Genomic DNA, 144,179 nt, shown 5'->3' with positions numbered 1-144,179 from the left:
TACACCAGATTTTTTACCAGAGACTATGAAAGCCAGAAGATCCTGGACAGATGTTATACAGACACTAAAAGAACACAAATTCCAGCCCAGGCTACTATACCCAGCCAAACTCTCAATTAACAGAGATGGAGAAACCAAAGTATTCCACGACAAAACCAAATTCACACATTATCTCTCCACGAATCCAGTCCTTCAAAGGATAATAACAGGAAAAAACCAATACAAGGACAGGAACCACGTCCTAGAAACAACAAGAAGGTAATCCCTCAACAAACCTAAAAGAAGACAGCCACAAGAACAGAATGCCAACTTTAACAACAAAAATAACAGGAAGCAACAATTACTTTTCCTTAATATCTCTTAATATCAATGGACTCAACTCCCCGATAAAAAGACCTAGACTAACAAACTGGCTACACAAACAAGACCCAACATTTTGCTGCTTACAGGAAACTCATCTCAGAGAAAAAGATAGACACTACCTCAGAATGAAAGGCTGGAAAACAATTTTCCAAGCAAATGGTATGAAGAAACAAGCTGGAGTAGCCATTCTAATATCTGATAAGATTGACTTCCAACACAATGTCATCAAAAAAGACAGGGAGGGGCACTTCATACTCATCAAAGGTAAAATCCTCCAAGAGGAACTATCAATCCTGAATATCTATGCTCCAAATACAAAGGCAGCCACATTCATTAAAGAAACTTTAGTAAAGCTCAAAGCACACATTGCACCTCATACAATAATAGTGGGAGACTTCAACACACCACTTTCACCAATGGACAGATCATGGAAACAGAAACTAAACAGGGACACAGTGAAACTAACAGAAGTTATGAATCAAATGGATCTGGCAGATATCTACAGAACATTCTATCCTAAAACAAAAGGATATACCTTCTTCTCAGCACCTCATGGTACCTTCTCCAAAATTGACCACATAACTGGTCACAAAACAGGCCTCAACAGATACAATAATATTGAAATTGTCCCATGCATCCTATCAGATCACCATGGACTAAGGCTGATCTTCAATAACAAAATAAATAATAGAAAGCCAACATTCACGTGGAAACTGAACAACACTCTTCTCAATGATACCTTGGTCAAGGAAGGAATAAAGAAAGAAATTAAGGACTTTTTAGAGTTCAATGAAAATGAAGACACAATATACCCAAACTTATGGGACGCAATGAAAGCATTTCTAAGAGGAAAACTCATAGCTCTGAGTGCCTCCAAAAAGAAACTAGAGAGAGCACACATTAGCAACTTGACAACACACCTAAAAGCACTAGAACAAAAGGAAGCAAACTCACCCAAGAGGAGTAGACGGCAGGAAATAATCAAACTCAGGGGCGAAATCAACCAAGTGGAAACAAGAAGAACTATTCAAAGAATCAACCAATCAAGGAGCTGGTTCTTTGAGAAAATCAACAAGATAGATAAACCCTTAGCCAGACTCACTAGAGGGCACAGGGAAAGCATCCTAATTAACAAAATCAGAAATGAAAAAGGAGACATAACAACAGATCCTGAAGACATCCAAAACACCATCAGATCCTTCTACCAAAGGCTATACTCAACAAAACTGGAGAACCTGGATGAAATGGAGAAGTTCCTAGACAGATACCAGGTACCAAAGTTGAATCAAGATCAGGTTAATGACCTAAACAGCCCTATATCCCCCAAGGAAATAGAAGCAGTCATTAATAGTCTCCCAACCAAAAAAACCCCAGGAACAGATGGGTTTAGTGCAGAGTTCTATCAGACCTTCAAAGAAGTTCTAATCCTAGTTCTTCACAAACTATTCTACAAAATAGAAACAGAAGGTGCTCTACCCAACTCATTTTATGAAGCCACAATTACTCTGAAACCTAAACCACAAAAAGACCCAACAAAGATTGAAAACTTCAGACCAATATCCCTCATGAATATTGATGCAAAAATCCTCAATAAAGTTCTTGCTAACCGAATCCAAGAACACATCAAAACAATCATCCATCCTGACCAAGTAGGTTTCATCCCAGGGATGCAGGGATGGCTCAATATACGGAAATCCATCAACGTAATCCTGTATATAAACAAACTCAAAGACAAAATCCACATGGTCATCTCGTTAGATGCAGAAAAAGCATTTGAGAAGATCCAACACCCATTCATGATAAAATCCTTGGAAAGATCAGGAATTCAAGGCCCATACCTAAACATGATAAAAGCAATCTACAGCAAACCAGTAGCCAACATCAAAGTAAATGGTGAGAAGCTTGAAGCAATCCCACTAAAATCAGGGACTAGACAAGGCTGTCCACTTTCTCCATATCTATTCAACATTGTACTTGAAGTCCTAGCCAGAGCAATTCGACAACAAAAGGAGATCAAAGGGATACAAATTGGAAAAGATGAAGTCAAAATATCACTTTTTGCAGATGATATGATAGTATATATAAGTGACCCTAAAAATTCCACCAGAGAACTCCTAAACCTGATAAACAGCTTCGGTGAAGTAGCTGGATATAAAATTAACTCAAACAAATCAATGGCCTTTCTCTACACAAAGAATAAACAGGCTGAGAAAGAAATTAGGGAAACAACACCCTTCTCAATAGTCACAAATAATATAAAATATCTTGGCATGACTCTAACTAAGGAAGTGAAAGATCTGTATAATAAAAACTTCAAGTCTCTGAAGAAAGAAATTATAGAAGATCTCAGAAGATGGAAAGATCTCCCATGCTCATGGATTGGCAACATTGTAAAAATTGCTATCTTGCCAAAAGCTATCTACAGATTCAATGCAATCCCCATCAAAATTCCAACTCAATTCTTCAACGAATTAGAAAGTGCAATCTGCAAATTCATCTGGAATAACAAAAAACCTAGGATAGCAAAAACTCTTCTCAAGGATAAAAGAACCTCTGGTGGAATCACCATGCCGGACCTAAAGCTTTACTACAGAGCAATTGTGATAAAAACTGTATGGTACTGGTATAGTGACAGACAAATAGACCAATGGAGTAGAATTGAAGACCCAGAAATGAACCCACACACTTACGGTCACTTGATCTTCGACAAGGGAGCTAAAAACATCCAGTGGAAGAAAGACAGCATTTTCAACAAATGGTGCTGTCACAACTGGTTGTTAACATGTAGAAGAATGCGAATCGATCCATTCCTATCTCCTTGTACTAAGGTCAAGTCTAAGTGGATCAAGGAACTTCACATAAAACCAGAGACACTGAAACTTATAGAGGAGAAAGTGGGGAAAAGCCTTGAGGATATGGGCACAGGGGAAAAATTCTTGAATAGAACAGCAATGGCTTGTGCTGTAAGATCGAGAATTGACAAGTGGGACCTCATGAAACTGCAAAGCTTCTGCAAGGCAAAAGACACCATCAATAAGACAAAAAAACCACCAACAGATTGGGAAAGGATCTTTACCTATCCTAAATCAGATAAGGGACTAATATCCAATATATATAAAGAACTCAAGTAGGTAGACTCCAGAAAGTCAAATAACCCCATTAAAAAATGGGGCTCAGAACTGAACAAAGAATTCTCACCTGAGGAATACCGAATGGCAGAGAAGCACCTGAAAAAATGTTCAACATCCTTAATCATCAGGGAAATGCAAATCAAAACAACCCTGAGATTCCACCTCACACCAGTCAGAATGGCTAAGATCAAAAATTCAGGTGACGCTCTTCCGGCCGGACCAGCACTGGGGTAGCCAGAGCACATGGTCCACTGACACCCGCCAGCTACCCATGATCCCCGCCACAGGATTTTGAGACTGCTGGTGAGTGGAACACAGCTTCTGCTCCAGTCCAATCACGCGGGACCTGAGACTGCTTTGGTTGGGGAGGCTGAAATCCGGCCTGAGGATTTCCGGCCACAAGCCTCTTCCGGTCAGAACAGCACCGGGGTAGCTAGGGCGCAGGTTTTGGCTGACACTTGCCAGCTACCCACAACACCCGCCACAGGATCTTAAGACTTCTGGTGAGTGGAACACAGCTTCTGCTCCAATCCAATTGCGCACGGGACCTGAGACTGCACTAATTAGGGAAACAGAAAACCGGCCTGAGTAGGGCCACAGGCCTCTTCCGGCCTGAACAGCACCCGGGAAGCTAGAGCACAGGGTCGGCTGACACCCGCCAGCTACCCAGGACACCCGCCACAGGATTTTGAGACTGCTGGTGAGTGGAACACAGCTTCTGCTCCAATCTTTAAACAGTGACAACGACAACAACTAACCCCAGAGATTACCAGATGGAGAAAGGTAAACGTAATAATCTTACTAACAGAAACCAAGACCACTCACCATCATCAGAACCCAGCACTCCCACTTCATCCAGTCCAGGCCACCCCAACACACCGGAAAAGCTAGACATGGATCTAAAAGCATATCTCATGATGATGGTAGAGGACTTCAAGAAGGACTTTAATAACACACTTAAAGAAATACAAAGGAACAATGGTAAACAGGTAGAAGACATTAAAGAGGAAACACAAAAATCCCTTAAAGAATTGCAGGAGAACACAGCTAAAGAGTTACAAATCCTTAAAGAAAAACAGGATAACACAATTAAACAGGTAGAAGTCCTTAAAGAAAAACAGGAAAGCACATCCAAACAGATGATGGAAATGAACAAAACCATACTAGACCTAAAAAGGGAAGTAGACACAATAAAGAAAACCCAAAATGAGGCAACACTGGAGATAGAAACCCTAGGAAAGAAATCTGGAACCATAGATACGAGCATCAGCAACAGAATACAAGAGATGGAAGAGAGAATCTCAGGTGCAGAAGATTCCATAGAGAACATCAGCACAACAATCAAGGAAAATGTAAACGCAAAAAGATCCTAACTCAAAACATCCAAGAAATACAGGACACAATGAGAAGACCAAACCTACTGATAATAGGAGTGGATGAGAATGAAGATTTTCAACTCAAAGGACCAGCAAACATCTTCAACAAAATTATAGAAGAAAACTTCCCAAACCTAAAGAAAGAGATGCCCATGAACATACAAGAAGCCTACAGAACTCCAAATAGACTGGACCAGAAAAGAAATACCTCCCGACACATAATAATCAGAACAACAAATGCACTAAATAAAGACAGAATACTAAAAGCAGTAAGAGAAAAAGGCCAAGTAACATATAAAGGCAAGCCTATCAGAATTACACCAGATTTTTTACCAGAGACTATGAAAGCCAGAAGATCCTGGACAGAGATTATACACACACTAAAAGAACACAAATTCCAGCCAAGGCTACTATACCCAGCCAAACTCTCAATTAACAGAGATGGAGAAACCAAAGTATTCCACGACAAAACCAAATTCACACAATATCTCTCCACGAATCCAGCCCTTCAAAGGATAATAACAGGAAAAAACCAATACAAGGACAGGAACCACACCCTAGAAACAACAAGAAGGTAATCCGTCAACAAACCTAAAAGAAGACAGCCACAAGAACAAAATGCCAACTTTAACAACAAAAATAACAGGAAACAACAATTACTTTTCCTTAATATCTCTTAATATCAATGGACTCAACTCCCCGATAAAAAGACATAGACTAACAAACTGGCTACACAAACAAGACCCAACATTTTGCTGCCTACAGGAAACTCATCTCAGAGAAAAAGATAGTCACTACCTCAGAATGAAAGGATGGAAAACAATTTTCCAAGCAAATGGTATGAAGAAACAAGCTGGAGTAGCCATTCTAATATCTGATAAGATTGACTTCCAACCCAAAGTCATCAAAAAAGACAGGGAGGGGCACTTCATACTCATCAAAGGTAAAATCCTCCAAGAGGAACTATCAATCCTGAATATCTATGCTCCAAATACAAAGGCAGCCACATTCATTAAAGAAACTTTAGTAAAGCTCAAAGCACACATTGCACCTCATACAATAATAGTGGGAGACTTCAACACACCACTTTCACCAATGGACAGATCATGGAAACAGAAACTAAACAGGGACACAGTGAAACTAACAGAAGTTATGAATCAAATGGATCTGGCAGATATCTACAGAACATTCTATCCTAAAACAAAAGGATATACCTTCTTCTCAGCACCTCATGGTACCTTCTCCAAAATTGACCACATAATTGGTCACAAAACAGGCCTCAACAGATACAATAATATTGAAATTGTCCCATGCATCCTATCAGATCACCATGGACTAAGGCTGATCTTCAATAACAAAATAAATAATAGAAAGCCAACCTTCACGTGGAAACTGAACAACACTCTTCTCAATGATACCTTGGTCAAGGAAGGAATAAAGAAAGAAATTAAGGACTTTTTAGAGTTCAATGAAAATGAAGACACAACATACCCAAACTTATGGGACGCAATGAAAGCATTTCTAAGAGGAAAACTCATAGCTCTGAGTGCCTCCAAAAAGAAACTAGAGAGAGCACACATTAGCAACTTGACAACACACATAAAAGCACTAGATCAAAAGGAAGCAAACTCACCCAAGAGGAGTAGACGGCAGGAAATAATCAAACTCAGGGGCGAAATCAACCAAGTGGAAACAAGAAGAACTATTCAAAGAATCAACCAATCAAGGAGCTGGTTCTTTGAGAAAATCAACAAGATAGATAAACCCTTAGCCAGACTCACTAGAGGGCACAGGGAAAGCATCCTAATTAACAAAATCAGAAATGAAAAAGGAGACATAACAACAGATCCTGAAGACATCCAAAACACCATCAGTTCCTTCTACCAAAGACCATACTCAACAAAACTAGAGAACCTGGATGAAATGGAGAAGTTCCTAGACAGATACCAGGTACCAAAGTTGAATCAAGATTAGGTTAATGATCTAAACAGTCATATATCCCCCAAAGAAATAGAAGCAGTCATTAATAGTCTCCCAACCAAAAAAAGCCCATGACCAGATGGGTTTAGTGCAGAGTTCTATCAGACCTTCAAAGAAGATCTAATCCCAGTTCTTCACAAACTATTCTACAAAATAGAAACAGAGGGTACTCTACCCAACTCATTCTATGAAGCCACAATTACTCTGATACCTAAACCACAAAAAGACCCAACAAAGATTGAAAACTTCAGACCAATATCCCTCATGAATATTGATGCAAAAATCCTCTAAAGTCCTTGCTAACCGAATCCAAGAACACATCAAAACAATCATCCATCCTCACCAAGTAGGTTTCATCCCAGGGATGCACGGATGGCTCAATATACAGAAATCCATCAACGTAATCCAGTATATAAACAAACTCAAAGACAAAAACCACATGGTCATCTCGTTAGATGCAGAAAAAGCATTTGAGAAGATCCAACACCCATTCATGATAAAAGCCTTAGAAAGATCAGGAATTCAAGGCCCATACCTAAACATGATAAAAGCAATCTACAGCAAACCAGTAGCCAACATCAAAGTAAATGGTGAGAAGCTTGAAGCAATCCCACTAAAATCAGGGACTAGACAAGGCTGTCCACTTTCTCCATATCTATTCAACATTGTACTTGAAGTCCTAGCCAGAGCAATTCGACAACAAAAGGAGATCAAAGGGATACAAATTGGAAAAGATGAAGTCAAAATATCACTTTTTGCAGATGATATGATAGTATATATAAGTGACCCTAAAAATTCCACCAGAGAACTCCTAAACCTGATAAACAGCTTCGGTGAAGTAGCTGGATATAAAATTAACTCAAACAAACCAATGGCCTTTCTCTACACAAAGAATAAACAAGCTGAGAAAGAAATTAGGGAAACAACACCCTTCTCAATAGTCACAAATAATATTAAATATCTTGGCGTGACTCTTACTAAGGAAGTGAAAGATCTGTATAATAAAAACTTCAAGTCTCTGAAGAAAGAAATTATAGAAGATCTCAGAAGATGGAAAGATCTCCCATGCTCATGGATTGGCAGGATCAACATTGTAAAAATGGCTATCTTGCCAAAAGCAATCTACAGATTCAATGCAATCCCCATCAAAATTCCAACTCAATTCTTCAACGAATTAGAAAGTGCAATCTGCAAATTCATCTGGAATAACAAAAAACCTAGGATAGCAAAAACTCTTCTCAAGGATAAAAGAACCTCTGGTGGAATCACCATGCCGGACTTAAAGCTTTACTACAGAGCAATTGTGATAAAAACTGCATGGTACTGGTATAGTGACAGACAAATAGACCAATGGAATAGAATTGAAGACCCAGAAATGAACCCACACACCTATGGTCACTTGATCTTCGACAAGGGAACTAAAAACATCCAGTAGAAGAATGAGAGCATTTTCAACAAATGTTGCTGGCACAACTGGTTGTTAACATGTAGAAGAATGCGAATCGATCCATTCCTATCTCATTGTACTAAGGTCAAGTCTAAGTGGATCAAGGAACTTCACATAAAACCCGAGACACTGAAACTTATAGAGGAGAAAGTGCGGAAAAGCCTTGAAGATATGGGCACAGGGGAAAAATTCTTGAATAGAACAGCAATGGCTTGTGCTGTAAGATCGAGAATTGACACGTGGGACCTCATGAAACTGCAAAGCTTCTGCAAGGCAAAAGACACCATCAATAAGACAAAAAAACCACCAACAGATTGGGAAAGGATCTTCACCTATCCTAAATCAGATAAGGGACTAATATCCAATATATATAATGAACTCAAGAAGGTGGACTCCAGAATGTAAAAAAAAACCCCATTAAAAAATGGGGCTCAGAACTGAACAAAGAATTCTCACCTGAGGAATACCGAATGGCAGAGAAGCACCTGAAAAAATGTTCAACATCCTTAATGATCAGGGAAATGCCAATCAAAACAACCCTGAGATTCCACCTCATACCAGTCAGAATGGCCAAGATCAAAAATTCAGGTGACAGCAGATGCTGGCGAGGATGTGGAGAAAGAGGAACACTCCTCCATTGTTGGTGGGATTGCAAGCTTGTACAACCCCTCTGGAAATCAGTGTGGCGATTCCTCAGAAAATTGCATATAGTACTACCGGACGATCCAGCAATACCTCTCCTGGGCATATATCCAGAAGATGTCCCAACCGGTAAAAAGGACACATGCTCCACTATGTTCATAGCAGCCCTATTTATAATAGCCAGAAGCTGGAAAGAACCCAGATGTCCCTCAACAGAGGAATGGATATAGAAATTATGGTACATTTACACAATGGAGTACTACTCAGCTATTAAAAAGAATGAATTTATGAAATTCCTTGCCAAATGGATGGACCTGGAGGGCATCATCTTGAGTGAGGTAACACAATCACAAAAGAACTCACACAATATGTATTCACTGATAAGTGGATATTAGCCCAAAACTTAGGATACCCAAGATATAGGATACAATTTGCTAAATGCATGAAGCTCAAGAAGAATGAAGACCAAAGTGTGGACACTGTGCCCCTTCTTAGAATTGGGAACAAAACACCCAGGGAAGGAGTTACAGAGACAAAGTTCGTAGCTGTGATGAAAGGATGGACCATTTAGAGACTGCCGTATCCAGGGATCCATCCATAATCAGCTTATAAACGCTGACACCATTGCATACACTAGCAAGATTTTGCTGAAAGTACCCAAATTTAGCTGTCTCTTGTGAGACGATGCCGGGGCCTAGCAAACACAGGAGTGGATGCTCTCAGTCAGCCATTGGATGTATCACAGGGCTCCCAATGGAGAAGCTAGAGAAAGTACCCAAGGAGCTAAAGGGATCTGCAACCCTATAGTTGGAACAACATGATGAACTAACCAGTACCCCGGAGCTCTTGTCTCTAGCTGCATATGTATCGAAAGATGACCTAGTCGGCCATCAACGGAAAGAGAGGCCCATTGGACTTGCAAACTTTATATGCCCCAATATAGGGGAATGCCAGGGCCAAAAGAATGGGAAATATGTGGGTAGGGAAGTGGGGGGCGCTATGGGGGACTTTTGGGATAGCATTGGAAATGTAATTGAGGAAAATATGTAATAAAAAATATTAAAAATAAAAGAAAACTCAAAATGAATGAATGAATGAATGAGTGAATGAATAAATAAATAAATAAATAAATAAATAAATAAATAAATAAAATTTATTACTTGTTGATATTAGCCCCTGGGCTATTGTTGTGCTGTTCAGGGAGTTCTCTCCTATACCATTGAATTCAAGGCAATTCTTATATTATATTTAATGTGTCAGGTTTTATGTTGTGTTCTTTCAACATTTGGTCTTAAGTTGTGTGCAGAGTGATAAATATGGCTTTATTAGCCTTCTTCTGCATCCAGACACCCATTTAAATCTGCACCACTTTTTGAAGATGGTTCCATTTTTCCATTGTATAGTTTTGGCTTCTTTGTCAAGTATCAAGTGTCCATAGATATAAAGATTTATTATTGAGGATTGGAGTCTATTACACCGATCACTTGTATATTTTTATGCAAACACCATGTAGTTTTTAACTACTATTGCACTCTAGTATAGTTTAAAAATGTTGATATTTCTAGAAGTTGTTTTCCTGTACAGGATTGTTTTACATACCCTGGGTCTTTTTTTTTTTTTTTTTCCACAAGAAGTTGAGAACTGGTCTCTCAAGTTCTGTAAAATTGTTGTAGAATTTTGGTGGGAATTCAACTGAATCTACAGACTTCTTTTAGCAAGATGTCTGTATTGACTATGTTAATCCTCCTGATCCATGAGTAGGAGAGATTATTCCAATTTCTGTCACCTTCATTAATTCCTTTCTTCATCAAAATCTTAAAGTTCTTGTCATACTTGTTATAATGCTTGCCTACTATTACAGCAAGATATTTTATATTATTTGTGGCTACTGTAAAGGGTGTTGTTTCCCTAATATTTTCTTAGCTTAGATACAGTTTGTTTAAAAGAGGGCTACTTAATTTTTGGACATTATTTTTTTGACTCATTTTTTTTTATTACATATTTTACTCAATTACATTTCCAATGCTATCCCAAAAGTCCCCCATAGCGCCCCCTACTTCCCTACCCACCCATTCCCATTCTTTTGGCCCTGGCATTCCCCTATATTGGGGCATATAAAGTTTGCAAGTCCAATGGGCCTCTCTTTCCAGTGATGGCCGACTAGACCATCTTTCGATACATATGCAGCTAGAGACAAGAGCTCCGGGGTTCTGGTTAGTACATCATGTTGTTCCAACAATAGGGTTGCAGATCCCTTTAGCTCCTTGGGTACTTTCTCTAGCTTCTCCATTGGGAGCCCTGTGATACATCCAATAGCTGACTGTGAACATCCATTCCTGTGTTTGCTAGGCCCCGGCATCGTCTCACAAGAGACAGCTATATTTGGGTCCTTTCAGCAAAATCTTGCTAGTGTATGCAATGGTGTCAGCGTTGATAAGCTGCTTATGGGATGGATCCCTGGATACGGCAGTCTCTAAATGGTCCATCCTTTCATCACAGCTACGAACTTTGTCTCTGTAACTCCTTCCCTGGGTGTTTTGTTCCCAATTCTAAGAAGGGTCACAGTGTCCACACTTTGGTCTTCATTCTTCTTGAGTTTCATGCGTTTAGCAAATTGTATCTCATATCTTGGGTATCCTAAGTTTTGGGCTAATATCCACTTATCAGTGAATACATATTGTGTGAGTTCTTTTGTGATTGTGTTACTTCACTCAAGATGATGCCCTCCAGGTCCATCCATTTGGCTAGGAATTTCATAAATTCATTCTTTTTAATAGCTGAGTAGTACTCCATTGTGTAAATGTACCATAATTTCTGTATCCATTCCTCTGTTGAGGGACATCTGGGTTCTTTCCAGCTTCTGGCTATTATAAATAGGGCTGCTATGAACATAGTGGAGCATGTGTCCTTTTTACCGGTTGGGACATCTTCTGGATATATGCCCAGGAGAGGTATTGCTGGATCGTCCGGTAGTACTATGTGCAATTTTCTGAGGAATCGCCAGACTGATTTCCAGAGGGGTTGTACAAGCTTGCAATCCCACCAACAATGGAGGAGTGTTCCTCTTTCTCCACATCCTCGCCAGCATCTGCTATCACCTGAATTTTTGATCTTAGCCATTTTGACTGGTGTGAGGTGGAATCTCAGGGTTGTTTTGATTTGCATTTCCCTGATGATTAAGGATGTTGAACATTTTTTCAGGTGCTTCTCTGCCATTCGGTATTCCTCAGGTGAGAATTCTTTGTTCAGTTCTGAGCCCCATTTTTAATGGGGTTATTTGACTTTCTGGAGTCCACCTTCTTGAGTTCTTTATATATATTGGATATTAGTCCCTTATCTGATTTAGGATAGGTGAAGTCCTTTCCCAATCTGTTGGTGGTTTTTTTGTCTTATTGATGGTGTCTTTAGCCTTGCAGAAGCTTTGCAGTTTCATGAGGTCCCACTTGTCAATTCTCGATCTTACAGCACAAGCCATTACTGTTCTATTCAGGAATTTTTCCCCTGTGCCCATATTTTCAAGACTTTTCCCCACTTTCTCCTCTATAAGTTTCAGTGTCTCTGGTTTTATGTGAAGTTCCTTGATCCACTTAGACTTGACCTTAGTACAAGGAGATAGGAATGGATCGATTCGCATTCTTCTACATGTTAACAACCAGTTGTGCCAGCACCATTTGTTGAAAATGCTGTCTTTCTTCCACTGGATGTTTTTAGCTCCCTTGTCGAAGATCAAGTGACCGTAGGTGTGTGGGTTCATTTCTGGGTCTTCAATTCTATTCCATTGGTCTATTTGTCTGTCACTATACCAGTACCATGCAGTTTTTATCACAATTGCTCTGTAGTAGAGCTTTAGGTCAGGTATGGTGATTACACCAGAGGTTCTTTTATCCTTGAGAAGAGTTTTTGCTATCCTAGGTTTTTTGTTATTCCAGATGAATTTGCAGATTGCACTTTCTAATTCGTTGAAGAATTGATTTGGAATTTTGATGGGGATTGCATTGAATCTGTAGATTGCTTTTGGCAAGATAGCCATTTTTACAATGTTGATCCTGCCAATCCATGAGCATGGGAGATCTTTCCATCTTCTGAGATCTTCTCTAATTTCTTTCTTCAGAGACTTGAAGTTTTTATTATACAGATCTTTACTTCCTTAGTTAGTGCCACGCCAAGATATTTTATATTATTTGTGACTATTGAGAAGGGTGTTGTTTCCCTAATTTCTTTCTCAGCCTGTTTATTCTTTGTGTAGAGAAAGGCCATTGATTTGTTTGAGTTAATTTTATATCCAGCTACTTCACCGAAGCTGTTTATCAGGCTTAGGAGTTCTTTGGTGGAATTTTTAGGGTCACTTATATATACTATCATATCATCTGCAAAAAGTGATATTTTGACTTCATCTTTTCCAATTTTTATCCCTTTGATCTCCTTTTGTTGTCGAATTGCTCTGGCTAGGACTTCAAGTACAATGTTGAATAGGTATGGAGAAAGTGGACAGCCTTGTCTAGTCCCTGATTTTAGAGGGATTGCTTCAAGCTTCTCACCATTTACTTTGATGTTGGCTACTGGTTTGCTGTAGATTGCTTTTATCATATTTAGGTATGGGCCTTGAATTCCTGATCTTTCCAAGACTTTTATCATGAATGGGTGTTGGATCTTGTCAAATGCTTTTTCTGCATCTAACGAGATGACCATGTGGTTTTTGTCTTTGAGTTTGTTTATATACTGGATTACGTTGATGGATTTCTGTATATTGAACCATCCCTGCATCCCTGGGATGAAACCTACTTGGTCAGGATGGATGATTGTTTTGATGTGTTCTTGGATTCGGTTAGCAAGAACTTTATTGAGGATTTTTGCATCAATATTCATGAGGGATATTGGTCTGAAGTTTTCTATCTTTGTTGGGTCTTTTTGTGGTTTAGGTATCAGAGTAATTGTGGCTTCATAGAATGAGTTGGGTAGAGTACCTTCTGTTTCTATTTTGTGGAATAGTTTGTGAAGAACTGGGATTAGATCTTCTTTGAAGGTCTGATAGAACTCTGCACTAAACCCATCTGGTCCTGGGCTTTTTTTAGTTGGGAGACTATTAATGACTGCTTCTATTTCTTTGGGGGATATAGGGCTGTTTAGATCATTAACCTGATCTTGATTCAACTTTGGTACCTGGTGTCTGTCTAGGAACTTCTCCATTTCATCCAGGTTCTCCAGTATTGTTGAGTATAGCCTTTGGTAGAAGGATCTGATGGTGTTTTGGATGTCTTCAGGATCTGTTGTTATGTCTCCTTTTTCATTTCTGATTTTGTTAATTAGGATGCTTTCCCTGTGCCCTCTAGTGAGTCTGGCTAAGGGTTTATCTATCCTGTTGATTTTCTCAAAGAACCAGCTCCTTGATTGGTTGATTCTTTGAATAGTTTTTCTTGTTTCCACTTGGTTGATTTCGCCCCTGAGTTTGATTATTTCCTGCCGTCTACTCCTCTTGGGTGAATTTGCTTCCTTTTGTTCTAGTGCTTTTAGGTGTGTTGTCAAGCTGCTAATGTGTGCTCTCTCTAGTTTCTTTTTGGAGGCACTCAGAGCTATGAGTTTTCCTCTTAGAAATGCTTTCATTGCGTCCCATAAGTTTGGGTACGTTGTGGCTTCATTTTCATTGAACTCTAAAAAGTCCTTAATTTCTTTCTTTATTCCTTCCTTGACCAAGGTATCATTGAGAAGAGTGTTGTTCCGTTTCCACGTGAAGGTTGGCTTTCTATTATTTATTTTGTTATGGAAGATCAGCCTTAGTCCATGGTGATCTGATAGGATGCATGGGACAATTTCAATATTTTTGTATCTGTTGTGGCCTGTTTTGTGACCAATTATGTGGTCAATTTTGGAGAAGGTACCATGAGGTGCTGAGAAGAAGGTATATCCTTTTGTTTTAGGATAGAATGTTCTGTAAATATCTGCCAGATCCATTTGATTCATAATTTCTCTTAGTTTCTCTGTGTCCCTGTTTAGTTTCTGTTTCCATGATCTGTCCATTGGTGAAAGTGGTGTGTTGAAGTCTCCCACTATTATTGTATGAGGTGCAATGTGTGCTTTGAGCTTTACTAAAGTTTCTTTAATGAATGTGGCTGCCTTTGTATTTGGAGCATAGATATTCAGGATTGATAGTTCCTCTTGGAGGATTTTACCTTTGATGAGTATGAAGTGTCCCTCCCTGTCTTTTTTAATGACTTTGGGTTGGAAGTCAATCTTATCAGATATTAGAATGGCTACTCCAGCTTGTTTCTTCATGCCATTTGCTTGGAAAATTTTTTTCCAGCCTTTCATTCTGAGGTAGTGTCTATCCTTTTCTCTGAGATGAGTTTCCTGTAAGCAGCAAAATGTTGAGTCTTGTTTGTGTAGCCAGTTTGTTAGTCTATGTCTTTTTATCGGGGAGTTGAGTCCATTGATATTAAGAGATATTAAGGAAAAGTAATTGTTGTTTCCTGTTATTTTTGTTGTTAAAGTTGGCATTTTGTTCTTGTGGCTGTCTTCTTTTAGGTTTGTTGACGGATTACCTTCTTGTTGTTTCTAGGGTGTGGTTCCTGTCCTTGTATTGGTTTTTTTCTGTTATTATCCTTTGAAGGGCTGGATTCGTGGAGAGATAATGTGTGAATTTGGTTTTGTCGTGGAATACTTTGGTTTCTCCATCTATGTTAATTGAGAGTTTGGCTGGGTATAGTAGCCTGGGCTGGAATTTGTGTTCTTTTAGTGTCTGTATAATATCTGTCCAGGATCTTCTGGCTTTCATAGTCTCTGGTGAAAAATCTGGTGTAATTCTGATAGGCTTGCCTTTATATGTTACTTGGCCTTTTTCTCTTACTGCTTTTAGTATTCTATCTTTATTTAGAGCATTTGTTGTTCTGATTATTATGTGTCGGGAGGTATTTCTTTTCTGGTCCAGTCTATTTGGAGTTCTGTAGGCTTCTTGTATGTTCATGGGCATCTCTTTCTTTAGATTTGGGAAGTTTTCTTCTATAATTTTGTTGAAGATGTTTGCTGGTCCTTTGAGTTGAAAATCTTCATTCTCATCCACTCCTATTATCCGTAGGTTTGGTCTTCTCATTGTGTCCTGTATTTCTTGGATGTTTTGAGTTAGGGTCTTTTTGCATTTTACATTTTCCTTGATTGTTGTGCCGATGTTCTCTATGGAATCTTCTGCGCCTGAGATTCTCTCTTCCATCTCTTGTATTCTGTTGCTGATGCTGGTATCTATGGTTCCAGATTTCTTTCCTAGGGTTTCTATCTCCAGTGTTGCCTCATTTTGGGTTTTCTTTATTGTGTCTACTTCCCTTTTTAGGTCTAGTATGGTTTTCTTCATTTCCACCATCTGATTGGATGTGTTTTCCTGTTTCTTTTTAAGGACTTCTACCAGTTTGGTTGTGTTTTCCTGGTTTTCTTTAAGGACTTGTAACTCTTTAGCCATGTTCTCCTGTAGTTCTTTAAAGTCCTTCTTGATGTCCTCTACCATCATCATGAGATATGCTTTTAAATCCAGGTCTAGTTTTTCAGGTGTGTTGGGGTGCCCTGGACTGGGCGAAGTGGGAGTGCTGGGTCCTGATGATGGTGAGTGGTATTGGTTTCTGTTAGTAAGATTCTTACCTTTACCTCTCGCCATCTGGTAATCTCTGGAGTTGTTATCGTTGTCTCTGTTCAGAGGTTGTTCTTCTGGTGATTCTGAGTATCCTCTGTCAGCAGACCTGGGAGACAGGCTCTCTCCTCTGAGTTTCAGTGGTTAGAGCACTCCCTGCTGACAAGCTTTCCTCTTAAAGGGAAGGTGTACAGATATCTGGCGTTTGGACCTCCTCCTGGCCGAAGAAGAAGGCGGAAAACAGGACCTTTCCCAGATGCTGTGTTGCTTTGGCAGGTCACAGAAGCTGTAGGCTTCTGTGGTGCACACTCTCAGCTGTGCAGACTAAGTTCCTAAGTTCAGTGGAGTCCTGGATCCAAGATGTGCTCCCTGCTCCTGAGGCAGAGGGCTCCTGTGCAGGGCAGACCACTGTCTTCCAGCTAGGAGGGTGCCGGATGTCTGTGGCCCCAAAAGGGTGCTGCCTCAGCAGCTCTGTGGCTCCCGCCTGTCCCAGAAGCTGTCTGCCTCTGTGGTCCTCAGTCTTACCTGTACAGACTAAGTTCGGCGGAGTCCCGGAGCCAAGATGGCGCTCCCTGCAGGGCAGGTCACTGTCCTCCGCCTGGGAGGGTGCCGGACGTCTGCGGCCCCAAAAGGGTGCTGCCTCAGGGGCTCTGTGGCTCCCGCCTGTCCCAGAAGCTGTCTGCCTCTGTGGTCCTCACTCTGACCTGTACAGACTAAGTTCGGCGGAGTCCCGGAGCCAAGATGGCGCTCCCTGCAGGGCAGGTCACTGTCCTCCGGCTGGGAGGGTGCCGGATGTCTGCGGCCCCAAAAGGGTGCTGCCTCAGCGGCTCTGTGGCTCCCGCCTGTCCCAGAAGCTGTCTGCCTCTGTGGTCCTCACTCTGACCTGTACAAACTAAGTTCGGCGGAGTCCCGGAGCCAAGATGGCGCTCCCTGCAGGGCAGGTCACTGTCCTCCGGCTCTTGACTCAGTTTTTTAAAGGTATTTTTTCAGCTTTAGAATTGCTTTGGTAGAATTTCTGGGTTCACATATTATTTTATCATATCATCTGTGAATAGTCATACTTTAACTTCTTCCATTCCAATTTGTATCTCCCTGATTTCCCGTAGTTTTCTCATTGCTCTAGCAAAAACTGCACTCAATATTGAATAGCTATGTAGACAGTATGAAGCCCTGTCTTATATCTGATTTCAATTGAATGTTTAATAAATTAAAAAAATCTTAATAGTTTTTATCCTCTAATTTAATCTGGGCTGGAGGCTTGCTGTATATTGCGTTTACTATGGATAGGAACTCACCTTGTATCCTGGATGTCTCCAAGACTTGTAACATGAAGGGGTGTTGGATATTTATAAAGAATTTTTCAGTATCTAGTGAGATAATCAAGTGATTGTTTTCTTTCAGCTTAAGTATATGGTAGAATACCTTTACAATTTTTTATATATTGAAACTTCCCTGCATCCCTGAGATCCCTATATGATGAATGATGTTTTTGTTGCCATCTTGCACTCAATTTGTGAAAATTTTAATGATTATTTTACTATCAATGTGCATTAGAGAAATTAGTTGGAAGTTCCCTTTCCTTGTTGAGTATTTTTGTGATTTAGGTATTGAGGTGACTGTGGCCTCATAGAATGAGTTTGGAAATGTTCCATTTGTTTCTAATTAATGGAATAATTTGAGGAGTATTGGTATTATATCTTTGAAAGTTTGTTAGAGTGCTGTGCTAAAACCACCTGGTCCTGGGCCTTTTCGGTTAGTATACTTTTAATCACTGTTCCTATTTTCTTAGAGGTTATAAGAATGACTAAATTATTTCCCTGATCTTGATTTAATTTTGGTGAGTGGTACCTATCTAGAAAATTATCCATTTTGTGTAGAATTTCAGAGTTTTTTGGAGTGAATTCTTTGGGAGTAGGACTTAATTATTCTTTGAATCACATCAGTGTCTGAAAACAGCCAGTCTTGGCTTGAAGAGGGGTTTCTGAGAAAAGTAGTGTCTGAGAGTGCCAAAAAGGATGACAGGAAGTCAAATCACAAGTTCCAAGCTTCGGCTTGAGATGGCTTACTAGACAGCCTTTGGTATATAGTTTGGTCATGGCATTTCCCTCTAAGACTTCTGTCTGTTTGAGACAGCTCTCTCTTGCTATAAAATATTTGTAAATACAGTCTGAATAGTTAATAGACTTTCTAAGCAAATTGATGAAAGCTATCAAAAATTCATGGATTTTCTAAACAAATCAAAAATCCCATTAGAGTGAACCAAATAACCCTATTTAAAAATAGGGTACAGAGGTAAACGAAGATTTCTCTAATGAGGAATATCATAGGGCAAAGAAGCACCTAAAAATGTTCAAAACCTTCATCATCAGGGAAACGCCAATCAAAGCAACCCCGAGATTCCATCTCATAAGAGTAAGAATGGCTAAGTTCAAAAACTCATGTGACAGCAGATGCTGGCAAGGCTAGAGGACCACATCAGACTTGTGACCAGAGAGTATGAAAGCCAGAAAATCCTGGACAGATGTCATACAGATCATAAGGAAACACAAATGCCAGTCCAGGCTACTATACCAGCAAACTCTCGAATACCATAGATGGAGAAACCAAAGTGTTCTAACAAAACAAAATTTACACAACATCTTTCCATGAATCTAGCCCTTCAAAGAATAATAAAGGGAAAACTCCAACACAAGTAGGGAAACTACACCCTAGAAAAAGCAAGAAAGGAATCTTTCAACAAACCCAACAGAATATAGCCACACGAATAAAATTCCAACTCAAACAACAAAAATAACAGGAACCAAAAATTACTTTTCCTTAATATCTCTTAATATTCCACAATAAAAAGACATAGGCTAAAATTCTGGCTATGTAAACAGGACCCAACATTTTGCTGCATACAGGAAGCCCACATCAGGGACAAAGACAGATAGTACCTCAGAGTAAAAGGCTGGAAAACAATTTACCAAGCAAATGGCAAAAAAAAAAAAAAAAAAAAAAAACTGAATTAGCTACTGTGATATCGAATAAAACTGTCTTTCAATCTAAAGTCATCAAAAAAAAAAAAAGACAAAGAGGAACACTTCACACTCATTAAAATCTACCAAGATGAACTCTCAATTCTGAATATTTATGCTCCAAATGCAAGGGCATCCACATTATTTAAAGAAACTTTACTAAAGCTCAAAGCACAAATGCAAGGCACACTATAATAGTGGGAGACTTCAACACCCCACTCTCATCAGTGACAGATCATGGAAACAGAAACTAAACAGAGACACAGAGAAACTAACAAAAGTCATGAAAAGAACGGTTTTAACAGATTTCTATAGAAAATTTTATTCCAAAGCAAAAGGATATACCCTTTTCTCACCACCTCATGGTACTGTAAGACCCCTGAAGCTGGGCCTTTGCTCAAGTCCCAGGATGAGCTGGCCAGCACCCTAATGACTCGAGAGAAAACCACACCTGATGCAAATTGCAAGAGGTTTTATTATCAGATAGCTGAAGACAAACTCCTTCCACTGAGCAGGTCAGGGGAGTTCAACCCTGAGTGGTAACAGTAGGAGGCTTTGAACAGCTAGCTGAGGAATTGGGAGGAGTTGGGAGGAGAGTTCTTCTCTGCCAGGTGTTCTTGGTAAAATTAGAATAAATGCATCTCTGGCTGTAAGGCTCAGAAACAAAAAGGCTTTTGGATGGCTATAGAGAGCAAAGAGCTTCTTTCTAGCTATATTTTTAGAGATCAGGGAAAACAAGCTTGGGGGAATGTTTTAGGGGCTTTAGCTCCCAGGGAGAAATGCTCTAAGTCGGGGTCTCACAGTACCTTCTCCAAAATTGACCATGTAATCAGTCAAAAAACCAGCATCAAAGATACAAAAATGTTGAAATAATTGAGTACATCCTACCAGATCACTATGGATGAAGGCTGATCTTCAATAACAACATAAACAATAGAAAGCCTACAAACACTTGGAAGGTGAACAACACTCTACTCAATGTTAACTTGGCCAAGAAAGAAACAAATAAATTAAAGACTTTTTATAGTTTAATGACAATGAAGCCTCAACATATCCATACTTATGGGACTCAATGCAAGCGGTCCTAAGAGGAAAACTCATAGTTCTGAGTGCCTCAAAAAACAAACAAACAAACAAAAAACTGGAGAGAGCATACACTACCAGTTTGACAGCTTACCAAAAGCTCTAGAACAAAATGAGGCAAATTTACCCAAGAAGAGTAGACTGCAGGAAATAATCAAACTCAGGGTTGAAATCAACCAAGTGAAAACAAAAAGAACTATACAAAGAATCAACCCAACCCTTTGAAAAATAAACAAAATGGATAAACCCTTAGTTAGATTAATTAGAGGACCCAGGGACAGTATCCTAATTAACAAAATTAGAAAGGAGAAAGGAGACCTAACAACAGAATCTGAGGAAATCTAAAAATCATCAGATACTACTACAAAACACTATACTCAACAAAACTGATAAACCCGGATGAAATAGACAATTTTCTAGACCAGGTATCAAGTTAAATAAAGATCAGATTAATGATCTAAACAGTCCCATGTACATTAAAGAAATAAAAACAGTCATTAATAGTCTCCAAATCGAAAAAGCTCAGGACCACATGGGTTAATACAGAGTTCTATCAGACTTTCAAAGAAGACCAAATACAAATACTCCTCAAACTTTTCCACAAAATAGAAACAGAAGGTACTCTACCAAATTTGTTCTATGAAGCCACAATTACTCTGACATCTAAACCACACAAAGATCCAACAAAGAAAGATAAATTCAGACCAATTACCCTTATGAACATCGATTCAAAAATATTCAATAAAATTCTCTAAAACTGAATCCAAGACCACATCACAATGAGCATCCATCATGAAAAATGAGGTTTCATCCCACGGATGCAGGGATGGGTCAAAATGTGGAAATCTATCAACATAATCCACGATATAAACAAACTCAAAGGAAAAAACAAACAAACAAACAAACAAACAAACACATGATTATCTCATTGCATGCTGAGAAAGCATTTGAGAAATCCCATCCCTCTTCATGATAAAAGTCTTGGAAAGATCTGAAATTCAAAGCTCATCTCTAAACATAATAAAAGCAATATACAGTAAAAAAGTAGCCAACCTCAAACCAAATGGCGAGAAACTTGGATCAAACCCACTAATATCAGAATAGAAAATGCTGCCCACTATCACCCTACCTATTCAATATAGTACATGAAGTCCTAGCCAGAGCATTTAGACAACAAAGGAGATCAAAGGAGTACAAAGTGGAAAGCAATACGTCAAAATTGTAGCTTTTAAATGTAGTATATAACCTCCATATAACCTCTGCTGTAGACTTTTGGCTACCTGATCTTCCACAGTTGTGTTGGTAATCTGACCTGAACCTGAATGCCTCTCTCTGATGGAGTGTTTCCATAAGAGTCCATGAAACGCCTGATCAGTCACTCACATTCTTTTTGAAGGTTCTAAGTTTCTAAACAAATGCAAGTTCCAACTCAGTCATCTTTTGTAGTTGTCCAGAATAAGAGGCTTCATTTCTCTCATGTAGAGAAAAAAACAAACAAACAAACAAACAAAAAACAAAACAAAACAAAAAAACAAAAAAAGTTATATTAAAATAGAAAGAACTTCTTCTGTCAATTGAAACCATGACATTTTTTTTTTCTGATCACCAGAAAGAACCTGATAAATTGAATCCTTGCAGACAATTTGCTCTACTATTGTTTACTTTACATTATAGAATATAATAGAATATCCTGGAGTCCAAAATCAAATACATCATTCACTTGATTTTTTTTAATGAAAGGACAAAATGGCTGAACTTCGTGACACATCTCAAACAACAGCACATTGTCTATAGAGGAAAGCTCTTTATACTCATCAGTTTATGCCATATTAGTATAGGTATGGGACAGGAGGCCAACAAGAGCACCTATTGAAACTATGTTACAAACACAGTGTAATGCATCTAAAACATAAAACTAATGGTTTCACTACAAAGAGAGTTTAATACAATTAGATAAAGAATGATGAGCATACATAATCACATTTTATATCTGAACATGACATTCAGAATGCTGTGACAATGGTTTATATGATAATATTTAATTTACTATTACAGATAAGTTTTAATTTTTAACTAAATTAAAATTGATATTTCTTCTTGAATTTTTTTTTGTACCTGATGCCAAGACAGGAGTTCTTTTCTGGCCTTAACAAAATAATGTAGCACTTGGGGGCAAAAATCAGTCCAAGGAGTGCTATACTGGAAGCTAAGATGGAGAACACTTCCATAGCCACCATGACCTTCCCCTTTGTGCTATGATAGACAGGGAGGAAGGTGATCCAAACACAGAAGAATACCTGCATGCTGAATGACAGGAACTTGGCTTCATTGAAGGTGTCAGGCAGATTTCTGGATAAGAAGGCCATGGTGTAGCTCCCAAGTGCTAAGGAACAGAGGTATCCCAGGACAGTGTGGAAGGCAACTGTTGAACCCATGTTGCACACAATGATGATGTGACCATGCTCAGCCTGAGTATCTTGATCAATGAAGGGTGGAGAGGTAACCAGCCAGATCCCACAGATAATTAGTTGTATCAGTGTGCAGATGGGAATGATGAAATTAGGGGCTCTTGATATCATTAACCATCTCACCATTCTATCTGGAACAGTGGCCTTGAATGCAATAACCACTGTAATAGCTTTGGCCAACACTGTGGAGAGAGCCACAGTGAACAAAATTCCAAATGCTGTCTGCTGCAAGATGCAGGTGGTTGTGTTGGGCTGTCCAATGAAGAGCAAGGAACTGAGTAAACAGAGGAAGAGTGTCAATAGCAGGATGTAGCTGAGAGTCCTGTTATTGGCCTTGACAATGGGTGTGTCTCTGTGCTTTACAAAGACTACAAGGACCACAGCTGTGAGTAGAGAGAAGCACAGTGGTGAGTGCCATTCCCAAGGGCTCTTCATAGGCCAAAAAGCTCACATATTTCTGGAGGCAGTGGTTCTTCTCTGAGTTTGCATAGTGACTTTCTGGACACTGCACACAGTGATCCATATCTGTTCAGAAATGAGAGTGACTGTGAATCAATACACAGTTGTTTACTTTTGCCACTATTATTTTAATTATCTATAACTTATTGTAATACTTCCTGTGTCAGCTTCCTTTATTGTTTCAGAAAGACATTTTTTTAGTTCTCTGAGTAATTTGAAATCTATACAGTTCTTTTAGGTTATGGTGTCAAAAATTGAAAGAGCCCAATGTCTTTCCTTTGTTGTTGTATGCTTTGCCTAAATTTATGATTGTGTTGCATCTATTTTATGAGCTATAATATTTCAGCACAATACTATATAATTGCTATTTGATTCTGATATCATATGAATGATGTCTACTTCTGGACATATATGTTCTACAATATTGTCAGTATTTGTTTGAAATTCATTTCTTAAGTGGTATTCTCTGATTTTATACCAATATTTATTTCTTTTCACAAAATCTTTTGGGTACTCCAGTTTGGTTAACAGTCCATATGATTTCATACTAATAAATGCCATTACATTCTTAAAGCTTAAAATATTCACTAGTATTATGTTGTTACATTTTGATATGGCATTTGTAATCACAGGGAGAGAACTATTATTAGGTATTAAAACTAGGTTCTGAGAACTTTTTCTGCTACACATTTGTGAGTTTTGCCTTGAATTAAAAAACAAATGCTCCTCAGTTTATAATGTCATATTTCTATTACATCAATCCTTTGTGTATTTCTTAAAAGTGCCACCTCATCAAGGGATTGTTGTCTCTGTTGTATAACTTGAGTAAACTTTTATCGAGTTTATTTTTGGAAGAATAAAATGTATCCTTTGTTACTTTTTTTTTCTTTAATGACCATGGACCTCAACTAATTTTGGGAAGCTTTGTACACATTCATACATAGCCCCTTTGCTTCTATTATGAGAGAGAAGTTTGCTCTTGCCTTATTATGATGCAATGTATAGTTCAAGAATAGAATTCTATCTTTGACATAATTAAGAAAGATGACTTTTTCATTAACTAATTGATATAAGGATAATACTTTATTTTAAAATTAGGTTTTACTTATTCTTTTTTTTTTTTTTTTTTTTTTTGGTTTTTCGAGACAGGGTTTCTCTGTATAGTCCTGGCTGTCCTGGAACTCACTTTGTAGACCAGGCTGGCCTCGAACTCAGAAATCCGCCTGCCTCTGCCTCCCAAGTGCTGGGATTAAAGGCGTGCGCCACCACGCCCGGCTGGTTTTACTTATTCTTCATCTTGCATTAGTGATATCATGAATTTTAAGTTGTTACCATGGGTGTTTTCACCTTAATTTGCCTTATGTATTGCTTAGAAATATAGTCACTAAAATCAAATTGTGCAGCAATTTGTATCCATGACTAAAGTTCTCCTATTCTGTACATAGTGAAAATTTCCCTAGTTGTACCAATTACCTTAAGTACAGTAAAGAGATATTTTTCAACAGAGTATTTCATTTCTGTTACTATGTGTACTGGCTATTTTTGTGTCAACTTGACACAGCTGGAGTTATCACAGAGAAAGGAGCTTCAGTTGAGGAAATGCCTCCATGAGATCCAACTGTAAGGCATTTTCTCAATTAGTGATCAAGGGGGAAAGGCCCCTTGTGGGTGGGACCATCCCTGGGCTGGTAGTCTTGGGTTCTATAAGAGAGTAGGCTGAGCAAGCCAGGGGAGGCAAGCCAGTAAAGAACATCCCTCCATGGCCTCTGTATCAGCTCCTGCTCCCTGACCTGTCTGAGTTCCAGTCCTGACTTCCTTTGGTGATGAACAGCAGCATGGAAGTGTAAGCCGAATAAACCCTTTCCTCCCCAACTTTCTTCTTGGTCATGATGTTTGTGCAGGAATAGAAACCCTGACTAAGACAAATTGGTACCAGCAGAGTGGGGTATTCCTGTGACAACCTGACCATGTTTTGGGGAGGACTGTGGAAGGACTTTGGAACTTTGGGCTTGAAGATCCATTCGTTGTTAAGAGCTCTGTCAGATGTTGAGAACAGTGCAGAAGATGGAGGCCTGGCTTGTGAAATTTCAGAGAGAAAATTAAAGACTCTTTTCAGGGCCATTGCTGTTTTGATGGTGAAGATTTTGTAGTTCTGGTTAGCTGGAGCTAAGAAATTAGCGGTGATTAAGAAGAGACCAGCATCGTCGAGGTGACATCTTCTGGGAAGTGTTTTCTGAAAGCACAAAGAGGCTGTGTTCCAGAAATAGGCAAGGTTGTACTCCTTCTGCAGCGGGACTTGGTAATGTGTAAGGGTCACCCAGGTGGTACAGGTTTTGAAAGCATGAAGGGGTCATGCAGAGCAGCTGAGGCTCCACACTGTGAGAGGCCATGGAAGGTCATTGGTGAAGGTGCAGCCTCAGTTGTAATTGAAGGCCCAGGACTGAAGGGGTCATGCAGTGTTTTGGAGATGCCAGTACTATGAGATGACCACCAAGAGCAGCAGCAGCAGTGGAGTACAGGCATCTGGAGCCCAGAGGACGACGCGTGTGCTACAAAGGGCATGGCTGGAGAAGTGACCCAAGCCCTTGGAGGAGCCCAGAAGATTGTGAGTTGGATCCCAGACACTGGACGGTTGGAGATTGATTTTTGCTTTGATTGTGACTGTGCCCTGATATTTTCCCTCTTGAAGGAAGAAACTGTTTTAGTGAAGCCCACAGTTAAGAGACTTTTAATTGTAAAAAGACTTTGGATTTTAAAAGAGATGGATATTTTAAAGAGATTGAAATTTTAAGAATATGTAAAGACTGTGGGACTTTTAAAGTTATTTAGATCTTGGGGATGAATAAGAATGTAAGGGTTGAGGCTTACTAGTGATGTGTTTGTGTGTCAAGTTGACAAGGGGGTCAATTGTACTGGCTATTTTTGTATCAACTTGACACAGCTGGAGTTATCACAGAGAAAGGAGCTTCAGTTGAGGAAATGCCTTCATGAGATCCAACTGTAAGGCATTTTCTCAATTAGTGATCAAGGGGGAAAGGCCCCTTGTGGGTGGGACCATCCCTGGGCTGGTAGTCTTGGGTTCTATAAGAGAGTAGGCTGAGCAAGCCAGGGGAGGCAAGCCAGTAAAGAACATCCCTCCATGGCCTCTGTATCAGCTCCAGCTCCCTGACCTGTCTGAGTTCCAGTCCTGACTTCCTTTGGTGATGAACAGCAGCATGGAAGTGTAAGCCGAATAAACCCTTTCCTCCCCAACTTTCTTCTTGGTCATGATGTTTGTGCAGGAATAGAAACCCTGACTAAGACACTATGAGTACACAAGGAATTTCATGGTGGTAGGAATTAATATCACATAGGGATCAACTAAATGTGGCCATTGAGCTTAGTCTACTTACTGTCAAATCCTGTCTAAATGTTTGGTTTTATGTAGATCAGCACGTGACACCCTCATCCTTTCTCCAAGAGTCCTATCTTAACTATTATCTGTGATGAAAGCCAAGATATATGACTATGGAAGATCATAAATTAAGTAAAGCCTTAATTCCTTTCCATAAACAAGTACTTTATACCTATTCATTTTCAGGTATAATGGAAATAAAGGCACAGTGGTTATAAGATGAGTACTGAGGGTTCCCTGCTTCCAGGCAATACATGCAATGTTAAAGGAACTCTCAACAAGTAATGCTGGTTTCCTAGTTATTTTTTCATTAGTATGGGTTGTAAAACATTTATGAAATTTTCTTATCCTTCCTTGCAAAACTATTTCCTGCAAAAATAGTCAAAGAAAAAGTGAATTATTTCACTTGTGTAACAATTGATGACTACACTGTTTTCACAATACAGTCAAAGTCCAAGATGACCATGATTAAACCAAAGGTATACCTCAGATATATTAAATACACCTGGGAAACTGTGAAAGAGTGATGTTGAGAAAAAGTAAATAAAATTGAGGATATGCATAGGAATAAAACTGGTAGATTACTTGTAAAAGGTCTCATCACTCTATTCCTCCAGATGTTATCCCATCTTTAGCAATGCATCAGAAAACTACCTGCAGCCTCCCTTTCATCCACATCTTCTGTGGATACCACAGATCATCCCCTTGAATTTTACCTTTCCAACATATTCATGGATCCAAAATTTTAACTTCAACAGACATGCCATGATAAACTATAGGTCAGCTATATCCTCTAGAAAACTAAAAAAATGTCCACAGACCTTCTCTTTCTGTGCTTTCCTAGACCATCCCCCCCCAGACACACATCACTCCCAACAGTGCAGCAGAACAATTTCTCCAACATTCTGTGCCCCTGTGTTCCATCTCCTCTGGATTGCAAAGATCTTGACCTCTGCCTTCTTCTCTCCACTTATTGCTTTGTATTGTACACCAATTTTAGCATAAACCCTCTTCAAGCCCAAGAGCAGCTCTTTCCAGGGCAAAAAGTAGATTAAAGCAGACCTACTTCTACTGTCCCTGAAATCCACTCCTCCCAGTCTCATTTCCAGCTTTATAGCAGAATATTTTTAACTCCTTTTCCTTTCAGAAACCATCACCAAGAGGACATTTTCTTTCAATTTTTCATCCCTTTACTCATTCTAACATCAGCTGGCACCTGTCCCATCGCTTCACCCTGCTTCTATGAGGGTGCTCCCCCACCCTCCTATGCACTCCAACCTCAGAACCCTAGCATTTCTCTATGCTTGGGTATTGAGCCTCTGCAGGACCAAGGGACTACTCTCTCATTGATGCCAAATAAGACATTCCTCTGATAAACCTGCTGCTGGTGCCATGGATCAGTCCATGAATATTGTTTTTTGGTTGTTTAGTCTCTGGGAGTCTGCATGGTTGATATTATTGTTCTTTCTACAGTGTTGCAAACTCCTTCTGCTCTTTCAGTCCTTCCCCTAACTCCTCCATTGGGGTTCTCATGGACAGTGTAATGGTTGGCTGCTTGTATCTTCATCTCTAGTGGTCAGGATCTGGAAGATCCTCTCAGGGGACAGCCATACCAGGCCCCTGTTAGAAAGCTCTTCTTGGCAATAGAAATAGTGTCTGAGTTTGGAGTCTGTAGATGGAATGGATCCCTAGGTGGGACAGCCTCTATATGGCTTTTCCTCCAGTCTCTGCTCCCCTCTTTGTCCCTGCATTTCCTTTATACAGGAGCAATTCTGTGTTAATATTTTTCAGATGGGTGGGTGTCCCCATCTCTCAACCAGGGGCTGTGCCTAAACTCTGGAAGTAGTCTCCATAGGTTTTCTGTCTCTTTTTGATTATTTCAGAGAATTTTCAAATTTTAAAACATCACAAACAAAAAGAAAGTCTTAACAAGGAAAAACTTTTAAAAAATTGTATTCTATCAAATTAGAAATATTAAATGCACTGGAAATTTTTATCATTTTATACTCTCTACCAAAGCTAAATGAAGTTCATATGAGTAACATAAATAGACCAGCAACACACATTAATACAGAAATAGTCATTAAAGTATCCCCTTCAAAAAATGTCAGGAAAAGATTGTTTTAGTGCAGATTAAAAGATTGTTTTAGTGCAGATTTCTCTTAGATTTTCAATGAAGATTTAATGACAACATTTCTCAAATTATTCTATAAGAAACAACAAAAGGAATGTTTCCCAATTTATTTGATAAAGTGCAGTTACCCTGATACTTCAGTCACAAAAAGACTCAAAGAAAAAGAATTACAGACAAAGTTTCCTCATGTACATGTTTGCAAAACTACTAAATAAAATACTTGAAAATGACTGTAACTAAACATCAACCGAACCTGATGAATAAGCTTTATCCCAGAAATTTAGAAATGGTAACATTCAAAACTAAGTTATTTCCACCTATCACATAAATGATCTGAAAGAAAAAAACAAATGATATATAATTAGATACGGAATAAGCCTTCGTCAACTCTAATGTATCAAGAAAATGCTGGAGAGATGAGGGGCACATGGCCCATACTAAAATGTACAGAAGGCAATTTACAACAAGCATATAGCCACACAATGAATTATATGGAGAGAAACACAATGTAATTGAACTAAAATTAGAAACAAGTCTAATTTGTATAGTGTCTGCATATCTATTCAGAACAGTACTCCAAATTTTATTAAGAGCAATGAGGCAACTGAAGATCAAGGGAATACAATCTGGAAAAAAGAAGTCAAAGTATTATTATTTGCAAATGATATGATACTATACATAACTCACAATAAAACTTCTATGTGGAGACTCCTCTATCTGAAAACAACTTTTCAGCAATGTGGTTCTATATAAGATTAACAGAAAGTAATTCAGTAGCTCTTCTATATAAAAAAGACAAATGGATTGAGAAAGAAATCAGAAAAATACAGCCAATTGACATAAGCCTCAAATAATTTTAAGTGTCTTGGTGTAACTTTAACCAAGCAAATTACAGTCTTCTGTGATAAAAACTTTAAGTGTTTTACTAAAGAAATTGAAGTAGATATGAGAAAATCAAACATTCTCCCATGCTCATGTATCTATGGGATTAATATATTAAAATGAACATCCTACCACAAGCATTCTAAAGACTCAAAGCAACCAAGTTCTAACATGGTTCTTTAGAACTTGAGAGAATAATTCTGAACTTAATATGGAAAAGAATACACAACACTAAACAAAATTTCGAACAATAAAATCACTGCTAGATGTATCACCATCCTTGAATGAACCCTTTTTTTACAGAGATATCATAACAAAAACTGCATGGTATAGTCATAAAACAGACACTTATGCCAATTGAATGGAAGTAAATCCCCAAATACTTATGGGCACCTGAATTTGATAGAGTACAAAAATGCATACTGGGAATAAGACAGCATCTTCATCAAACGATGATTTTGATCATCGAGGATTAAATATTTTCATACTCATCAGCATGCAGTAACCTCAATTCCCAAAGTTCCAAGACAACAACATAAAAGAAGATTCACTGAAGCAAATAGAAGATAAAGTGGGGAATAACCTTGAGTTCATAGGAACAGGTGAAATCTTTCTTATCTGAAAAGTGAGACCATAGGCATTAAGATGAACAATTAATATATGGGAATTCGTGGAACTGAAAATATTTTAAGACAAAGGACACAGTTATTTAGACAAAGCAGTTGACGTTGCACTTCTCCATTGTTGGTGGAAGTGAAGACATGCATAAACACTGTGGAAACAAATAACTTATCTCCTCAGTACATTATGAATTGATCTAACAAAAATCTATCTGTACAACTTTTTGGAAAACAAACAAATGATCACCCAACCCTACCATAAAACACTTGCTCACACATGTTCAGAGTAGTTTGGTTTTTCATAATAGCCAGGAACTAGAAAAAAGCTACATGCCACTAAATTGAAAATGGATAAAAAAATATATGTTACAGTTGCAGATTGAAGTATTATTCAATTGTGAAAAAAATGACATCATGAAATTTGTAGGAAAATGTATTGAACTAGAAAAAAATTATGAGTGAGATAACCCAGACCTAGAAAGAAAAACATGTTTTGTAACATTTACAAGGGATATTAGACTTTAAGTAAATGATAACAAATTTCCAAAATAATTGACCTAGAAATATTAGGTCATTGGTTCTTAATCTTTCTGATGCTGTGATATTTTAATTCAGTTTCTCAGGTTATTGTTTCATCCAGCTAATAGTTACTTTTTGCTCTTTCATAACTGTAATACTGCTATTGCTAGGAAGCATAATGTAAATATATTTTCCCCAATACCTTTAAATGCTACATGTGAAAGAGTCTTTCAATTCCCACAGATTGAGAAATGATGGACAAATTAGAGAGGCATCATGAATTAGAAAAAAAAATGTATCCTCTTAGATAAGATAATAGAATAATTATTATAGGTGGATTGAAAGTAGGTGCAAGAAGGAACAGGAGAAATCATTTGGGCATGGAGAAGTAATGAAGGGAGAGAGTGTCAGAAGAGATGGTTGGAATTGTGAAAGGCATTTTCATCTATGTAGAGATATTTTGAATCCATGAAAGTGATCGTATTGTGGACTCCTAGTAATAGAGGATAAGAAATTTCTTGTAGCCAAGTTACAAGTGGTAGGACTGGATTGCTTTCAATTAAGTTCATTGCCAAGAAAATCTTATGGAAATCATCAAATAATATAGGCTGATGCAAAGGCTTTTTGTCCACAAACTGACAGAATTGGGTTTTGTTTCAGAGGACAACATTCATACAAATCATTTTACACAGAAAAGTTGAGCTGGTGCCCACAGGAGCGTTGATGCCTAAGGTTTTCCAGGTTTTAGGCAGCTACTTTTGTTTTTGCAGCAAACCAAGACACTATTGTAGATGCCGAGAAGTGCATGCTGATAGGAGGCTGATATAACTGCCTCCTGAGAATTTCTGCCAGAGCCTGACAAATACACAGTTGGATGCTCACAGCCAACCATTGGCCTGAGCACAGCATCCCCAATGGAGGAGTTAGAGAAAGGACTGAAGGACCTGAAGGTGTTTGCAACCCCACAGGAAGAACACCACTATCAAGGAACCACACACCCTAGAGTTCCCAGGGACTAAACCACCAACCAAGGATTACACATAGGGGGATCCATGGCTCAAGCCACATATGTAGAAGAGCATGGTCTTGTCCTGAATTGATGAGAAGAGAGGCCCTTGGACCTGTGAAGGTTTGATGCTCCATTGTAGGGGAATTTGAGAACGGGGAAGCAGAGGTGGGATTGTGTGTGTTGCTGCACCCTCATGGAAGCAGGTGGATGGGGGATGGCATATGGTTTTCCTGCAGAGAGAACCTGGGAAAAGGAATAACATTTGAAATGTAAATAAAGAAAATATACAATAAAAAAAAAACTTGGATTGTTCTAAGGAGAGAAAGAACATGAGTTGATCCATATGAGGGGAGGAAATGAGAGGAATAGAGGAAGGAGAAATATAATCAGAAAATACTATATAAAAACAAAGAGTTTTACTAAAAGAAAAAAAATAAAGTAAAATTAGCAGTGAATTTGAAAGAAAGCAAGGAAGAGTTTATAGAAGAATGTAGGGGAATAAAATTAAAGAGAATGAAGTAATCACAGTAAAATTACAAAAATAAGAAAAATAACAAAATGTAAATTTAAACTAAACATGTTAGTTTATCAGAAGCAGATGTCGTAAGATCAGCACCTGATTTCACATAGAGATAATTCCAGATGAGATGTTAACATTTATTTTATGAAATGTAGGATCTAAAATTATAGCTTTACAGTTATAATGAGTGATTTCAATATAGCATTTCAATGAGAATTTAGAGGGATGAAACTCCATACAACATCATCATGCAATTAAGACCAGCATAGTAGCAATACTAGTTGATATCCCAACATTCGTGTGGGAAGTTGAATCATTGTTCATAAACAGACTTTTGACTATTACCACTATAATATAGGAAAACCCATTTTAAATGTTTTCAAGGAGGTACCTATGGCCTGTCCCCAGATCTCCACTGACTGGATGCTGATCTGCCAGCATCTATCAGGCCCACTGAAGAAGATAAATACAGGTCCTCTGAAGAAGTCACAAACATGACAGGTATCTTGCCCACATTTCCACTGCCTATCTCTCAGGGCCTAGTTACAGTCTGTACCCTGTGCTCTATTGTATGGTCTTAAATCTGCTGGCCTCCTTCAGGCCCAACAAACATGGGATATTCGGTTGCTACACTAAGAACATCCAGTACAAAATGACCATCCAGAGGCATTCTATACAAGTAACATCTATATTTGGCCTGCGCATACAATACTTGGTACACTAGGAATATCCTGAGAAAACCAGATGGTCAATACCAATATTAGAACCCAAACAAGAACCAAGGCAACATGGAACCTTCAGAGCACAGCTATCTCATTCCAGCAAGCCATGGGTATCCTAACATAACCAAAGCACAGAAAATAACCTTAAATCCATACTTATAAAGATGATTGATGCCTTTAAGGAGAAAATGAATAAATCTCTCAAAGAAATTTAAGAAAATAAAATATGTAGATGCCTTTAGAGAAGAAACTGATAAATCTCTTAAAGAAATATAGCAAAATACAATTAAACAGGTAAAATGAATGAATAAAACATTTCAAAACCTATAAATTTAAATAGAAGCTCACAAAATAAAAATAGCTGAAACCCAAGCCTCCTTAATTTGCAAAAAATGTCATTCAGATAGCAACACATATGTCCAGTGATAAAATATGCAGCCGTGAGTCATGGACCCAAACTTTTCTCATCTCAAAGAGAGATACCAAAGAAAAGAAGAAGAAGAAGAGGAAGAAAGAGGAGGAGGAGGAAGAGGAGGAGGAGGAGGAGAAGGAGAAGTAGAAGAAACCATCTTGTGATTTCTTTTTGCTAAGCTCTGCTACAATTTGATAATTCATAATTCCATCTGAAATAGGACAGTTTAATAATAACATAGCAGCAAAGACCCCTCAGTCAAATGATTCCAAATATCAAGGTCCAAAATGCCACCCTCTTTCAGATGTCATAGCTCTTACCCATGTAAGAAGAAAAATAAAATCCATCTATCCATACCTGCCCCATTATCCCTAAAAAAACCGACTGAATGAACCATTTACCCACCCCAATAGATTCTAACACAAAGATTAGGCTCCATTAAAAACCCTCCACTGTTTCTCCCTGTACTGCACCTTTTCCCCAACCTATGGGAGAGAGGTATCTTTCCTCTCCCCTACCCAAGCCACAAAATCCAAAGTCCTCCCAAAGCTTAAACAAAAATCCACCAACTCCATAGTCCCCCACACCCAACCATCTACCATACAACTTTATAATTTTCATGACTCTCTTACAAAAACCAAACATGTCTCCTACCCTCCTCCAGACTCTGATAAAGATCTAAAATCCTAAAACACCCAAACATTCCCTATTAGTATTAACTCCAGTCAAACTAAACCATTGAACTAGTTCCCCATGCAAGCCTCAGATTTCAAAACATTCAAAAAATAAAAAAAACATAACATCCACATACCTTAGACAAAGTCTCCCCTACAAGTCATATTGCTCTGTAAAACACCACTATATATATATATATATATATATATATATATATATATATATATATATATAATTTGCCACTCCTCCCTGCCCAGTCTGATATATTTACAGTGAGAGACACAATTTCAAGATAAATGTCATCAACTAGGCAAACAAAATTAAGACTGAGGTGACTCCCTGTTGGGTTCTGGTAACTTCCGTGGCCAAAAAGACTCTTTCACTACTACACAACAAACAACACAGGAAACAAACTGTTATAAATAGGTGTGCCTCTTTACAACCTAAGCTTCAGATAGGCTCAACAACTTCAGGTTTAAAAGACCTGCCTTCTTCCTCCTCCTTCACTGTCAAACTCAAACAACATCACTTCCTGGAGGAAGAGAGTTCTCTCCTGAAGTTTTCATCATTGGAAGCCACTTGGGCCCAAAGCAGTCAATGCTAACACAGTGGCCCTGGCCTTAATACTAGCCTAGCCACCCTCCACAGTCCCCCTCTCTTGCCCATTCTCCATCACCTTTCTTAATTTTTTCCTGGGGAACACACACACACACACACACACACACACACCCTAACGTCAACAACATGGAAATAATAGAAATCAACAATCATTGGTCATTAACATCTTTCAGCATCAATGGACTCAATTCCCCCCAAAGTACACAGGCTGAGGAGTGCTCTCATTCCTAAAACCAGAGATGAGAACACTACTTTCATGCCAATAAATGTCCAAAAAGGGACTTAGTCCTAGGAGCACACAAGGCACAGGAACATGATTAATTTTCTTCGAGACAGGAATTTTTTGTGTAGCCCTGGCTGACCTGGAAATCAGTTTGTAGACCAGATCATTCTGTAGACCAGGCTGGCTGGCCTCGAACATAGAAATATGCCTGCTTTTGCCACCCATGTTCTGGGATTAAAGGTGTGCACCACCACTGCCCGGCTCTTAGAATTTAACTCTTTTAGATTTTTTTTCTAACAAGATCTCTGAGCGTGATTGGAAATCCCAAGAATTACTTAGACAGATAACATAATGATTTCTAGCTATTATACAGAAAATGTTGTCTGAAGAGAGAACATAGCTCCTTTATAATGTTTTCTGATTAAAATCAGAAAACCAAAGAATTGCTCTTAGGAATTTTCTAACAGTATTTCTAACTTGGTTAGAAAAATCCATGAAATTTTTATATCTAACTTTGGTCACAAACAATCCAGAGAGCATTCAGAATTTTTTTTATAGCAAGAGAGAGCTGTCTTAAACAGAAAGATGGAGAGATAGAGGGAGAGAGACACAAATACAGAGAGACAGAGACAATGACAGAGCTGGCATGTGCAAACTACAAATCCAAGACCTATCTACAGAAAGCTGCTTTGAGAGTCATCTCAAGCAGAAGATAGGCTATCAACTTGGAACCCACTATTTGACTTCATGTCATATGTTTTGCTGCTCTCAGACACCCATTCTCTCAGGAACCCCTCTCTAAGCCAAGGCTGGCCTATGTCAGACTCTGAAGAAGTTCAAAGAATCATTAAGTTCTACTCCAAAAGCTGTAACTCCACAGAGTTTGAAATCTACACAGAATGGATAATTTTCTAGATAGATACCACTTACCAAAGTTAAATCAAGGTCAGGTAAATCTTGCAGATAATACCATAATCTTTAAGAAAGTAGGAACCATTTTTAAATATATCGAACATAAAAACCTAGGTCCAGATGATTTTAGCACAGAATTCTACCAAACTTTCAAAGAAGAGCTAATATCAATAATCCTCAAACGATTCCATTAAATAGAAACAGAAGGAACATTGCCACACTCATTCTATGAGGTCACAGTCACCCCAATACCTAAATCACACAAAGGCTCAAAAAAAAACGGGAACCTTAGACTAATTTCTCCAGTACATCGATGCCAAAAATACTCATTAAAATATTCACAAACTGAATATAAGATGGCATCAAAAACAGCATTCATCATCATCTAGTAGGATTTATTGCAGGGATGCAGGGAAGTTTCAATATGTATGATTCTGTCAGGGTATTCTATCATATACACAAACTGAAAGAAAAAATAACATCACATGATCAACTCACTTGATGCTGAAAATATCTTTGACAAAATCCAATGTCCCTTCATATTACAAGTCTTGAAGAAATCCAGGATACAAGGTGGGTCCCTAAAAGTAATAAACACAATATAGAGCAAGCCAGTAGCCAAGATGAAGTTAATGGAGAGAAACATAATGAAATCCTACTGAAATCAGATATGAAACAGAGCTGAACACAGTCTTCCTATCTATTGAAGTTTTTACTAAAGCATAAGAAAACTAAAGGAAATTAAGGGGATACAAGTTCGAATGGGAGGATTTAAAGTATGAATATTCACAGATGATATGGTAAAAGACATATGCAACCCCAAAATATCTGGCAGAGAAATTGTACAGCTGAAAAATCACCTTTTACAAAAGTGGTTAAACAAAATAAATTCAAAATATTCAGTAGCAATTTTTGAAACAGTAGGCTAAGAAAATATTAAGGAAACAACATCCTCTACAGTAGCCACGAGTACTATAAAATATCTTGCTGTAACTATATACATGCAAGTGAAAGACTTGTATGAAAAGAAATTTAAGTCTCTGATGCACAAACCATCTGAAGCTTAAAAAGAAGGAAGACCAAGGTGCTTCAGTTCTTCTTACACTCATAGAAGTATGTGGAGGGGGGTTGAGATAGGAGGTGGGGAAAGTGGAAACAGGATAACTTTTGAAATGTAAATAAAGAAAATACACAATTAAAAAAAGATATTACAGAAGATATTGGAAAATGACAAGATTTTCCTTGCTCATAGATCAGAAGGATCAATAGAGTAAACAGAGACATCTTTCTAAAGGCAATCTGTAGATTTAATGCAATTTCCATGAAAATACAACAACAATTTTTATAGACGTTGAAAGATTAGTTATCAACATCTTGTGAAAAAAAATAGATCGAGGATATATAAATCAATTCTGTATGGGAAAAGAACTTCTAGAAGTATCACCATCCTTGATTTCAAGATATACTACACAGCAATAGTAATAAAAACTGGATGGTGTTTGCATAAAAGCAGACATGTGATCAATGGTGTAGAATCTATCACTCAAAAATAAACCTTCCCACCTATGGACCCCTGATGTTTGACAAGGAAGCCAAAACTATAAAATTGTAAAAGGAAGTATCTTCAACAAATGGTGCTGGTCTAACTGGATGTCTGGATGTAGAAGAATGAAAATAAAGCCATATTTATTACCCTGCACATAACTCATGTTCAAGTGGATTAAATAACTCAACATAAACTCCTCCATTGTTGGTGGAATTGCAAGCTTCTACAACCACTCTGGAAATCAGTCTGCAGGTTCCTCAGAAAATTGGACATAGTACTACCGGAGGATCCCTCAATACCTCTCCTGGGCATATATCCAGAAGATGTTCGAACAGGTAAGAAGGACACATGCTCCATTATATTCATAGCATCCTTATTTATAATAGCCAGAAGCTGGAAAGAACCCAGATGCCCCTCAACAGAAGAATGGATACAGAAAATATGGTACATTTACACAATGGAGTACTACTCAGCTATTAAAAAGAATGAATTTATGAAACTCCTAGGCAAATGATGGACCTGGAAGGCATCATCCTGAGTGAGGTAACCCAATCACAAAAGAACTCACACAATATGTACTCACTGATAAGTGGATATTAGCCCAGAAACTTTGAATAACCAAGATATAAGATACAATTTGCTAAACACATGAAACTCAAGAAGAACAAAGACCAAAGTGTGGACACTTTTCCCCTTCTTAGAATTGGGAACAAAAAACCCATGGAAGGAGTTACAGAGACATAGTTTGGAGCTGAGACTAAAGGATGGACCATCTAGAGACTGCCATATCTGGGGATCCATCCCATAATTACCCTCCAAACACTGACACCATTGCATACACTAGCAAGATTTTGCTGAAAGGACCCAGATATAGCTGTTTCTTGTGAGACTAGGCTGGGGCCTAGCAAACACAGAAGTGCATGCTCACAGTCAGCTATTGGATGGATCACAGGGCCCCCACAGGGTAGAGAAAGTACCCAAGGAGCTAAAGGGATCTGCAACCCTATAGATAGAACAACAATATGAACTGCCCAGTACCCCCCAGAGCTCGTGTCTCTAGCTGCATATGTACCAGAAGATGCCCTAGTAGGCCATCAGTGGAAAGAGAGGCCCATTGGTCGTGCAAACTTTATCTGCCTCAGTACAGCGGAATGCCAGGGCAAAGAATTGGGAGTGGGTGGGTGGGGAACTTTTGGGATAGCATTGGAAATGTAAATGAAATAAATACCTAATTAAAAAAAGATTTAAATTAGCAAATATATTATTTTATTTCTTTATGACATTCTCAAACAAAAATTATTTTGTTTATTCTAGGGCCTTGTGCTTCACAATATCTATGTTTCATTGTATACTTTATATACCTTTATTGCCTATTTTTTTACTTCCGTATGACATATTTCTATTGCTTCCTTTCCCATGATACTGATTTCCCCTCATATTATTCTTAATACTTTTATAGCCTAACCTCCACTTATTCATATAGATATATGTGTTATAGGCTAGGGTTTTAATATAAAAAATTAATTCTTTTTTTTTGCATTGTGAAGTTTGAGTTACCTCCATTAATACAATAATTTCCAGATTCATTCATTTTTTTTTTTACAAATTTCATGGTTATATCTTACTTTCCACCTGAAATAAATTTCATTGTGTGCATTTAAAAAAAAAGAAGAATAGAAGATAAATTGGAGAACTCCCTTGACCTCATTAGCACAAGAAACAACTTCCTGAGCAGAAAAATAACCTAGGAAATAAGACCAGCAATTAATAAAATTGACCTCACGTAATGTAAAAGCTTTTGCTAGGCTAAGGACATAATAGGATAAAACATGAGTCAGGAATATTGGAAACGGTCTTCACTAACTGTATATTCAACAAAGGTCTAATATCCAAAATTTACAAAGAACTCAAGATATTAGATACAGCAATGAAATAAGCCAATTAAAAAACAGGAAACAGTGCTAAACAGAATTTTCAATAGAGGGATCTCAAGTAAAATAATAAATTATGGGAAGAAAACGTGAAATAAAATTTTTCAAAGAAATAAATTTTCATAAAAATGTTCTGTGTCTAAGTATACAATCTGATTAATGATTTAGATGTTTTATATGGTTGATTTATGTTTTTCTGTTCCTATTCAATATCCTAACTTAATTCTCATCATCTAGTTCCCTGGATTCAATTACTCTATACTAGAAATATTTTCAGGACTGGCCCACTGATCATTCCTTGTGTGCAAACTCTGCAGTCAATCTCACAAGCAAAGGCAGCTCCACTCCAAGGCAATTCAACACACCCAGGATCAGAGGATCAGAGATGAGGAAGACACAACATCTGTCCCCAACACTGGGAATAACTGGAATCAGTGGGACCCAGGCTTGCAGGAACTCTGCCAGACCAGTGGAACAGGTTCCTTCCAGTCTGTCTGGGCAGGTGGCCTGAGCATACCTTGGGCAGGATCCCAGGAGCTTGGTCAAACCAGAATCTCAAAGTTCCAAAGTAGCTTGACTCCCAGGAGCTTAGATACACCCAGGTTCTCAGGATCACAGGATCCCAGAATCACAGGATTACAGAGACAGATTGACTCATAACACAACCAGGATCACAGGATGAACAGGCTACAGTCAGTCAGCCAAGGCAGGTAGCACTAGAGATAACCTGATGGTAGGAGGCATGCATGAAATCATAATCAACAGAACCAAGATTACTTGGTGTTATCATAACCCAATTCTCTCACTATTGCAAGTCCTGGATACATCAACACACCAGAAAAGCAAAATTTAGATCTAAAATCACTTCCCATGATGATCATAGAGGACACTAAGAAGGACATAAATAACTTCTTATTAAAAGAAATGCAGGAGAACACAGGTAAACAGCTAGAAGCCCTTAAAGAGGAAACACAAAAAATACTTTAAAAAGCTACAGGAAAACACAACCAAACATGTGAAGGAAATGTACAAAACCATCCAGGACCTAAATATAGAACTAGAAACAATAAATAAATCAGAAAGGAAGAGAACCCTGGATTTAGAAAACCTAGGAAAGAGGTCAGGAGTCATAGATACAAACATAACCAACAGACTACAAGTGATACAAGAGAGAATCTCAGGTGCAGAAGATTTCAAAGAAAACATTGACACAATAGTGAAAGAAAACTAAAAAAGCAAAAGGATCCTAACCCAAAACATCCAGGAAATCTAGAACACAATGAGAAGACCAAACCTAAGGATATTAGGCATAGAAGAGTGTGAAGATTCCCAACTTAAGGGGCCAGTAAATACCTTCAACAAAATTATAGAAGAAAACTTCCCTAACCTAAAGAAAAAGATACCCATGAACACACAAGAAGCCTACAGACCTCCAAATAGACTCGATCAGAAAAGAAATTCATCTTGTCATATAATAATCAAAACACCAAATACACTAATCAAAGAAAGAATTTTAAAAGCAGTAAGGGAAAAATGTCAAGTAACATACAAAAGCAGACCTATTAGAATTACACTAGACTTCTCACCAGAGACTATGAAAGCTGGAAGATCCTAGACAGATGTCATACAAACCCTAAGAAAACACAAATGCCAGATCAGGCTACTATACCCAGCAAAACTCTCAATCACCATGGATGGAGAAAAAAAATGATATTACATGGCAAATCTAAATTTACACAATATCTTTCCACAAATCCAGTGCTACAAAGGATAATAGATGGAAACCATGAACACAAGGAGTGAAACTACACCTTAGAATAAGGAAGATAGTCATCTTTCAACAAACCCACAAAAATATAATTCCACTTAAAACAAGAAAATTAACAGGAAGTAACAATCACTTTTTCTTCATATCCATTAATATGAAAATTAATGTTACAAACATATCCTAATCAATTTAGTTTCAAAAATACGAGGAATTAGAAATGTGTCAGCTGTCATACCGTGGTCACTCTAATTTGGTAATAGGAGTTTAGGTCGAATATTGTAAATTACATATCCATTTTCTGCTTGTTTGTACATGACAGGCTCTTGCTGTGTTCCACATAATGTTCTTGAAATCATGCTTCTCCTATCTCAGCCTATTTATTAGTAGGATTGTTTATTTGATGTTTTTACACTATACTATGGTTTTCCGAACAGCTTACGTATTTCAAGTTATTTATACAACCAAAAGGAATGTAGACAATTAATTTTGGAGGTGGCTTGTAAGAGAAAAGAATGAGACTGAAGGCTTTGCTTGATATTTATAATTATTGTATCAATTTTGCAGGGGACTTTATAAGTAACTCTTATTCTGAGATGAATGCTTTTCAAATCATCACAGCCAATGGACCAGAATCTTACCTTCACCTAACATCTGTGACACCCTACAAGAAGAACCGTTGTTCATTGAAACAGTTGATGAATGACTTCATGGATAGACCATCATAATACACATACCATTTCTTAAATGAATTTAACCTGTTTCCTGCGGGCTGAAAATGATGACAATCACTCAAGTCAAGTAGCTTTGATTGTAGCAGGAAATCTGTATCCAAAAATTGTGCCTACAATTCAATACTTAGTGCAGCAGAACTATCAACTCTTAGCTAATCTACTATGGAGGTAAAATACTTTGGTGATGTGAGGGACATTCAAATACAGCCTTATTACTATGAACTCCAATGTCCAAAAGTTGTTCTTATTTTGTGTTTGCAGCACAGTAAGAGCCAACATTTTAAGCTCTAGTAAAAGCAAAACAAAAAAAGAAACAAAGAAGAAGACTTTATCTATTTATGTTCATTAAAAAAAACTAATAGTGATATATTATCTTAAAATATAATACAGTTTATATATTTGGAGTTAATTGTAATCTATATTGAGAAAAAAGTATGTATTTTCAGTATTGCTATAGACAAACATCTATATAAGACTGTTCAATTGATTGCTGTTTTCTATAAAATAACTTTTATAATACTCATTTTATTACATTTTTTTTAACTTTAAAGATTATGATAAAAAGCAAAATGTATTGCAGGTTTTGAAGGGGGGAGTTCTCCAGGAGGAGTTGGGGTACAAAAGGGAAAGAAGAATGTGATGTATTTCTATTTACTCAAAATATGTTTTTAAATGTTAACAATTTCAGATAAATTGAAATTATGTATCTTTTCTCATCAAAAATGCTATAAAACTTCAATCAAAGGAAAAAAGAAATGCAGCCAAATAAACAGTCTCCCCCTCACTACCTGAAGAAAGAATTATTCTCACTGAATTCATTTTGATACAAGAATTTTCTCTTGTGAACATCCTGGCCAAGAAGTAACAATATTTTTACCTCAAAGAGTTTAGTTTAAGTAGTTCATGCACATGTAGATATCCCTAGTTTATCATTCAACTAACATTCAATAATGTAGTTACATGACATTATTTCATTTTCCTAGTTGTCACAAGACATTCTATATCATTCTATGTAATAAGTGTTAAACATTCTGTTAATTCTGTTTATATATCATAGACACATTGGTATTGAAGAGTTAATGATTATTATCACATTCTTTAAGTTTTAAAAATATTCATCTGTACAGGTGACATCCCTAATTGAAATTTCAGAAGAGACCCAACTGTCAAATTAACATAATATAGGAAAATATTTACAAGTGATTTTCTTCTTAATGGGTCATGCCATGAATATGTTTTTCATGTATTTCCCAAGGAATTGTGTGCATAACATGGTAGATTTCTGAACATCGTTGTATTGGAGAGTGATCACATGATCTTGAGATTACTGTTGTGATTCAAATAACAGGACATTGAGAAGGAATCTTGGAACTTAACCTGTGTGTGAAACTTACAAGGTAAATGAATGGTGCTAAAAAAAGTCATCCTGAGTGAGATAACAGACACAAAAAGAAAAATGCTGTCTAATCATTTACTTGAGACTTTTATCTGTTAAGGATTAAGGCAGAGGGTACAGGCTATTTGTAATGAAATTCCTCTATACCCATAAATCAGTATTTTTCACAGCTTTCATTATAGAAGTGTCCTCCTATGCTACATAACAATAATAGAGGCACACAACTGAACAATGATCAGAGAATGAAAGACTGAAACATTCAGCTCCAAAATGGGGATCTCTATAAAGATTGCTCACTGCAGGGCTTAGGGAAAACAACAAGAAAGTATTGAAGAAGAGTGTAAGAAACAGTGATGAGGGAAGACACAGATGAAAGAAAGCCTTCTCTACAAACCAGGCTTTATGAGGTATGACATCAAAGAGAGACTGGAAACAAGTAAATGTGTGGTATATGTGTAAGCCAAACAAGGTGTTTGTTCAGTACTGGCAACTTTATAAAAGCCCCATCACTACCACAAAAGCTATTCTAAAATAATAACTGCTGGCCAAGAAAATTTCATTTTTCAATAGATTTCAACAGTGCAATCAAATAAAACTCAAGAATCAGCCCCAATGGCTGATGGCCAATAGAAAATTAATTCCCTGGTATATAGGAAGGTTTTACTGTTGCACAATGGTTTGTCTCAGCAGGTTTTTTTTTTTTTTTAACTTTACAGGTCTTTGAGCACATATTACAATTTCTGATTTATTTTGGGGGATGTCTAATTGGGAAAATGTGTGTGTGTGTGTGTGTGTGTTTGTGTGTGTGTGTGTGTGTGTGTGTGTATGTGTTTGTGTGTGCATGTATGTCTGAATGTGATCCTTGCAATTTTACTTTTGGTATTTCTTTCTTTCTTTACTCCTTTCTTTTTTTTCATTTTATTCTGGTTTGTTGATTTTTCATTGTATTTTTTTATCATTATAAATAGGTACCTTTAAGTATTCTAATGAGAGATAGAAAGAACAGTATGGATTTTTGTTTCAGAAATTGAGGAGGAACTGAAAGGAATGTAAGACATCAGGTAAAACCAATAACACTCTTATCAAAATGTGACTTCTTAATACGTTCTTCCTTGCTCATAGATCAATGCAATACTCTGCCATCATCAGAGATGCTTCATTCTTTATTCCTACAGCAGAAAGTAGTAAATACAGAAACACAATCCAGATAATATTTGACACAAAACACACAGGGAGAGAGAGAGAGAGAAAGACAGAGAGAGAGAGAGAGAGAGAGAGAGAGAGAGAGAGAGAGAGAGAGAGAGAGAGAGAGAGAGAGAGAGAGAGAAACAATCGACAGCTGACAGCTTCAGGTGAGGTGTCTCTCCTTCTATTCCTTCCTCTCAAAGATCAGAACACTCCATAGAAGTTGTAGCAAAAGTGCATGGGAGTCAGATGAGACAGAGGACACCAGAAGAAGAAGACTTTCTATAACAAATATGCAATGCTTACATGAACACACATGTTCATGCATGTTGTTGCATGAAAACTGCAACAGGAATTAAAATGCCTACATAGGTCTGCACTAGGTCCTCTGCATGTATACTAGAGCATTCATTTCAGGAATTTTATGGGACCATTATGCAAGTGAGTCTCTGATTCTTGAGTGCTCTCTTGGAACTTCTATTTTTCTACTGTGATTTCCTCTATAGCATCACAATTTTTGAAAATATTATTATACTTTATTTTATTCTATTTTGGTGTTAAAGCACAGAAACATGTTCAATTCTAATGAAGGACAGATAATGAGTAGATCTAAATTAGAGAGAAGCCGGAAAGGAATCTAGAAGAAGTGAGGGGAAATATATTCAGATTATATTGTTTGAGAAAAGAATCTATGTTCAATTAAATATAGACAGATATTTTACATGAACACCTAACATGAAAAAGTAAAATAAAAGCAACTTGGCAAAAATATGGACTAAATACATGTACTGGAAAAACCAAACTAAATTCTTAGTCACCCACTGTGTAAAACAACAACAGCAACAACAATAACAACAACAATTCCTGTATTGGAAATAAAGATAAGTAGAGGATGTGTGGAACCCAAGTGTTAAGTGAATCTTATACATGAGTGAGTATGGTTTGAAAATATAAAGAAATGGTGCTAAAAAAAAACTGTGCCCACGGTGAAATGAAACAGACCATTAATTAGTGGAAAAGGAGAGTATTCAGGGAAAAATATGTTCAATGGATCTGCAAGGTAAGTCAAGGATGATTTCAACATCTAGAGTATGGGATCAATGCTTAAATTTCTAATCAGGGAATAGGAGATAATCATTTTTAATTAGATATTTTTAAATTTACATTTCAAATGCTATCATGAAAGTTCCCTATACCCTCCCTGCATCCTCCTACCCTACCCACCCACACCTACTTCTTGGCCCTGGCATTCCCCTGTACTGGGGCATATAAAGTTTGCAATAGCAAGGGGCCTCTCTTCCCAATGATGGCTGACAAGGCCATCTTATGCTACATATACAGCTAGAGACACAACCTCTGGGGGTACTGGTTAGTTCATATTGGTTTTCTACCTATAGGGCTGCAGATCCCTTCAGCTCATTGTTTACTTTTTCTAGCTCCTCCATTGGGGGCCCTGTGTTCCATCCTATAGATGACTGTGAGCATCCACTTCTGTATTTGCCAGGCACTGGCATAGTCTCACAAGAGACAGCTATATAAGGGTCCTTTCAACAAAATCTTGCTGACCATTGCTGGTGGGATTGCAAGCTTGTACAACTACTATGGAAATCAGTCTGGTGGTTCCTCAGAAAATTGGATATAGTACTACAAGAAGATCCAGCAATACCTCTCCTGGGCATATATCCAGATGTTTCAACTGGTAATAAGGACACATGCTCCACTATGTTCATAGCATCCTTATATATAATAACCAGAAGCTGGAAAAAAACCTATATGTCTCTCAACAGAGGAATGGATACAGAAAATGTGGTACATTTATACAATGGAGTACTACTCAGCTATTAAAGACAATGAATTTATGAAATTCTTGGGCAGATGGATGTATCTGCAGGATATCATTCTTAGTGATGTAACCCAATCACAAAAGAAGTCACTTGATATGCACTCACTGGTAAGTGGATATTAGCCCAGGAACTTAGAATACCCAAGATACAATTTCAAAACACATGAAAATCAAGAAGAACAAAGACCAAAGTGTGGATACTTCATTCCTCCTTAGAATAGGGAACAAAACACCCATGGAAGGAGTTACAGAGACAAAGTTTAGAGCTAAGACAAAAGAATGGACCACCCAGAGACTACCCCACCCAGGGATCCTTCCCATAATCATCCACCAAACCCAGACACTATTGCATATGCCAGGAAGAGACAATCTTTTACTTATCATCAGTATTTTCCCATTGGCTTAGGTATAGCCGACTCCTTAGAACAAGCTGGTACCTTCTCTGTAAGCCTGCATTTACCTGTCTCGTTGGAAATCTCGTTGTCTGCACAGGGAGTGCAATCAAAGCAGCAGACAGCCTTGCCTTCCTGGGCAGCTTTCCTGAATCCAGGCCTACAGTTCTCACTGCATACAGACTGAGGAATCTAAGACAAATTAAAGCTATTAGCAAATGCCTGGGCTTTGAAAGTCTTGATTAAATAGAGCATTACTGAGTATAATTGAGCAGTTACTTTTCAAATGCTTACAACTGCAATTGAAGCTAACGGAGTTTGATATTGCTATTTTCACCAGGTTTAGGTCTACACAACCCACATATTTAATTCTTGGTTGAACATGAAGATATTGATACATATAGATGCTTAAAATAATGTTCAAGAAAGTCGTGATATACATTTACATTTAATTTGTCTCTATGCTTACTGGCTACTGGTAGGAACTCGTATATTGAAAGTGGTTGTTAATGTTGACTGACAATTTTACAGGTCTTGGATTCATTATGGAATTAATTCTTAGGCATCTCCATGAGTAGTTTTATACTTGCACCTACCAAAGATAAGAAAAACCACCAAAAGATAGGGGGTCAGCATTTCACTGACTACTGTCACTCACAGAATGTAAATATGATATGAGTGAGCAACAACATTTTTGATCTCTAACTTCACTCTAATTTTGGTCTATGAACATGTCATCACCTCTTCTGGCTTTTAAAACATCCTTTCCCACAATATTTAGTGCTCACCGAATAATCAAAACCAACCTGTTCTACACTCACTTGCTTTTGCTGACAATTTACATGAAGTAGCAACTCAAACATTGCAAATGCGCGCGCACACACACACACACACACACACACACACACACACACACACACACACACACAGATTCAATTGTCATTCCATTGTGGCTTTTTAGAGGCTGGGAAAATAAAACGTCACCTTACCTTACTGTAATTTCTACATCTAGGTTACAAAATGAAGCTTTCAGTGTTCTGAGGCAGAAAATATTCGACACTCTATTTTTAAAAATTGTATGGGTATTAGGAAAGTTAGAAATAAACATATCAATTGATCAGAGTCAATGAATGAGTAATAGTCTCTTGTGGTCTCCCTTAACCCATCTGCTTGAACCTGCTTGCTCAAGGGTGGAGCTTCCTGCTCATTCGTCCTGCCACGCCTACTGCTGAACCCTGTCGCTTTGTTGCCTGGAGGCACACACGTGTTTGTCCTGCTACTGGACCCTGAGTTACTTGGTGGGAAATCGGGTTCCCTCCCCCTTCCTTTATAACTGAGTGTCTGAAAATAGTAAAATTGAGCTTTGATCAGAATCTTGTCTTAGCTTCATTCCCTTCTCTCACCGCCTAGCCCCTCTTCTCTTCCAGGTTTCCAAAATGCCTTTCCAGGCTAGAACCCAGGCTGTGATCTGCTGGCCGGACACAACATTTGGCGAACCAACGCGGGACTGAGAAACGGCAAAGGATTTTTGGAAGAGACACTGCTGGTTTGGAGCTCCATGGAATAATTAAAGGATAAAGGAAATTCATACCGGAGAAGGTATGGGCTAAGCTGAGACAGCGTTAAGCCGGAGTGCTGGTTCACTTAGTTTCAGCAGTGAAGCTTAAGAGGAGCTAGGCACAGGCGGTAGGCCGTGGCTGGAAAAAGCTACATTGTTAGGTGTGAGAAAGGAAAGGGTTTATTAAAAGGAAATTAATACAGGCGGATTGCCGCAGTTATAAAAACTGCATCATGAGGGAGGAAATTGTCCCAAATAGCAGGAGTACTCTGCCCCATTTTGTGTCTTGTTTAATGTCTGGTGCACCAATCTGTTCTCGTGTTCAATTCATGTATGTTCGTGTCCAGTCTGTATGAATGAATGTTCTATGTTTTATGTTGGATAATAAAGATGGTATAAAAAACTTTATCTGCAAAGCCAAGAGCTGCCACGTGTTTCAGCCAAAAACCAGACACGTGGCAGGAGGGACCCTGATGGAAAAAACTATTCGTTTTAAGAAAAAGCAGCGAGTGCACAGCCTCTTAGTTTCGAATCTGATAAATGGTTCATAATTAATGTGTTTGACAATGGTAAAGTGCTTTTTTATTCTATGATTGTAGCTACAAAGATTAATATTCTGATTGGTCTAAAATTAACTGTTTCATTTGGTTCTTTTTTTATTAAAAATGTGCTCTGAATGTTTTCACATTCAGCTCATAAGTTATTGGTTAAGATTAATAATTGTTACATTGCTACAGATGGTTAATGTTAAATTTGATAACTCAAGTTTAGAGTCCTTCTGACACGTGGCCTAAGGCAGCCCTAGAGGCTAGGTCTCTAAAGATATTTCTAGTTTAGATAATGATTAATGTGGTTCCTATCCTAAATAGTAAAATTTAAGATAAGATTTAAAGCAATGCCTCTTTATTAAAGCGTTAAAGCTTGCTTTAATAGGTATTCATTGGTATTAATTGACATCCAAACTTCGTAATATGATAGTAATGCTTCTAATATTGATTTTAAAGGTGATAAATTGTTTTAAACTTAGGTTTTGCTTTCCCAAAGTTATAGGTATTATCCTAACCTTGCACAAAAAAACTTAAAAATTATGGTTAAAACTGCCATTGTTCCATTGACTGCAGTTTGATTGCAAATTTAAGATTGATGCTCAGATTAAAAAGTATCTTACCTTTGAGTCAATACAGGGCTCTGGACAGCCCCAGAGCAGCTTTTGGCCCTTTCTTTTGTTTTGCAAACAATGCCTAAAAAAGTTTTTCCTTGTGTTCAAGAAAATTTCTTTTTAACAGTGTTACAGATCTATTCAGATGTTTAAAATAATGCTTAAATTCAAAGATTTTTGCTTCTAGTAAACTGGTAATCACTAGAAAATTTTGCCTCTACGTATGGCTAATATAGCTTTACATTATGTAAGAAAAATGTTTGTTTCTGCTTCTTTACAAGAAGCCAAAAGTTTTAATCTTTCAGTATATATTGTTTCCTAAGTGGAAAGTATTTTATTAACTAATGCTTCTCAAGGGAAGTTTACCTTAAATCCTTGCTCTCACCCAAAAGATTCAGAGACAGTATCCTTTTATTATTTAGTGTTTTAGTTTACTATAAAAGATTTTACAAAAAATAAAGAAAGCTTTTATAATTGTTGTTAATTGGTAATTAAAAATTAGTTGTGCCCAAGACAATTATTTGGCCAGAAAAAACATTATTGTAAAGTCATTTTTCTCATCCTCCCAGCCAATCGTTGGCCCATGTGGGCCCAACTAGCTGCTGTGGGGCAAAGTCTTAAGACACACAGTTGCCCCTGTTTCCAGCACAAATAATCTGGTTGTGTGCTGTAGATGGTGTTTTAAAATGCTGAACAATCAAACCTTAATTTATATATTAATAGTCAATGCTATATCTCTGAGCTCATAATTACTTAAAATTGTTCGTCCCTCAAATACTATTAATTCTCAAATTTACAATTGCTTATACATATTTCTAGTTAATAAATAAATAAATTATGCACGTGTGACTCTTAATAACTTTTCAAGCTTTCTAGTTACAACCGTTCCTTAAGAAAAATGATTGAAAGTGCAATTAGTCACTGCCCCTTTACAGCCAAATATTTAAAATGTTTTGTCCAAAACGTTATTAATTCAAAAGGTTAGATATTGTAAAATTTTAAACTTTAACCTCTTAAAAGATAAAAGAGAGAAATTGTATCCCCATATATACTATTTAGTGCATTTCCATGCACACTATTTAAATCATACCTTTATTTTCAAAATTTGAGATTAAAATGTCAAATTTAATAAATGCTTTATAGTATCTTAAAAGGATCTACTTATTGGCTTATAGATTGATCCTAAAACAGCTACCTTATTAGGAAAGGGAAAAACAGGTTCTCTCCACAGAACTCTACAAAAGCATATTAGTAATTCGTGTGCTGAGCTGACAGGTAAGTTAACTCAGTGTCCTGATTAAAAGGACTAAAAGATTAAATTCATGTTTTAGATCCATCCTTGCTTGTCATTTTTCCAGTTTAGACTAACTTCTAGCCTTTTAACTTTATGGCAATAGTACATCAGAGACTGTATATTCAGACTTAAAGATAAAGATAGAGCACGGTGGTTGCCAGAAAAATTAATTAGTCAGATGATCGCACATTCCAAATCTTATAAGTATCACCTTGAGGACTAAAATTCCTCTTTTGCTTAAAATTCAGCTGAAAACTGAAGCTCCCAGAAAAGCTGTTTTCCTGCTACTCTCTGAGCCAGATCCCCCACAGGAGGCCGGAGACTAGCCTTAGCTTTAAAATTTACAACTGAATAAAGTACCTTGACTTCTCCAAAAAGAAAATTTGCATTGCTACTCTCTCATTGTCTAGATTTCTTTCTTTTCTCAAGCAGGTCAATCTACATTCTCCGCAGGACCTGCAGGCGTGCCTTCTCCTCCCCTAAGAACAAACAGGTGGTACTGCTATTATCTTCCTTCCAAGGACATTCCAGCACGTGGCTTTCAGTCTGAGATAGGATTTAGATTTACCAAGAGAGCTAGGGAAGTAGAAATTTCAAATATTTACAGCAATTAGTTCTTATTTTGATAGACGGGCTTAGTCCCATAGCTGGCCTCTGGCTTTTCACCCTTGCTGTTACTGCAAGGTGTCCTTAGTTCCTCAGGCTGAGAAATAACAGGGATAAAGAGGAAAGACTTCCAGCTCCTATTTTAACCACAGTTAGTGGTGTTAATAATGACATAATTCTTGTCTAGGCCTTGCTAAATCTGAGGTTGACAAGTCTCATATAGAGACCGCGCATTGCTCAGAACTGTGCGTACTGATTCATAATCATATGAATACAGTATGGGTACTGCTTGGCGCAGGAGATTACTGCGGGGGAAGGTCCAGCTTGACCGTTTCTGAGTTCCCTGTGCGACACACCTGATTTAAAAGAGGTTGGTATCCGATTCCAGCTAAAAACCAAAAATACCTAAGGCTCTGCCTCCCCTCCCCAAAAGATACCAGGAGCCACAGATGTGAGTTGTTATAACGCTCACGGGAGGAATCGGGTCAATGTCCACCCAAGTCAAGGTTAAAGGCCCACTCATCTACGGATGAAAAAATCATTTGATCACCTCAATTAAGCGTTGCCTATTTTAACTTAATTAATAGGGGGGAGAGAGGTTGGAGCCCTTACTGTCGAAAGGGCAAGCCCTTCACTGCCTCCCACCCAAATAAAAAAGCCAACTGGCCTTGTATTAAAGAGCTGGTCTTACCCCTTCTCCCTGTCAAACTTAGCCAGGGTTCCAACGCCCTACTTAAAATGCAACCAGGTAGATACCTATTCAGCACTAATTAACATTATAAAGTCAGAGCCTATTCTGTTAGTGGTTTACTAGGATAATAAGGACAGTCTTAGCCAGATACAGTTTACCATTAGAAAAGTTAGGGAATCCCACGGAAACAGGTTTTTTCTTTAGCCCTAAGAACTCAGGCAGAACTATTGAACATAGATAATTTTTCTGCCTCAGGCCAGCCCTTTCTTTTTTTTTCTTTTTTTGTTAACTAATGGGAGGATATGTGGTCTCCCTTAACCCATCTGCTTGAACCTGCTTGCTCAAGGGTGGAGCTTCCTGCTCATTCGTCCTGCCACGCCTACTGCTGAACCCTGTCGCTTTGTTGCCTGGAGGCACACACGTGTTTGTCCTGCTACTGGACCCTGAGTTACTTGGCGGGAAATCGGGTTCCCTCCCCCTTCCTTTATAACTGAGTGTCTGAAAATAGTAAAATTGAGCTTTGATCAGAATCTTGTCTTAGCTTCATTCCCTTCTCTTGCCGCCTAGCCCCTCTTCTCTTCCAGGTTTCCAAAATGCCTTTCCAGGCTAGAACCCAGGCTGTGATCTGCTGGCCGGACACAACAGTCTCTGTTATCTGTTTTTATGTGAAGATCCTTATTGGTAGTTCAATGTTTATTGGTAGTGAGTGAGAATTCAATGATCATGACATCCTAAAAAAGTACCTTATTTTTTATGAAAGGTCAAAGCAGTGAGAAGTCACAACTCACCTTTGTAAACCCTGTAGGCCACTGTATCATCTGTTCACATAAAGAGAATTGTGGCCCCTGCTGAGCATTTAGAGAATAGGTTCCTACTTTCACCTTTAATCCAAGACCACTTGGAAAATTCCAAAAATTAAGAATGTCATACTGTGAATCTAAGTTTCCTCCCCCATGCGTTGCTATCTGTCGTCTCACATGATTGCTCATTATTGTGTTCTGTAGGAAAGGGTGAAGCTAAAAGAAATGCAAAAATATAGGTTGTAAAACATAGGAGGTAATAAAAGATTTTTTAAAGCACTACAAAGAATCTCATTTGACACAGCCATTTCCAGTGGAAATGGTGAAAGTCATGAAGCCAGGACAGTTGTGTCACAGTTCTAACAAAGGTAAACCAAATGCCTGCATCACTGTCATTCAGTTTCTCTTTTGGTTTTGGTCTCTGTCTCTTGTGCTCTTGGAATCTTTCTGTATTATGATTCATTATATATTGTTTCCTGTGAAAATTATGTCTACATATTTAGGAAAGTCATAAATTTAATTTTCTTTTTGCTCTTTAAGGAAATAAATTTATTTTGCCCTATTTGGAAGTGTTCATTATGAGATCATGATAAGCATGAATAAGCACAAACCTATAAAATTCTAAATGAGGCCATGATTCCAGGGATCTTCTTGGGCATATACCCCTAATCAAACACAAGTATTATAGATTGTACAGGCTAAATTTAGAAATATTAGACAAACTCTTACTAGACAGGAGAACTTGTAACTGACTCAGGACCATTTTTAAAAATACACTTAGAGCTCTCTGAAAATATAGTTTAAGCATAGGGAATCATATACCATATACACGTGGACTGATAGAACTCAGTAAATAAGATAGATTGACTAAAATAAACGTTTACTATTTAACAGTAGACACAATAAAATTAAATAAATAAATACATATTTATTAGTATCAACTATTCATGTAACAACCAGTTCAGATATTTTCTTTGTGTGGAGGGCTTTAAAATGCAAATATTGCCACCTTAAATGCAGGCTGTCATATAATAAATATGTTTGCTTTGCTGGAGACATTCCTTAAATTCTTTGAATTAGAGTTTAACGTAGATAATAAAAATGAAATCTCTTCTATTTGTACTTTCTAATTTTCATTGAACTTCAAACCCCTAAGATGTAATGAAAAATCAAAACATGGTTGGAGACAAAATGATATAATCTGTATTTCTTGGATAATCATTAGGCTGTCTTTCTTCTGTGGAACCTGTATAAATTAAGAACCAATCTGACTGCCAATTAGAGCTTTGTGATTCTCCTGACAAAGATGCCTGGGTCTCCTCTCTTACTGACAAGTTATCGTCTCTCGAGGAAGCCTAACAACCCTCAGTGTTGATACCTGGCCCTCAACTCTATTAAGCCCAGAAGATTAGAATCATCATAAAAAGAGCCATTAAAGACGCTGAGTAAATGAAAGATACTTGGATTGATGTGCATTAAATTTCAAAAATCTCATTCCATACAAGATAAATCATTGAACTAAATACAGCTAAGTCACCAAGACAACAATTTACATGGATTGAACAAATTCATATTTCTTTATTACACAAACCCAACCTATTAACTTGTGGAAATGAGCTTCTGTCCTTAAAAGGAGGGATTGAAAGTGTGAAGTTTACTTTAAACTAATCTTTCAATTTATAACATTGTGTTATAAATGCTCAAGAGTATTTTAACTGTTAAAGATCTACTGTACTGTCCTCTTCACTGACAAATAAGTATTGGAAATATCAACTTTTAACATTGAAGATATTATGAAGATAACTGTGAGGCTACATAAATTCAATAATGAACTCAATTTATAAGGAACACTTAGTCGGGATTTAGCATTTACCTAAAGACAGAGAAATAATATTCCCTCCATTGCTTATTGACAGTATAGTCTAAAACATGTGATGTTCAATTTGATTGCCTTAAGAAATAATAAAATGCTTTATGGCTGACATTATAAAACAAAGTAAGGGATATTACTTGCCAAGGGGAGAATTCCTTTTCTTCTCCATTGGCATATGGTTGGGTCTGTATTTTTTGAAGATTCATCTCATGGAGACTATAGGCCACTGCATACACAGCATTATATATATGGTAGCCTTCTTCACCCATGACTGGCTCAAATTGGTGTCTTGGAAGTAAATCCAAAGAAGCATTGGGTTGGCAGTTCTCCAAAAGTTGACAATCAAATTTAGAAAATGAGCACTTGAAAAACAAATGCCAAAACTTAGGAAGATAGGTGTCCTCTGGGTATTTGTAGGGATTAACTGTTTGGACAAAATTCATAAACTCAACCATCTCTTCATGGTGGTGTGAAAAAACTAGACTCCCATGAAATGTCTCTACCATAAAATAATCAGAGTGGGTATCAACATCCCATGAAGAGTTCAAGACCCAGACTTTCCATGTCACTAATAGTTGTGCAATATGTCGCATTAAACCTTGTACAGATATAATGTCTCCATAAATAACTATTACATTTGCTGATGATTCCTCAATCGTCTCCATATTTTTCCATAGTGCATTGGAATATGCATTCCATGTGCCAGAGATCATTTTCAAAAAGGCTATGCAGATGCCATGACTCTCCATATTTTCTTTCAAGTCTAATAGTATCTGAGTCCCTCTGTGGTCATCTGGGAGAATCAGACCAACCCAGGACCAGTTGAAATGAAGCAACAACAAGACTATGGCAAGTGACAGAGATGTGTCCTTGGGGGCCATTTGGTAAAGAGAATTAAACTGACCTTGGTCATTCAAGATAGAATCAAAAGGGCCAAAAGTGACCTGTAGAGATAACCAAATACATTGGCATCAGACACAACCTTAGTCTTAAATCAACAGGTAGAAACAGTCAAGATGAACATGGACTTGTCCTTTAAACACATTACCTTTTTGTCCACAAACTTTGCTGACATTTCTCCAATTACAATTGCATAGCTGGTCTTACCCACCTCTACTTTCATTCTAAGTAATGTAAATATGAATCTAATCTAAAGTATCTTCATACTTTTCTTTGATAGGTGATTAACCCCAGTCACACTATTTTACATTTACAGACACCTATAATGTCAACAAAGGATACATGTCTCCTAGGTCCCACATCCCATTCCTTACCTGAGGTATTTTGTAGAGTTGTAGAAATGTTCCAATGTGGGCAGATGTAGACCATGATGGACCTGTGAGTATAGCAGCTGACTTTCTCTTGTGTCCACAGTCAAAATTAGGAAAGAAATTAATTTTCCCTGTGTGCCAAATAAAGGCACGATAGAGAATATTCTTTTCAGTATATGGAATATTATAGATACCATATCCAATAGTTGTATTGGGTAGAAGATCAGGGTTCCTGTCGATCTCTTCAATAGCAAACAACAGGGCCAGAACAAACTGGTAGTTCTTAAACTTATACCTGCACAGATTTCACAAAATTACACAGGTGGAAGCCATAGATCATACAACCTTTCCATTTACTGCTGTGGTTTTATAAGGTAAATGCCAATGTTTCTATGAAATCATTATTATAATATATTCTCAGGAATGTCTGGAATTAGAATGGGCTTTTAAAGCAAATTAGATTAGTAATATTATACAGTCATTAACTATGGTCTCTGGAATTCTAATTTATCATTATATTGCTTTGTTTAATTGTCATGTACAGAAAAATAAAACTGTTAGTAAATAAGGAATTAGCTTCTGCAAAATACCCGAACACTTGTTTGGATCTTGGCTTTTCAGTCTCTACAATTTTGAAAGGACAACATATGTTGATCCAGTCACCCACTTTTCTGTGAAAAATATCCACCTTAAAAATTAGCAAAAAATAATTTCAAATAAAATATTACCATATGTGTCATTTCTATGACTTTTTAACAGGGTGGTCTGGAACACACTCTGTAGAACTTTGTGATGTGGAACTAATGGATATCTTCCAGCCTCTTCCTCTCAAAAGATGGGATTAAATTATGTGAAACTACACCAAATATTTTCATATTTTCACCTTTGTGTGTATTTATGAGTTATATTTGTCAATTATGCATATGTGAGGATTTGTGCAGTTATACTTTCATCAGTTTCATTAACTATGAGTGCAAGGCAGAGAAGGACATCCAAGGTCAATCCATACACTTAGTGATGTCTACTTTTTTAAATCATTTGTTTGATTATGACTCACTGTCTTATATAATTGATTAGGACAGGTTCTGATCATGTATCCTTGGCTGGCCTGGAATTCACTCTCTAAAAAAAAAAATTGACCTCGAAATCATTAAAATTTTTTTACCTCTCCATCCCCAGTGCTTCGGAGTAGAGTACCATGTCAACTGATTTCACAGTTCCTTTATTGTTTTCAGCATATATGTATGAAACTCTAGACAGCAAACTTGCAGGGAGTCACCTCTGCCTATTCTATCCTCCATATAATTGTTAGAAAACAAGGGTATACTCATGACCTTTAAAAGGTCCGAACTCAGGTCCTCAACTTGAATCTAGAGGAGTTTTATTTGCTAGTCAACTGCTGATTTTTCTCATAATAATATGTTAAGAGAAAAAAAATTAAACCTTTGATGATGCCATAGATCCACAAACAAAGAAAGAGCATTCCATTTTAGTGTCAAAGTATGCTGTTCCCAAAGCTATTCCCTTAAGATTATATTTAGTAAATTGTTCTTCAATCAGATATAAAAATATTTCATAAGACATTTTCACAGTTTATATAGAAATGCAGCATTATGTTTTACATATATAAAGAAGGAGAATATTTCTCCACTATAAATTCTTGAAAGAAAACAAATAGGGCATCTTTAAATGAAGAAGTTTTCTGCAGAATTCTGTCATTTTAGTCATTTTTTAAAAACTTTTTTCCCCTTTCATTTTTGGTTCAATTTATGTTTGCATCTCAGATACTTTGTACGTCACAACTAGGTTTCTAAAATTCACGTTTTCCATTCAATTAGCTGTTAGCATGCCACATATCTGACATGCATGACAGATCAAAGAATATTGTCTTTGTTTCTCCCTCCTGTATACTCCTTTTCCAGGAACCTGCTGAAATGTATAAATTGCATGACCTGAGGTGTGTTTCTTTTAAACCAAGTGGATTTTTCCAATTACATGACACACACACACAAAATAAAACCAAAAGACCTTGTGTATATATCCTAATTTTAAATAAATATGTAAGGACACAGTTGTATTTATTAGGATGAAATCATGGCAATCACAGGACTCATAAAGAGCAGGAGATACCACAAAGACTAAAATAGGAGTGCAAATGAAAATATTTTAAGATAGGAGTAGCTATGAAAATATTTTAAGTAAAAATATATTATGGAGAACACTGAGTAAGAGGCTGGCCCCATGGGAGGTCCAGCAGTTTCAACAGACCTGAACCACCGAAATATCTCATAAACTGATCTATACAGCTGAGTACTGCCTGGTCTGGCTTCAATGAGAGATAATTATCCAACCCTTGAGAGATGTGACCTCCCCCACAGGCAGTGGGGAGGTCTGGTGTGGCTGGAATGTCCGGTGAGGACATACTCTTGAACCCAAGGGGAAGCTATTATATAGGATGTGGTGAAGGGACTGACCAAGAGGAAATGAGGACTGGAGTCACATTAAGAAAGTCAAATACTATACATCTTTCATACTCTTCATCTAGAATATATATCATGAAGACACAAGATTTGATCCCGTAGGATTTGATGGAATGACTTCGTTGCTGAGGGCACTACATACCTGATTCAGAAAACATGGAGAAATTATGCAGTTACTCACCTACTTTCTTTCTCCTAGCTACATTTCATAGTGCTATAGTGCTGTAAGATGCTGTGCCTGCTACCAAGGAAAATAAAATAATCATCATTCTCACCAATCTGTCAACCATGAGGAATATAGTAATGACTGGGTTTATCTGATAGTCCATTTGGTACTAAAATGAACACACATGTTACAGGTGGATCCAATCTCTGAATGATTTAATATAACATTCACTCCATAGAATAGAAAACATGCATTGCACTATAAAAATGGCAAGATTCTTTGATAAGGTTAAGTCAAAAATGCACAGGGCTAACTTAATACTGTTATTATGCTAAAGTACAAAATCAGTCACTAGTGACTTATTGATGTACCCATCAATTAGTGCATCCATCAACCCTCCTCATAAATTCTTTTTACAATAAATGACAAAATACATAAACCTCAGACTGATCATGGTACAGAAAATAATAGACTATAAAGTGCTAATTCATAAATGGGTTAGATTTTATACCTCTTTCAACAAGGCTGAGCAATCATGGCAGAAAAGAAGTGTGAAGATTAAAGACCAGAGCTTATGGATGACTGAAAGGAAACATTACTTTCAGTGCACATGAGTTGCACATTTGAACCCAGCATCATTATGAAAGCACATAGAAGACCATGTATGCTCAAACAAGACAAAATATCACCATGGGGGGGGATATAGGCATGAAAAGTCACCCTGAGCCAAGATACTATTGAGATTTGATAGTAACTGGATTTGATATTCAATTTTTTCATTTTAGTGACTCTTAGGAATTCAAACACACTCAAAGCAAATTTCCAGTGACAATAGTACTTATAGAACACAAAATGTACTTGACTCAAAAAAATAAAAGTAAAAGAAACAAGTTAATTTGGTAAGAGTATAAGTGTCAAAAGAGAAGAAATGGGAGAATGGAGAGGTGTGGGAAAATATGGTTAAATGTTTTGTGTGAAACCAGTAAAGAATTAAATGCTTTTTAGGGCAAAAATAGAATTTAAAAAGTATGTCTAATGGATGAACATTTCGTCAGAATTGTAAGAAACACGAAATATATATATATATATATATATATATATATATATATATAATTTTTGTCAGTGTATAGTTTTAAATGCATACATATATAAATATGATGTGTATCATTTTGTCAATTTTATACATGTAAGCAAAGGCTTACAAACACATTTTCCAATGCAATCACTATTACATATTTCATAATAAAACAGCATGATCCAGCTTATCAACATAAAACAATGATAAAGAAATAGGGTCATTATTTCCAAGATTTATCTTAAATTCATATTTTGAGAAAAGACAGTATTTTATAAATATGTACCATTCATATAAAATAATTAAAACTGTTTTAATGCAACACACTTTTACTTGATACCTTATCTTTTATTCATTCAATGACTTTAAAATCTCAATTATATATAAACATTAACTTTAATATATTTAAGGTATTTATGTATTCATGAACATATGCAATATCTTTTCATTTATTATAATGACCAGATTTACTTTTCATTTTTGCCCCTTTTTTCTTTTTTATCACCATATTACTACCCATCAAAATCCATGCTCATTGGCTCTTTGTCTCTGTCTCTTTCTTTTTCATATATGCGTGTTTGTGTGTTAAGAAAACAAGCAGAAAAATTGTTAAAGGATTTGAACAGTTATTTTAAAAAACAGGAAACCTGTATTTGATGGTACACACCATTAATACCACTGCCCAAGAAACAACAGCAGATAGACCTCTAATTTCAAAGCTAGTTGGTGTACATAGAGAGTTTCCATACAGGCAGGGTTACACAAATACACACACACACAAAAAAAAAAAAACCAACAAAAACCAACCAACCAAACAAAAAAAACCAGGTCTCAAGGAATTAAAGAAAGAAGAAAGACACAGGGAAAGGGGGGGGGGAGGAGATGTTTCACGGAGAATAGTAGTACATGCCTTCATTCCCAGGACTCAGGAGGCATAGGAACACAGATCTCTGCTAGCCTGGTCTACAAAGTAAGTTTTAGGAATGCTAGAGTTATATGAGTTAGTGAAACTCTGTTTGAAATGAAAATAGAAATAGAAAAGCAGTGAAATAACATATGAAAGATCCTCCCATCCACCTAAATCCCCATACACTACACTCTTTAAAGTTAAACATAATGTTTCTGTTAGAGTTATTATTTTGGATGAAACACCATGACCAAAATCAAACTAAGAAGGAAAAGATTATTTATTTTCTTTATTATGATAACTATATTGTTGTGATGAAACACCATGAACAAAAGCAAGATGGGGAGGAAAAGATTTATTAGCTGAATATCTTCACATAACAATCCATCACTGAAAGACATCTGGACATATATAAAACTAGGCTAAAATGTAGGCAGGAGATGATATAGAGGTCACCACTGACTTGATCTTAATGTATTTTTTAGCCGGCTTCCTTATAGAATTCATGATTACCAGCCTGAATGGCTTCACCCACAATGGGCTGAGCAATAACACTACAGGATTTCCTACAACCCACTACTAAGGGGTTTAATTTTCTTAACTGATGTTCTGACTTTTAGATGATGTTAGCATGTCTCAAGTTGATACAAAACATTACAGCATATTGAGTTTACACATCTTCATTGTTGTTCATTATTGGAAGAAGTCAGGAGAGGTACTCAAGTAGGGCAGGACCTTGCACACAGGAGCTGATCCACTGGTCATGCAGCAATACTTTTTATTGGATAGCTCACTGTGGCTTGCTCAGTCTGCTTTTCTATGGAAACCAAGAACACAGTTGCAGAAGTGGAATACAACCCAATGGAATGGACACTCCCACATCAATGAATGATTAAGAAAATACACTACAACCCTGCCTATTCCCTGTTCTTATTGAGGCAGTTACTCCATAGAGTCTTCCTCCTATAATGATGCTAGGTTGTGTCAAGTTGACATAAAACTAAACATTCACACCAAGAAATATGAGATAAAAGTTTCTACAACTGTTTTAGAGAATATTAAAATAAAACCAGATACACTGAAAAGTATAGAGGAAAAAGATGAGAAGAGCCTTGAACACATAGGCAGAGGTGAAATTTTCCTGAACAGAACACCAATGGCTTATGCTCTAAGATGAGGAATAAAAAATCTGACCTCAAAAATTGCAGTTTCTGTAATGGTAAAGACACAGTTAATATGACAAAACAGCAATCAACAGATTGGGAAAAGATCTTTCCCAATCCTACAGCCGATAGAGGGCTAATATCCAATATTCACAAAAACACAAGAAGTGAGACTCCTGAGAATCAAATAACTCTATTAAAAATAGGGTAAAATGCTAAACAATTTTCAACTGAGGAATATCGAATGACCTAAAGGATTGTTCAATATCTTTAATCATCAGGGCAATACAAATCAAAACAACCCTGAGATTCCACTTTGAACCAATCAGAATGGCTAAGATAAAAAACTCAGGTGACAGAAGATGCTTGCAAGGATGTGGATAAGAAGAAACACTCTTCATTTGCTGGTGTGATTGAAGGCTGGTACAACCACTCTGGAAATCAGTTGAGCAATTCCTCAGAATATTGGTCAGTGTACTTACTACCTGAACACCCAGCTATACCATTCCAGGGTATATACCCAGAAGATGCTTCAACATGTAATACAGACACATGCTCTACTATATTTATATCAGCCTTTTTTATAATAGCTAGAAGCTGGAAAGAATCCAGATGCTCTTCAAAATAGGAATGGGTACAGAAACATGGTACATTTCTACAGTGGAGGACTACTCAGCTATTAATAATTATTTATGAAATTCTTAGGCAAATGGATAGAACTAGAAAGTATCATCTTTACTGAAGTAACCCAGTCACAAAAGAACACAGATGGTATACACTCACTGATAATTGGATATTAACCCAAAAGCTCCAAACAATTCATGGATACAATTCATGGATCACATGAAGTTCAAGAAGACAGAAGACCAACGTATGGGTGCTTTGGTCCTTCTTAGAAGGAAAACAAAATACTCACAGGAGCAAATATGGAGATAAAGTGTAGAGTAGACACTGAAGGAAAGGCCATCCAGAGACTTTCCCGCCTGGGGATTCATCCCATATACTGTTACCAAACACGGACAGTATTGTAGATGCCAAGAAGTGCATGCTGACAGGAGCCCAATATAGCTGTCTCCTTAGTGGCCCTTCTAGATCGTCACAAATACAGAGAAAGATGCTCACAACCAACCATTAAACTGAGTGTGGGGTCCCCAATAGAGAACTTAGAAAAAGGACCTCAGGAGTGGAAGGGGTTTGCAACTCCATAGGAAGAAAAACAATGTCAACCAAGCAATCCTCCAGAACTCTCAAGGACTAAGTCTTTAACCAAGGAGTTACACCTGGCTCTAGCTATATATGTAGCAGATGATGGTTTTATAAGGCATCGATGGGAGGAGAATCCTAAGAATGCTCGTTAAATGCCCTAGTGTAGGGGAATTAAGGGTGGGGAGGTCAGTGTGTGTAGGTGAGTAGAGGAACACCCTCATAGAAGCAAGGGGAGGGAGAATGAAACAGGGGCTTTACAGGAGCAGGGCATCAGGAAAGGGAATCAGGAAATATAAGTAAAGAAATATCCAATAAAAATAGAAAATAAATTGGTAATAATAGTTTACTAAAGATATAAGTTAATGAATACTCAAAAAATAATATTAAATGAGTGTTTATTTACAAGACTCTTATTAGCATAATGATACTAACAGAACATGCAGAAAAATATGAAAATGAGTTCAGAATTCTGAGAAATTTCTTGTATTATTTCTACATGTTTAAATCATCAGATAATTTATATTGAAAATTAGAGAATAATTCATGAATTATTACTTATTTAATTAGAGTAGATAAAGTTAAAACATAAGAATGGCCACTGATTTCTTAATCTCTTAATTTAAATGAAAATTATCCTACTAGATATATATATATATATTTCTAGATATTTTCTACATCTAATTCTGTAATCTTTATCTATTTTTGCAAGTGATAGTTTGAGGTAAATGCTAGAAAAATCTCCACAGTATTGCCAATGACTGCTCTCAACACTCACATAAGGAAAGCATGATAAAATCTCTTAAAACAGAGTGGGGCACATGCATGAAGAGCTGTTTGTGTTTCCAGCTATGCTGGAAATTACCTTTGTATATCAAAGCTTCTTTATTAATTGTCCAGAGAAAAAGGGAGCTAGAAAACACAAACCAACTGCCATTTAGAGAATAAAGTTTAGATGACAAAAATCACTGAAAATAATAATGTGCACACCACAGTTGGGCTTCCAAAGAAATGAACACCTCCCTAATGTATGATAGACCTCCATGAAAAGATTTAGGGTTACTCAATGGCCAATGTGACTGTGTCTGAAGGAAAGATCACAGGGCTGCAATTCATGGAAATAAAGTCTTCAATTATAAGTCCACAGGCAATAGTTGAGAAATATGCACAGGATAAAGATATATTTAGGTGTAGAACTATTTTCACTGTTAAAACACAGAAGGATAAAATGGACAAAGCAGTCTTGGCTCACTTTTAGACACCAGAGCAATGTCCTAGAAAACTTGTAGCAGCTCCATTTTTCTTTCCCTTTAATAGGGAAAAATAATGTAAGTGTATGCAGAAAAATATAACTGTGTATTGTATAAGACAAGATTGTTAATATTTTATAGTGAAAATACATCTTTCCAGTAATGAGCTTCTTTGATTTTTCCTTTTGACTATATAAATATAGACTATAAAAATGAACGAGTTTTTCCTTCTGAACATATTTGTCTACTGTCTTTGAATTTCTACTAAACACTACACCAATGATTTAACAATTACACAGCGATGTGACACTAAGCTCAATTCACATTCACAAGTATGTTTTCTTTCTTTCTTCTTATCCATTTTCTTCCTACTGATTTTCTCATTGTTCACAGACATTTACAAGGTCAATTTTCTACTTCATAGTCTTTTACCATTGATCCATAGAGATCCATAGAGATTCCGGATATATACCTCAGATAAGCACAATCTATCTCCTCTATATAGAGAAAGATCTTTATTCTTGTGATTACTAAGAAATCAGACTTATCTGATTCTATTTCTTAATACTGCAAGTTTAAGAAAAGTTTAAAAATGCCCTTAAGTGGCCATCCTCCAAGATAGTGTATTTTGGAGCAGGTGTACATAAAGGATGAAAAACACTAGAAACATGTGGAAAGCAGATACAATTTTTACATCTGTTTGAGAATTAAAAACTTTAGACAAAACAACAAAAACAAAACAATTAAATGAAAAAAGAAATAAAACAGAAAAAGCCATTTCTAAAGCAGAAAGTGCTCACAAAATTTAATGGTGACATTCCTCTTCTGAAATCAGCTGTTTATAAAAAAAAGTAATTACTTGTCACTCTAGCAATATTCTATGCACTCAGTTGTCTCTCCACTCAGTTACCTCATCTTTTCCCTCAAGAACATATCTGGACGTCAATAAAACCCAGAAGTTCAAAGTAATTCTTAAACTTAATACATATCCATACTCTGAAATCATAACACTGAAAATATTCAAATTATATGGTGATCCATGCATGACAAACGAACGATTATGGATATTAAATAACAACAGGGAAAGAAAAGGAATAAGATCAAAATTATCACTTTTGCTTTTAAGGAGGAAAAGAAGTACACAAGAAAATATACTTGAAGGGATTTTTGAATGGAAAAATAGGATTTTGAAAAATAAATGTGAGTCTTATTCCTTATATCTAATAAGTCATAAGAATTCTGAATTCTTATATTAAATAATAGTACTTACTGTACATGATAGTCTTGAAAACTGTATGGCATATATTTATCAGGAACTTTGTTTCCTGTGTAATAAATATGAAGAGGGAAAAATGCACCAATTGTCACATCTCCTTCATGGTAAAAAAATTCGCTGTTTATTACATAGCATTCATTGTCAGTAAAAGCACACACACAAATTGGAATATACAGGAAGCCAAAGGTTAAAATACAGAACATCCTAATAACATATATATCTGCCCATCCAAAAGACAGATGGAGACATAGTCAATGATGCACAGTAGGTATATATGTTCACATGTTTGTGAACATTTTGTGCTTCTGATTGTTAATGAGTGCAGTTTTCACAGTAATTACCCACAAGTTCTTCAGGACACTTCCTCCACTGTCAATGAGAGTTTTAGAACTCTTTCTTCCCTTAGGCTCTGCATCTGAGGCCCTGTGTTCTGCTCAAAAACAAATCAGGAAATGTGTTTGGGATCTTCTCCTCTAGCCAGTGGCACCATGATTTCAGCCAAGAGGACAGCAGTATGTAAAGTATCAACTTCCTCATTGGGCTGTTTTGGCCAAGTTTGAAACTTTTAGTAAAGAATTTTGGCTGAGGAAATCATGCTACCCCCAGAGATTGCAATAGTAGATGAATTGGAAGAAGACCTGAAAATGTCCATGCTCATCATGCACAGGATAAATCAGTGGGTCAAGCTATCACAAACAAAAGACAAGTTTTGGCTTTTACTCTTCCTATTTACTATTTCTTGTCTCAGAATTTTCTTCTGCAATACATTTTTTATTTGCAGAAATATATGATGTCTGAACCCAACACAACCAGTTTCCTTCTTACTTTGGAAATGCCAATAGTTCTGCTGCATTTCTCATTTCCAAATTATCTACTTAATTTTAATAAAAAAATAAAAACCAAGTCATCTGTTTATTTTCTGATTGGAACTTCTCTATCCTCATTATTTTCTTTAATCCAAGATTAATCTTTGAGTAAAGATGTCATTGTGATAAATTCCTTCATCTAGAGCAATATGTTCACTTACTGCTAACTATGCTTTGAAACATTAAGGAATTTCTCATTTATATAAAATGTAAATTTAAAGTCACCACAGTAGGACCTGTCACCTAAGATACTGAGGGAAATTATTTTGAGTCGGGTTTTATATTTAGATACCAGGAGTTTAGGACAGTGAATGTACTATATATTTTGATATTGTAAAGAACGTATGCTCCCCCAGTAAGTTGACTTACCTACACAATAACGGGAGAATAGAGTAAACAAAATTTCAAATGAAGCAAAAATTAAAAGCACAACCATAAAAATGTAAACTTGTCTCACTGTGGATTGTTGTGACTATCTTTGCTTTAGATTAACAATATGCAATGAGTACATAGTAGATAGAACTTGTCTATTATAAGGCTGATGGCTATAAACAGGCACAGGGAACCCTTCTTTTCAGTAAGTCACATTTCAGTGCAATCATGTGCAATAGAGTAAGCCTTTGTGCCACTCAATACAAATATGCTCTTCCCTTTGGAACTGAGTACTTAAATGGTAGAAAATGAAGTACATTGATGAATTCTTCAACAGGATTCTTTGGTGGAAGATAACCATAATATTTAAACACATGGGATTGAGGAATTGTCCTGGTAGCAGGACTAGGCATGTATAAAACCTTTTTTTTTATTATTATTTTGGCATATTCTGACAAAAACCATTGTTACAATGTCTGAAATGAGTGACTATTTAAATGTAATCTCATCGCTATTGACATAGACATCATAATCCAAGAAGAATAAAAAACTGTTGTCTCAAGTAGTTAAGGATAAACATTTAAAAAAATGAGTTTGTAAGCAGATGATATTGTCTGTGAAGAATGTGTTCATGTGCTAACTTTGAAAGTGCAACTGTGCAGCTCTGATCTTATATCCTCATCTCTAGCAAGAACATAGTATGTTGATACTATGCTTACTCTCATATCTATGAATTTCTGAGTTATGAAAGTAAATTTAAAGTTTTAAATTTATACTTCATCTAAACCTGTATTCCTCTAGGTTGCATTTAAAAGCTCATAAAATGCCATGTCTTGTAGATATTCCAACCACTACATGTAGAGAATCTGTCGGAACCAAAAATGACAGTGTCAGAGAGAGATCTAAGAGGCCTCACTAGCATTCTTTAGCTGCTCTATCCATATTTCATAGACAAAACTACTTCTAACTACCAGGGGAAATTTTTTGAAGATTCTTTTTTCTTTTTTGTTTTTTCCTTCATTTTTTTTGTTTGTTTAGGATTAGCATCAACTGTGGTAAAGATTGTTCCTTTATTAGCTATATAAAGCAAAACAAAGCAAAAAATGACACGTAATAAATAAAGCATTATTTTTTTTTAGTCTTGTGAGTTAAAGAGCGATCTGTGGAACAGCAGGCTTCAACCAAGATTGGCTGCATCTGCATCATCTGCATCACCTGCATTTATCTGTTCATATCTATCTATCTATCTATCTATCTATCTATCTATCTATCTATCTATCCATCCATCCCTCTAAAATCTACCTATTTTGTTCTAATTTTAATAATATGCTGACTTGAAGAACAATGGCTCCCATATGCTTACATATTTGACTGTTTGGTCCCTAGTTGGTAGAACTGTTTGAGAAGGATTTCAAAGTTTGGCATTCTTGGTAGAGATGTGTCACTGAGGCAGGCTTTGAGGTTTCAAATGCTTCCAAACATCCCAGAGTAGTCTTTATCTTCTGATTGAACTCAACTCTTCCTGCCACCATGTCTTCTGCTCAACTATTATGAATTCTAACCCTTTAGAACTGTAAGAGGAATTAAACATATTCTTTTATAAATTGCCATGGCTTTAGTGTTTTATCACATAAATAGAAAAGTAACTAAAGAGTAACTAATAATATACATACACATACCCACTATGGATGAAACCCTTTTTTCTTCGTACACTTTCTTGTAGATATGAGCAAAATATATTGAATTAGAAAGTGTTTTATAGGGATAAGATATTTTCCCATGGAAAGTAATTTGCATAACATTTTACTTCTACGTAGTTACATAATTTGAGAGATGTAGGTATGAAGACCTAAACATTTAAAAAAAAATATATGGGAACTTTAATTTCATTATCTTCTGGCATTATTAGTAATTGTATATGTTAAAGCACACACAAAAATATAAATGTACATTTATATTGATTGATTTCATGGATTACTTATAGCAATTTTGTATTTGCATTTAATCTTAGTTTTACATGTGACACTACATGGGGACATTTAACTTTGGATTTCTGGAACCATAAACACAAATCTCTCTTTTTTGTTAAAACTCAGTGTGTGATCTTAAGGAATTTGCAACAGAAAACAGACCAATGCACAGGATATTAGGTAATTCACAGAACCTAGAGTACCAAAGCAGATTTGGCTGCATACCAGAGGAAATATAAGAATATCAGAGAGACTGGTATGACCAATCCAGCAGTGATCTTGTACACACCCCATCCTCCCATTAATACCTAGCAGTATACTAAAAAAGACTCAAAGGTAGTTTCCTGCTCATGCCAAGCAAATCAGACTACTTTTTTCTTACTTTCCAATCTTGGGCCAAATGATCTATTTGACAGTTTCTTAAGTTCCATACAAAATCCTATTTACAATAGGATCTAAAAATGTCTTCAGCTTTTCAGCATCTGTGTTGAAGAAATCCATGCTATAAGGCAAATAGAATGACTTTTTGAAGAGATGAATTTTGATTCTTCAGGTGAGAAGTGATCAGTTAATACAAATGAGAATAATGAAAGGAAAACCTCTGATAAGAAACTGCAAACTAGTTCTGTGGTGTGTGTGTGTGTGTGTGTGTGTGTGTGTGTGTGTGTGTGTGTGTGGACTTCAAACAAATCCCATTCCATTTGTTCTATTGGATGGGAATGTGGATCACAGTTGTGGGTACATACTATTTTCCAAGGAGCTTTCCAACATTTGGGTAAATTCAAATGAGCAGAGTGACCTGTTTGCTTGGAAATTGAGCTTTGTGGTATATGGAACTTTAATTATAAAGATTCTTTTTTCTATCTATTGAAAGGATGAGGCTTAAGCCATGAAAAAGAAGATCTGAATTAAGGTGGTATCCTTAAATATAAGACACAGTAAATCAAGGCCACAACACTATTGAGGAAGCTGTGGCACAGCACTTAAAGCTGCTAGCTGCTCTTTCAGAAGTGTTGGGATCTATTTCCAGCACTGAAATTGTAGCTGACAACTATTGCTATCACCAGTTCTAGGGAATCAAAAGTCTATTTCTGGTATTTAAAGACTACAGGCTTGCATAAATTTCACAAACTTACATGTGCACATAATGTCAATGCCACAAAATCAAAATAGTAAACTGTTTAAATCTTCCCAAGACTGTTTTGAATTGCCCCTTTCTGAACAATGTAAATGCTTCTAATGAAATATCAAAGGTGATTTGGGAAAAAAATTCCCCCTCAAAAAACCCCAACTCAACATGTGTAAATTCCAATGCAGAAATGATATCACCATGTTTTAACTAAAAATAACAAATTTTGAAGACATGAAAAACTAAAGTAACAATTAACTTCCACAACTTAAAAATCCCATGGGAATGAGAGAAGGAGAATAGTTGGAAGAAATTACAAGGAGTTCAAATTAGTGACTGTATATATAGTTAAAGTACTTGAGGAACACAAATTCAAGGACAATTAAATAGGAAAGTCAAACTCTGATATGAAAATAGAGTGTGAATTTTTCAAAAAAAAAAAAAAAAAGCAAAAGTAAAATTATTCTGGTAGGGAAAGCCAAATAAAGCAAATAAAATCCTCAGTGTAATACCATTCTAACAACATCAATGTTGCAAACAGAAAGTAGAGGATAGAAGATCAAGTAAGGGTGACCGGCATCACTCAGCAATAGGCATCAAGAAACTCAAAACTGTGTATGAAGGGAGCATGATAGTGTTTGGGGATACCAAGAAAGACCGAATCTTGGAATTAAGATCAGGGAAATAGGAGAAGAAAACATTGACAAAAACTGAAAAAATGTCTCCAGTAAAGGTATAGATTAATATTGGAAATACCAGAGTTACATTGGCACAGGGGGAAATTAACAAACCTAAAAGAAGAAAGGCACATGAGCAGAGTCACAACTCTAACAAATTTATAACAGGAAGCAACAGTTGCTTTTCCTTAATATCTCTTAATATCAGTGAACTCAATTCCCCAATATAAAGACATAGACTAACAGACTGGTTACATAAAAAGGACCCAACATTTTTTTGCTGCATACAGGAAACCCACCTCAGTGACAAAGAAAGACACTTACTCAGAATAAAATACTAGAAAACATTTTTTCAAGCAAATGGTCCCCAAAAGAAGCTGGAGTAGCCATTCTCATATAAAAAAAAATCGACAATCAACCAAAAGTTATCAAAAAAGACAAGGAGGGACACTTCATACTCTTCAAAGGTAAAATCTACCAAGGTGAACTTTCAATTCTGAATGTCTATGCTCCAAATGCAAGGACATCCACATTCGTTAAAGTAACTTTACTAAAGCTCAAAGCACACATCATTCCATGACATGAAATAATAGTGGGAGACTTCAAAACCACACTCTCATCAATGGACGGATCATTGGAAAAAAAGATAAACAGAGACACCATGAAACTAACAGAAGTATTGACACAAATGGATTTAAACAGATATCTATGCAATATTTTATCCTAAAACAAAAAGATAGCACCTTTTTTTAGCACCTCATCATACTTTCTCCAGATTTGACCATATAATTGGTCATAAAACAGGCCTCAACAGATACAAAAATATTATCATTATCCAATACATCCTATCAGATCACCATGGACTAAGGCTGATCTTCAACAACAACATAAATAATAAAAAGCCCTCATACACGTGGAAGATGAACAACACTCTACTCAATGATAACTTTGTCAAGGTAGAAATAAAGAAAGAAATTAAAGACTTTATAGAGCTTAATCAAAATGAAGCCATAATATACCCCAATTTATGGGACACAATGAAAACAGTCCAAAGAAGAAAATCACTACCTCTGAGTGCCTCCAAAAAGAAACTGGAGAGAGCATACACTAGCAGCTTGACAGCACACCTGAAAGCTCTAGAACAAAAAGAAGCAAATTCACCCAAGAGAGGTAAATGGCAGGAAATAATTAAACTAAGGGCTGAAATCAACCAAGTGGAAACAAAAAGAACTATACAACGAATCAACCAAACCAGGAGTTGGTTCTTTGAGAAAATCAAGAAAATAGATAAGGGGATGGTGAGATGGTTCAGTGGTTAAGAGCACCTGACTGCTCTTCCGAAGGTCTGGAGTTCAAATCCCAGCAACCACATGGTGGCTCACAACCATCCGTAACGAGATCTGACTCCCTCTTCTGGAGTGTCTGAAGACAGCTACAGTGTACTTACATATAATAAATAAATAAATCTTTAAAAAAAAAGAAAATAGATAAGGCCTATCCAGACAAACTTGAGAGCACAGGGATAGTGTCCTAATTAACAAACACAGAAATGAATAGGGAGACATAACAACAGAATCTGAGGAAATCCAAGAAATCATCAGATCCTACTACAAAAGCCTATACTCAACAAAACTGTACAACCTGGATGAAATGGACAATTTTCTAGACAGATATAAGTTACTAAAGTTAAATCAGGATCAGATTAAAATTCTAAACAGCCCCATTTCCCCTAAAGAAATAGAAGTGGTCAATAACCGCCTCCCAACCAAAAAACAAAACAAAACAAAACAAAAAAACAAAACAAACAAAAAACCAAAACAGCAAAAAACAAAACAAAACAAACAAACAAAACAAAACAAAACAAAACAAAACAAAAACATGACCAGATGGGTTTAGTGCAGAATTCTATCAGACCTTCAAAGAAGACCTAATTCCAGTACTCATCAAAATAATCCACAAAATAATAAGAGAAGATACTCCCCCCACACCAATTCATTCTATGAAGTCACAATTACTTTGATACCTGAAACACACAAAATCCCAACAAAGAAAGAGACCTTCAGACCAACTTCCCTTATGAATATTGATGCAAAAATACTCAATAAAATTTTTGAAAACTGAATCAAAAATATATCAAAACCATCATCCATCATGATCAAGTAGCATTCATCCCAGGGATTCAGGGATGGTTCAACATACAGAAATCCATCAATGTAATCCACTATATAAAGAACTTCAAACAAATAAATAAACAAACAAACAAAAAAACCCCACATGATCATCTCACTAATGCTGAGAAAGTTTTTGACAAAATCTAACCCATCTTCATGATAAGTCTTGGAAAGGTCAGGAATTCAAAGCTCATCCATAAACATAGTGAAAGCAATATACATCAAACCAGTAGCTATCATCAAACTAAATGGAAAGAAATTTGAAGCAATCCCACTAAAATCAGGGACTAGATAAAGATGCCCACTCTCTCCCTACCTATTCAATATAGTACTTGAAGTCCTACCAGAGCAATTAGACCAAAAAATGTTTGATAAAAGGAATACAAATTGGAAAGTAAAAATGTCTAAATATCACTATTTTAAGTTTATATGATAGTATACAAAAGTGGCCCCAAAATACCCCTCAAAGAACTCCTAACGCTGATAAACAAGTTCAGTGTGGTAGATGGATATAATATTAACACAAAGAAATCAGTGGCCTTTAATACACAAAGGATAAACAGTTGGAGAAATTTGGGAAACACCGCCCTTCACAATAGTCACAAATAATATAAAATAAATAGGTGTGACTATAACTAAGCAAGTGAATGATCTGTATGTTAAGAACTTCAAGTATCTGAAGAAAGAAATCAAAAAAAAAAAAAGATCTAAGAAGGTGAAAAGATCTCCCATACTTATGGATTGGCAGTATTAATAACATAAAAATGACTATCTGGCCTATAGCAATCTACATATACAATGTAATTCCCACTAAAATTCCAACTCAATTCTTCGCTGAGTGAGAAAGGGCAATTTGCAAATTCACCTGGGATAAAGAAAAACCTAGGATAGCGAAAACTCATCTCAACAATAAAAGAAATTATTGTGGAATCACCATCCCTGACCTCAGTTGGTACTAAAGATCAATTGTGATAAAAACTGCATAGTACTGGTAGAGTGACAGACAGGTAGATCTATGGAATAGAATTGAAGGACCAGAAATTAACCTAAACACCTATGGTTACTTGATCTTTGACAAAGGAGCTAAAACTATTCACAGGGAAAAAAACTGCATTTTTAGCAAATGGTGATGGTTCCACAGGCACTTAGCATGTAGAAGAAGGTGAATTGATCCTTTTTTATCTCCTTGTATAAAGACAAATTTTAAGTGGATCAAGGAACTCCACATAAAACCAGAGACACTGAAATTTATAGAGGAGAATGTGGGGAAGAGCCTTGAAGAATGGGCACAGAGGGACAATTCCTCAACAGAGTACCTATGGTTTGTGCTGTAAGATCAAGAATCAACAAATAGTATCTCATAAAATTGCAAAGCTTCTGTAAGCCAAGGGACACTGTCAATAAGACAAAAAAGGCAACCATGTGATTGGGAAAAGATCTTCACCAATCCTGAATCTGATAGGGGGCAAATATCCAATATATACAATGAACACAAGAAGTTACTCTCAAGAAAATCAAATAACCCTATTAAAATAGGTACAAAGCTAAACAAAGAATTCTCAAGTGAGGAATATCGAATGGCTCAGAAGCACCTAAAATAATGTTCAACATTCTTAATTAGGGAAATGCAAATCAAAACAACCCTGAGATTCTACCTCACACCACTCAGAATGGCTAAGGTCTGTGACTCAGGTGACAGCAGATGCTGGCAAGGATATGGAGAAATAGGAACACTCCTCCATTGCAGGTGGGACTGCAAGCTGGTACAAATACTCTGGCAATCAATTTGGAGGTTCTTCAGAAAATTGGACATAAAACTACAGGAAAATTCAGCAAAACCACTCCTGTGTGTATATCCAAAAGATGCTCCAACTTGTAATGTGTACACATGCTCCACTATCTTCATAGCAGTCTTATTATAACAGCCAGAAGCTGGAAAGAACTCAGATGCCCCTCAACAAAGGAATTGATACAGAAAATGTCATACATGTACACAATGGAGTACTAAACAGCTATTAAAAACAATGAGTTCATGAAATTCTTAGACGAATTGATGGATCTGGAGGATATCATCCTAAATGTGGTAACCAAATCACAAAGGAACACACATGATATGCACTTGCTGATAAGTGGATATTAGCCCAGAAGCTTACAATACCCAAGATACAATTTGAATACTTGAAACTCAAGAAGAATGAAGATCAAAGTGTGGATGCTGTGATCCTTCTTAGAAGGTTGATCGAAATACTCATGGAAGGAGTTACAGAGACAAAATTCAGAGTAGAGACTGAATAAATGACCATTCAGAGACTGCCCCCCCCCCCCTGGAGGGAGGAAGCTACCTGTATACAACCACCAAACCCAGCAAGCACTTTTGGATGCCAACAAGATCTTGCTGACAACAGCCTGATATAGCTCTCTCCTGAGAGGCTCTGCCAGAGCCTGACAAATACAGAGGTAGATGCTTAGCCATTGATTGTATGGAGCACAGGGTCCCCAATGAAGGAGCCAAAGAAAGCACCCAAGGAGATGAAGGGGTTTACAGACCCTAGGAGAAACAACAATATGAATTAACCAGTATCCCCATAGTTCCCTAGGTCTAAACCACCAATCAAAGAAAACACATGGTAGGATTCAAGGCCCTAGCTGCGTATGTAGCATAGGATGGTCTAGTCATTCATCAATTTGAGGAAAGGCCCTTGGTCCTGTGAAGGCTCTATTCCCTAGTTGGGGGAATGGCAAGGCCAAAAATTGGGAAGAGGTGTGTTGGTGAGCAGGAGGGGGGGGATATGGAGTTTTCAGAGGGGAAACGAGGAAAGGGAATAACATTTGAAATGAAAATAAAGAAAATTTCTAATAAAATACAGTACAGATTTGTATTTGTAAAATAAAAAAAATCTCAGGTGATAACAGATGTCCCCACAGAACTGCTGCAGTCTGACTCTCAGGCACCACAGACACTACTGTGAACTGCAGAAGAACTGGTTCTGGGGTCTCTGCGCCTCACAGATGCCAGGGACAACAGGTTCTCATTCTTGGGCATCCCAGATGTTGCTGTATGTTGTGGGAAAGCTGAGAACAAACCCGAGTCACCAATGGAGGAGTTAGAGAAAGGACTGAAGGAGCTGAAAGGTTTTGCAACCCAGAGGAAAAGTAACAATATCAGCCAACCACAGCTCAGTTCCCAGGAACTAAACCAGCAACCAAAGTATACACATGGAGAGACCCATGGCTTGAATCACATATATAGCAGAAAATGGCCTTGTTGGACATGAGTGTGAGGAGAGGCCCTTCGTCCTGTGAAGGCTTGATGCCTCAATGTAGGGGAATGCCAGGAGAGGGAAGCAGGAGTTGGTGGACGGGTGGGGGAACAAGCTCATAGAAGCAGTTGCAGGGAGGATGGGATAAGGGGTTTCCAAAGAGAAAATAGGAAAAAGGGGATAACATTTGAAATGTAAATAAATAAAATATCCAGTAAAAAGATTCTGCATATACTAATTAATGCTGGAAATTATTATGGCAGCTGTATTTATTTATTTCATTTTGTCTCTTTTTATATTCTATAATCCATTTTTTTTTACAGTCCAGTCTTCATTCCCCTCCAGGTCTGCACCCTGAACCCTTCCCATCCCATCCCTCCCCCATTAGTCTCCAGGAGGATGGCCCCACATCCCCACCCATACCTCATCAGATCTTGCCACTCCCTGGAGCCTCAAGTCCCTTGACGATTTTGTGAAACTTGTGTCACTGAGGCCAGGCCAGGTCATCCTCTCTGGTGTATGTGTTGGATGCCTCATATCAGCTGGTATATACTGTCTTGTTGGTGTCTTAGTGTCTGAGAGGTCTTGGAGGTCCAGGTTACTTGAGACTGCTGGTCTTTTTACAGGGTCACCCTCCTCCTCAACTTCTTCCAGCTTTCCTCTAATTCAATCACAGGGGACAAAAGCTTCTGTCCATTGGTTGGGTGTAAATATCTGTATCTGATTCTTTCAACTGCTTGTTGGGTCTTGTGGATGGCAGTCATTTTAGGTCCCTTTTTGTGAGCATTCCGTAGCCTCAGTAATAGTGCCAGCCTCCCATTGAGTTGTATTTTGCTTTGGGCATGGACATGGACCTCTTTTTCCTAATGCTCTTCTCCATTTTTCTCCCTGCAGTTCTTTCAGATAGGAACAATTATGGGTCAGAGTTTTGATGGGGATGGTTACCCCATCTTCCACTTGATGCCCTATCTCCTGGAGTTGGGCTCTACAAGTTCCCCCTCCTGCAGTATATCACTTCAATTAAGGTCCCTCCATTTAAGTCCTGAGTATCTCTCACCTTCCAGGTCTCTGGTACATTCTAGAGGGTCCCCCAAACTCGTAACTCCTGGGCTTGTCTATTTCCATACTTTCTACTGGTCCGCAGGGCTTCAGTTATGTACTTATCCCATCCCCCAATACCTAATCATGTTTACCCCATTCTTTCCTTCCCATGTTCCTCCCTCTCTCTTTCCCCCACGATTGCTTTCTTCTACCTTCCCACTTGGGCCCTTTGGCTTGTTAACCTTTTTAAGTTTTGTGGATTGTATCCTGGGTATTCTGTACATTTTTGGCTAATATCTACTTATAAGTGACTACAAACCATGCATGTCCTTTTGGATCAGAGTTACCTCACTGCCACAGACCCTCTGGGTCCCGTGCCTGCGTAAAACGGTTCTCTAGAGTAGGTGGGCAAAGCTTAGGACGGAGTGACAGACACACACACACACACAAGAGAGGTGTTGAATCTGAATGTAATTTTCTGGTGGAGACTCAGACCTTTTATAATACAGAGTAACAGAATAGGGCATATTGAAGTTTTCCAGGTGCAAGGCGAGTGACTTCAAAAGGAACCAGATAAATGTTTACTTTAGAAATTATCACCCTGCCTAGGATCAGCCCTGTGCCAGGCAAGAGTTTCACACTTTTAATGTTAATTGGGCTAGGGGGTATTAACTCTTGCCTGGCCTCAGGAATAAAGTAGTGTCAAGGACCTTGGAATTCTTAGGTCTTGTTAATTCTTATCTATGTCTGGAGAATTCCCATTATCAGTATAGTATATTAATTTGCTGTTGGCATGGAATATAGTCTGTAATAAGAATTTCTATCTCAGTGAGAATTCCAGTCTCTTTCTGCAGATAACTGAGCTAATGGCTAGTGCTTTATTGTTTTATTGCCTGCGTAATTAGTTACTGAATAGGTTAAGCTCCTTGCTACCATCTGGGACCTTAGAACACTGGGAAAGGCTTTAGCTATGTTAGAATTCAATCTTAAAAGGCATTGCATTAAGGTAATACTAAATAGACCGCACGTGAATGACGGAAGATTGATTTTATGGTTTATAAGGATTATGGGAGAAAAGTGTCAGACCCCAGGAAGAGAGTTTCCTTGAAACTCGTTGCTTCGGTCAGCTTCCTAGCTTTCGCTATGTCAAACTGACTCAACCAAAGTACGTGGCACCTCACTGAGGATGATACTTTCTAGTTCCATCCATTTTCCTGCAAAACTCAGGATGTTCTTCTTAATAGGTGTGCAGTACTCTATTGGGTAAATGAAATACATTTTCTGTATCAATTCTTCTGGTGTGGGACATCTGGGTTGTTTCCTGCTTCTGGTTATCAGAAGTAAGGCCACTAGGAACATGGGGGACCATTTGCTAGTGTGGCATAGTAGGGAATCTTTTAGGTACAGGCCCATGAGTGGTATAGCTGTGTGTATATGTAGAATTATTTCCAGTTTTCTGAGGAATCCCCAGATTCATTTCCAGAGTTGGTGTACCAGTTTACACTCCTACCAGCTATGGAAGAGTGCTCCTCTTTCTCCACATCCTAACCAACATGTGCTGTTACCTGAGGTTTTGATCTTAGCCATTCTGATTGGTAGAAGGTGGAATCTCAGGGTCAGTTTGATTTGCATTTCTATGACCATTCACAACTTTGAACATTTCTTTAGCTTCTATTCAGTCATTCGAGATTCCTCTGTTGTGAATTCTCTGTTTAGCACTATACCCCATTTTTTGATTGGGATGTTTGATTTTCTGTATGGTCACATTCTTGAGTCCTTTCTATATTTTGTATATTAGCCCTCTATGAGATGTGGGGTTAGTAAAATTTTTCTCCAAAATCTGTAAGTTGTTGATTTGTCTTATTGGCTATATCCTTTGCTTAACAGAAGCTTTCCAGTTTCATGAGGTCCCATTCATCAATTGTTGATCTTATATCTTGAGCCACAGGAGTTCAGTTTAGGAAATCTCCCCCTGTGACAATGAATTTCAGACTCTTTCCCACTTTTTAAAAATTAGATTCCATGTACCTTGAAGTCTTTGATCCACTTGAACTTAAGGTTTATGTAAAGATACCACATCATTTTTTCAAAGATCATATGGCTGTAGAAGTGTCATTTTGTCTAACCCATTTTTCAGTCAGCTAATTTTTAAGACAGTACCATACTGTTTTTTTTCTACACCTCTGAAATTTAACAAAGAACTTGTAATGGAGATGCCTTTCAATATATATTTCTTACATTTTTATTGGTTATTTTACTTATTTACAGTTCAAATGTTATCCCCTTTCACAGTTTCCCCTCCATAAAACTCTTATCCAAATCTTCTCACCACTGCTTCTTTGATGGACTTCCTATACCCACCCACCCAATCCTGCCTACTGCCATAGCATTACCCAACATTAGGTCATTAAGTCTCCAAAGGATCAAGGTCCTCCCCTCCCACTGATGTCAGATAAGGCAACCTTCTGCTAAATATGCAGCTGGAGCCATGTCTTTTAACTCTGACATATGTCTTTTAACTCTGGCATTTTCTTTTCTTTCTTTTCTTTTTTTAGTTTTATTTAATTTTTTTTTATACTTCATATTTTATCCCCTTCCCAGTCCACCCTCTGACTGTTCTACATCCCACCCCTGTCTCCATGAAAATATCCTGACCCTCAAACTCCCCCCACCAGACCTCTCCACTGCCTGGGGACTACAGTCTCTTGAGGGTTAGGTGCATCTTCTCTGACTGAACCCAGACCTGGTAGTTCTCTGCTGTATATGTGTTCAGGGCCACATATCAGCTGATGTATGCTGCCTGGTTGGTGACCAAGTGTCTCTGAGATCTCCAGGATTCAGGTTAATTGAGACTGATGGTCCTCCTACAGGGCTGCTCCCTGCTCCTCCTTTTCTTTCAGCTTTTCCCTAATCCAACCACAGACTACAGCAGCTTCTGTCCATTTGTTGGGTGTAAACATCTGTATCTGGGGCTTTCAGCTACTTGTTGGGTCTTTCAGAGGGCCATCTTCATAGGGTCCTTTTTGGAATTGTTAGGCCTTGGAGCCTCACCTTGAGCAGGACTCTACTTTGGGCCTGTCACTGGACCTACTTTTCCTCAAGCTCTTCTCCACTTTTGTCTCTGCAGTTCTTTCATACAAGAACAATTTATGTGACAGAGTTTTCACTGAGGGATGGCAACTCTATTTCTCACTAGATTCCCTGTCTTTCTTTAGGAGGTAGGCTCTAGAAGTTCCCTCTTCCCACTGTAGGACAGTTCATCTAAGATCCCCTCCCTTTGAGTCAGGAGCATCTCTCACCTCCCAGGTCTCTGATACATTGTGAAGTGTACTCACACCTTGTTCTTTCTGAGATTCCCTGTTTCCATCCTCTGTGCTGGCCCTCAGGACCTCAGTCTTTTCACACTTCCACCAATACCTGATCATGTTTTCCTCTCCCACTCTCTTTCCCTTTTCCCACCCATGATCTTTCCTCCCTCCCACACTCACATGATTGCTTTCTTCTCCCTCCCAAGTGGGATTGAGGTATTCTCAATTGGGCCCTTTGGGTTGTTAAACTTTCTGAGTTCTGTCGACTGTATCTTGGGTATTTTTTACTTTTTTTTTTTTGGCTAATATCTACTTACTAGTAAATACATGCATATCCTTTGAGTCTGACTTATCTCACTCAGGATGATATTTTCTAGTTCCATCCATTTGCTGCAAAACTCAGGATGTCCTCATTTTTCATACCTGATTAGTACTCCATTGTATAAATCAACCACATTTTCTGTATCCATTCTTCTGTCTTGGAACATCTGGGTTGTTTCCAGCTTCTGGCTATCACAAACAAGGCCACTATAAACATAGTGAAACAAGTGCCCCTGTGGTATGGTGGGGCATCTTTTGAGTATATTCCCAAGAGTATTATTGCAGGACCTTCAAGTAGATTTATTTCCAATCTTCTGTGGAACCTCCAGATTGATTTCCAGAGTTGGTGTACCAGTTTGCAATCCCACCAGCAGTGGAGGAGTATTCCTCTTTCTCCACATCTTCACCAACATGTGCTGTCACCTGAGGTTTTAATCTTAGCCATTCTGATTGGTATAAGGTGGAATCTCAGGGTCAGTTTGATTTGCATTTCTCTAATCACTCATGACTTTGAACATTTCTTTAGGTTCTTCTCAGCCATTCAAGATTCCCCTGTTGTGAATTCTCAGTTTAGTTCTATACCCCATTTTTTGGTTGGATTGTTTGTTTTTTTTGTTTTTTGGTTTTTTTTTTTTTTTTTTGGTGGTTAGTTTCTTGAGTTCTTTCTATATTTTGCATAATACCTCTCTGTTTGGTGTGAGGTGAGTAAAGATTTTTTTCCCAATCTGTAGATTGATGATTCATCATATGCGCTATATCCTTCGACTTACAGAAGCTTTCCAGTTTCATGCAGTCCCATTTATCAATTCTTGATCTTAGAATGTGCCAATATAACTATGGCATTTCTAAGATTAATCTACTGCTTTACTGGACACATTTTCTCAGTCTTTGCCAATGTTTCCTTCTCCTCTTTCCATGATCATAATTCCCAGATTTGGTATTTTCTTGCTATCCCCAAACTATTGTTCTCCCTTCACATACAGTTTTGAGTTTCTCAATGCCTGTTACTGAGTGATCCAATTCAAGATTACTTAGTCTTCTATCCACAACTTTCTGTTTGCAACATCAGTGTTGTTAGAGTGGTATTACACTGAGGTTTGTATTTGTTTTATTAGGCTTCCCCTTCCAGAATACTTTCAGTTTGGGTTTTACTGATAAAAAAAATCACACTCTATTTTCATATGTGAGTTTTACTCCCATATTTAATTGTACTTGACTTTGTCTTCTTCAAGTAATTTGACTACATGTACAATCACCCTTTGAATTCTTTGTAATTTCTTCCAATTATTCTCTTTGTATGATTTCCATGGGATTGTCAATTTTTTGACATGAATTGCTACTTTGGTTTTTCATGGATTTAAAATTTGTTACTTTTAGTTAAAATGATATCGTTTCTGCATTTGAATTTACACATGCTGAGTTATTGATTTTTTGTGGGGGGTGGTTTTTTTTTTTTTTTTTTTTGCAAAGTCATCTTTGGTATTTCATCAGAAGTGTTTACATTGTCCAGAATGGGGCATTTCAAAATAGTCTTGGGAAGATTTAAACAATTTACTTTATTTTTCTTTATTTTTGAGGCATTGGTATTTTTCCCACCTATAAGTTTGTGCAATACATGCATGCCTGTATTAGAATCCAGAAATAGGCTTTTGATTCCCTAGAACTGGAGTTGTCAGCTATAATTTCAGTGCTGTAAATAAATCCTGAGTCTTCTGAAAGAGCAGCTAGCATCTTTAAATGCTGAGCCACATCTTCATCTATAATGTTGGGCCTTAATTTACTGTGCCTCATATTTGAGGATGTATTCTTAATTCAGGTTTCTTTTCATGCTTTAAGCCCCATTCTTTCAATAGTTAGAAAAAGAATTTTCAAAAACTTTCCTCTGGTAGTAGGACATGGTTCTGGGTCTCAAATATGGATAGAGCATCTAAAGAATGCTAGTAAGGCATCTTGCAACTATCTTCGACTCTGTGTCATGTATGGTACCTGCAGAATCTCTAGGTGTGCCTGTAGGAGTATCTACAAGGCATGTCTTTGTATGAGGTATTCAGTGAGACCCAGAGGGATATAGGTTTAGAGGAAGTATACATTTAAAACATTAAATTTACTCTCATAACTCAGAAATTGATATGAGGGTAAGCATAGTGTCTATATACTCTGTTCTTGCTAGAGATGAAGACATGAGGATCATGGATGTACAGTATCACCATAAAAGTCAGAACATAACCACATTCTTCACACATAATCTCATCTGCTTTCTAGCTAATTCATTTTTCTTTAATGTTTGTCCTTAAATACTTGAAATAATAGAGTTTTTTTTCTATTCTTCTTGGGTTATGATATCTACGTCTGTAATGAAGAGATTACATTTTCATAGTCACCCACTTCAGACATTGTTACATTGATTTTTGTCATAACATTCCAAGAAAAAAATATGATTTTATAGGTTCTCAGTCCTGTTACTAGGACAATTCCTCAATTGTATTTGTTTAAGTATTATGGTTATCCTCCATCAATGAATCTGGTTGAAGAATTCATCAATATACTTCCATTTCTACAGGTTTAGTACTCAGTTACAAAGTGAGAAGCATATTTGAATAGAGTGACACAAAGGCTCTATTAACCATGATTGCACTGAATTGTGACTTACCAAAGTTTTTCCTGTACCTGTTAATTTCCTTCAGTCTTATAATAGACAGATTATGTCTAATGTGTATTAATTGCATGTTGTTAAACTAAAGCAAAATAGTCCTAACAATCTACAGTGTTATTGATTAACATTTCTTATGGTAGTGTTTTTTATTGTTGCTTCATTTGGGATTTTGTTTACCCTATTTTCTCATTCTTGTCTAGGCAAGTCAATTTATTTGGAGGGGGCATACTTTCATTACAATATCGAAATATATAGTACATTCACTGTCCTAAACTGCTGGTGGCTAAATATATGGGCCCACTGAAGATCATTTCCCTCAGTATCTTAGGAGAAAGCATACACTGTGGTGCCTTTGAATTTTCATTTTATATAAGTGAGAACTGCCCTATTGTTTTCAGAGCGTGTTACATTCAGTGGTGAACATAGTGCTCTAGATGACGTGGTTAGTCAATACACCTCTACTCAAAGATTAACCTTGGATTAAAGAAGAGTAGGAGTAGAGGAGTTGAAATCAGTAAATAAACAGGAAACTTGATAATTTTTTCATTGAAATTAAGTAAATAATTTGGAAGTGAGAAATGCAGCAGGTCTATTAGCTTTTCCAAAGTGAGAAACTAACTGCTTTTGTTGCGCTATAGATATCATATTTTTGTGCAGATAAATATATATTGTAAAAGAATATTCTGAGATTAAAAAAAAACAGTAAATAGAATGAGTAAAATCCAAAAGTTGTTCTTTGTTTGTGATAGCATGGCTCATCCTGTGCATGAATAGCATGGGCATCTTCTGACCTTCTTCCAATTCATCTACCTCTGAGGGAACATGATTTCATCAGCCAAAATAATGTTATTAAAAGTTTTAATCTTGGCCAAAACAGCCCAGTCAGAAAGTTGATACTTTAGCTCTGGCTGTCTTTTTGGCTGAAATCATGATGCCTCTGGCTAGAGGTGAAGATCTAAAACATATTTTCTCTCTTGTTTTTAAGCAGAAGACAAGGCCTCAGATGCAGAATCTAACATAGCCTAAGGGAAGAAAAAGTTTCACAACTCTCATTGACAGTGGAAGAAATGTCTTGAAGAACTTGTGGGTGATTAATGTGACAGCTGCACTTATTATCAGTCAGAAGCCCAGAGTGTTCACAAACACATGAACTAAACATACACCTATTGGGCATCATTGGATATTTATCCATCAGCCTTATGACTGGGCAGATATATATGTTAATAGGATGTTCTGGATTTTTACCTTTGGGTTCCTGTATAGTCCCAAATTTGTATGTGCCTTTACTGACAATGAATGCTATGCAAAAATCAAGGATAATTTTTACCATGAAGGAGATGTAACAATCAGTGCATTTTTCACTCTTCATGCTTTTTACCTAGGCAATAAAGTTCCTGATAAATATCTGCCATACAATTTCCAAGATTTTCGTATGCAGTAAGTACAATTATTCATTCTAAGAATTCAGAATTCTTATGACTTAGTTGATATTAGGATTAAAACTTCCCTTTTTTCACAATCCTTCTTTTCCATTCTCAAATCTCCCCAAGTATATTTTTTTGTGTACTTCTTTTCCTCTTTAAAAGGAAAAGTGATATTTTGATGTTATTCATTTTGCTTTCCCTGTTGTTATTCAATACCCATGATCTTGTGTTTGTCATGTGTGCAACACCAGATTATTTGACTATTTTCATTGTTATGATTTCAGAGTATGGTTAGTTAATCTAAGTATGACTATGAAATTCTGGGTTTTCTTGAAGTGCACATATACTCTTTTTTTTTTTTTTTTTTTTTTTTTTTTTTTTTTTTTTTTTTTTTTGGTTTTTCGAGACAGGGTTTCTCTGTATAGCCCTGCCTGTCCTGGAACTCATTCTGTAGACCAGGCTGGCCTCGAACTCAGAAATCCGCCTGCCTCTGCCTCCCAAGTGCTGGGATTAAAGGCGTGCGCCACCACGCCCGGCGCACATATACTCTTGAGGGAAAAGATTTTGTAACTTAGTGAAGAGATCCCTGAGTTTCTAGAGGCACAAGTACTGACTATGTTACACCTAGCTGATTTCAGAAGAGAACTGTCACCATTAAAATTCGTGAGCAATTTCTGCTCTAGACATATCTTTGTCTCTCTTTTCTTTCTTTTTTTCATTTCATTATTTTTTGTCCTAAACTTCTTTATTCTAAGAAAGATATTAAATGTTTATCTGCTTGCCATATATGTTTCTAGTGCTTTTCCTCCTTTATGTCTATGTGCTCCAAAAAATACTCTATTTTGGAGGATGGCCACTTAAGGACATTTTTACACTTATCTGATACTTGTAATATTAAGAAATAGCTTCAGGAAAGTCTGATTTCTTATGAAAGTAATGACAAGAATTAAGTTCTTTCTCTTTATAGAGGAGATAAAGTGTGATTATCCAAAGTATATATCCAGAATCTCTATAGATCAATGGAAAAAGACCATGAAGTAGAAAAATACAAATTGTAAATGATTGTGATCATATGAGAATATCTGTAGGAAGAAAATGGATAAGAAGAAAGAGAGAAAACATACTTATGAATGTGAACTGTGCTCAGTGTGACATCGCTGTGTAATTGTTAAATCTTTGGTGTGGTGTTAAGTAAAAAAAAAAAAATCAAAGACAGTAGACAAAGAAATATGTTCAGAAGTTAAAAACTCATGAAATATTCATGGTCTTGACATATTTGGTTTGAGACTAACATAGCAAAGATCTAAAAATTTATATCACCATGCCATAATTCATATCTCAATGAAGTAATTCATGGTAGACACAAATGCTTAAGGATCACATCTTAAATTACATAAATATGTGTTATATGCCTACCAGAAGGGGGACACAGGATACTTGTTGGAGCTCCTTTTATTTCATTATAATTAAGGCCTTTTATTATTCTCAATTTCCTTTCTTCTCTAACTTCAGCAACCCAGGCACCAATGTACGTGTGTACATGGTGTTTTAGACATCATGCAGGAACAGGCCCATATGTTGAAAGACTGTATTTTCAGGTACATTTGTCATAAGTAGTTGGCTTTTCCATGATGAATGAAAATATTTTAATCCATAAAATTATTACTTCTCATAGTCAAATTTTATATAATCAAAAATAAAATCAAAGTAGTTCATTACTGGAAAATTTTCACTATTAAATATTAACAAATTTGTTTTTTATAATTTCCAGATATATTTTTGCATACACTTATAACTTTATTACACTTTCCCATGTAAAAGAATAGAAAAATGTAGCTGGTACAAGTTTTCTAGGATATTGCTCTGGTGTCTAAGAGTGATATAAGATTGCTTTGTCTATCTTATACTTCTGTGTGTTAGCAGTGAAAATAGTTCTACCCCTAAATATATCTTTATCCTGAGCATATTTCTCCACTCTTGACTGTGGCCTTACAATTGAATTCTCTATTTCCATGAATTGCAGCCCTGTGATCTTTCTTTCATACACAGTCAGAATGGTCATTGAATATCCTTTAAATCATTTCCTGGAGATCTATCATATACTAAGACTGTATTCCTTTATTTGAGAAGTACATCTGTTGTGTCTGATTTATTGCATTCTCTGATATTTTGTCATCCACACTTTATTCTTTAACTGGCATTGGGCTGATTTTGCTGCCTCCCATTTTCTCTGGAAAATTAATAAAGAAGTTTTGATATACAAAGTTAATTTTCAGAACACCTGGATACACAAACACAAGCAACCCTTCAGTTATGTACCAACCTCTCTGATGTAAGTGATTTTGTCATGTTTTAGTTAGATGAGTGTTGATAGCAGTCATTGTCGGCACTGTGGATATTTTTCTACCATTTACTTCAAACTATCACTTGCAGAATTAATTATAAATTACAAAAATAGAAGTAGAAAGATCTACAAATTTGTAGTTTAATTTTCTTTTAAATTAACTGATTAAGAAATTATTGAATTGTATGTTGTTTCAATTTTTCCTACTCTAATTGAATAAGTGAATAATTCATGAAATATGCTCTAATTTTCAATGTAAGTTATCTGATGGGGCAAACACTTAGAAATAATACAAGAAATATGTCAGAATTCTGGCCTTTTCTGCAGATTTTTCTGCATATTCTGTTAGTATCATTTTTCTAATAATAATCTTGTAAATAAAAACTTATTAAGATTATTTTGACCATTCATTAGTCTATCCATTTATTAAACTATTATTGCAAATTTGGTAACATTTTCATATTTTCTAACATATTTTTAGATTTTTTTTATCTCATAATTCTTGGTGTAACAGTTAGTTTTATTTCAACTTGACACAAACTAAATACAAGTTTGAGATCAAAGACTCAATTGAGAAATTGCTTCAATAAGATCAGGCAATAGGTAGGCCTGTAGGGTATTTTTTAAAATTATTCCTTGATGTGCGAGGGTCCAGTCTATTGTGGGTGGAGTGCTACCTCTGCAAATGTGGTCCTGGGTTCCATAACAAAGTAGATGAACAAGCCACATTGAGCAAACCAATAAACAGCATTGCTCCATGACCATTAGATCAGCTCCTGTGTGAAGGGTCCTGCCCTACTTTAGTACATCTCCTGACTTCTTCTAATAATGAACAGCAATGAAGATGTGTAAGCTAAATATGCTGCAAAGTTGTTGTTGTTGTTTTTTATCAGCTTGAGACATACTAAAATCATCTAAAGGAATGGAACATCAGCTAAGAAAATGTCCCCTAAAAGTGGGTTATAGGAAAACCTGTAGTGTTATTGCTTAGCCCATTATGGATGAAGCCATTCTGAGGCTGGTAATTATGAATTCTATAAGGAAGAAGGCTGAGAAATACATTAGCAAGCTAGTAAGTAGAACCCCTCTGTGGCCCCTGTCTTCACTTATTGGCCCTGTTTGATATTCTGTAGGGGTGTCTTTCAGTAGTAGATTATGATGTGGAGATAGTCACCTAATAAAATAAAAGCTTTCTTTCCCATCCTGCATTTGGTCAAGGTGTTTCATCACACCAACAGTAATCATAATAATGATATCAAATAATCCTTTCCTCCTTATTTTGTTTTGGTCATGGTGTTTCATCCAATAAATAATAACTCTAACTGAAACAGTTTGTTTAGCATCAAAAAAGTAGTGTATGGGGCATTAGGTGGAGTGGGGAATGTTTCATATGTCATTTCACGTTTTTATATTTTTTAATTTGGAAACAGAGTTTTTCTAACTCATGTAGCCCTAGCAGTCCTAAAACTTACTATGTAGACCAGGCTGTAAGAGATCCGTGTTACCCTGCCTCCTGAGTGCTGGGAATGAAAGCATGCATTCTCCTTCCCAGTGAAACATCTTTGTTTCTCACCCCACCTCTCTCTCTCTCTCTCTCTCTCTCTCTCTCTCTCTCTCTCTCTCTCTCTCTCTCTCTCTCCTTTTCTTTTTTCAGTTTACAAAGTCTACTTTATTTTTATTAGATATTTAATTTTCTTACATTTCAAATGTCCCCTTTCCTGTTTTCCCTCTGAAAACACACTATCTCCTCCCCCTTCTTCCTGCTCACCAACCCATCCATTCCTGCTCTCTGGCCCTGGCATTCCCCTATACCATGGCATAGTCTTCACAGGACCAAAGGTCTTTCCTCCTTTGATGATTGTATAGGCCATCCTCTGCTACATATGCAGCTGGAGCCATGAGTCCCACCATGTACTCTTTGGTTGGTGATTTAGTCCCTGGAAGCTCTGGGGGGTACTGGTTCACATTGTTGTTTCTCCTATGAGCCTATTAACCCCTTCAGCTCCTTGGGTCCTTTCTCTAGCTCCTTCACTGGGGACCCTGTGCTCATTCCAGTGCTAGATGGCAAGGACCCATCTCTGTATTTGTCAGGTAGAAATATGGAGAGAAAATATAAAAAAGTGAGAAAATGGAAAAATAAATTTGTTCACTCTAAGAAAATCTTTATTATACATGTTCATGAACATATAAATACTTTAAATATTTGAAAATGGATGTTTGAACAATCTATATTATGGAGATTTTAAATTGACTTTATGAAAAAGGGGATAAAGTATCAAGTAAAATTGTTTTTCATTTAAACAGTTTTAATGATCATATATGAGTTTTACATATTTATAACATACTATGTTTTCTAAAAATATGAATCTACAATAAATCTTGGAAATAAAGACCCTATCTCCTGATCATTTCTTTATGTTGTAATCTTGACTTCCCAGTGCTTCATCATCATGAAATATGCAGTGGTGATTGCAATTGATAATCTGTTTGAGAGCCTTTGCTTAAATGTGTGTATTTGTCAAAATGATACACATCATATTTATATATGTGTGTGCTTATATCTATACTGTCTATTGACAAAAAATATACTTATTTTTCTTACTTCTCACAGTTCTGACAAAATTCTCTTCCATTAGACATACTTTTAAAATATATTTTTGCCTTGAAAAGCATTTAATTCTTTACAAGTTTCACACAAAACATTTTGACCATGTAAACCCACACCACTCCATCCTCTCATATCCTCTATTTTAACCCTTATCTTCTTACCAAACTTGCTTTTTTATTGTTTCCAGTCAAATACAGTTTGTGTTCTCTAAGTTCTATTGTCACCAGAACCTTGCTTTGAGTGGGGTTGACCTCCTAAGGGTCACAACATTGAAGAAATTGACTATCTTTCACCCAGTAACTATCTAATCTCAATAGTATCTTGGCTCAAGGTGAAATTTTATGCCTATATCTTCCATATTGGTATTTTGTCTTATTTAAGCATACATGGTCTTGTGCATGCTTCCATAATCAAGCTGAGTTCAAATGTGAAACTCTTGTAGACTGAAAATATTGTTTCCTTGAGGTTATCCACAGCCTCTGGTTTTCACAATCTTCCCAGTTCTTTCCTGCCAAGATTAATCAACCTTGTTGGAAGGGGTATGATCTCTAACCCACATTTATGGATTAGCACTGCATAGTCGATTATTATCTCTACCACATTCAGTCATTGGTTTACGTATTATTTGTCATTTACATGAAAAGAATGTATGAGGAGGGCTGATGGATGGACTAATTTATGGGTACATCAATAAGTCATTAGTAGTTGAATTTTTACTTTAGCATAAAGAAGTATAAAGTTATTCCTGTGGGTCTATGACTGACCTCATCACAGATTCTTGCCATTTTTATAGTGCAGTGTTTGTTTTTCATTCTATGGAGAGAATCTTATAGTAAATCAGACAAATGTTGGGTCACATGTAACATGTGTGCTCATTTTAGTACCAGATGGCCTATCAGATAAATCCAGTCATTACTATATCCCCCGTGGTTCACAGCTTAGTGAGAAAGATGGTTATTTCTTTTTTTCCTTAGTAGCATGCATAGCATCTTCAGTACAATGAAATCTAGCCAGGAGAAATAAAATAGGTGAGTAACTGTGTGATTTTTCCATGTTTTGTGAGTCAAGTATGTAGTGTCCTCAGCAAAGGAGTCTTTCCATCAAGTCCTACAGGATCCAATCTTGTGTCTTTCTGATATATATTCTAGATAAAGAGTATGAAAGATGTATGATATTTGACTTTCTTAATGTGACTCAGAATGCTTATCCTAATTTTATGGAAATTCAATGAGATATGCAGACTTATGATGTGGTTAATTTTGGTTTCTAGTGTTTTTTTTTTATTATTTGAATTTTTTTTTTTTTTTTTTTTTTTTGGTTTTTCGAGACAGGGTTTCTCTGTATAGCCCTGGCTGTCCTGGAACTCACTTTGTAGACCAGACTGGCCTCGAACTCAGAAATCCGCCTGCCTCTGCCTCCCGAGTGCTGGGATTAAAGGCGTGCACCACCACGCCCAGTGAAAAAATTTTTTTTATTATTTTTTAATACTTTTTTATAGTCTGGTCTGCCCCCAACTACTCCCTATCCAATATCTCCTCTACCATGTCTTCAAGAGGGTGTTTACACTCCCCATGCCCACTCCACCAGATCTCTCCAATACCTAGGGATTCATGTCTCTCAAGGGTTGGGTACATCTTCTCTCACTGATGCCAGACAGGGTAGTCCTCTGCTGTATATGTGTTGGGGGCCTCTATCACTGGGTGTACGCTGCCTGGTTGGTAGATAAGTACTTGAGATATCTTAGGGGTCCAGGTGTATTGAGACTGCTGGTCTTCCCATGTGCCTCCTCCACCTCAGTTTCCTTCATAATACGTTTTTACGTGAAATATTTTCATAGCTACTCTTTACTTTCATAACATAGAAATTGATAGATATTAGGATAAATATAGTGTCAAGATACTCTGTTCTTTCTAGAGATGAGCATATGAGGATGAGGGCTGCACAGTTGTGCTGTAAAGGTCATGACATGGCCACATCCTTCATAGGCAATCTCATCTGTTTACCAACTCATTTTTCTTTAATGTTTATCCTTAACTTCTTGAGACAAAAGAGATTTTATTCTCCTTGGATTATGATGTCTATGTCAGTAATGATGAGATTACATTTAAATAGTCACTCATTTTAGACATTATAACAATGGTTTTTGTTAGAACATGCCAAGATAAAAAAGATTTTATAGATACCCAATCCTGCTACCATCTGCCTTTTGGATGGGCAGATATACATGTTAATAGGATGTTCCAGATTTTTTACCTTTGTATTCCTGTATTTTCCCATTTTTATGTGTGCCTTTACTGACAATGAATGCTATGTATCAAGCAATGATTATTTTTACCATGAAGGAGATGTGACAATTGGTGCACTTTTCCTTCTTCATATTTTGTACACAGGCAGCAAAGTTACTGATAAATCTTTTCCATATAATTTTCAAGACTACCATATATGGTAAGTACAATTATTCATTCTAAGAATTCAGAATCCTTATGACTTATTAGATATAGAAACAAAACTTCCCTTATTTTTTCATAATCTGTCTTTTTTACTTTCTCAAATATCCTCAAGTGTTTTTTGTACTTCTTTTCCTCTTTAAAAGGAAAAGTGATATTTTTATGTTATTAATTTTGCTTCCCCTGTTGTTATTCAATATCCTGATCTTCTGTGTATCATATGTGTAACACCAGATTATTTGAATATTTTTAGTGTTATGATTTCAGAGTATGGATAACTTAATCTAAGTATGACCATGAACTTCTGGGTTTTCTTGAAGTCCAGATATACTCTTGAGAGAAGAGATCATGTAACTGAGTGAAGAGACACCTGACTGCCTATAATGTTGCTAGAGTGACATGTACTATTTTATACACAGCTGATTTCAGAAGAAGGCTGTCACCATTAAAATTTGTAAGCACTTTCTGGTCTATACATGTCTTTTTATACTTTTCTTTCTTTTTTCACTTAATTCTTTGTGTGTGTGTGTGTGTTGTTCTAAACTTTTTAACTCTCAGACAGATGTAAAATTTTTATCTGCTTCTTTTATGTTTCTAGTGTTTTCCCTCCTTTATGTGTATGTGCTCCTAAAATACACTATCTTGCAGGATGGCCACTTCTGAGCATTGTTACAGTTTTTTGAAAATTGCAATATTAAAAAAATAGCTTCAGAAAATTCTGATTTCTTAGGAAAGTAATGACAAATGTTAAGTTCTTTCTTTTTACAGAGGAGATAGAGTGTGCTTATACAAAGTTTATATCTGGAATCTCTATGAATCAATGGTAAAAGACCATGAAGTAGAAAAATAGATCTTGTTAATATCTGTGAACATATGAGAAAATCAGTAGGAAGATAATGGATAAGAAGAAAGAAAGAAAGCATGCTTATGAATGTGAATTGTGCTCAGTATGACATTGCTGTGTAATTGTTAAATCCTTGGTGTGGTGTTTTGTAAAATAGATCAAAGACAGCAGACAAAGAAATATGTTCAGAAGTAAAAACTTTATTTTTATAAAGTTTATTTTATAGTCTAAGTTTATATAATCAAAAGTAAAATCAAACATGTCCATTACCAGTAAAGAGTATTTTCACTATTAAATATTAATGATCTTGTCTTATCAAATTCACAGACATATTTTTCTGCATACACTTATATTTGTGTTATATTTTCCATAGTAAAAGAATAGAAAAATGGAGCTGCTGCAAGTTTTCTAGGACATTGCTCTGGTGTCTAAAAGTGATCCAAGATTACTTTGTCCATTTTATCCTTCCATGTATTAGCAGTGAAAATAGTTCTACCCCTAAATATATCTTTATCCTGAGCACATTTCTCCACTCTTGCCTGTGGCTTTATAACTGAGGTTGCAGCCCTGTGATCTTTCCTTCATACACAGTTACAATGGTCATTGAATATACTCTAAATCTTTTCAAGGAGGTCTATCATGTATTTGGGCTGTGTTCATGATTTGAGAAGTATCAATGTGGTGTCTATTGTATTCAGTGATATTTTGTCATCTACACTTTACACTTTAACTGGCACTTGGGTTATATTTTCTAGGTCCCCCTTCCTCTGGACAATTAATAAAGAAGCTCTGATATACAAAGGTAGTTCCCAGCATAGCTAGAAACAGAAATACAAGCAGCCCTGCAAATGTGTACCCACTCTCTGATTTAAGAGGTTTTATCATGGTTTGCTTAGGTGAGTGTTGATAGCAGTCATTGTCAACACTGTGGAGATTTTTCTACCATTTACTTCAACCTATCACTTGCAGAAATAGATAAAGATTATAGTAATAGATGGAGAAAATATCTAGACCTCTGAAGGTTAATTTTCTTTTAAATTAACAGATGAAGTAATTATTGAACTATTATGTTCTCTATCATTATTCTAATAAGAATCTAGTAAGTAACCACTTACTACGATTATTTTTGAGTATTCATTAGCTTATACCCTTATTTAACTATTATTACCAATTTCTTTGTTTTGTTGGATGTTTTCTTTATTTAAATTTCAAAAGTTAGCCCCTTTCCTGATTTCCCTCCTCCTGGAAGGCCCCTGTTCCATCCTCCCTCCACTTGCTTCTATGAGGGTGTTCCTCTACTCGCATACACACTCCAACCTCTGCACCATTGATTCCCCTACACTGGGGAATCTATTGAGCATTTTTAGGACCAAGGACCTCTCCTCCCATTGATACCTAACAAGGCCATCATCTGCTACATATGTAGCTGGAGTCATTTGCATTCCTTGGTTAATGGCTTAGACACTGGGAGTTCTAGTGTACTGGATGATATTGTTCTTCCTATGGGGTTGCAAACCACTTCAAATCCTGAGGTCCTTTCTCTAAGTCCTCTATTGGGGACCCCATACTCAGTCCAATGGTTGGCTGTGAACATCCATCTTTGTATTAGTAAGGCTCTGGCAGGGCCTCTGAGGAGACAGCTATATTAGGCACCTGTCACCATGCACTTCTTGGCATCCACAATAGTGTCTGGGTTTGGTAACTGTATATGGGATAAATTCCCAGGTGGGACAGTCTCTGGATGGCCTTTCCTTCATTCTCTGCTCTAAACTTTATCTCCATATTTGCTCCTGTGAGTATTTTGATTTCCTTCTAAGAAAGACCAAAGTACACACACTGTGGTCTTTTTTTTTTTTTTTTTTTTTGAGCTTCATGTAGTCCATGAATTTTTTTCTAGAATGTTTGGAGCCTTTGAGCTAATATCCATTCATTCATCAGTGAGTACATACCATGTGTGTTCTTTTGTGGTTTTGTGACTTCATTCCGAATAATATTTTCTAGTTCCATCCATTTGCCTAAGAATTTCATGTATTCATCATTTTAATAGCTGATTAGTTCTCTATTATATAGAAATGTACCACATTTTCTGTATCCATTCCTATGTTGAAGAATATTTGGGTTCTTTCCAGCTTCTGGGTATTATAAATAAGGCTACTATGAACATAGTGGGGCATGTGTCCTTATTGCATGTTGAAGCATATTCTGTGTATATGCCCAGGAATGGTATAGTTGGGTGCTCAGGTAGTGCTATGACTAATTTTCTGAGGAACCACCAAACTGAATTCCAGAGTGATTGTACCAGTTTGCAATCATACCCGCAAAGTAGGAGTGTTCCTCTGTCCACATCATTGCCAGCATCTGCTGTCACTGGAGTTTTTGATCTCAGCCATTCTAACTGATGTGAGGTAGGATCTCAGGGTTGTTTTGATTTGAATTTCCCTGATGACTTAAGGATGTTGAACATTTCTTTAGGTGCTTTTCAGACATTCGATATTCCTCAGTTGAAAATTCTTTGTTTAGCACTTTATGCCATTTTTAAATAGGGTTATTTGATTCTCTGGAGTCTAACTTCTTGAGTTCTTTGTATATATTGTATATTAGCCCTCTATTGGCTGTAGAAATGGGAAAGATATTTTTCCTATCTATTGGTTGCCATTTTGTCCTATTGACAGTGTCCTTTGCTTTTCAGAAGCTTTGCAATTTTATGAGTTATATTTGTTGGTTCTTGATCTTAGAGCATAAGCCATTGATGTTCTGCTCAGGAAAATTACCCCTATGCCCATGTGTTCAATGCTCTTCCCACCTTTTCCTCTATAATTCTCAGTGTATCTGGTTTTATTTTCATATTGTCAAAAACAGGTCTAGAAAGTCTTATCTCATATTTCTTGGTGGGATGTTCAGTTTTATGTCAACTTGAAACAACCTAGAGTCATTGTAGAGGAGGAAGACTATGGAGTAACTTCCTCAATAAGAACAGGAAATAGGCAGGCTTATAGGGTATTTTCTTAATCATTTCTTGATGTGGGAGGGTCCATTCCATTTTGGTGGGATGCCACTTCTGTACCTGTGTTCTTGTTTTCCATAAGAAAGGAGACTGAGCAAGCCACAGTGAGCAAACCAATAAACAGCATTGCTGCATGACCAGTGAATCAGCTCCTGTGTGCCCTGTGTGCAGGGTCCTGCCCTACTTGAGTACCTGTCCTGACTTCCTCCAATAATTAACAGCAAGAAGAAGTATAAGCTAAATATATTGCAATGTTTTCTATCAACTTAAGATATGCTAAAGTCATCTGAAACTGGGAACATCAGTTTAAAAAAATGCCCCATTAAGAGTGGGTTGTAGGAAAGCCTGTAATGGGCTTAGCCCATTGTGCGTGAAGGCATTCTGAAGTTGGTAATCATAAATCCTATAAGGGAATAGGATTAGAAATACATTATGAGTAAGCCAGTAAGTTGAACCCCACTATGACCTCTTTATCATCTCCTGCATCCACATTTTGGTCTAGTTTCATATTCTTCTGGATGTCTTTTAGTGGTGAATTATTATGTACAGATATTCGCCTAGCAAAAACTTTCTTCCCCATCTTGCTTTTGGTCATGGTGTTTCATCACAACAATATAGTTATCATAATAAAGAGAAAAATATTTTTATTAGATATTTTCTTTATTTACATTTCAAATGCTATCCTGAAAGTTCCCTATACCCTTCCCCAATCCCACTCCCCAACCCACCCACTCCCACATCTTGGCCCTGGCATTCCCCTGTATTGGGGCATGTAAAGTCTGCAAGACCTAGGGGCCTCTCTCTTCCCAATGATGGCTGACTAGGCCATCTTCTGCTACATATGCAGCTAGAGACATGAGCTCTGGGGGAGGGGGGGTACTGGTTAGTTCATATTGCTGTTCAACCTATAGGATTGCAGACCCCTTTAGCTCCTTGGGTACTTTCTCTAGCTCCTCCATTGAGGGGCCCTGTGTTCCATCATATAAATGACTGTGAGCATCTACTTCTGAAAAAAATAATCTTTTTCTTTTTAGTTTGTTTTTGGTCATGGTATTTCATCCAAAAATAATAACTCTAACCAAACCCTTTTGTTTACCCTTAAAAATAGTAGTGTTTGGGGAGTTGGGTGGTGTGGGGGTTGTTTCATATGTAATTTCACTGTTTTTCTTTTTTCTTTTCACACAGAGATTCTTTAACTCATATAGCCCAGCAGTCCTAAAACTTACTTTGCAGACCAGGCTAGCAGAGATCTGTGTGCCTCTGCCCCCCAAGTGCTGGGAATGAAGGCATGTACTACTATTCCCAGTGAAACATCTCCACCCTTCTCTGCTTCTTTCTTCTTTCTTTCCTTGCTTGAGACATGGGTTTCTTGTGTAGCCTTGGGTGTCCTGAAACTCTCTATGTACACCAACTGGCCTTGAAATCTGCTTTTGCCTCTTGAGCAGTGGTATTAATGGTGTGTGCCATCAAATCCAGGTTCCCTGTTTTTTGAAATAACTGCTTGATTCCTTTAACAATTTTCCTGCTTGTTTTCTAAACACACAAACAAACACATAAGAAAAAGACACAGAGACAAAGAGACAACGAGCTTGGATCCCTATGGGTTGTAATACAGGAAGAAAAAAGCAAAAAGAGAGAAAAAGAAAAATAGATCTGGTCATTATAAGAAAATAAAGATATTGCACATGTTCATAAACACTCAGATACTTTAAATATCCTAAAATAAATGTTTAGCAATCTATATCATGGAGACTTTAAAACTCATTGAATGGAAAGAAAGATAAAGTGTCAAGTAAAACTGTATTGCATTTAAACTGTTTTAATTATCATATATGAATGGTACATATTTATAACAAACTGTGATTTCTCAAAATATGAATCTAAAATAAATCTTTGAAATAATGATCCTATCTTCTTATCATTGCTAACCTTGGATCATGCTGCTTCATCATGAAATATGTAGTGGTGAGTGCATGGGATGATGTGTTTGTAAGCCTTTGCTTACATGTATGAAATTGTCAAAATTATACATATCATATTTATATATGTATGCATTTAAATATATACTGTCTACTGATAAAAATTATTTTTATTTTTCTTGTTTCTCACAATTCGGACAAACTGCCCCTCCATTAGATATACTTTTTAGATTTTATTTTTGCCTCAAAAAGCATTTAATCTTTACTGGTTTCAAAAAAAAAATATTTGACCATATTCTCCCACACCACTCCATCCTCTCATCTCCTCTTTTGACCCTTATTTTCTTTTTTTTTTTTGATTTTTAATATTTTTATTACATATTTTCCTCAATTACATTTCCAATGCTATCCCGAAAGTCCCCCATAGCGCCCCCCCTTCCCTACCCACCCATTCCCATTCTTTTGGCCCTGGCATTCCCCTATATTGGGGCATATAAAGTTTGCAAGTCCAATGGGCCTCTCTTTCCATTGATGGCCGACTAGGCCATCTTTCGATACATATGCAGCTAGAGACAAGAGCTCCGGGGTTCTGGTTAGTACATCATGTTGTTCCAACAATAGGGTTGAAGAACCCTTTAGCTCCTTGGGTACTTTCTCTAGCTTCTACATTGGGAGCCCTGTGATACATCCAATAGCTGACTGTGAACATCCACTCCTGTGTTTGCTAGGCCCCGGCATCGTCTCACAAGAGACAGCTATATTTGGGTCCTTTCAGCAAAATCTTGCTAGTGTATGCAATGGTGTCAGCGTTTAGAAGCTGATTATGGGACGGATCCCTGGATACAGCAGTCTCTAAATGGTCCATCCTTTCATCACAGCTATGAACTCTGTCTCTGTAACTCCTTCCCTGGGTGTTTTGTTCCCAATTCTAAGAAGGTGCACAGTGTCCACACTTTGGTCTTCATTCTTCTTGAGTTTCATGCGTTTAGTAAATTGTATCTTATATCTTGGGTATCCTAAGTTTTGGGCTAATATCCACTTATCAATGAATACATATTGTGTGAGTTCTTTTGTGATTGTGTTACTTCACTCAAGATGATGCCCTCCAGGTCCATCCATTTGCCTAGGAATTTCATAAATTCATTCTTTTTAATAGCTGAGTAGTACTCCATTGTGTAAATGTACCATAATTTCTGTATCCATTCCTCTGTTGAGGGACATCTGGGTTCTTTCCAGCTTCTGGCTATTATAAATAGGGCTGCTATGCACATAGTGGAGCATGTGTCCTTTTTACAGGTTGGGACATCTTCTGGATATATGCCCAGGAGAGGTATTGCTGGATCCTCCGGTAGTACTATGTCCAATTTTCTGAGGAACCGCCAGACTGATTTCCAGAGTGGTTGTACAAGCTTGCAATCCCACCAACAATGGAGGAGTGTTCCTCTTTCTCCACATCCTCGCCAGCATCTGCTGTCACCTGAATTTTTGATCTTAGCCATTCTGACTGGTGTGAGGTGGAATCTCAGGGTTGTTTTGATTTGCATTTCCCTGATGATTAAGGATGTTGAACATTTTTTCAGGTGTTTCTCTGCCATTCGGTATTCCTCAGGTGAGAATTCTTTGTTCAGTTCTGAGCCCCATTTTTTAATGGGGTTATTTGACTTTCTGGAGTCCACCTTCTTGAGTTCTTTATATATATTGGATATTAGTCCCTTATCTGATTTAGGATAGGTGAAGATCCTTTCCCAATCTGTTGGTGTTTTTTTTGTCTTATTGATGGTGTCTTTAGCCTTGCAGAAGCTTTGTAGTTTCATGAGGTCCCACTTGTCAATTCTCGATCTTACAGCACAAGCCATTACTGTTCTATTCAGGAATTTTTCCCTGTGCCCATATCTTCAAGGCTTTTCCCCACTTTCTCCTCTATAAGTTTCAGTGTCTCTGGTTTTATGTGAAGTTCCTTGATCCACTTAGACTTGACCTTAGTACAAGGAGATAGGAATGGATCGATTCGCATTCTTCTACATGTTAACAACCAGTTGTGCCAGCACCATTTGTTGAAAATGCTGTCTTTCTTCCACTGGATGTTTTTAGCTCCCTTGTCGAAGATCAAGTGACCATAGGTGTGTGGGTTCATTTCTGGGTCTTCAATTCTATTCCATTGGTCTATTTGTCTGTCACTATACCAGTACCATGCAGTTTTTATCACAATTGCTCTGTAGTAGAGCTTTAGGTCCGGCATGGTGATTCCACCAGAGGTTCTTTTATCCTTGAGAAGAGTTTTTGCTATCCTAGGTTTTTTGTTATTCCAGATGAATTTGCAGATTGCACTTTCTAATTCGTTGAAGAATTGAGTTGGAATTTTGATGGGGATTGCATTGAATCTGTAGATTGCTTTTGGCAAGATAGCCATTTTTACAATGTTGATCCTGCCAATCCATGAGCATGGGAGATCTTTCCATCTTCTGAGATCTTTGATAATTTCTTTCTTCAGAGACTTGAAGTTTTTATTATACAGATCTTTCACTTCCTTAGTTAGAGTCACGCCAAGATATTTTATATTATTTGTGACTATTGAGAAGGGTGTTGTTTCCCTAATTTCTTTCTCAGCCTGTTTATTCTTTGTGTAGAGAAAGGCCATTGATTTGTTTGAGTTAATTTTATATCCAGCTACTTCACCGAAGCTGTTTATCAGGCTTAGGAGTTCTCTGGTGGAATTTTTAGGGTCACTTATATATACTATCATATCATCTGCAAAAAGTGATATTTTGACTTCATCTTTTCCAATTTGTATCCCTTTGATCTCCTTTTGTTGTCGAATTGCTCTGGCTAGGACTTCAAGTACAATGTTGAATAGGTATGGAGAAAGTGGACAGCCTTGTCTAGTCCCTGATTTTAGAGGGATTGCTTCAAGCTTCTGACCATTTACTTTGATGTTGGCTACTGGTTTGCTGTAGAGTGCTTTTATCATGTTTAGGTATGGGCCTTGAATTCCTGATCTTTCCAAGACTTTTATCATGAATGGGTGTTGGATCTTGTCAAATGCCTTTTCCGCATCTAACGAGATGACCATGTGGTTTTTGTCTTTGAGTTTGTTTATATACTGGATTATGTTGATGGATTTCCGTATATTGAACCATCCCTGCATCCCTGGGATGAAACCTACTTGGTCAGGATGGATGATTGTTTAGATGTGTTCTTGGATTCGGTTAGCAAGAACTTTATTGAGGATTTTTGCATCAATATTCATAAGGGATATTGGTCTGAAGTTTTCTATCTTTGTTGGGTCTTTTTGTGGTTTAGGTATCAGAGTAATTGTGGCTTCATAGAATGAGTTGGGTAGAGTACCTTCTGTTTCTATTTTGTGGAATAGTTTATGAAGAACTGGGATTAGATCTTCTTTGAAGGTCTGATAGAACTCTGCACTAAACCCATCTGGTCCTGGGCTTTTTTTAGTTGGGAGACTATTAATGACTGCTTCTATTTCTTTGGGGGATATAGGGCTGTTTAGATCATTAACCTGATCTTGATTCAACTTTGGTACCTGGTATCTGTCTAGGAACTTCTCCATTTCATCCAGGTTCTCCAGTTTTGTTGAGTATAGCCTTTGGTAGAAGGATTTGATGGTGTTTTGGATGTCTTCAGGATCTGTTGTTATGTCTCCTTTTTCATTTCTGATTTTGTTAATTAGGATGCTTTCCCTGTGCCCTCTAGTGAGTCTGGCTAAGGGTTTATCTATCTTGTTGATTTTCTCAAAAAACCAGCTCCTTGATTGGTTGATTCTTTGAATAGTTTTTCTTGTTTCCACTTGGTTGATTTCACCCCTGAGTTTGATTATTTCCTGCCGTCTACTCCTCTTGGGTGAATTTGCTTCCTTTTGTTCTAGTGCTTTTAGGTGTGTTGTCAAGCTGCTAATGTGTGCTCTCTCTAGTTTCCTTTTGGAGGCACTCAGAGCTATGAGTTTTCCTCTTAGAAATGCTTTCATTGCGTCCCATAAGTTTGGGTATGTTGTGGCTTCATTTTCATTGAACTCTAAAAAGTCCTTAATTTCTTTCTTTATTCCTTCCTTGACCAAGGTATCATTGAGAAGAGTGTTGTTCAGTTTCCACGTGAAGGTTGGCTTTCTATTATTTATTTTGTTATTGAAGATCAGCCTTAGTCCATGGTGATCTGATAGGATGCATGGGACAATTTCAATATTTTTGTATCTGTTGAGGCCTGTTTTGTGACCAATTATGTGGTCAATTTTGGAGAAGGTACCATGAGGTGCTGAGAAGAAGGTATATCCTTTTGTTTTAGGATAGAATGTTCTGTAGATATCTGCCAGATCCATTTGATTCATAATTTCTCTTAGTTTCTCTGTGTCCCTGTTTAGTTTCTGTTTCCATGATCTGTCCATTGGTGAAAGTGGTGTGTTGAAGTCTCCCACTATTATTGTATGAGGTGCAATGTGTGCTTTGAGATTTACTAAAGTTTCTTTAATGAATGTGGCTGCCTTTGTATTTGGAGCATAGATATTCAGGATTGATAGTTCCTCTTGGAGGATTTTACCTTTGATGAGTATGAAGTGTCCCTCCCTGTCTTTTTTAATGACTTTGGGTTGGAAGTCAATCTTATCAGATATTAGAATGGCTACTCCAGCTTGTTTCTTCATGCCATTTGCTTGGAAAATTGTTTTCCAGCCTTTCATTCTGAGGTAGTGTCTATCCTTTTCTCTGAGATGAGTTTCCTGTAAGCAGCAAAATGTTGGGTCTTGTTTGTTTAGCCAGTTTGTTAGTCTATGTCTTTTTATCGGGGATTTGAGTCCATTGATATTAAGAGATATTAAGGAAAAGTAATTGTTGTTTCCTGTTATTTTTGTTGTTAAAGTTGGCATTTTGTTCTTGTGGCTGTCTTCTTTTAGGTTTGTTGAGGGATTACCTTCTTGTTGTTTCTAGGGCGTGGTTCCTGTCCTTGTATTGGTTTTTTTCTGTTATTATCCTTTGAAGGGCTGGATTCGTGGAGAGATAATGTGTGAATTTGCTTTTGTCGTGGAATACTTTGGTTTCTCCATCTATGTTAATTGAGAGTTTGGCTGGGTATAGTAGCCTGGGCTGGAATTTGTGTTCTTTTAGTGTCTGTATAACATCTGTCCAGGATCTTCTGGCTTTCATAGTCTCTGGTGAAAAATCTGGTGTAATTCTGATAGGCTTGCCTTTATATGTTACTTGGACTTTTTCTCTTACTGCTTTTAGTATTCTATCTTTATTTAGAGCATTTGTTGTTCTGATTATAATGTGTCGGGAGGTATTTCTTTTCTGGTCCAGTCTATTTGGAGTTCTGTAGGCTTCTTGTATGTTCATGGGCATCTCTTTCTTTAGATTTGGGAAGTTTTCTTCTATAATTTTGTTGAAGATATTTGCTGGTCCTTTGAGTTGAAAATCTTCATTCTCATCCACTCCTATTATCCGTAGGTTTGGTCTTCTCATTGTGTCCTGTATTTCTTGGATGTTTTGAGTTAGGATCTTTTTGCATTTTACATTTTCCTTGATTGTTGTGCGGATGTTCTCTATGGAATCTTCTGCACCTGAGATTCTCTCTTCCATCTCTTGTATTCTGTTGCTGATGCTCGTATCTATGGTTCCAGATTTCTTTCCTAGGGTTTCTTTCTCCAGTGTTGCCTCATTTTGGGTTTTCTTTATTGTGTCTACTTCCCTTTTTAGGTCTAGTATGGTTTTGTTCATTTCCATCATCTGTTTGGATGTGTTTTCCTGTTTTTCTTTAAGGACTTCTACCTGTTTGATTATGTTATCCTGTTTTTCTTTAAGGATTTGTAACTCTTTAGCAGTGTTCTCCTGCAATTCTTTAAGGGATTTTTGTGCTTCCTCTTTATTGTCTTCTGCCTGTTTAGCAGTGTTCTCCTGTATTTCTTTAAGTGTGTTATTAAAGTCCTTCTTGAAGTCCTCTATCATCATCAGGAGATATGCTTTTAAATCCGTGTCGAGCTTTTCCGGTGTGTTGGGGTGCCCTGGACTGGGCGAAGTGGGGGTGCTGGGTTCTGATGATGGTGAGTGGTCTTGGTTTCTGTTAGTAAGATTATTACGTTTACCTTTCGCCATCTGGTAATCTCTGGGGTTAGTTGTTATCGTTGTCACTGTTTAAAGATTGGAGCAGAAGCTGTGTTCCACTCACCAGCAGTCTCTAAATCCTGTGGCGGGGGTCGTGGGTAGCTGACGGTACCCCGGTGCTGGTCCAGCCGGAAGAGGCCTGTGGTCCTACTCAGGCCGGTTTTCTGCTTCCCTAACTAATGCAGTCTCTGGTCCCGCGTGCAATTGGATTGGAGCAGAAGCTGTGTTCCACTCTCCAGAAGTCTTAAGATCCTGTGGCAGGTGTTGTGGGTAGCTGGTGAGTGTCAGCCGACCCTGCGCCCCAGCTGCCCCGGTGCTTTTCTGACCGGAAGAGGGTTGTGGCCCTATGTAGGCCGGATTTCTCTCTCCCCAACCAGAGCAGTCTCAGGTCCCGCGTGATTGGACTGGAGCAGAAGCTGTGTTCCACTCACCAGCAGTCCCAAAATCCTGCGGCGGGGGTCGTGGGTAGCTGGCGGGTGTCAGGCAACCCTGCGCTCCCGCTACCCAGGCGCTGATCCGGCCGGATGAGGCCTGTGGCCCTACTCAGGCCGGTTTCTGCTTCCCTAACTAATGCAGTCTCAGGTCCTGCACAGTTGGATTGGAGCAGAAGCTGTGCTCCACTCACCAGAAGTCTTAAGATCCTGTGGCGGGTGTTGTGGGTAGCTGGCGAGTGTCAGCCGACCCTGCGCCCCTGCTGCCCCGGTGCTTTTCTGACCGGAAGTGCGACCCTTATTTTCTTACCAAAGTAACTTGTTACTTTTATTTTTTTCAAGTGAAGTACAGTTTATATTCTATGAGTACTATTGTCCCTAGAACTTTGCTTTGAATGTGGTTGACTTCCTAATAGTCACAACAGTGAAGAAATTGACTATCTCTCACCCAATAACTATCAAATCTTAATAGCATCTTGGCTTATGGAGACATTTCATGCCTATATCCTCCATGGTAATATTTTCTCTTGTCTGAGCACACATGGTCTTCAACGTGGTATCATAATGATGCTGGGTTCAAATGTGCAACTCTTGTGGACTGAAAATAATCTGTCCTTGTGGTTACCCACAAGCTTTAGTCTTTACAATCTTCCCACTTATTTTCTGCCATGATTACTCAGCCTCGTTGGGAGGAGTATGATATCTAATCCATTTCTGAATTAGCATTACATATTTTTTATTGTGTGTAACATGATCAGTCAGAGGTTTATATATTATTTATCATTTACTATAAAAAGTATTTATGAGGAGGGTTGATAGATGCACTAATTGATGGGTACATTAAGTCATTAGTTGCTGATTTTGCTAAAGCATAATAAGAGAATTAAGTTATCCCTATAGAGCTATGCCTTGTTTTACCACAAAGTTTTGACATTTTCATAGTGCAATGCATGTTTTCTGTTCTATGGAGTGAATCTTATATTGAATCAGACAAAGATTGCATCCAACTATAATATATGTGCCCATTTTAATACCAGACTACACATGAGATAAACCCAGTCATTACTATTTACCTCATGGTTTATAGGCCAATGAGAAACATGATTATTTTATTTTACTTGGTAGCATGCATAGCATCTTTCAGCACTATGAAATGTAGCTAGGAGAAATAAAGTAGGTGAGTAACTGCGTGACTTCTCCATGTTTTGTGAGTCAAGTATGTAGTACTCTCAGAAATGGAGACTTTCCATCAAGTCCTACCTACAGGATTCTATCTTGTGTCTAGTTGATAAATATTCTAGATAAAGAGTATGAAAGACATTTGATATTTGACTTTCTTTTTTTAATTAGGTATTTTATTCATTTACATTTCAAATGCTATCCCAAAAGTCCCCCATACCCCTTCCCCCACTCCCCTCCCCAACCATACCCACTTCTTGGCACTTGAGTTCCCCTGTACTGAGGAATATAAAGTTTGCAAGACCTAGGGATCTCTTTCCCAATGATGGCCGACTAGGCCATCTTCTCCTGCATATGCAGCTAGAGACATGACCTCCGGGGGTAATGGTTAGTTCATATTGTTGTTCCACCTATAGGGTTGCAGACCCCTTTAGCTCCTTGGGTATTTCTCTAGCTCCTCCATTGGAGGCCCTGTGTTCCAACCAATAGCTGACTGTGAGCATCCACTTCTGTGTTTGCCACGCACTAGCATAGCCTCACAAGACACAGCTATATCAGGGTCCTTTCAGCAAAATCTTTCTGGTGTATGCAATGGTGTCAGCATTTGGAGGCTGATTATGGGATGGATCCCCAGGTGCAGCAGTTTATACACAGTCCATCCTTTCTTCTCAGCTCCAAATTTTGTCTCTGTAACTCCTTCCATGGGTGCATTGTTCCCAAATCAAAGGAGCAAACTGTCCACACTTTGGTCTTCGTTCTCCTTTAGTTTCATGTGTTTTGCAAATTTTATCTTGTATCTTGGGTATTTTAAGTTTCTGGGCTAATATCCACTTATCAGTGAGTACATATCATGTGAGTTATTTTGTGATTCAGTTACCTCACTTAGGATGATACCATCCAGGCCCATCCATTTGCCTAGGAATTTCATAAATTCATTCTTTTTAATATCTGAGTAGTAGTCCATTGTGTAAAAGCACCACATTTTCTGTATCCATTCCTCTGTTGCAGGACATCTGGGTTCTTTCCAGCTTTTGGCTATTATAAATAAGGCTGCTATGAACATAGTGGAGCATGTGTCCTTCTGACCAGTTGGAACATATTCTGGATAGAGGCCCAGGAGAGGTATTAGAGGATCCTCCTGTACTACTATGTCCAATTTTCTGAGTAACCACCAGACTGATTTCCAGAGTGGATGTACAAGCTTGAAATCCAACCAACAATAGAGAAGTGTTCCTCTTTCTCCACATCCTCGCCCGCATCTGCTGTCATCTGTGGAATTTTTGATCTTAGCTATTCTTACTAGTTTGAGGTGGAATCTCAGGGTTGTTTTGATTTGCATTTCCCTGACGATTAAGCGTGCTGAACATATTTTCAGGTGCTTCTCAGCCATTCAGTATGCCTCAGGTGAGAATTCTTTGTTTAGCTCTGAGCCCCATTTTTTAATAGGATTATTTGATCTTCTGGTGTCTACCTTCTTGAGTTCTTTATGTATATTGGATATTAGTCCCTTATCTGATTTAGGATAGGTAAAGATCCTTTCCTAATCTGTTGGGGGCCTTTTTCTCTTATTGATGGTGTCTTTTGCCTTAGAGAAACTTTGCAATTTTATAAGGTCCCGTTTGTCGACTCTCGATCTTACAGCACAAGCCATTGCTAATCTATTCAGGAATTTTTCCCCTGTGCCCATATCTTTCAGACTTTCTCGCACTTTCTCCTCTGTATCATTCACTGTCTCTGGTTTTATGTGGAGTTCCTTGATCCACTTAGATTTGACCTTAGTACAAGGAGATAGGAATGTACCAATTGGCATTCTTCTACACGAGAACCACCAATTATGCCAGCACCATTTGCTGAAAATGCTGTCTTTTTTCCACTGGATGGTTTTAGCTCCCTTGTCAAAGATCAAGTGACCATAGGTGTATAGACTCATTTCTGGGTCTTCAATTCTATTCCACTGGTCTCCTTGTTTGTAGCTATACCAGTACCATGCAGTTTTTATCACAATTGCTCTTTAGTACAGCTTTAGGTCAGGCATGGTGATTCCATTAGAGGTTCTTTTATTGTTGAGAATAGTTTTTGCTATCCTAGGTTTTTGTTAGTCCAGATGAATTTGCAAATTGCCCTTTCTAACTTAGTTAAGATTTGATTTGGAATTTTGATGGGGATTGCATTGAATCTGTAGGTTGCTTTTGGCAAGATAGCCATTTTTACTATATTGATCCTGCCAATCCATGAGCATGGGAGATCTTTCCATCTTCTGACATCTTCTTTGATTTCTTTCTTCAGAGAGGTGAAGTTCTTATCATACAGATCTTTCACTTCCTTAGTTAGAGTCATGCCAAGGTATTTTTATATTATTTGCGACTATTGTGAAGGGTGTTGTTTCCCTAATTTCTTTCTCAGACTGTTTATCCTTTGTGTAGAGAAAGGACTGACATGTTTGAGTTAATTGTATATCAAGCTACTTCACTGAAGCTGTTTATGAGGTTTAGGTATTTTCTGGTGGAATTATTAGGGTCACTTATATATACTATCATATCATCTGCAAATAGTGATATTTTGTCTAGTTCCTTTCCAAAATTTATCCCCTTGATCTCCTTTTGTTATCGGATTGCTTTTCCTAGGACTTCAAGTGCTATGTTGAATAGATAGGGAGAAAGTGGTCAGCTTTGTCTAGTCCCTGATTTTAGTGGGATTGCTTCCTGCTTCTTATCAATTACTTTGATTTTGGCTACTAGTTTGCTGTAGATGGATTTTATCATGTTTAGGTATGGACCTTGAATTCCTGCTCTTTCCAGGACTTATCATGAATGGGTGTTGGATTTTGTCAAATGCTTTCTCTGCATCTAACGAGATGATCATGTTTTTTGTCTTTGAGTTGGTTTATATAGTGGATTATGTTGATGGATTTCAGTATATTAACCCATCCCTGCATCTCTGGAATGAAACCTACTTGGTCAGGATGGATGATCGTTTTGATGTGTTCTTGGATTCGGTTAGCATGAACTTTATTGAGGATTTTTGCATCAATATTCACTAGGGATATTGGTCTGAAGTTTTCTATCTTTGTGGGGTCTTTCTGTGGTTTCAGTATCAGAGTAATTGTGGCTTAATAGAATGAATTCGGTAGAGTAACTCTGTTTCTATTTTGTGGAATATTTTGTGAAGAAGTGGAATTAGATCTTCTTTGAAGGTCTGATAGAACTCTGCACTAAACCCATCTGTTCCTGGGCTTTTATTGGTTGGGAGACTATTAATGACTGCTTCTATTTCTTTAGAGGATATAGGACTTTTTAGGTCATTAGTCTGATCTTGATTTAATATTGGTACCTGGTTATTGGTTTAGAAATTTGTACATTTCATCCATGTTTTCCAGTTCTGTTGAGTATAGCCTTTTTTAGAAGGATCTGAAGTTGTTTGGAATTTCTTCAGGATCTGTTGTTATGTCTCCCTTTTCATTTCTGATTTTGTTAATTAGGATGCTTTCCCTGTGCCCTCTAGTGAGTCTTGCTAAGGCTTTATCTATGTTTTTTATTTTCTCAAAGAACCACCTCCTCATTTGGTTGATTCTTTGAATAGTTCTTCTTGTTTCCACTTGGTTGATTTTGCCCCTGAGTTTGATTATTTCCTGCCTTCTACTCCTCTTGGGTAAATCTGTTGCCTTTTGTTCTAGAGAGTTTAGGTGTTTTGTCAAGCTGGTAGTGTTTGCTTTCTCTAGTTTCGTTTTGGAGGCACTCAGAGGTATGAGTTTTCCTCTAAGAAATGCTTTCATTGTGTCCCATAAGTTTGGGTATGCTGCGGCTTCGTTTTCATTAAACTCTAAAAAGTCTTTAATTTCTTTCCTTATTCATTCCTTGACCAATGTATCATTGAGAAGAGTGTTATTCAGTTTTAACGTGAATGTTGGCTTTTTATTATTTTGGTTGTTATTGAAGGTCATCCTTATTCCTTGGTGATCTGATAGAATGAATGGTCAATTTCAAAATTTTTGTATCTGTTGAGGCCTGTTTTGTGGTCAATTTTGGAGAAGGTTCCATGAGGTGCTAAGAAGAACGTAAATCCTTTTCTTTTAGGATAAAATGTTCTGTAGATATCTGCTAAAATCATTTGTTTCATAACTTCTGTTATTTTCACTGTGTACCTGTTTAGTTTCTGATTCCATGATCTGTCCATTGATCAAAGTGGGGTGTTGAAGTCTCCCACTATTGTTGTGTGAGGTGCAATGTGTGCTTTGAGCTTACTAAAGTTTCTTTAATGAATGTAGCTGCACTTTCATTTGGAGCATAGATATTCATAATTGAGAGTTCTTCTTAGAAGATTTTACCTTTGATGAGTCTGAAGTGCCCTCCTTGCTTTTTTGATAACTTTGGGTTGGAAGTCGATTTTATTCAACATTACAATGGGTACTACAGCTTGTTTCTTCAGACTGTTTGCTTGGAAAATATTTTTGCAGCCTTTCACTCAAAGGTAGTGTCTGTCTTTTTCCCTGAGATGAGTTTCCTATAAGAGCAAAATGTTGGGTCCTGTTTGTGTAGCCAGTCTGTTAGTCTGTCTTTTTATTGGGGAATTGAGTCCATTGATATTAAGAGATATTAAGGAAAAGTAATTGTTGCTTCCTTTTATTTTTGTTGTTAGAGTTGGCATTTTGTTCTTGTGGCTTCCTTCTTTTAGTTTTGTTGAAGGATTACTTTCTTGCTTTTTCTAGGGCATAGTCCGTCCTTGTATTAGTTTTTCTTTTATTATCCTTTGAAGGGCTGGATTCGTGGAAAGATATTGTGTGAATTTGGTTTTGTCACAGAATACTTTGTTTTCTCCATATATGGTAGTTGAAGTTTTGGCTGGGTATAGTAGTCTGAGCTGGCATTTGTGTTCCCTTACTGTCGGTATAACATCTGTCCAGGCTCTTCTGGCTTTCATAGTCTCTGGAGAAAAATCTGGTGTATTTCTAATAGGCATGCATTTATATGTTATTTGACATTTTTCTCTTACTGCTTTTAATATTCTATCTTTATTTAATGCATTTGCTATTCTGATTATTATGTGTTGGGAGGAATTTCTTTTCTGGTTTAGTCTATTTTGAGTTCTGTAGGCTTCTTGTATGTTCATGGGCATCTCTTCCTTGGGAAGTTTTCTTCTATAATTTTGTTGAAGATACTTGCTGGCCCTTTTAAGTTGAAAATCTTCATTCTCATCTACTCTTATTATCTGCAGGTTTGTCTCCTCATTGTGTCCTGGATTTCCTGGATGTTTTGCGTTAGGATCTTTTTGCATTTTCCATTTTCTTTGATTGTTGTGCCTATGTTCTTTATGGAATCTTCTGCACCTAAGATTCTTGTTCCATCTCTTGTTTTCTGTTGCTGATGCTCATATCTATGGTTCCAGACTTCTTTCCTAGGGTTTCTATCTCCAGCATTGTCTCACTTTCGGTTTTCTTTATTGGGTCTACTTCCCTTTTTAGGTCTTGTATGGGTTTGTTCAATTCCATCACCTGTGTGTTTGTGTTTTCCTATTTTTCTTTAAGGACTTCTACCTCTTTAGCAATATTCTCCTGTGTTTGTTTAAGTGAGTTATTAAAGTCCTTCTTGATGTCCTATACCATCATCATGAGATATGCTTTTAAATCCGAGTCTAGCTTTTTGGGTGTGTTGGGGTATCCAGGACTGGCTGAGGTGGTAGTGCTGAGTTCTGATGATGGTGAGTGTTCTTGGTTTCTGTTAGTAAGATTCTTACATTTGCCTTTTGCCATCTGGTAATCTCTGGAGTTAGTTGTTATAGTTGTCTCTGGTTGGAGCTTGTTCCTCCCGTGATTCTGTTAGCCTCTGTCAGCAGACCTGGGAGAATAGCTCTCTCCTGAGTTTCAGGGGCCAGAGTACTCTCTGCAGGCAAGGTCTCCTCTTGCAGGGAAGGTGCACAGTTATCTGATATTCGGACTTGCCTCCTGGCAGAAGATGAAGGCCTAAAACAGGGCCTGTTCCAGAAGCTGTGTAGCTTCTGCCTATGTCAGAAGCTGTGTACCTTCTCTAGTCCACACTCTCCTCCACAGACTAGTCTCTGAGGGTTCTGGAAACCAAAATGGCTCCCCAAGGTTCTCCAGCAAATCCCTCCCAGGTGGGGCAGATACCTCGTCTCTGGCAGGGAAGGTGCCAGTATGTCTGGTGCCTGAATCAGTGTCTGCCCCAGAAGCAGTGTCACTTCTGCCTGTCCTAGGAGCTGTGTAGTTTCTGTAGTCCACACTCTCACCTGTGCAGACTAGTCTGTGAGGGATCCAGGTTTCTCTGGATATTTGACTTTTGTAATGTGACTCAGAATTGTTATTCTAATTGTATGGGATTTCACTGCTATGTACATATTCATGGTGTGGTTAATTTTGGTTACTAGTGGTTTTGATTTCAGAATTTTTAAAAATTATTCTTTCATCCTTTTCTACAGTCCAGTCCTCATTTCCTCCTGGTCTTTCCCATGACCATAACCTATCCAATAACTCCTCCCCCTTTTTTTCAAGAGAATGTCCCCACCCCCCACTCTCACCCGGCCAGACCACCCCATTCCCTGGGGGGAGGGCATGACATCTCTCAAGTGGTAGGTGCATATTCTCTCACTGCAGTCAGTCCAGGAAGTCCTCTATTGTATCTAGTGGATCAGTGTTTGAAATATCTCAGTGATCCAGGTCTGTTGAGACTGCTGGAATTTCCATGGGGTTGCCATCTTCCTCAGTGTCCTTCATAGTACATTTTTACTTAAAATATATTCATAGCTACTCTTTGCATTCCTATTTTAGTCTTTGTAGTGTCTCCTGCTCTTTATGAGTTCTGTGATTGCCATGATTTCATACTAATAAATACAACTGTGTCCTTACATATTTGTTTTAAATTATGATATACACAAGGTCTTTTGTTTGATTTTGTGTCATGTAATTGGAAAAATCCACTTGGTTTAAAAGAAACACCTCTGGGCATCTATTCATTTCAGAAACTTCCCAGAAAAGAAGTGTAGAGGAGGGCAAAACAAAGACAATATTCTTTGACCTGTCATGCATGTTAGATATGGCATACCAGCAGCTACATGAATGGAAAAAGGGTATTTTAGAAAAGTAGTGGTGAAGTGCAAAGTATCTGAGATGCAAACGTTAATTGAAAAAAAAAATAGAGGACAAAAACAAAAGTTAAAAAAATTGTGACTAAATTGACAGAATTATGCAGAAAACTTCTACATCCAAAGATGCTATTTGTTTTCTTTAGATGTATGTTTAGTGGGGAAATATTCTCCTTCCCTGTATATATGTAAAACATAATGCTGCTTTTCTATATACACTGTGAAAATGTCTTATGAGATATTTTTGTATTCAATTGAAGAACAATTTACTAAATACTATCTTAGGGAACAGCTTTGGGAACAACATACCTTGACACTAAAATGGAATCATCTTTGTTTGTGTGTCTTTGGCATCATTAAAGGTCTACTTTTTTTCCTCATAACACATTATTATCAACAGTTGCCTAACAAGGTAAATTCCTCTAGTTTCAAGTTGAGAACCTGAGTTCAGACCTTCCAAAGATCATGAATATACCCTTGTTATCTAACAATTATATGGAGGATAGAATAGGCAGAGGTGGCTCCCTGCAAGTTTGCTGGCGAGAGTCCCAGGCTTATGTGCTGAAAACAATAAAGGAACTGTGAAATCAGTTGACATGATACCCTCTCTTCTCCGAAGCACTGAAAAAAATGTCTTAATGATTTTGAAGGCAAGTTTGTTTATAGAGTGTGTTCCAGGAAAGTCAAGGCTATCTTGTCAGATTTTATCATAGTCAATTAAATAAGTCAGTGAGTCAATACTTAATCAAATGGTGAATAGATACCACTAAGAGTCTGGAGTAACCATAGGTGTCCTTCTCTGCCTTGCACTCATGGTTCATGAAACTGATGAACTTATAATGGCACAAAACCTCATTCTATGTAAGTGATATTCATATACCTCATAAATAAACACAAAGTTGAAAAAATTTGGGAGTGGCTTCATATAAATGAATCCTATCCATTGAGCGGCAGAGGCAGGAAGTTATTCATTAATTCCATACCAACAAGTTCTACAGAGTTTATTCCAGACCACCCCATTAAAAAAATCATAGAAATGACACCTGTGGTAATATATTATTTATATGAATTGTGTGCTATTTTTAAGGTGCATATTTTCACAGAAAAGTGGGTGATAAGATCCACATATATTGTCCTTTGAAAATTGTAGAGACTGAAAGGCCAAGACCCAAACAAGTGTTATGATGTTTTTCAGAACATTAATCCTTATTCACTGACAGTTTTTAAGAATTTTTCCCTGCATGAAAATTAAATTAAGCAATATAATGATAAATTAGAATTCCAGAGACCATAGTTAATTAGTGTGGAATATTACTAATATCATCTGCTGAAAACACCCACCTTAATTCCAGACATTCATGAGAAGTTATTATAATAATTATTCCATAGAAACATTGGCACTTTCACTATAAAACCACTGCACTAAATAGAAAAGTTGTATGGTCTATAGCTTCTTCCTGTGTAATTTGTAAAATCTTTACAGGTATAAATTTAAGAACTACCAGTTTGTTCTGGCCCTGGTGTTTGCCATTGAAGAGATCAACAGGAACCCTGATCTTCTACCCAATATAACTATTGGATATGATATCTATAATATTCCATTTACTGAAAAGAATATTCTTTATAGTGCCTTTCTTTGGCGCACAGGGATAAGTCATCCCCTTCCTAACTGTGACTGTGGTCACAAGAGGAAGTCACCTGCTGTATTCACAGGACCATCATGGTCAGCATCTGCCCACATTGGAACATTTCTACAACTCTACAAAATACCTCAGGTGAGGAATGGGATGTGGGACCTAGGAAACAAGTACCCTTTGTTGACCTTATGTGTCTGTAAATTTAAAATCGGGGCAATGGAGTCAATCACATATCAAAGAAATGTATGAAGATACTTTATATTACATTCATATCTACATTACTTAGAATGAAAGTAGAGGTGGGTAAGACAAGCTATGCAATTGGAATTGGAGACCTGTCAGTATTTTTTGTGAAAAAAAATGTAATGGGTTTACAGGACAAGTCCATTTTCATCTTGACTGTTTCTACCTGTAGATTTAACACTAGGATTTTGTCTGATGCCAATGTATTTTGTTGTCTCTTCAGCTCACTTTTGGACCTTTTGATTCTATCTTGAATGACCGAGGTCAGTTTAATTCTCTTTACCAAATGGCCCCCAAAGACACATCTCTGTCATTTGCCATAGTCTTTTTGTTGCTTCATTTCAGCTGGTCCTGGGTTGGTCTGATCCTCCCAGATGACCACAGAGGGACTCAGATTCTATCAGACTTAAGAGAAAATATGGAGAGTCATGGTATCTGCATAGCCTTTTTGAAAATGATCTCTGGCACATGGAATGCATTTTCCAATGCATTATGGAAAAATATTGAGAAGATTGAAGAATCATCAGCAAATGTAATGGTTATTTATGGAGATATTATTTCTGTACAAGGTTTAATGCTACATATTACACAACTGTTAGTGACATGGAAAGTCTGGGTCTTGAACTCTTCATGGGATGTTGATAGCCATTCTGATTATTTTATGTTAGAGTCATTTCATGGGAGTCTTATTTTCTCATACCACCATGAAGAGATGGTTGAGTTTATGAATTTTGTTCAAACAGTTAATCCTTACAAATACCCAGAGGACACCTATCTTCCTAAGTTTTGGCATTTGTTTTTCAAGTGCTCATTTTCTAAATTTGATTGTCAGCTTTTGGAGAACTGCCAACCCAATACTTCTTTGGATTTACTTCCAAGACACCTTTTTGACCCAGCCATGAGTGAAGAAGGCTACAATATATACAATGCTGTGTATGCTGTGGCCTATAGTATTCATGAGATGCATCTTCAACAAATACAGACCCAACCATATGCCAATGGAGAAGAAGTGGCATTCTCCCCCTGGCAGGTAGTATCCCTTCCTGTGTTTTATAATGTAAGCAATGTGGCACTTTTATTATTTCTTAAGGAATTAAAATTTAGCATCATATGTTTTAGAGTATGCTGTCAATAAGCAGGAGAGGGAATATTGTCTCTCTGTCTTTAGGTTAATGTTAAATCCCAAGTAAGTATTCTATATAAATGGAGTGTGAAGAACAAGAAAATACTTAATTTAATATTGAATTCATGTAACAAGTTGCCTCAGTTTTCGTAATATCTTCAATGTGAAAATTGAGATTTTTTTTTATATAGTGTCAGAGAAGAAGATAGAGCAGGATATATTTAAGAGTCAAAATGCTCTTGAGCACTACCCCAAGGTTATAAATTGAAGAATCAGTTTAAAGTGTACTTCAGACTTTCAGGTCCATTTTTTAATGACAGAAGCTCTAAATATAGTCCAAATTTGAATAGGTGGGTTTAGCTAATCAAAGAAATATAATTTAGCTCAACTCATGTAAATTAGTGTCTTAGATGTGTTTAGTTCAAATATTTATCTTATACAGAATTAGACTTTTGAAATTTAATGCATTTCAATCCAAGTATCTTTCATTTACTCAGCATCTTTGACAGTTCCTTTACCGATGCTTATTAGCACATGTACTGAAATGTTTTGAGAGCCAGGGGACAATATTGTGGGTTTTAGGGTGCCTCAGGAGAAGATAATGTGTCAGTGAGAGAGGAGACCCAGGCAGGGTTATGATGAGAATCACATGGCTCTGTCTACCTAGCAGTCAGTTTGGTACTTCCTTTATATAGGTTCCAGGGAAGAAAGAAAGCCTAATGATAATCCAAGAAATACAGATTTTATAATTTTGTCTCCAGACATGGTTTTGATTTTTCATTACATCTTTGGACTTAGAAAAGCAATTAAAGTTAGAAAGTACAAATAAAACAGGTTTATTTTTTTCAATCTACCCTGTATTACTCAGGGTTCTCTAGAGTCACAGAACTTATGGATAGTCTTTATATAGTAAAGGAATTTATTGATGACTTACGGTCTGAAGTTCAATTCCCAACAATGGTTCAATAGTAGCTGTGAATGGAAGTCCAAGGATCTAGCAGTTACTCAGTCCCACATGGCAAGCAGGCAAAGGAGTGAGAGCGAGAGTCCCTTCTTCCAATATCCAATATGGGCTCCAGCAGAAGTTGTAGCCCAGATTAAAGACACCTTTAATCCTAGATGATCTTGAACTCAGAGATCTCCCTGTCTTAATCTTCTGGAATCCATAGCCACTATGCGTCAAGATCTCCATACCAAGATCCAGATCAGAAACTTCTATCTCCCAGCCTCCAGATTAGGGTCACCGGTGAGCCGGCCAATTCTGGATTGTAGTTCATTCCAAATATAGTCTAGCTGACAACCAGGAATAACCACTACGATTATCCACCCCTTGTCAAGTTGATACAAATAATATCTCATGTTCACATGAAACAATAACAAGGTTGTGAATACACCTAACATGATATAACTATCCCTCATACAATCGCAAACACATTTGTAAATTTACAATGGGGCATTGTCCCTTGGGAACATCCTTTTTAGTGTCTCAACTTAAATACAAATTGATGTTAAAGAAATTGGAAGAAAGACAAATGTATTCGTTAGCAAAATAAGACAGGAGCATTCATGTTACTTTATAATCCTCGTTTCTGCAACTGGTTACGTGGCCTTAATTGGTATTTATAACTACCTTTCTCTACTACCCATTCTGTATTTCCTTCACCTTCGGCAAGCACCTCAGCAGGTCTTGGCTCTTTTCCTGGAGGATTGACAAATACCTTCATTCCTGATGGGTCTGCATCCTTTGTCATCCTGCTTGGATTAGGCTGTTGTAGTTTCCCACTGACTTTAATCAAAGGACATGGTAGTACTAAGAGACACCCTAAGGGATCTCCTACATTCCAGACATAATCTTGCTTTCCTCCATTGTGAAGAAGTAACCCAATTTCCCCATTGTAATCTGGATCTATCACCCCTCCTAACACTGTTATTCCTTTTTTAGCCTGTTGGTTTAAGGGCATTAGAAGCCCAAAATGACCAGGAGTGTGTCTGAGCTTCCAGTTCAATGGAATGTTTGTTGTAGCTCCTGGTAGGGGCACTGTCCCCTCTCGAGCCAAAGCTTCTAGGCCAGCAGAACCTAGAGTTATGGGGACAGGAAGCAAAAATTTTCCTAGAGGGTCACTAGGAGTGATAGTGAGTGGAACTATTTCCTTTTCCGCCCCTTGATTCCTGGACCCATGGATCCTGGCTATGGGGGAAACTGTACCATATATCAAACGGTGATTCAAAGCATATACTGCCTTCTGAATAACTATGCTCCAGACTTCCATGCTGTTACGATCTAATTGGCGTTGTAGCTGCCTCTCCAAAAGGCCATTCCATCTTTCTATCAGACCAGCTGCTTCAGGATGTCACCATTAGCCACATGGAGTGCCGTTTGATTGCTGTCATTGCAAAGGGTGATATCTGCGCCCCCTTCCAGAAGTATCTCAACAACATCTGCTAGATTTTCTTCCACAGCAGTAATGAGAGGCGTGTTCCCCATCTGTGGGTGCTGAAAGTCAAGATTCCCAAGGACTGAGTGGACTTCAGGAATATGGCCACAAATGCATTCCACATCACCCCTTGAAACCACTTCAAGGAAATCATGAATCGTTTTTTTTTTGTTGTTGTTCATCTTGCTGGTTCCATATAATTTCCAGCAAGTGTTGAAGCTGCTCCAGATCACCTTGCCATGAGCTTTGTAGGATCTGCATTTTGGGGGCCTGGATTCCCTTGCTAGCCAAGAGGTGTCTCTGGAAACCCTGACTAAGACATACCCTAAATCTCCAATTCAATGAATTCAAGGAATGTATCCACAAAAGCAAACATATTTATTATATGACAGCCTGCTTTTAAGTTTACGTATTTGCAGTTTTAAAGCACACCAGATAAATAGAAAATATCTGAACTGGTTGTTTCATGAATAGCAAATACTAATATGAAATGGTTTCATTTATATCATTTTATTATTTCTACTGTTAAATAGTAACAGTTTATTTTAGTCAATCTAACTTCTTTACTGAGATCTATTCCTCCATCGGTATATTGTATATGATGCCATATGCTTAAACTACATTTTCAGAGAGCTCTAAGTGTAATGTTAAAACATGATCTAGAGTCAGTTACCAGTTTTCCTGGACAGTTAGTGTTTGTCAAATATTTCTAAGTTTAACCTGTCCTATCTATAATGTTTGGGTTTGCTTAGGGGCAGATACTGATGAAGGTCCCTGGAGTCATAGCCTCATTTAAAAATTTCTAGTTTTGTGCATAGCTATGCTTCTCACAACCTCTAGGAGAGAAAGAAGACTTCCAAATAGTGCCAAAGAAAAGTATTTCATGAAAAAAAAAAACAGAAGGAAGAGTTAGTTTATGACTTTCCTAAATATTTAGACATAATTTTCTCAGGAAAAGACATAAAATGAATCAATGCAGAAAGTTCCCAAGAATTCAAGAGTCAGAGACCAAAACCAAAAGAGAAACAGAAAGACAGTGATCTAAGAATTTGGTTTACCTTTGCTGGGTCTGTGGAAAACAGCTATTTTGGCTTCATGACTTTCACCATTTCCATTGGACATGGGTGTTTCAAATGAGATTCTTTATAGTGCTTTAAAAAAAATCTTTTACTAACTCCTGTTTTACAACATGTGTTTTTGCATTTCTTTTAGCTTCACCCTTTCTTAAAGAACACGATAATGAAAAGTCATGTGAGAGGAGACACAGTAATGCATGGGGGAAGAAACTTACATGCACAGTATGACATTCTTAATTTTTGGAATTTTCCAAATGGTCTTGGATTAAAGGTGAAAGTAGGAACATATTCTCTAAGTGCTCTGAATGGTCTACAGTTCTCTTTATGTGAACAGATGATACAGTGGCCTACAGGGTTTACAAAGGTGAGTTGTGACTTCTCTCACTGTTCTGACCTTTCATAAAAACTAAGGTAATTCTCAGGATGTCATGACCATTAAACTCTCACTCACTACCAACAAACATTGAACTACCAATAAGGATTTTCACATAAAAACAGATAACATAGACTATTACTCATTCCTTGAATATGATCGATGAATATGTTTATTTTTAACTTTGTTAATGCACATACATTTCTTAAAAATAGAGTGTCTATTAGTTACTGCCTTGGAATACTGATAGATTAATTTTGTCACCTAGGTGAAGACATTGCAGTATGGTAAGGTGTTCTTTTAATTTCCCAGCCTCCGAAAAGGCATAATTGTATGACGTGTGTGTGTGTGTGTGTGTGTGTGTGTGTGTGTGTGTGTGTGTTTGTATGTATGTATTGCTTGATTTGCTACTTCATGTAAATCATCAACAAAAGCAACTAAAGAGAGGACAGGCTGTTTTGACTGACTCTGTGAGCACTCATTATATTGTGAGAAAAGGATATTTTAAAAGCAGAGGAGGTGATGACAACATGTTCAGAGACCAGAATTAGAGCAAATTTAGAGATCAACGAGTGTGACTGCTCAATCCTATGTCTTTTTCATTCTGTGTGTGATAGTGGCTTGCAAAATACCCTCATTTTGTGGTGGTTCTTTTTACCTCAGGTAGGTGCCTGTGTAAAACTACTAATGAAGATGCATATGATTTACTTCCATGATGAATCGAAGACCTGTAAAGTTGTCAGTCAAAATTAGCAACCACTTTCAATACAAAAGTTCCCCCTAGTAGCCAGTATGCATGGAGACAATTTAAATCAGAATGCATATCTTGACTTCCTTGAACACTACTTTAAACACCTATAGTTATTGATGTCTTCAGGAATTGGTCCAAGACTTAAATATGTGGGCCATGTAACCCAAAACTTGATAAACGTAGCAATACCAACTTTCATTAGCTTCAATTGTAAGTGTAAGCATTTGAAAATTAACTGTTCAATTATACTCAGAAATTCTCTGTTTACTCAAAATTTTCAAAGAAGTCCAGGCATTTGCTAATAGCTTTCATTTCTCTTAGATTCCTCAGTCTGTGTGCAGTGAGAGCTGTAGGCCTGGATTCAGGAAAGCTGCCAAGGAAGGCAAGGCTGTCTGCTGCTTTGATTGTACTCCCTGTGCAGACAATGAGATTTCCAATGAGACAGGTAAATACAGACTGCCAGAGAAGATTCCAGCTTGCCCACAGGAGTCTGCCATATCTAAGCAAATGGGAGAATACTGGAGATAAGTAAGAGATTATCTCTTATCCCCCAATTAGAAATTTAAGCATTGCTATTAGTTATTTCCTTTTGAAATCACACAATCTAGGTATTGAAATCATCCTTGACCTACATTGCTTACATTTTTCCCTGAATACTCACCTTTCCCACAAATTAGTGGTCTGTTTATTCCACCAGGAACATAGTGGTTTTTATCACCATTTCTTTATATTTTCAAACAATACTCAGTCACATGTAAAATTCACTCAAAACTCAGTGTCTATAGTCAGGGTTTCTATTCCTGCCCAAAACATCATGACCAAGAAGCACTTGGGGAGGAAAGGGTTTATTCAGCTTATACTTCCACACTGCCGTTCATCACCAAAGGAAGTTAGGACTGGAACTCAAACAGATCAGGATACAGTAGGTGATGCAGAGGCCATGGAAGGTTGTGACTTACTGGGTTGCTTTCCCTGGCTTGTTAAACCTGCTCTCATATAGAAACCAAGACTACCAACCTAGGGATGATACCACCCACATTGGACCCTCCTGCCTTTATCATTAATTGAGAAAATGCATTATAGCTTGATCTCATGGAGGCATTTCCCAAATGAAGCTTCTTTTCTGTGATAACTCCAGCCTGTGTCAAGTTGACACACAAAACCAACCAGTACACGTGTATTTCTCACATTCCCTATCATTTTTTCCAGTACAGGGATTTTTGTTGTTATTTTATACAGGTGACTAAGCAGTTAGGTTTGATTTCTCCAGTATATATATATATATAATCTCGATCATTGCTAAGTTTCTTTTGTTTTACTTATTTCATGCTATGTGTTTATTTATAATGTTTCCTTTTTTTTTTTTTTTTCTTTTTCAAGACAGAGTTTATCTGTGTAGCCCTGTCTGTCCTGGAACTTACTCTGTAGACCAGGCTGTCCCCAAACTCAGAAATCCACCTGCCTCTGCCTCCCAAGTGCTGGGATTAACTTTGTTTCCCTTTTATTGAACATAGATTCTTTTCTCACACAATATAATCTGAAAATATTTCCCCTCACTCCATCTCTTCAAGATTCCTTCCCACTTCCTCTCTCATCCAGATCTACTCCTTATCTGTCTCATTAGAACTAAACATATTCTATGATATAACAAAATATAATAAAGTATAATTTTTTTTTTGGTTTTTCAAGACAGGGTTTCTCTGTATAGCCCTGGCTGTCCTGGAATTCACTCTGTAGACCAGGCTGGCCTCAAATTCAGAAATCTGCCTGCCTCTGCCTCCCAAGTGCTGGGAATAAAGGCGTGTGCCACCACTGCCCAGCATAATAATATTTTTTATCATTTTTATTTTATAAGTTAATTTTTTTATACTCCATGTTCCATTTTCCACCACACCTGGATCCATCCTCTGACTGCTCCACATCCTACACCTCCTCCCCACTCCCAACCCCCATCCCCACGTGGATGCCCCTAACCTGCCACCTCACCTGACCTCTAAACTCCCTGGGGCCTCCAGTCTTCTGAGGGTTAGGTGTTTCATCTCTGAATGAAAACAGACCCAGAAGTCCTCTACTGTATGTGTGTTGGGGGCCTCAACTGTTGTATGCTTTCTTTTGGTGGTCCAGTGATTGAGAGATCTCTGGGATTCAGATTAATTGAGATGGATGGTCCTCCTACAGGATCTCCCTTCTCCTCAGCTTCTTTCAGAGTTCCCATATTCAACAGCAGGAGTCACCTGCTTCTGTCCATTAGTTGGGTGCAAATATCTGCATCTCAGCTGATTGTTGGGTCTTTTGGAGTGAATTCATGATAGGTCCCTTTTGTGAGCACTCCACAGCCTCAGTAATAGTGTCAGGCCTTGGGATGTCTCCTTGAGCTGGATCCCACTTTGGACTCCTTTTGCCCTCAGACTGCTCTCCATTTCCATTCCTGTAATTCTCCTAGGTCTCTGGTGCATTCTGGAATGTCCCCCCAACCTCCTATTTCCTGATGTTGCCTGTTTACATTGTTTCTGCTGGCCCTCAGGCTGGCAGTTCTTTTCCATCACCCAATACCAAATCAGGTTACCCTATCCCCCTATTCCCCCCGCCCAGTCCACTTTCCCTCATAGGTCCCTCCCTCCCTCCTCACTTGTGATTGATTTTTTCTTTCTTCAAAGTGAAAATAAGCTGTCCTCACTTGAACACTTCATCTTTTTGGACTTTTTGAGTTCTGTGGACTGTATCTTGTGTATTCTGTACTCCTTTTTTTCTCTTTTTGGTTAATATCAAATTATTAGTAATACCATGCATGTCTTTTTGGGTCTCCATCAGGATATTTTCTAGTTCCATCCATTTGCCTGCAAAACTCAAGATGTCCTCACTCTTAATCGCTGAGTAGTATTAAATTGTGTAAATGAGCCACACCACCAACCAAGGTTTACACACAGAGCAACCCGTGGCTCCAGCAGCCTATGTAGAATGGTCTTGTTGGGCATCAAAGCGAGGAGAGGCCCTTGGTCCTGTGATGGCTCAATGCCCCAGTGTAAAGGAACTCCAAGGCGAGGAATAAGGAGTCGGTGAGTGGGTAAAGGAGCAACATGATAGAAGCAAGTGTAGGAGGGATTGGCTATGAGATTACTGGAGGGGAATCCAAAAAGGGGGATAACATCTGAAATGTAAATAAAGAAAATATCCAAAAAAGGAAAAAAATGGTTGTTGAAAGAGTGAGCATGGGATAAACCTAGGCCTCCTGCACATTTATAGCTGAACTGCATTTTTGTCTTCATGTGGATCCTCCAAGAATTGAAGCAAGGGCTGTCCCACCACTCCATGTTTGATGAGTTGTGATGTGTTATCTTGAGCAGTGGAACTTGGCTGTCAGTTTTTGCAGAGCAACCTAATTTTCTTGTCAAAAGCCTGGGGTTTTTTTTTTGGGGGGGGGGATTCCACTGCACAGTTTAAACCATCAACTCATATTCATGAAACTCAGTCCCAGTACTCATGGCTTCATTTGTTGACCAGAGATGGCCAGTGGATTTCTATTTCCCTCATTATATGGAAACTTCATTAGGATCACCTTCCAATATTATAAGATGTTTCCATTGCAACAGGTTTTCATGTTGATCATACAATGCCATTTAATTCTAGCTGCCCTTGTACTCATTCACTTCCCCAATTCCATTTCACCGTCCACCTCGTATATGTTCATCATATTTTCATCCCCCTTGTCTCAGTCCACCGAGAAATTCTCTCTTCACATGGAGATCTATGGGAATGCCAAGTCCTTTCCTCTATTCCTAAACACTACAGCATGTATCTTTAATATACTCTATTAAACAGCTAATACAAATATTTAAGTAAATACATACAATATTTAACTTTCTAGGATTGCTGTGCCTTCTTAGGATAATCTTTTCTATTTCCATATATTTGCCTGCAAATTTCATGATATCACTTTTAACCTTTGAATATCAATACTCCATTATGTAAATGCACCATATTTGTTGTATTGGTTCTTCCATTGGGGAACATCAAGGTGTTTTCCAGTGTCTGTGTTTTTGTAAGTAGAGCAGCAATGAACATGGTTATCAAGTGCCCCAATGGTAGGATGATGCATACTTTGGGTATATTCCCAAGAGCAGTCAAGCTGAAAGTTGAAGTAGACTGATTTCCATCTTTCTGCAGAAATGTCATACTGATTTCCGTAGTGGCTGTACAAGTTTGCTCTTCCACCAATACTGGAAGTCCTTGTTCCACATTTTTGCCAGCCTGAGTTACCACTTGTATTATTATTCTTAGGCATTTGGACAGATGGAACGTCAAAGTAGTTTTGATTCAGAGAATATATTCTTATGTATTTTGAGCCCTATATTCCTTTCAATTCCTCCCCACTTTCCCAACCACACAAATCTATACTGTTTCCTTCTCTCTCTCATTAGAATACCAAAATACATCAAATTTATAATAATTAAATAAAATTCAATAAAATATAAACAAACCATAATACAATGAAACTAACTAAATAAATAAATAAAGATACAAAGAAAAATTGCAAGAATCACATGCAGACATTCGTACACACACACACACACACACACACACACACACACAGAAATACACACACAAACATTTTCATACTTAGACATCCCATAAAAACAAAATCAGAAACTGTAACATATACTCTAAGACTTGTAAGGTTAAAAAAATCTCTAAGACAAAGTACTTTGAGACAATAAAACTTTCCAAAATCCCAGTGAATCTATTTTGTATTGGCCATCAGCTACTAGGGCTGGCTCTTAAGTTTTATTTGGTTACCTGGTTGAAGTCCATTGAAAAAAATTTTGATTTGCGTTTTCAGCACTTATCATTTTGAAATAGCTTCTGTGGTAGTGATAGGGCTTATGCATAGTTACCATTTCTGCACTAGGACCTTATCTGGTTTATAATATACACCTTTGCATGCTACCAGACTCTCTGTGATTTCATACCTTATAAATCTGGTTTGTAGAGAAGGCATTCTTTCATCATTGTCTTCCCCCATCCCTGTTTCTTACAATCTTTTTGAATGCATTCCAGCTGTTTTACCTAAGCCCTGAAGCCAGGGATCTTTACAGAGATCCCCATTTTAGAACTGAATGTTCCAGCCTGCCATTCTCTGAACATTGTTCAGTTGTGTGCCTCTATTATTGTTATCTAGAATAGGAGGACACTTCTCTGATGAAAGCTGAGAAACTATTGATCTATGTGTGTAGGCCTGTGTACCAAAGGATTTCCTCAGAGATGTCTGTCCAGCCTGGTGCGCGGGTTCCAGCAAAAGGAAGTGAATGCAGGCAGGAAGAATTCTCTGCCATGCCTTCCAGGTCACTCATAACTCCATGTTGCTCTGAACTGAGTCATGTTGGGCTGCAGGACCTTGGGTGGCTCTTCGGAAGAAATCTCTTCCCTAGTGTTACATAAAGCTCTTGGAACAAAAGACTCGGAAGAAGGAATAGTTCTCGAGTACCTTTAATTCCCTGGATGGATTTATATACAGTTCTGGGGGTGATTCAGGGTTTGACAGCAGGTACCTCTCATTGGCTTTGACTGAAAGTTTAAGGGAAAACTTATTTGTATGTGGGAAGGATTGGTGTTGTTCCTATGTGGCTGATAGCCACACCTTTCAGGTGAGGAATGTGGGGGGCGGTAACTTTGACAGGGGCCGGGGGTCCAGGAGACATGGTTGAATGCCTACCATCCCATGTACATGGGAATTACCACCCATCGGGTTCCACCAGGGTTCAAGATCTAGCCTCGACTGTAAACCAGGCTGTCTGTGTGTAGTCTGTTGCCACACATATGTGTATAGAAGAATGTCATTACAAATAGATTACATTGCTGTGTTTCTTTTGTAGAACAGAAGCAATTTTTTCCTAAGTCTACGTCCTATCTAATCTCAGGTCTTTGGCTACAGAGGCATTGTAAGGTATGGGTTTCATTTCATGATGTGGGCCACATTTTGAATCAGATAGTGGGTTGTTATTTATACAGATTGTGATTCACTGCTGTACCAGTGTATTCTACAGGCAGCTCACCATCATAGATTGTAGGTTTGAAAGCTGAGTGATGTTTTCTATCTTTCCTGTATTAGTATGCAAAGTACTTCTGAATACTGGGAAAAAATAGTCAACAGTGATAAAGGCTCTAGGTGGGTCCCTGTATGACTTATGTATGTTCAGTGACTTATGAGGTGCTGTCTTCAGCTTTTGCATAGAGCAACCAATAGCCTTGACTGTAACCTAGTTTGTTTGGGTTCTCACGGAGCCCCTTTGGCCAAAAATTATATGCAAGTCATTAGAAAATACAGCTCTCAATTACTGGCTAGCGATGTTCATTTGGATTTTGGCTTTACCATTCATTATTTGGTGATTCCAGTTAAATTTTCTTACACATAAATATATATTTTAAGTAACTTCAACTCTAATGGTTTTCAAATACAACCCCTAAATGGTCCCTAGATTTAGCTGTTCATTCCCATATTCCCTTCTGTATTCACCTCTTCTTTCCAATCATCATTTAATTTTCCTATTCCAGTCTCTCATCCCGTCCATCCATATCTATACATTTTATTTCTGCTTTCTATGGTGATTTTTCACTCTCCCAGGCCATTACTTTATACCTGAAATCAGTGGCTATATGGATTGTAATCTGCTGCATTATTACTTCACAGAAAAAAATCCTCGTATAAATGATTAGACAGAATTTTTGTCTTTTGTGTCTGGTTATCTCACTCAGGATGATTTTTGTAACACCATTAATTTACCTTGTAAATATCACACAATGATTAAGATCCAAGATTCTCTGTCACTTTACTGCTTCACTTCAATCAAAATTGTAAACTTAAGATTATGTGATCAATCTCCAATACAAGGATGGTCTGAAATCTGTCATGTGATACACATATTCTCTTGGGAAATACATATGAAAAACATATTCATAACATCACCCATTATGAAAAAAGCATTTTTTATACATTGCCCTATATCATGTTAATTCTACATTTGGGTCACTTCTGAATTTTCTCTAATGAATATCACCCATACAGGTGAAGATTTTTAAGCCTAAAAATGTGATAATAATCATTAACTCATCAATACCAACATATCTATGACATGTAATCAGCATTAACAGAATATTTGCCATTTATTACATAGATTACTATAGAATCATGTCTTCTGAGAAATAGAACAAATGCAATAATGTCATGTAACTGCATTATTGAATGTTAGTTGAATGATAAACTAAGGGTATCTGCATGTACTTGAGCTACTGAAACTAAACACACTGATGTGAATACATTGCTAGTTCTTGGCCAGGATGTTCAAAATAGAAAATTCCTGAATCAAAATGAGTTCAGTGAAAATAAATCTTGTACAGGGACCTAGATGATACAAATTAAGGTAGAATATTGAAGAGAAGAAATTAATCAACCATATATAACATATAAGTCATTAATCATACTGTAAAGACACTGAAAATTTTTATAAAAAGTACTTCCATGGGTATTTTGTTCCCCATTCTAAGAAGGAACTAAGTATCCACTTGTTGGTATTCTTTCTTGAATTTAATGTGTTTAGCAAATTGTATCTTGGGTAGTCTAAGTTTCTGGGCTAATACTAGTTGTCAGTGAGTGCATATCATGTGTGTACTATTTGATTGGGTTACCTCACTCAGGATGATATACTCCAGATACATCCATTTGCTTATGAATTTCATTAATTCATTGTTTTTAACAACTGAGTAGTACTTTATTGTCTAAATGTACCATAATTTCTATATCCATTCCTCTGTTGAGGGACATCTGGATAATTTACCGCTTCAGGCTGTTATAAATAAGGCTGCTATGAACATAGTGGAGCACATGTCCTTATTACAAGTTGGGACATCTTCAGGGTATATGCCAAGGAGAGGTATTTCTGGATCTTCCGGTAGTACTATGTCCGATTTTCTGAGGAAATGTCGGACTGATTTCCAGAGTGGTTGTACCAGCTTACAATCACACCAACAATGGAGGAGTGTCCCTGTTTCTCCACATCCTTGTCAGCATCTGCTGTCACCTGAATTTTTGATCTTAGCCATTCTGACTGCTGTGAGGTAGAATCTCAGGGTTCTTTTGATTTGCATTTCCCTGATCATTAAGGATTTTGAATATTTTTCCAGGGGCTTCTCAGCTTCAGGAATTCGGTATTCCTCAGTTAAGAACTCTTTGTTTATCTCTGTACCCCAGTTTTAATAGGGTTTTTTTTTTATTTTCTGGAGTCTATCTTCTTCTGTTCTTTATATATTTTGGATGTTAGTCCCCTATCTGATTTAGGATTGGTAAAGATACTTTCACAATATGTTGTTGGCCTTTTTGTCTTATAGACAGTGTCTTTTGCCTTACAAAAGCTTTGCAATTTTATGAGGTCCAATTTGTCCTTTCTCAACCTTACAGCACAAGCTATTGCTGTTCTGTTCAGGAATTTTTCCCCTGTGCCTATACCTGCAAGGCTTTTCCCCACTTTCTCCTCAATAAGTTTTAATGTCTCTGGTTTTATGTGGAGTTCCTTGATGTAGACTTGAGCTTTGTACAAGGAGAAAAGAATGGAGCATTTTGCATTCTTCTAAATGATAACTGCCAGTTGTGCCAGCACCATTTGTTGAAAATGCTGTCTTTGTTCTACGGGATGGTTTTAGCTCCCTGTCAAAGATAAGGTGACCATAAGTGTGTGGGTTCCTCTCTGGGTCTTCAATTCTATTCCATTGATTTACCTGTCTGTTACTGTAACAGTACCATGCAGATTATATCACAATTGCTCTGTAGTGCAGCTTGAGGTCAGGCATGGTGATTCCCCCAGATGTTCTTTTATTGTTGAGAATAGTTTTTGCTATCCTAGGTTTTTTTTTTTCTTATTCCAGATCAATTTGCAAATTGCCTTTTCTAACTCTGTGAAGAATTGAGTGGGAATTTTGATGGGGGTTGTATTGAATCTGTGAATTGCTTTCGACAGGATAGCCATTTTTACTATATTAATACTGCCAATCCATGAGCATGAGATTTATTTCTGTATTCTGTAATCTTCTTTGATTTCTTTCTTCAGAGACTTGAAGTTCTTATTATACAGATCTTTCACTTCCTTAGTTAGAGTCACACCAAGGTTTTTTATATTATTTGTGACTATTGTGAAGGGTGTTTTTTCCCTAATTTCTTTCTCAGCCTGTTTATCTTTTGTGTAGAGATATGCCACTGATTTGTTTGAGAAAATTTTATATCCAGCTACTGCATTGAAGCTGTTTATCAGGCTTAGGAGTTTCCTGGTAGAATTATTAGGGTCACTTATATATACTATCATATCATCTACAAATAGTGATATTTTGACTTCTTCCTTCCAATTTGTATCCCCTTGATCTACTTTTGTTGTCTAATTGATCAGGCTAGGACTTCAAGTACTATATTGAATAGGTAGGGAGAAAGTGGGCAGCCTTGTCTAGTCTCTGATTTTAGTGGGATTGCTTCAAGTTTCTCTCCATTTAGTTTGATATTGGCTACTGGTTTGCGGTATATTGCTTTTATTATGTGTAGGTATGTACCTTGAATTCCTGATCTTTCCATGGCTATTATCATGAATGGGTGTTGGATTTGTCAAATTCTTTCTCAGTATCTAAGAAGATGATCATGTGTTTTTTTGTCTTTGATTTTGTTTATATAGTAGAATACATTGATGGATTTCCATCTATTAAACCATCCCTGCATCAATGGAATGAAGCCTACTTGATAATGATGTTGTGTGGAGTTTCATCCCTCTGATCTTTTTTTGAAATGCTGTATTGAATGGAAATCATTCATTATTACTGTAAAGCTATGGTTTTAGGTTCAACATATTTTTAAGTAAATGGGAACATAACATCTGGATATATCTCTGTGAAATCTGGTGCTGATCTTGAGTCCTCTGCTCCTGCTCAACTAATGTCTAACTTATTTTTTTATTTTGATATTTTTCCTAATTTTTGAAATTATACTTTGATTACCCCATTCCTTTCATTCATTTTATACCCCCACATTACTCTATAAACTATTCCTTGCTTTCTTTCAAATTCACTGGTAATTTTCTATTATTATTGAAAACAATTTCTTTTTATTCAGTATATCCTGATTATATTTTTTCCTCCCTCTACTCCTCTCAGTTCCTCTTGACATACAGATAAACTCAGGTTCTTTCTATCATTTGAAAAGAATAAGTATCTAAGTAAAATCAACCAAAGAAAGCAACTGTCTATAAAACGATAAATTATTTTTAACAAGTCTACATAAAATTGATTCCTAATATCCAAAATACATAAAGAACTTAGGGAAATAGCTATTAAAAATTTAACTAAAATGATGATTCTAAACAAAGAATAGTCAATAGAGGAATCACAAATGGCTGAAAAAAACAGGCATCATGGCTCCATGTGGACACCAGCCAATCTATGTTCAATGATTTGTTTGAATGTTGTTCTCTGAAATGAGTACCTATTCTGATAGTTTGTGGAGAGCAAGGCTTTGTCTTTGCATCAGATTGTATTACTTGGTGGTTTCTATAGGACTTCCTTGGCAAAAACTTAGTTGAAAGCAATGCAGTCCCACCACTTGTAGCCTTGCTAAAGGCTAGGAGTCCCCAGTAGGATCAATTTTATAGATTCAAAATATTTCTACACAAATGCAAATGCCCTTACCTTCTTCTAATATTCTTTCCCTTCATTACATCTCTATGCTCAAATGATCCCTCCTGCTCCTTTCTGCACCTGACTCCATCCCAGCTGTATTAGTGAGCAAACCAATAAACAGCATTGCTCCATGGCCAGTGGATCGGGTACTGTTTGCAGAGTTCTGCCTACTTGAGTACCTGTCCTGACTTCCTCCAATGATGAAGAGCAATTAAGTAGAATAAGCTAAATATTTTGCAATATTTTGTGTCAAATTGATATATATATATATATATATATATATATATATATATATATACACTAAAATCATCTGAAAGTGGGAACATGATTTAAGAAAATCTCCATGCTCAAATGATCCCTCCTGCTACTGTCTGCAACTGCTACAAACCAGCAGTAATAGTCTATTGCCATTCCTAAAAGCATACATTTATTTCCAGTTGATGATGCCTCCTTCCTTACCTTACCTATCATTTCTCAATATGTGGGGAAAATTACGTTCACAGGGGTAATTTAATACTATTGGTGGGAAAGATATTTACATTAAGATACATACCAGTGACAAAATTGGAGTTATGAAATAGAGATAATAATCTTTTGCTGGATATCACAACAACATGAAAAACTGAATTAAAATAACACAGCATTAGAAAGGTTAAGAACTCCTTGGGTGCTTTCTCTAGGGAGGAGAGGCCCTTGTTCCTGTGAAGGTTCTATGACCCAGTATAGGGGAATACCAGCACCAGGAAGTGAGAGTGGGTGGTTGGGGGAGCAGGGTTAAGGGGGAACAGATAGGGGATTTTCAGACGGGAAATTAGGACAGGATAACATTTGAAATGTAAATTTTAAAAATTATCTAATAAAAATGAAAAAGAAAGAAGGAATAGTTAAGAACAACTGACATACCATCTCTGGGTCAATTTATTGAAAATTGGTTGGCATTTACTTAAACATTGATATCCACTTGTAAGGGATACATACCATATTTGTCTTTCTAAGTTGAGTTATCTGACTCAGTATAATTTTGTAGTAGTTCCATCCTTTTTCCTGTAAATTTCATGATGCCATTTTTTCACACCTGAATGATACTCAAACTATAACTGTACCACGATTTTTATTCATTTTTAGTGGAGTGGCATGTAGCTTATTCCTAGATTCTGGCTATTATGAATAATAAATCTACATTGAACATGTTTGAGCAAGTGTTTTTTTATGGTGGGATGGGATTTTTTGTTGTTGTTGCTTGCTGAAAGTTGTATAACTAGATTTTGTGGTAGATCAATTCCTAATATACTGAGGAGCTACCTTATTGATGTCCATAATGATTATACAAGCCTTCATTTCCACCAACAGTGGAGAAGTGTTCCCACTCCATATCCTTGCCAACATGAGGGAATATTGTGTTGTTGATCACAGTTATCAATGTAAGGTGTAAACTGAAAGTAGGTCTGATTTATATTAGTTGTTCATGTTGACTAATGATGTTGACCATTTCTTTATGAATTTCTCAGCCTCTTGAACACTCTTTGTATATGTCTGTGCAATATTTTTCAGTGGGATAATTTGTTTTTGATATCTAGCTTATTTACATCTTTATATATTCTGGACATTAGTTCTCTGTAAAATGTGGAGTTTGGTAAAACGTAATTTATCTATTGGTAGGTAACTGCTTTCTCTAAATAACTATTTTTTTCTATAAATGTGCCAGTTCCATGAAGTCCCATATTAATTTTTCACCTTAGTGCCTATGCTATCAGTTTTCTGTAAAAAATCTTCATGCATTCCAGTGAATTCAAGGTTATTCCACATTGTATGTTGTATCTGTTTCAGTGTATCTTTTTTTATGTTGTGGTTTTGGCCTACTGGGAATTGAGGTTTTTGCTCTGCAATGAGTATGGAAATATTTCCATTCTTTTCTGTGCAGAGATCCATTTTACCATCATCATTCGATGGAGATGCCTGTCTTATTAGCAATATGTATTTTAGTACTCTAGTGAATTCAGATGCCATATGTATTTGCGTTTTCAATTCAGTTCCATTGACCAAAGTGTGTGTTCTTAATGCTGATACCATGTGGTTTTTGTTATGATTTCTCTGTAAAACTGTATTCAGTCAAGGATAGTGATGCCTCCAGCAGTGATTTTGTTGTTCAGGATTGTTTTTGGTATCTTGGTTTTTTTTTCCATGTGAAGTTGAGAATTATCACCTGAAGTTTAAAGGACCGTGTTAGAATTTTTAAGGGGACTGCCTTGAATCTTTAGAATGCTTTTGGTAGAATGATCATTTTAATATGTTATTCCTATAGATCCACGAGCATGGAAGAATGTTCCATCTTCCCATATCTATTTAAATTTCTTTCATCAAACACTTGAACTTTTTATCACAGAAGACTGTAACATGCTGGGTTAAAGTTATGCCAATATATTAAATATTATATGAGGATTTTGTAAACTGGTTGTGTTTCTCTGATTTGTTAATGAATCCATTTGTCCTTTGTATATAGGAGGGCTTCTGATTTATTTTTAGTTAATCTTGTATCCAACCACATTGCTGAAAGTGGTTTTCAAATGTAGGAGTTTCCTGGTGGAAGTTTTATGGTGAGTTACATATAATATTATATCACTTGCAAATAATAGTATTTAGCCTTCTTTTCCAGATTGTATTCCCTTGATTTCCTTCACTTGTTTTATTGCTCTAATTAAAATTTTAAGTACTATACTGAGTAGATATGTAGAGAATACACAAATTTGGCTTGTTCCTGATTTTAGTAGAATTACATTGTGTTTCTCTGCATTTAATGTGTTGTTGCATATATGCTTGCTGTAAATTGCCTTCCTTATAGTTAAGTATGGCCTTTGTGCCCTTAATGTCTTCAATAGTTTTGTAATGAAGGTACACTGAATTTTGTCAAAGACCTATATTGTATCTAATTATATGTTCATTTGTTTATTTTAATTCATTTATATGGGTTGCATTTACTTATTTGTATATGTTACCATCACTGAATCACTGGGATGATTCACCGTGTTTGTTTGATGTATTGTTATATTCAATTTCAAAGATTTTTTAAGTAATTTTGCAAACATATACATAAGGAAAATTGGTCTGTAATTCTTTTTTTTTGAGTCTTTGACTTGAATATCAGTCACCTTACCAGATGAGTTGACAGTTATTCCTTTTGTTGCTTCTTATAGAATAATTTGAGAAGTATTGGAATGAAATCTTTTTTGAAGGTCTAGGAGAATTCTGGACTAAAATCATTTGTCCTGACATGGTTTTTTTGGGAGGATTTAATGACTGTTTATATTTTGCTGTGTGATACTGGTCTATTTAAACATTCATATGATCTTGATTTAACTTTGATGGTCATATTAAATGATAAAAATTTCCATTGTATTTAGAGTTTCCAGTTTGGGAGAGTATAAATTATTCAAGTATCTCCTGATTTACTAAGTGTATGTTGTTGTGGCTTTCTTTTTTTTTTTTTTTTCTTTAATTTGAAAAGTCTCTGAAATAATCAACAAAGGGGAGAGAGAACCTGTAGATACCATATCTAGAGGTTAGGGATGACTCCTGGTTGAGGGATGGGGCCACCAACTCACACGAAAAAAGAACCCAGAGCTCCTCCTGTCTAAAGGAAATGTAGGGAAAAAGAGTGGAGCAGAGACTGAAGGAAAGGCCATCCAGACACTTCCCTACCTGCAGATCCATCCCATCTACAGTGGCTAAACCTAGACACTATTGCTGATGCCAAGTAGTGCTTGCTGACAAGAATCTGGAATAGTTATCTCCTGAGAGGCTCTGCCAGAGCCTGACCAATACAGATGCAGATGCTCTGATGCTTACAACTGACCATTGGGCTGGAACCCAATGGAGAAGTTAGTGGAAGGACTGAAAAACTGGGTGGGTTTGCAACCCCATAAGAAGAACAGTAATATCAACCAACCAGGACTCCCCCTCCCCAAGAGCTAACCAACTAAAGAGTACACATGGAGTGACCCATGGCTCCAGCTGCACATGTAGCATAGGATTGCCTTGTCTGTTATCAGTGGCTGGGGAGGTCCTTGGTCTTATGTAGGTTTGATGCCCAAATTATGGGGAACACTGGGGCAATAGGGCAGGAGTAGGTGGCAGGAGCACCCTCATAGAATGAGGGGGCAATGGGAGTTGGACAGGAGTCTGCTGGTGTTAGAATGAATAAGGGGAAGAAAAACTCGAGGAGAAGGTCCTTGTGATCTCTTGGTGACAGGTCCTGAAAGAAAAGGAGATAAAAATATTCTCTTATAGAGTTGGAAGTGAGAGTGGGGGATTTGATTTAAGGAAGAGTAGACATGCTGCTGTACATCAGCTTTAGTCTGATTTTTGCCCCAGAAAAGCAGCTCTTGGGATAACAGAGAGTTTATGTTGAAGAAAAAGTGGGGAGTGGAAGGCAAAGGTCAAGATCTGTGGAATCCACAGAAGGTGAGAACACAGAGCCTCAAAGGGCTGCCAAAATTATTCTGCTAGAGATCTGGGAATGGAGTGTGGGATTTGTTCTAAGAAAACACAGAGAATAGAAGGTTATGGGGCAGCTCACTTGGTTTTCTAGAGGTGATAGTTTACATTTTCCCAGGGCATGTTTGTTTGAGTTGGAAACTTGGATACAACAATTAGTTTTGCAGGTAGATTTGAAGTGGATGAGCTATGGTATCCACATAAGATGTGGGAAAAAGGAAGGCTGAAGCTGGTGCCCTCTTGAATCTCTAAAGATGACATTGAGATATAAAGTCTGGGGAAATAGTGGGAAGAGATGGTCTGCATGTAATCTCCCTTGTAATCTGTTTGGTATATCCTCCATGCTGTTTACCTTTTTTCAATATTACTTTTTTACAATCGCCCACGTGTATTCAATATATCAGAGTTACACATCCCTCCTATTAGCACTTGTCAATACATTCTATCTTAATTATCCCTTTACCAGTTCCATGATTTTTTTCAAAATGGTACATTACCTATTTTGTTTAATCGTGTTCATCTTCATGACCATTGTGTTCAGATTGTACATGGGAACCCAGTGTAGTCATTAATTTTTACACTAAAGAAATTATTCACTTCTTTCTTTGACTGGCTTTGAAGGAGATTTTTTTTTATTAAAGAAGGATAAGATAAATTCCTCATTTTTCTACAACCCATTCTAAAGTATAATGAACCAAGAAACTTATGCTTAATTTTTGAGAGTTTCTTAAAGCAATGAATGTATTGCCTGGACCTAGGCAACTTGCAGTCCTCATCTTATAACTATTATGACTTTATTTCCACTAAACTTTAGAAGGGATAGTTATCAAGTCCTTGTTTATGGATAGGGATTAAAGCATCACTTATTTCAAGATCTGTTACAGCCATATATCTTGTTGTCCATCACAGATCACTGTTAAGATAGTCTTCTTGGAGTAAGGATAAGAGTGTCCTGTGTTGATGTAAATAAAAGCAAACATTAGACAATTGTTTGACAATAAGTAGATTAAGCTTAATGGGAGCATTGAGTTTATCCTTATGTGATATGAATTCCTACCACCATGAAATCTCATATAGGTTCATAGTACCAGGTATGATATACTTCTTTGATAAATATCACTTCCCTGACCTTAAGCTATATGATATGGTAGGTCCACAGACATATTCAGTATGTGCAGAATAAGAGAACTTCAGTCATGAATAACAAATCCTGCAAATTTGATTTTAGTGATTGTATTTTGAAGCCATTCATAAGGGAAAAATATGGTAAAAACACATATGATAACAAACTAAAATTCAAGATATCACTGATGCAAGATATAGAATGAGCAAAACCTAATGTTAAAATAATGCGATATCCTTATATAAATTAGTTAATGAAACAGACATTATGTTCCTGAATCATGACAAAGATGGAATTCTATTCTCAAAGCATACATTGTACAATAAAAAAAAGCAACAACAAAATACTCATAGTAGAAGGAAAGGCACAAGATGTTGATGTGCAAAAATTATAAGAAAAAAATGAGTAGCGTTCCAATGTCATTTAAAAAAAAAAACAAGATATCAAAGGAGAAATTAGATTCTTCTGAAAACAAACTCAATAAATGTTATCTCAAGATATAAAACAGAGACAATCCCTTAATGAGGTGATAGTTTGCAGAAATACACAAAGGTTTAATGTAATAAGAATTATGGAATTATAAAGGGAATTGCCTATGTTTTTTCACTTAAGGAAATACTCACAAATGTTTAGGATAAGAGCATTCAAAATCTATTTTTTAATACCTAGTAATTCTGTCCGTATGTGTTAATAAATAATGCCATAGCTAAATGTAACAATAAAATACTTATGAAGAATTTAAGTTTCAAGAATTTAATGGCATTTATTAGTTTGAAATCATTCAGATTGTAAACCAAATTGGAGTCTCCAAGTGGTTTTATTAAATGAAAGAATATGGGTACCAATTCGAAGAGCATCATTTAGAAAATGAATTTCAAACAATAATGTCAGTATTATATAAAATATATGTACAAAATTAAACATTTTTATAAGATGACCTCAGAATCAAATTACAATTATACAATATTTTTCTAATCAGTTTCAACTCATAAAATAGATGCAACAGAGTCACAAATTGAGGCAAAGCATACAAGGACAGAACAAAGGCATTGGACTTTTGTAATTTTTGCTACTATAAGCACTGTATAGCCTTGAAATGATTCAGAGTACATAAAAATACTTCTAAAACAATAAAAGAAGATAACTCAGGAAGCACTTTAATGAGCTTGGAGTAATTAATATATTAGGGGAGAATGGCAAAACCTGAGGATCGATTCACAGTCACTCTCATTTCTAAACAGATATGGAGCAGTGTATGAAGTGTCCCGAAAGTCACTATGCAAACTCAGAGAAGAATCACTGCCTCCAGAAATCTGTGAGCTTTTTGGCCTATGAAGAGCCCTTGGGAATGGCACTCACCATCACAGCCCTGTGCTTCTCTCTACTCACAGCTGTGGTTCTTGTAGTCTTTGTGAAGCATAGAGACACACCTATTGTCAAGGCCAATAACAGGACTCTCAGCTACATCCTGCTATTGACACTCTTCATCAGTTTCCTCAGTTCCTTGCTGTTTATTGGCCAGCCCAACACAACCACCTGCATCTTGCAGCAAACAGCATTTGGAATTTGGTTCACTGTGGCTCTCTCCACAGTGTTGGCCAAAGCTATTACAGTGGTTATTGCATTCAAAGCCACTGTTCCAGCGAGAATAGTGAGATGGGTGATGGTATCAAGAGCCCCTAATTTCATCATTCCCATCTGCACACTGATCCAACTTATTATCTGTGGAATCTGGCTGATTACCTCTCCACCCTTCATTGATCTAGATACTCAGGCTCAACATGGTCACATCATCATTGTGTGCAACATGGGTTCAACAGTTGCCTTCCACACTGTCCTGGGATACCTCTGCTCCTTAGCACTTGGGAGCTACACCATGGCCTTCTTGTCCAAGAATCTGCCTGACACCTTCAATGAGGCCAAGTTCCTGTCATTCAGCATGCAGGTATTCTTCTGTGTTTGGATCACCTTCCTCCCTGTCTATCATAGCACAAAGGGGAAGGTCATGGTGGCTATGGAAGTGGTTTGTATATTGGCTTCCAATATAGTACTCCTTGGATTGATTTTTGCCCCCAAGTGCTACATTATTTTGTTAAGGCCAGAAAAAAACTCCTATCTTGATGTCAGGCACAAAATCATTTAAGAAAGAATGTACATTTAAATTTATTTAAAAATTAAAATTTCTGTATCATAATAAATTAAATATTATGGTTTAGGCCAGTGGCACAGCATTGATAATGTCTTATTCAGGTATAATATGATGTGATTGTGTACATTTATAATTACTTCATCTAATTGTATTAAATTCTCCTAGTACTGAACTATGAGTTTTATTTTATGTTTTGGATTCATTACATGTTTTTTGTAACATAGTTTCAATCTGTGCCCTTGTTAGCCCATAGTCTCATAATTATACAACTGTGGCATGAACAGATGTATATAAAGTAATTTCCTTTGCATAAAAACTGCTACTCTGGAAGTCAACAACTTTGGATTCATTTCTATTTCTTTTTTTTTAATTTATTTTTTTATTAGGTATTTTCCTCATTTACAGTTTCAATGCTATCCCAAAAGTCCCCCATACCCACCCCCCCAATCCCCTACCCACCCACTCCCCCTTTTTGGCCCTGGGGTTCCCCTGTAATGGGGCATATAAAGTTTGCAAGTCCAATGGGCCTCTCTTTGCAGTGATGGCTGACTAGGTCATCATTTGATACATATGCAGCTAGAGAAAAGAGCTCCGGGGTACTGGTTAGTTCATATTGTTGTTCCACCTATAGGGTTGCAGTTCCCTTTAGCTCCTTGGGTAATTTCTCTAGCCCCTCCATTGGGAGCCGTGTGGTCCATCAAATAGCTGACTGTGATCATCCACTTCTGTGTTTGCTAGGCCCCGGCATAGTCTCACAAGAGACAGCTATATCTGGGTCCTTTCAGCAAAATCTTGCTAGTGTATGCAATGGTGTCAGCGTTTGGAAGCTGATTATGGGATGGATCCCTGCATATGGAAATCACTAGATGGTCCATCCTTTCATCACAGCTCCAAATTTTGTCTCTGTAACTCCTTCCATGGGTGTTTTGTTCCCATTTATAAGAAGGGGCAAAGGGTCCACATTTTGGTCTTCGTTCTTCTTGAGTTTCATGCGTTTAGCAAATACCTTGGCGTGACTCTAACTAAGGAAGTGAAAGATCTGTATGATAAGAACTTCAAGTCTCTGAAGAAAGAAATTAAAGAAGATCTCAGAAGATAGGAAGATCTCCCATGAACCTGAGATGCGGACCTAGCTCTGGACCCGGTCCTGTTGTGTTAGCTGTCCCGTGAGCCTCTGAAGAGCAATAGCTAATTTATTATTACTGTAATTTTTTAAAGGCTTTAAAGTGCCTCAGGGGTCCCCTGAAACTAATTTTCTATTTCTGGGATTCCCTGGATTCTTTATAAGAGATGGTGACATGGCTAGGGAAATTCTTTTTTTAGTATGAAAATTGTCCCTTCAATACCTTTCTCTTACTGGCATTGAATTATCACAGAGACAGAAAATTGGTAAATTTTTTTAATTTCTAACTCTCCCAGGAAACTCCTTGCCTAGTATTTATTTGATATGCTTTAACCATGGGGGGTGGACCTCAAGCTGCCAGTATTGATCTACAGACTGTAGCAGTACACTGGGCTGTACTGTCAGGGATGGCAAGATGCTCTGGGGTGTATTGGATACCTCCAGTTTCTTCATTTCTGGATTGAGTTTTCTTTTCTTAATGTTGGTCCTCTTTACATCACCTCAAGGTTTAGACTTGTGAAGGAACAAGTCTGATGAGGATAATAGTCTTGAAAGGAGACACTGTACAGAATTGGAAGAAGGAAAGAAAAGACTTGTTCATTGTGATACTTTCTGTAGGTGGCCAGTTTGTTTCTCATAGGGAAATCCTGGACCACCTGTCATGTTGGCTCCTAAGGAACTGCTGTTGTAAACGGCTCATCAAGAGTTGAAGTTCATGTAGCCTTGTTGGGAATATGGAAAAGGAAGAAAGCCACAGGACTGCCAGTTCAGTCTGGGAAGATCTGGATGATTCTGCACATGCAAAAATGACTTGAAGTTTCTGTATAGACACTTGTACCGATCCATCTTCAGCTGACTGAATGTTGTATGATAGCCCTTCTCCAAAGCAGAGGTGGAAGGTTCTGGTTTCACCACACATTTTATAAACACATTTCCTTTTTTGAATTGGCCTATAGATTGTAGTCCTCTTTTGTATATAACCTCTTATTTTGCTTTAAAAAAAAAAAAAAAGGTCTGTTCATATTTAATGCCCTGTATTAGTCAATGATTTGTGTTCAACATTATTTGAACCATTTGCCATTAAAAAGAGAAATACTTATTTGTGTTTTAAATAAAACTGATATAGGAAAAAAAAAGAAAGATCTCCCATGCTCATGGATTGGCAGGATGAACATTGTAAAAATGGCTATCTTGCCAAAAGCAATCTACAGATTCAATGCAATCCCCATCAAAATTCCAACTCAATTCTTCAACGAATTAGAAAGGGCAATCAGCAGATTCATCTGGAATAACAAAAAACCTAGGATAGCAAAAACTCTTCTCAAGGATAAAAGAACCTCTGGTGGAATCACCATGCCTGACCTAAAGCTGTACTACAGAGCAATTGTGATAAAAACTGCATGGTACTGGTATAACGACAGACAAGTAGACCAATGGAACAGAATTGAAGACCCTGAGATCAACCCACACACCTATGGTCACTTGATCTTTGACAAAGTAGCAAAAACCATCCAGTGGAAAAAAGACAGCATTTTCAACAAATGGGGCTGGCACAACTGGCAGTTATCATGTAGAAAAATGCGAATTGATCCATTTCTATCTCCTTGTACTAAGGTCAAATCTAAGTGGATTAAGGAACTCCACATAAAACCAGAGACACTGAAACTTATAGAGGAGAAAGTAGGGAAAAGCCTCGAAGATATGGGTACAGGGGAAAAATTCCTGAATAGAACAGCAATGGCTTGTGCTGTAAGATCGAGAATCGATAAATGGGACCTCATAAAATGGCAAAGCTCCTGCCAAGCAAAAGACACCGCCAATAAGACAAAAAGGCCACCATCAGATTGGGAAAGAATCTTTACCTATCCCAAATCACATAGGGGACTAATATCCAACTCCAGAAAATCAAATAACCCCATTAAAAAATGGGGCTCAGAGCTAAACAAAGAATTCTCACCTGAGGAATACCGAATGGCTGAGAAGCACCTGAAAAAATGTTCAACATCCTTAATCATCTGGGAAATGCAAATCAAAACAACCCTGAGATTTCACTTCACTCCAGTCAGAATGGCTAAGATCAAAAATTCAGGTGACAGCAGATGCTGTTGAGGATGTGGAGAAAGAGGAACACTCCTCCATTGTTGGTGGGATTGCAAGCTTGTACAACCACTCTGGAATTCAGTCTGGCGGTTCCTCAGAAAATTGGACATAGTACTAACGGAGGATCCAGGAATACCTCTCCTGCGCATATATCCAGAAGATGTCCCAACCGGTAAGAAGGACACATGCTCCACTATGTTCATAGCAGCCTTATTTATAATAGCCAGAAGCTGGAAAGAACTCATATGCTTCTCAACAGAGGAATGGATACAGAAAATGTGGTACATATACACAATGGAGTACTACTCAGCTATTAAAAAAATTGAATTTATGAAATTCCTAGGCAAATGGATGGACCTGGAGGGCATCATCCTGAGTGAGGTAACCCAATCACAAAGGAACTTGCACAATATGTACTCACTGATAAGTGGATATTAGCCCAGCTACTTAGGATCATTTGTATTTCTTATATTAAAAAACATTCATGTGATTGATTTATATGATGTTTTACTCCAGAATATTCTATTATTTTCTACTCTATAAACTGAACATTACCACAGCAAAGTGTCGTTTAATATTCAATCTAACAGGTTCTAATTTCTAGTGATCAGAAAAAGAAGTCATGGTTTCAAATAACAGTAGAAATTCCTACTATTTTAATGTTTGTTACATGAGAGAAAATGAAGCTTCTTAATTTAGGGAACTACAAAAGATGCCTGAGTTATAAGTAGCATTTGTTTATAAACTTAGTGCTCAGTTACAGGATGTGAGTGTCTGATCAGGTGCTTCGGAGGCTTTTATGAGCACATTGGAGAGAGGAATGAGGTTCAGCTCAAATAACAAGAGTATTCTGTAAGAAGCAGTTTGGAAAATTCTACAGCAGAGGTAATCTGGAGGTTATATACTTAATTGAAAAAAATAAAACATTTCCTTTTTTAATTGGTTATTTTATGTATTTACACAACAGTTATTGTCCTCCTTCCTGGTGTCTTTTCTCCTCCACAAATTGTTCCCCCTGCATCTATGAGAGTACTCCTCCACCATCCTACCCTCTCCCTGCTCAACACCCTAGCATCCCCCTTTGATGAGCCATCGAGCTTTCATAAGATCAAGAGACTCCGCTTCTGTTTATGCCAGTTAAGTCAATCCTCTGCTACATATACACCTAGAGCCTCCATGGGTCCCTCCATGCATACATTTTGGTTGGTGGTTAGTCCCTGGCAGCTTTGAGTGTTCGGGCTGGTTGATATTGTTGTTCTTCCTATGGGGTTGAAAACCCATTCACCTTTTTCAATTCTTCCCTTAAATTTGCCATTGGGGTCCCTGGGCTCAATCTAATGGTTGGCTGCAAACATTCACATCTGTATTGGTCAGGCTCTGTCAGAACCTCTCAGGGAACAGCTTTATCAGGCTCTTGTCAGCAAGTGCTTCTTAGCTTCAGCAGTAGTATGTGATTTGGTATCTGCAGATATGATGGATCCACAGGTGGGGCAGTCTCTGCTCAAGTCTTCATCCCTACATTTCCTTTCCATAGGATCAAATCTGAGGTAATATTTTGAGATGCATGGGTGCCCCATCCCTCAACCTGGGGCCTTGCCTAACCATTGAATATGGTCTCTGTAAGTTCTATCTCCCCTTTGTGAAGTATTTTTGTTAAAGTTATCCCAGTTGGTTCCTGGGAACCTCCTGCTTCCCTGGCATATGAGACTATCTAATGGTTACCCCAAGTTCTCCCACTGCTATACACCTCCATTCAATTTCCTGAACCTCTGCACTTCTACTCCATCCACTCTCACACCTGATCCTACTCACTTTTCATCTCCCCATCCTCTCTCCCTCCTAGGTCTCTCCCCCTCCCCACCTCCCATGAATATTTTGTTCCACCTTCTAAATTGGACTGAATGATCCACA

The 144,179-nt window shown here is 37.3% G+C and overlaps 2 protein-coding genes across 2 annotated transcripts; one reads left to right on the top strand and one right to left on the bottom strand.

The window, feature by feature from the left end:
- Nucleotides 1-22,710: 22,710 nt before the first annotated feature.
- On the bottom strand, nucleotides 22,711-65,982 carry LOC110288903 (vomeronasal type-2 receptor 116-like). Its single transcript, XM_085841840.1, is given in 8 exon segments — nucleotides 22,711-22,758; nucleotides 22,760-23,522; nucleotides 23,524-23,641; nucleotides 47,076-47,199; nucleotides 53,104-53,331; nucleotides 55,126-55,932; nucleotides 56,263-56,554; nucleotides 65,774-65,982. Coding segments are annotated over 8 exon segments (2,589 nt in total).
- An 18,756-nt stretch (nucleotides 65,983-84,738) lies between these two features.
- LOC110298437 (vomeronasal type-2 receptor 116-like) lies at nucleotides 84,739-139,384 on the top strand. Its single transcript, XM_085841838.1, has 6 exons — nucleotides 84,739-84,984; nucleotides 114,427-114,718; nucleotides 115,047-115,853; nucleotides 119,594-119,821; nucleotides 120,903-121,026; nucleotides 138,138-139,384. Exons 1-6 carry the CDS (start codon nucleotides 84,776-84,778, stop codon nucleotides 139,037-139,039), a joined length of 2,562 nt encoding a protein of 853 aa, XP_085697964.1. The 5' UTR covers nucleotides 84,739-84,775; the 3' UTR covers nucleotides 139,040-139,384.
- The last annotated feature ends 4,795 nt before the right edge of the window (nucleotides 139,385-144,179 follow it).

The sequence above is a fragment of the Mus caroli genome, unplaced genomic scaffold (assembly GCF_978045245.1).
Source record: "Mus caroli unplaced genomic scaffold, Mus_caroli_1 scaffold_8, whole genome shotgun sequence".
NCBI classification, from domain to species: Eukaryota; Metazoa; Chordata; class Mammalia; order Rodentia; family Muridae; genus Mus; species Mus caroli.
This window is presented reverse-complemented; position numbering and strand designations above follow the sequence as displayed.

Bases quoted from the DNA above. Each gene is read 5' to 3' on its own strand.
- LOC110298437 (XM_085841838.1), top strand. From the start codon at position 84,776: ATGTTCTGGATTTTTACCTTTGGGTTCCTGTATAGTCCCAAATTTGTA. The intron at 115,854-119,593 runs GTAGTATCCCTT...CATTTCTTTTAG, and splicing joins TGGCATTCTCCCCCTGGCAG to CTTCACCCTTTCTTAAAGAA. The intron at 121,027-138,137 runs GTAAATACAGAC...ATTTCTAAACAG, and splicing joins TGAGATTTCCAATGAGACAG to ATATGGAGCAGTGTATGAAG.